The following is a 144179-nucleotide window of genomic DNA, read 5'->3' on the forward strand; positions in this document are numbered from 1 at the left end:
CAATAAGGAATACACATACATGGATAAGTTTGAGCATACTGTTGTCTGAGTTCTTATGGAAATTGGTCTTTCTATTTTCTTGGAGTTTGTGAGGGCTTTAATAATCGTTTAGCGACTGATTAAATACATTTTACATTAAAAAAAAAAAAAAAAAAAAAAAAAAAAAAAAAAAAAAAAAAAAACCTACTTAGTTGGGCTTGGACATTCCCATTCAAAGTTAAAACAAAAGTTGCAAATCCTTGTGACAGTTACACGAACCTGTTACAGTGGAAGCAGAATAACTTTCTGTTTCAATCTTGTTGAAGCGTAGTGGCTATTACCGGCTATTGTTTACATGGCAACTCTCTGATCACTGGCATCTGCATATTCAGCCATAGATTTTATTTCACAGACTCAAAATGCTTTTAGTAACTTTTTCAGGTATCAAGTGAGGAAGCCATTGAAACTGCTAAACTGCTTGCCTTGAAAGAAGGTTTGCTGGTAGGATACTTACTAAAGGTAATGGCTCTATAAGAACTTTTTACATTTCGTTTCTATGCTGAACGTGGAAGCATGTATTTTGCAGGTTGGGATTTCATCTGGTGCTGCAGCTGCTGCTGCAATAAAAGTGGCAAAGAGGCCAGAAAATGCTGGAAAACTTATTGCTGTAAGTCCAAGTGCCTTCTTTAAATTGATATAGAATCTTTGTTGCACTTCATTATATGTATTATGTTATTGTGCTTAGCTTGATTTAACTAATTTCAAAATTTGCTCCAGAATCCCTCTAATTATGTCTCATACAACTCCTTTTATGATTTATATTTCTTCAATTTTCTCATCCTAACCCAGGAAGTAAATATTGTTCAAGGCTTCAAGCTCTACAGTACTTCTGCAAAGCTGCTGCTTGTGGGCTATAATAACATATTGATCAGTCCCCTTTGTCTTCATTTGTTTATATAAAATGGATCTTTAAAAATGAAATTTAAAATTGAAAAAAAAAAATTTGTGACACCCTAATGTTTTTTGAGTCCAATAATTTCAAAAAAAATCATTTGAAAAAATTTCAGAATAATTTGGCCCAGGTTTTAATACTGGTGTTCCTAGGAGTTACATAAGTATTGCATACCTGCTTAACTAACCTAGAATCGGATTTGATTCGTATTAAATGACCTACCTACTAAAAAGTAAAAAGTATAAATTCCTAAGTTGGCTTAAAACAAAGACCAGGTTGAGTCTGTATGGAAGTAAGGTTCAACATGGGTTTGGGCACTCCAAAAAACGATATATGCAATCCAGTTGTCAAACCTAAACTTGACCTTCTGCCACCCTTAACTCATTTTTCCATTGCAATTATGTGTAGGATTGTATCAAATGCAAAGACGGCTTAGAGTTAGAGCTGTACTAGTCTGTGTATTCCAAACTCAAGTCCATTAACTATTCTGTTTGATTTTGTTTTGAATACAGGTTATCTTTCCCAGCTTTGGAGAGCGTTATCTGTCTACTGCACTCTTTGATTCCATTAGGCATGAGGCAGAAAATATGAAATATGACTGATTGTTTCTGAATCTCAGAAACTGCTTTATGTATGTTATGCAATCTACATATTTGAAATAATGAGAACTTCCTAGGTCTGTTTGCTGTATGATCAATAGCTTGACTAATAAAAGTTTGATAGATTGACTTGATAGCCTCAATCTTCAAATTTTCTAAGCCTAAAGAATTCATATTTCAGGGTTACATTGCATTTAAATAGTTTGAGCTTTCGTTTTCAATGAACATCATTTATTGCATTTTTATGATCCTTCTAGTCTATATATCTATGTCTATATATCTATATATCTATGATCCTTCCAGTCTATATATTTTTCTAAAAATAGCACTTTCGGCGTGATGTTCACTTCACAAAAATACAATTTTTTTTTTTTTTTTTTGTGAAATGAGGGAAGCAAGGACTGAGATTCAAGTATTAAGTATCCATAAGGGAATTTCACACTTAGATTAAGCTAGTAAAATTTCTTGAATAAAAAATAATAATAATAATAAGGCATAACAAAAATCTACAAAAATAGGGCATAACACTTCGATTAACCCTTAACCCTATTACTTTAGTAATTTACTAATAACAATTAAGGGCACAAAAGAGAAATATAGAAATTTAAATCTAATCAAATTCCATGACACATAAAAATGAGAGGCACTGTTCCACATCACCACAAATTAGATAATTAATTATTATAGATATGATAAAAAAGTAGTTTTCAATGCTCAAATTTTTCCATAAAAATTCCACATTTTAGTGTGAGTAGTTAAATCAACTCTTCTTCTTTTCTTGAGAAAGATCTACTCTTCTTATTGGTTGCATAAAAAGAAGAAACCAATTTAGCATAGTATTGACAGGGGCCGCGCGAACGCAGGCCCCCTCTACCACAAATTATGACATAGGCTCTACCACTTGGGTAGACCTTAGGCAAGTACCCCTCCTAAGTGCAATGGAGGTCACTAGCCTAGGCCATGGGCCTTTTTGATCACCCATTGACCCCGTCCAGGTAAGTATGTTTTTCTGTCATGCTCACATCTTATTTATACACCAAGTTAACCCCTACTCTGACATAAATTAGTGATGTGGGATGAAAGATGGATTGGTGTAATGTAACACATTGAGGCAGTGAGGCATAACATTGTTGTCAACCAATTTAGGATTTTGGTTTGATCAAAACAATATTTTGGATGATCAAATATCAATGACTTTCCACCTTGGTGATAACTAACAATTCTGGAGGAATATTTGTGTCTAACAGAACAAGTGCTTTGTATACTATGCATCTTATTATATATTTTTAAGCGTATCCATGCATATGCATGAAGCTACAAACTAGTTTTCATGAAAACAAGGCACCCAAGTGTCCACGACTCAAGTACTGCCCACAAGCACTCCAAGTGTTCATGTGATAATCATTTTTGTGATAGCAAGACTCCAAGAATCCAATTGTCCCCATAAGCACTCCCAAGTGTCCAAGTATTCTAGAAAGTTCAAAATAAGTGTCCAATTGCCTCCACAAGCAATCTTCCACAAAATTCAAAGTCCAAGTGTGCAATTGCCTTCAACAATTCACTATAGAAGAGCTTTAAAGAAGCAGTTTTGTGGCACAAGCCTAGAGAATCTAGAAAAGACTCCAAGCCTTCTACCATTGATACCACTTCTACTCTTGAGAAAACTTTTCTCTTATTTGTTGATAAGGAATATTTCTACAACGTACTCGTTACCTACATGCACACCCATCACCTACATGCTCATTCATTACATATATGCCCATCCGTCACCTACATGCTAATTAATTAATGGGGAATATTTTCATCAGTCAGCTTTACTAGTCAGCTTTACCAATCAACTTCTCTAGTCAGCTTCAGAGAACAGAAACCACAAGCTCGACTTGTCTAATGAGCTTAACTCGTCTGAATTGGTTAACTCGTTCGTTTGTTCCACTTCACCAATATTCTGTCATCTCCAATTTAAAGACGGAAGAGTAAGGACATCTACTCGAAGCTAATCATCCTACTATGCTCAAGCGTAAAAACCGTTGCGCAAGACCCTCCTAAAATTTCGCAACTGCCAAGTATGGGAATACTAAACCCAATAATTTCAGTGCCGTTAGCCGGCCCATGTCTTCACTACGCTAATGCCTACAATTAAGCAAAAGTGGTTACTTCAAACCCCTATATAAGCACCAAGATACCACAGTCTCAAGGTACATGAATACACAATTCTCAAAACTTTTTTGAGTTCATTGAGATCACTGTGAGTTTCTAACTTAACCTTAGGAATGTCTTCAGCTGACACCACACCAATGCATTCTGAAAGTATTTTCACTCTTAAGATTTTCTAACTTTTCAGGTTTTCTAACGACTACGAGTTTGGACGATTGACTTACTGATGATTTCGTGCATCATCATTTGTAAATTGTATTTCCGGCTAATATCACCAAGTGTAATACTTTTCAAAATATTCATGCAAGTACATACATTTCAAGTGGAAAAACTTTCAAGTAACATTATTTTTATGGGAAATGTTAACAATGTCCTAAGGGTATTGGTTTAGGAACTAGTTTTATAAATATTTTATGGGAAAATGATAAAACAATTAATTTTGCTGACAACTTTTTATATTTTCCGTAAAAGTGATATCAGAAATTTTCCTGATATGATTTATTAACAATTGCCCTAAAGACACTCGTTAACATGACACTATTTTTATAACAATAATTACTCTGATTTATTATCTAATCCTTTCCATTATTGATATTTTGAATGCATATTTATTCAAAGTCGATTATCTAGTTGTCCTTCACATTCTTCGCTCTTTTTGAGACTTATATATATATATATATATATGTGTGTGTGTGTGTGTGTGTGTGTTTATATATTTTTAATTATGGGATCATATGTACTTAATTCATGTGAATTGGGTTAGGTTGGGTTCTACAAGGCATGAAACATTTAAGTCCAATCCATTGACCCAATCCAACACATGGGGTGGATTAGGCTGGTTTTTACTTTTTACTTGAGAATTTATCAACCCGACAAGTGTTGGGAAAAATCCTAGTCCCCTCTATGTCTATGTGTGAATTAAAATATATAACTACCAAGCAATAGCAATATTATGAAAAAAAAAAAAAAAAATCCAGCAAGTACCACATAAACATAATCAAACAAGAACACCAAATCTTATGTGAAAAACCCTCTAGTGTAGAGGGAAAACCACAGGGCAGCTCCAAAAAATATCCACTATGAAATAGAGATTACAACTATCATGTTTATGCTAAACTTGAGTTCACAATAAATTGGATATACAACAAATAAATCTCAATGAGTAAATACAATCTCACCATAAAGCCAGTAGCAAAATCTTCCTCTGAATACTCCAACTCTCTATGGTGGTAGCATTCAAAAACTCCATGAGAACTCCACCAATTTATCTTCTTTGTGTGAAACTTGAGCAAAGAAAAATGTCTCATTTTTCTTTTTCACTCTCTCCCACCCTCACTCTCTATCTCTTCATTCAGACTACACCACCTGAAGCTCTCACTTGTGTTTTTCTCACAATGTCCGAATGGTTTCTCTTACTCTGTGTTCTTGCTCTCTCTTGAACTCACACACAATAGCCAAGAATCACACACTGCTTCAGCTCTCTAGGCCGAATAGCCTTTCTTTTCTTTTTCTTCTTTTCTCTTCAGCATATACAACAAGCTTAGCTTCACTTCTCAATAGTCAGACCTTGCTTTTTGCTTCACCCAAATTTCTTTCTTCCTTTAGCATGTTAAACATGCTTGAGTCAAGTCTCATGCAGAGGCAATGCTGACATTAAGACTTTTGGAACCAAGCTCATAAATGAGCTTTGACAAGGCAAGCAAGTGAGCTGGACCCACTAGGTGCCACGCACCCAACAGCAAGAACTAGTTAGATTGAAAATATCTTTCAACTCAACCCAACCCAACTCATGTGTGCCCCTATTTTGCTAGCTCTAGATCCATAAGCTAGAATGTAATCTCGGAAATGGAATTTAACTATTTTGTTCTTGGCCACTAATTTTCTATTTAAGGATCCTACCCTATCCTATTCAAATTTGAGTTGTTAAAATTGTCAATCCATACCCAACTCATACTATTAATAGATTAAAAATATACACATTTTTAATTTTATTCATAATTTAATTGTTACAAAGTATTAATATATTTTGTATTTTGAGAATTTATTAAGATTTTAATTCAATGTATTTTGGCAGTCTAAAAATTTATTGTGATAAAATTAAAATATTATTCTTGAACTGTGTTAGAAAAATTTAAATCGTTAGATAGAAAAATGGAGCATTTACATTGGTATCCCTAAAATAGGATAAAAGCCTAATATAGGTTCTAAACCAAATAAAAAATAATGACATTGGCATCCTTACCTTTATTTAAAATAACTTTTTGCTATTTCTCCTAACACTCAATTAAAATTATTATTTTTTACATTTTTTTAACAGAAATTTATTATTATTGCAATTTTTAGGAACATATTATTTTTTATTTAGTATGTAAGTATTTCTATAGAAAATGTTTCTTTTTAAAACTAGTTTAGAGAGAAACTTTTCAAACTTATCTTATATCTTTTTATTGTGTGTGAATTTTGAAAATCTAGCTAGTGGATTGCATATTTTTTATGTTCTAAACACACATGTAAAATTTAATTCAAATCGGATGTTATTTACTATTCAACAAATAAACTTATGTTTTATGCATAATTTTATACCACAAAAACTTAAAATTTAAACATTTGATTGATGACATATCTATTTATCTTTGGTCTTTCTTGAATTTTTGCAAGCATAGTTGATATGATAAAAACATGCAATCTAACAGTTAAATTTTCAAAATTCACATTCAATAAAAAGATATGTGAGGAGTTTGGAGGAATTCTCTAGAGAGAGAAACCTTTTCCATTTCTAACCATCTAAAATAGTTTTTTTTTAATTAATAGTTGGTGTTTGTGTTTTGAAAAGTAAAGAAAAAGTATGTGATTTGAAAATGAAAATAAATACAACTAGCCTCCTCTACAAATTCATCTATTGTACACGATTTTATCAACATATTATACATGGTATACCTATATATTAAGAGCATCCACAGCAGTGGAGCTAAATTTTTAGCTTTTTAGCTACACAAAAAGTCACTTTATCTATTTTTTTTCTTCACGCATCCTATAGCAGTGGAGCTATTTAAGCTTTTAACATAATAAAATAATATAAACACTACAATAAAATAATATTTTATTGAACCACCAACACACAACCACAACCACCATCAAACCCATAAAAATCAATGCACAACCGCAGCACCGTCATGCCCATCAAAACCAGTGAAGAAGAAAAAAAAAAAAAAAAAAAGCAGAAAAATCACAACTCGGAACACAAACCCAGCCCGAAAACAAACCCATAAAAATCAATGCACAACCGCAGCACCGTCATGCCCATCAAAACCAGTGAAGAAGAAAAAAAAAAAAAAAAAAAGCAGAAAAATCACAACTCGGAACACAAACCCAGCCCGAAACACAAATCTGAAACACAAGCATAGCCTGAAACACAAGCATAGCCCAAAACACAAAACCGAAACACCGAAAATAGAGAAGAGAGGCAGAAATGGGTCAAGTCGGAGGCCGAATATGGGTCAGCGGCGACGGGTCTGTGGCGGTTGGGCTCGTGTAGATCGGTGATGGGTCTCTGAGGAAGGAAGATGGTCTGTGGGTTTGTGGAGGAAAAAAGAAGAGATGGAGAGGTAGTAAGGAGAGAGAGTGTGAGATTGAGAGAGATATCGGAGTTGAGAGAGTGAGATTGAGAGAGATGAGGTTCAGAGATGAGATGAGAGAGAGAGAGAGAGAGAGAGAGAGGATGGTGAGAGTGAATGAAAGAGCAAGTGGCATTTTTTTAATCAAAAACGGGAATAAAATAATGTTTTTTTTTAGCTCTCATGAATAGTGCACATCTATCTATAGATGTGCACTGTAGCAGTGGACCTAAAAAAAATAGATTTAGCTCCACTGTTGGAGCATGAATTTAGTGTCTGTGGAGCTAAAATTTAGCAATATAGCACCACTGTTGTGAGTGCTCTAAATACAAAGAACTGAAGAAGAGAGAGCAGACAGTAGAGCTATCCATTCTCCAAAAAAAAAAAAAAGAGTTGTCAATTACAATGACGCTAAAATCAAATACAATGATGCCTAGAAAATTTTCTTTAGAAAAAAATATAGAGAAGGGAAAATAAAAAAGAAAAGTGAGGAAACTAAAGTAAGTAGTTGTTTATCAATTATTATCAATTGCAACAAAAAAAAAAAAAAAAAGGCCATGAAGCTTCTATCAAAAGTTACTACTCACGTATATTAACGTGAGCTTAGGGTTTTTTTCAATTGTGTGGAGTATTCATGAATTTTTTTATTTTATTTTTTATTTATACTAAATCTTTAAACCGTGTTTAACTAAACGCAGCTCCAAACATGTAGAAGCTGTGTTTGATTAAACGCAGCTCTATGCATACCTGAAGCTGCGTTTATTAAACGTAGCTCCAGACATATTCGGAAAAAAAAAAAAAATGCTGGCTCCGTAGCCGCCTTTTTAAAAATGCGGCTTCAGTCCTAGGGAGCTAAATGCAGCTTCAGTCCTAGGGAGCTAAATGCAGCTCCAGCTTCGAAAAACGCAGATTCAAAGCTGGTCTATAGACGCATTTAGTAAACGCGGCTATAGACTAGCTTTGAAGTCGCGTGGCTCAAAAACGCGGCTTGAAGTCTTACCTAAAAAATGCGGCTCAAAAGCGCGTTTTTTGTAGTGATTTTTTCATTTCATTTAATTATGGATTATTTAGAGAAATTAGGTCTGTGATGCCTCAATTTGATTGATTGTGTGCGGATGTATGATGAGTCCCATATTGGATATATACTAGGTTGAACTAAGTTTTATTAACTCCTATAAGAAGCTTCAATTGTAACTAGTTCTTTTGAAGTATAGTGCAGATGTGGCTAGCACTTTTCCTTAATATATGTTACATATATGGTATTAGAGTCAGTTCAGTAACCCTACGTGGTCTCAAAGACACTATGTCCCACAAAATAAGCCCTAACAAGGACGCCTCAATTGTGACTAATACTTTTGACGTATAGCGTGCTGAGATTTGGATCTTCAATCTTCACTCCCTATTGGTGGAATTTTTTAATTTCCAGTTGTTATCCTTGCTTAAATCAGAGTTGTACCCACTATAAATCCATGAGTTGTTAAAGATCATTAGGGATTTGGCTTCTTATTTCGACAAAATTTCTTTTCTTGCACTTCTTCAATAATGTAATAATGCTACAAGTATGTTAATTTAGTATTGAATTATATAGATATTCTCATTCTTAAACTGTGTTTTTTTTTTTTTCATACTTTGGCACCCCAAACATAAGATCCTGACTTCGTCCTTATTAACAAATAGGGTATTCTTTCTCCAAAAAAACAAAAAAAAAAAAAAACAAACAAACAAATAGGGTATTAATTAATTTCACTGCAACACCACTTATTCACTACTTATTCACTGCAACACTAGCAACCAAGAGAAATATTTACAAAGTTGAAGAAATCATTCATTAAATCAGAGTCGTACCCACTATAAATCCATGAGTTGTTAAAGATCATTCGGGATTTGGCTTCTTATTTTGACAAAATTTCTTTTCATGCACTTCTTCAATAATGTAATAATGCTACGAGTATATTAATTTAGTATTGAATTATATAGATATTCTCATTCTTAAACCGTGATTTTTTTTTTTTCATACTTTGGCACCCCAAACATAAGATCCTGACTTCGTCCTTATTAACAAATAGGGTATTATTTAATTTCACTGCAACGCCACTTATTCACTACTTATTCATTGCAAAATGAAGAGAAATATTTACAAAGTTGAAGAAATCATTCATTAAAGAGAGACTCTTTTCTTTTCATTTTTTGATAATCCATTAAAGAGAGACTTGAAATGCTTGAAACCTATACACAAAACTTGAAAATTAAAACTCAAACAATAATAAACCCAATGAGTAAAACATAAACAGAAAGCTAAAAACCAAATGTAGAAGTGGAAGTTATCGGGAACCCAATAGACCCAAGTAAAAATGCCGAGAATGGATTTAACTTACTGGCCTTGGGACTTCAAAAAAAAATTTAATTTCTATAAATTTCCAATATTTTGAGATAACTGGCATGTCTAAGAACAGAAATAGAGATTTGAAGAAAAAAAGTGTATATAACAATATTGAGGAATTTTCATAGTGAAAAATCACAAAAAATAATCAAATAAATATAAAAATTAATGATTAGCTTGGCAGGGGCAGCGCTTGCGCAGCCCCCAGTGCAACAAATAATGACATTGGCTCTTCCACTAGGGAAGACCTTAGGCTGGCACGCCTCCTTCATGTGCAATGGAGGCTACCATCCTAGGACATGGGCCTTATGGATCACCCATTGACCCCGTCCAGGTAAGTATGTCGATACGTTTTGCACGCTTTACTTAAATGCTATGCGCTTGCCTCTCCTCTTCCTTATTTATTTAGATGTGGGACTTGTGGTCATTGAAAAAACGCAAACCCAACACAGACACTAATATAATGCCATTGCCAACCATTCAAGACTATGAAAGTCCTTTTTGTCTCTTTTTTTAATTTTTCTCTTCTTTTCTTTCTTTGTGCTAAGAAAGTGAATTTATTAAGATGGTCCTCTCTCTACAATAACTTTTACGTGAAAATTTCCCAATTTCCACCATTATTACCTTTATAGAGTATATTGTTTTGCTAAAAGGTATGAGGCCCAATAATATATATCCGCAGTGAAAGTGAAACTTGTGCACTCGATGAACATAAAAAAAAAATATATATATATATATATATATTTTTAAATTGAACACTACCAATGCTATTATAAGTCTAACCTCAATTTAGTGGATAATGATTGCTTGATCTGATGTTATGTTATGTTGAATTTACCATGGAGTAATCTATCTATATATGATTTCAAATGCTCGTATTTGATAGTTTATGAAGACTGAAAGATCTCATTGAATCAGAAGTTTACACCTTAAAAATGAAGACTGATAAGAAGCTAACAATTAATCACATTGTTTTATAGGTGTCTTTTTCAAATCTTTCTTACGTCTCTGCTGGCTCGCGGCCCCCACCATCTGCTCCTGCCATTGCCTTCACCACCAATGTTTTAATCTTTACCAATGTCAGCGCCACAATCTGTTTATATCACCTCTATTGCCACAAGCCCACCACCTGGCCGCCACCAGCCCACCACCTGGCCACCATCATTATTATTGTTGCCTTCCCTTGGCTTGCAGCTATTGACACAACCACAATTGCCAATTGTCATCATCATTAAATTGATAGGATTGAAATTTTCATCCATTTAAAACCTCATCATTTAGCAAACACTAATTATTGTTGAACGTGCTGAGTTACACATTACTGAATATACTACACTTGAATTATTGTTTTCAAACAAGATTTCACAATCATAACTAAAATCATATTTTAAAAACACAATTATTGCTGCACATGCTAAGGGATTTTTTTTTTTTTTTTTTGAACGTTGCACACACTGAGTTACATGTTATCATTTACACTAAGGTTGAAATCTTGTTTTAAAACATGATTTCACAATTATAAGTGAAATCATGTTTTGAACACACGATTTTAGTTGTATCTCTACACATGTTGTATAATTAGTTAATGAGATTAAATTCTATAAGGATGGGGTGTAAAACATAGGTTTTACACCATCCAATAAGTGATTGCCACATTAGCATTTTATTTAAAATTCAATACATCATATCCCACCTAATAACATCTCAATAAATTCCTAATTTAGTTGGATTTATATATGGTTATATTAATTGATTGTGTGTGATTGTATTTATTCTTAAATATGTGATAAGATGATATGGCATATTGGGATTGGAGGGGTAAAACATGAGTTTTACACCACGTCCTTATAGAATTTAATCTCTTAGTTAATTACCACCACTCTACTTAGTTTTTTCCTAGTTTTGCATCTACTTTTACCATGTTGTATTATTGCCTTTGTTACCATAGTTGTCAAAACGTGAATCGTATCGTGAATTGATTTTTAATTTTTTCGTATCGTATATCGTATCGTATCGTGTATCGTAAGATACGCAAATACTTACTAAAATTTATAAAAATTATAAATATATATATATATATATATATAAAGGGTATATTCATTAGAAATTTTAAATATATTCAACTAATGACTAATTTATTCATCACTTATGTAATAATATTTAACAAGCTAACTAAATAAATCAAACTAGCATGTGTTTATAACATACACATTCACATTCAAAAGTGATAATATATTACAAATGACCCAAAAATAATAATTTATTTTCATTATATTCATCAAATTTCCTAATCAACCCCATCTAAGTCAATGCTATCATCATGTTTATAATTTTGCAAACTTATTTCTTCATTGTCATTAACATTTACTATCTCTTCTTGTTCTTTTTATTTTAATAATTTTTTTTATAAATTTTTTTTTTGGCATTCTAGATTCTTGGACTTATAACAATAATGACAAAAATAAAAAATGTATATTGTCAATTAATATTTTATTCATAGTATATAAAATAAATTTGTAAATATTAAAGTGAAGGGAAAGTATGTACTGTGTAGTCCAATTATAAGAGAGAGAGGGAAAAAAATTTATGAATATGTTATTTTAGTAGGCTAAATTAAGTAAACTAATAATTTTGTGTTAAAAACAAGTTTAACAACTTGTTAGATTCAAATAAAAATAAAAATTTTAACAAAAAAATCTCATTTTAAATCATTTGTCTATGTATCGTACAATTTTACGATACGATATGCATACTGTATCGTACGATTCATGAGTACTTACGATACGCCGATACGATACAGAACTTTTTACACACGATACGATACGTATCGCGTATCGTACGATACTGACAACTATGTCTGTTACCAAAGTTTTAAGAGAACCAAAGAGAACGATGATCATGTATTTGTCTTTTTTATTATTATTGGGGATCTATCTATTCTTGTCTCTGTCACCAAAGTTCTATTTTAAATCTCAACTATAACCTTAACAATGTTGAGGGAAGTTCAATGGCGAGAAATTGCAAACTCTCGCGCAAGTATAAGCTTAGGCCTGTTTAGTAGTTCATGTAAGTCTACATCTCCGCCACTCATATCTTGTCACGTGGCATGTTGTGACAAAAATTGCGTTATTTTTTGTTGTCCAAATATTTGGGTAAGTTTAATTAATTAATTTCACTGCAACACCACTTATTCACTACTTATTCACTGCAACACTAGCAACCAAGAGAAACATTTACAAAGTTGAAGAAATCATTCATTAAATTAGAGTTGTACCCGCTATAAATCCACAAGTTGTTAAAGATCATTCGGGATTTGACTTCTTATTTTGACAAATTTTCTTTTCATGCACTTCTTCAATAATGTAATAATGCTACAAGTATGTTAATTTAGTATTGAATTATATAGATATTCTCATTCTTAAACCGTGATTTTTTTTTTCATACTTTGGCACCCAAAACATAAGATCCTGACTTCGTCCTTATTAACAAATAGGGTATTATTTAATTTCACTGCAACACCACTTATTCATTACTTAATTTCACTACTTATTCATTGCAATACTAGCAACCAAGAGAAATATTTACAAAGTTGAAGAAATTATTCATTAAAGAGACTCTTTTCTTTTCTTTTTTTGATAATCCATTAAAGAGAGACTCGAAATGCTTGAAACCTACACACAAAACTTGAAAATTAAAACTCAAACAATAAAAAACCCAATGAGTAAAACATAAACAGAAAGCTAAAAACCAAATGTAGAAGTTGAAGATATCGGGAACCCAATAGACCCAACTTACTGACCCTGGGACTTCAAAAAAAAAATTAAATTTCTATAAATTTCCAATATTTTGAGATAACTGGCATGTCTAAGAACAGAAATAGAGATTTGAAGAAAAAAAGTGTATATAACAATATTGAGGAATTTTCATAGTGAAAAATCACAAAAAATAATCAAATAAATATAAAAATTAATGATTAGCATGACAGGGGCAGCGCTTGCGCAGCCCCCAGTGCAACAAATAATGACGTAGACTCTTCCACTAGGGAAGACCTTAGGCTGGCACCCCTCCTTCATGTGCAATGGAGGCTACCATCCTAGGACATGGGCCTTATGGATCACCCATTGACCCCGTCCAGGTAAGTATGTCGATACGTTTTGCACGCTTTACTTAAATGCTATGCGCTTGCCTCTCCTCTTCCTTATTTATTTAGATGTGGGACTTGTGGTCATTGAAAAAACGCAAACCCAACACAGACACTAATATAATGCCATTGCCAACCATTCAAGACTATGAAAGTCCTTTTTGTCTCTTTTTTTAATTTTTCTCTTCTTTTCTTTCTTTGTGCTAAGAAAGTGAATTTATTAAGATGGTCCCTCTCTACAGTAACTTTTACGTAAAAATTTCCCAACCTCCACCATTCTTACCTTTATAGAATATGTTGTTTTGTTAAAAGGTATGAGGCCCAATAATATATATCCGCAATGAAAGTGACACTCGTGCACTCGATGAACATCAAATTTTTTTTTTTTTTTTTAATTGAACGCTACCAATGCTATTATAAGTCTAACCTCAATTTAGTGGATATTGATTGCTTGATCTGATGTTATGTTGAATTTACCATATAGTAATCTATCTATATATGATTTCAAATGCTCGTATTTGATAGTTTATGAAGACTGAAATATCTCATTGAATCAGAAGTTTACACCTTAAAAATGAAGACTGATAAGAAGCTATCAATCACATTGTTTTATAGGTGTTTTTGTCACTGCCATTGCCTTCAACACCAATGTTGACACCACTATTGTCAGCACCAAAACCTGTTGATATCACCTCTATTGGCACCAGCCCACCACCACCATCATTGTTATTGTTGGCTTCCCTTGGCTTGCAGCTATTGACACAACCACTATTGCCAATTGTCATCATCATTCAATTGATAGGATTGAAATTTCCATCCATTTAAAATCTCATCATTTAGCAGACACTAATTATTGTTGCACATGCTGAGTTACACATTACTGTATATACTACACTTGAATTATTGTTTTCAAACAAGATTTCACAATCATAACTAAAATCATATTTTGAAAACACAATTATTTTTGTACATGCTAAGTTTTTTTTAATTTTTTGTGAACGTTGCACACACTGAGTTACATGTTATCATTTACATGCACTTCAGTTGAAATCTTGTTTTAAAACATGATTTCACAATTATAAGTGAAATCATGTTTTGAACACATGATTTTAGCTGTATCCCCATACACATTGTATAATTAGTTAATTACCACCACTCTTTAGCATATTCACTTAGCTTTTTCCTAGTTTTGCATCTACTTTTATCAACTCTAAATTGTTGTCTTTTAGCTTAGAGAATTTAGGGCAGTCCAGGACATGTTTGAGAGGTTGTTCAAGACTTGAACAAGTTTGAAAGGTTATTCGTGACCAAGTTCTAGTTTATTGCAAGCAGTTTAAGGATCTAACTAGTGCGGCACCACATTATGCTTAGAACACCTTGACCTGAAAAAATTAAAATTTATATATAATAATTAAATTTTTTTATTTGTTTACCCTTAAAAAAAATTAGGGACACCCTCAAATTAAAAAAAAAAAAATTATTATTTTTTCTACTTTCAAGTAAAAAATAAAAAAAAAAAACCCCAAAAAAAATTTAAACTAAAATCTTAAAAAAAAAATTGTAACAGAGCAAGCAGCAAGCCCATGGATTCTCAAAAAAAAAAAAAAAAAAAAAACAATGGATGGCAAGCCCAACAGATTACAAAGGTAGCAAACCCACGGATTCTAAAAAAGAAAAACCAAACCCCAATACAGAGCAAATCACTAAATTAAAAATCACTAAAGGCTAAAGCAAACCTAAAGACAGAGCAATGCCTTAGAGCAACAGAGCAACACCTCAGGCTCAAGCCAACAGACGAAGATCGGTCACATCGCTTACTTGTCGTTGGAGATCGGTCCAGTCCAGAGCACATCGCCGCATCAGAGATCGGTCATGTCGCTCACTCGTCGTTGTCGCTCGCTTGCCCCTCATCGGAGATCGCTCGTCAGCTGTCATTGCCTTAGCCTTAGCTTTCAGGCCTCCCTGCTCCAGTGGTCCCTGAAGGTATTTCATTTTACTAACTTCTCTCTCTTTTTCTCTCTGACTCTCTCTCAATCTCTGACTCTCTCTCTCTTTATCTGAAATCACTTAAATGAAATTAATGAGACTCTCTCTCTCTCTCTCTCTCTTCTTTAAGACTAACTTTATCTGATTCTTTTGAACTATGATTGGCTGAAGCTTTAACTTTATTAATATTTTGCCTATTTTTTGACTTTTTGAATTTGGCTTTATCTTATCCGTTGATGTTGGTGTGTGTTAGTGTTGGTGTTGGTGAGATATTAATTGTCTTTTAGTGTAATGTGTATTGTGATGGTGAAATTTTCTAATTGGCAGCTAGCTCTTGTGATTGGGGGCATTAGGCATGAGGCTTGTCAGTTGAGTGAGGTGGGGGGTGGATGGGCACATGGGGCGGGTGGGATATTTGAATTAGGGGAAGTAAATGCACATGGGATGTGTGCTAGTGCAACTAATAAACAATAATTTAATTTACCAATAATTAATTGGGGAAAGCAACGAATAAACAATAATTAATAATTTAATTAATCAATACATTATAAACGACAAGCAAATTAAATTATGTTAAGCTAAACAACAATTAATAATTTTATAATTAATGAAACAACAATATAACAAATTATAGTTTATAAAAGACAAACAAATTAATGAAACAACTAAATAACAATAATTAATAATTTTATTAATATTTCAAATGAACTTATAGTTTATTGTTTATTCTTTTGCTACCCTGGGAAAAATTCCTGGAACCACCATTGGATCTAACTATTCTTGCCTCCGTTACCAAAGTTTTAAGAGAACCAAATATAATAATGACCATGTATTTGTCCTTTTTGTTATTATTGGGGATATATCTATTCTTGTCTCTGTCACCAAAGTTCTATTTTAAATCTCAACTATAACCTTAACAATATTGAGGGAAGTTCAATGGTGAGAAATTGCAAACTCCCACGCAAGTATAAGCTTAGGCCTGTTTCGTAGTTCATGTAGGTCTATATCTCCACTACTCATAACTCGCCACGTGGTGAGTTGTGAAAAAAATTGCATTATTTTTTGTAGTCCAAATATTTGTTATAACTAGATGACATCCCATGTGATGCACGGACTATTTTACAATTTCATTTAAAATCATTTTTATGTTTATTAAAATCTACATATAATAGTTAATACTTATTTTGTTGTATAATATTTATGTTTGCCCACAATATTGTTAAATACTTCGGAACTTGATTTTTTTTAATTCATAATTTATTTTAAAAAATTGTATAACATTGTAAGATTATAATATTTACCGTTAAAAGTATATTTTTATTTTTCAAACTGATTAAATGATTTTGAAATCTACAAATAAGAATTCAAAATATAAAATACTTTTATATCCTAAAATTACATAAATTTACCAAACACTTTCTTAATCACTCTATTCTCATAACCAAATATGGAGATCTTGATCATAAACACCCAATTAATTATTTCAATAGAATTAAGGAAATCATTTGTTAGTATCAACATAAAGAGAATGTGATTAAACAAAGAGAAATTTGCAAAAAACGCATTCATTTATCAAAATTCAATCGACTTTAATTGGGCTTTTGTATCCTTTAAAAAAATGCGAAAAAAACTTTTAAGTCACCATCGATTTTTGTTTTTACCACTATGGCTACATACAAAGAAACCTACAAATTATGAATTCTAACACAAAATAAAATAAAATAAAAAGGTAACTTCATAAATAATCAATTAGAATGTTTCTTTTTCTTTTTCTTTAGTTCTAAAATAAAATACATTTATAACTTTTCCAAACCAAAATCTCAAACACCCAAAAACTCCAAGTGAATCATAATCTTCACAAAATCTATAATGTCTAACTTCAACATCAAAATCGTAAGCTACCATCATTGAATAAAAAACGCAAGCCCCCTTCCTTGGTTATAGCCTACTCATACAGGTTACAATCAAATGATACTGCAACGTTAGAGTTATGTAGGTGTCATTGAAATGTTGAAACTAAATAACATCATTTTTTTCTAAGTGTATTTGAGATAGGATGATATAAAAGGCAATGAACATGTGTATATAAAGGAGTAAAAGTGAAAATGATGAATGGAAATGCAAAGAGTTTTTTGTGTGTGTGAGAGATGGAAGGTCTTGAAACATTGGACCAAATGAAATAAATAGTAGTTTTAAAACATTGAATACAAAATGTAATAAAAATTAGTCTTGAAACATTTAACCAAAGGGAATAAAGAGTCTTCACTTTTAAATTTGTTCTTCTCTCTAATATGGCTTAAGGGTATCTCAATTCTCTTCATAGAGTACACCACATGGCAGAACCTCATACTCTCTCGCATGAGGTGTCTACCCCCTTTTGGTATCAGAGCCAAAAGGGTTACAAGAGATGGGCAAGTTACAAGAGATGGGTCTGATGAGCCATCTGTGTGCGGAAATGTAAAAGATACAGGTTACAAACTGTGTAAACTGGGATACAAGATAAAAAAGCCATCTGTTTACAACTGGTAAAGAGAGGGAAGGCTTTTTGCTGGAGGAGAACCCAAAATTCAAACCTACTTCAGACTGAAGAGGAGGCTGCCTTATATAGTGGAAGGGAGCGTCTTCAACTGCTGAAAATCCGGAGAGTAGAATGCTTTTACTCGGGTGAATAATCATTTCAGCCGAATGCAAATAGTAGAATCATAATTTCTGTCGGGGCACTGTAGAGTGAACAGTAACAGTCACTGTACATGAATAGTGTTTTGTCCCCTTGCTTTTCAGAATCACTGTTCAACTTTTACTGTTTGGTGAATAGTGATTTGTCCGGGTACTGTAGCTGTGCAGAATTTTGCATAGTAACCGGGTTTGAGAACTGTTCCAAATAATGACTGGTGCTATTTGGATCATCTAATCTTCATCCAGATTGTAGCCATCATAAGGATCCTAGGAATCCTGGAATGGGTCAAATGGATATTTGTTGATTGAGGCTGCTGAAGAGGCAGGAGAACTTTTTTCTTCTGACTTTAGCTTCTCTGCTTGACTCTGAATTTGCTGGGCAAGATCTCTTAGTTCTCTGCTAAATTTTCCGGAGATTTGGACGGAGTCTAGGCTAGACTGAGACCTTGTATTATAAGTGATGGATTTCTGAACTGGGAGAGGGAAGTCCTTATAAATTTTGCGGATGACTTCGTTGAATCTGAAGCTATCCCACCATTTTATTGAGAATTCCCTGTCAAGGAGGTTGGGCTTAAGAGCATAGTCCCACTTACTTATCCAGTGGATCCTGTACATGACTGTCATGTGCAAAATTGCCGGAAACTGGGAGCCATGTGTTGAAACTGGGAACTTAGAGCTGAAGTATCTGAGGGCATCCTGTAACGGTTCTAGGAGGATTTGGGGAATTAAACCAAACATTTCCCACCACTTTAGGAACCATGTAGGTATTGGGCCTTTGAAACTTCTGTCAAACATCATAAACCAGGAGTGGTCAAAGTCCTGATTCTGGTAGAAGAGGATTTTCTCAAAGGCATCCATGTAGTCATAGTAGCTATACTGGAGTTCTGTGAGTCCTCTGGTGTCTTTGAGAGTTTTGAGGAGTGAGGGGTGTTGTCCCCACTCAGCACAACTTACAAAGCCTTTGATGATGAATTTGTGATAAAGAACCTGTGAAGGGTCTTTCTTGTTCATGATGTTATCTACTTGAACAGACTTTTCTTGAATAAGGATGTTCTTGTAGAATCTGATGTTTTTTCCTGGGCTTTTTGGAAGAAAGTGCCAACCATTGGGTAGGATTTCTAAAGCCAAGGCTAAAGGATCTGTTATGTGGACCAGATGAGGTTCAATATAAGAGATGTGTTGGACGTTTCTTGATGTAAGAAGAGGTGGATTGTCGGGACTGGTAAGAAGGCTTTTGGGGTACAATTGGTCCAAAAGGGTCTTCAACAGTATATGGGGTGAGTTGTGTGGGAGGGGGAGAGGCTAAGGCCGAGCAATAACTAGGTTGGCCTCGGGATGGTCTCTGGTAGTTGGGTCGGGGAATAGTGGAGACAACATATCTGTTGGCTATAGTGGAGGCAGGGAGTGGAACTAACTGTTGACCAGGAGGGTGCTTGACCTGGCTGGTATTCGAGGTAGTTTGCTATTTAATAGGTTTTAGGGGCTGGGGTTGGACGGGCCTTTTTCCCGACATCTTGGATTGGGTTCTGCAAAAATTCACGGGTTAGGAAGTCAGGGATACTGTTTTGAGTTCCTTTTATGAATTCAATATCAAAATCAAAAATTGAAAGGATGGCTTGCCATCGAGCAAAAATTTGTTTTGATGCAATGTTTAGAACATCTTTTTCTAAAACATGTTTTGCAGATTTACAATCAATTCGCAATAAAAATCTTTGATTCAAAAGATCACTTTGAAATTTTGAAATGCATAGTACTATAGATAAAATCTCTTTCTTAATAGTACTATAATTAATTTGTGTGGGAGTCCAAATGCCTGAATGGAAACGGACAATCTGTTCAGGGGAAGTGGGACTAGCACGCTGAAGGAGAATGCCACCATAACCAATGTTAGAGGCATCAGTCTGGACAATCTTGAAGGAATTATCTGATGGAATTCCTAAACAAGGGAGAGACTTGACGTATTTCTTTGTGGCTTGGACAACAGCAGTATGGTGTGGGGTCTAAGGAGGAGGATTAGTGCGAAGTCTATCAAAAAGAGGTTTGCATTGTTGTCTGAGATTTTGATAGAAATCTGCTATGTAATTGAGGGATCCTAGGAACCTTTGAAGTTGGGTTTTTTCTAGGATTTCATCAGGAAACTTGTCGGCAAACTGAATGGCTCTATCAATGGGTTTGATGACACCATGGTGGATATCAAAGCCTAAGAACCTTACTTTAGTTTGGAACAATTTAATTTTTGGGGCCGAAACAACAAGACCATTGAGCTTGACTGTAAGAAGGAATGCTCTTAGGTGCTTTTTATGTTGGTCCAGGGATTCTGAGAAGATGAGTACATCATCAATGTAAACAATGGTGTGGCTGGAGACTGGATTGAATATCTCATTCATGATGTTCTGGAATTCAGAAGGTGCATTTTTGAGACCAAAGGGCATTACATTCCACTCATAATGGCCAAAGGGTGTGGTGAAGGCTGTCTTATACCTATCAGACTCTGTGATTTGTATCTGCCAAAACCCACTCTTCATATCAAATTTGCTGAATACCACTGCTTTACTAAGCCTGTTAACTAAGTCTCTTTTGTTCGAGATTGGGTACCTTATCCATTCTAAGACTTTGTTAAGAGGCATGTAATTGATGACTATCTAGGGACGCCTCTCTCAATCTCAGCATTTTTTTGGACATAAAAGGCTGAACAGGACCAAGGAGACCTAGATTTTCTGATGATTCCCTTTTTGAGGAGATCTTCAATTTCTGCTCTACAGGTATCCATGAGTTCTTGATTCATTTGGATAGGTCGAGCTTTGGTTGGGATATCTTTTTCATGGAAATCTTTGACATAGGGGAGAGCAACCTCGTGTCTCTTCCTGTGCCAAAAAGCTGTTGGTAGATCAGAACAGACTTCCTATCTAAGTTCTTCTTCAAACTTTCTGATCTCTTCTTGGATGGATTTACAAGTTAATTGTTCCTCAATTCTCTTGTATTTTAAATCATCCTGGAGGTAAGTGATATGGTGAGTTTTGGCTTGTATAAGGTTAAGGGTCTTAGAGACAGCTATATCCTGGAGAGTACGAATATTTCTGGGTTCAGGACTTCTAAGAAACTTAAACTTAACAGGTTGGCCAAAAGGACGAGTAGTGATTCCTTCACTATCCGTGGTGAAAGGGTATAATAGACACATAAAGGGATTTCCTAGTATCACTCTATCTGTCATGTTCTTTACTAGGATAAATGTGGTTTTGAAGCATGTGTTGTCCTGGCACACATGGGCTTTTGGTATTTTGAATTCAATCTGCATTTTACCTCCACTTGCAGAAGTTAACCTTTCTTTGGTTTTCTGGAAGTATTTAGAGGGAATGATTCCTTCTTGAATGCAATTGAGATCAGCACCTGAATCCATCAAGGCTATGGTCTCGAATTCAAAATCCTTGCTTATGACAATCCTGACTTTAGAGTGCCATTTCTGGAAGTTAATCCGACTGATGGTCACCAAGAACTTGTCATTAGGTGGGACAGGGTCTTGGTTTGGAACCATATCTGCAGTTGGGTTAACTGTTTCATCAACTTCTTCATCTGAAAGGTTTTGGTATGAGGTTCCTTCCTCATTACCATGATGAGAAGTGACTTCCAAATTTTTCAATCTTTGGTCAAGGAAATTGTGATCAACTCTAAGGATGGTTAGTTCTTGCTTAAGGGTTCTAACCTCAGACTTAGTTTCCTTGATTTCTTTTTGAAGGTCGTTGACTGTAACTTCCTTCTTGGATTTGGTAAATCTCTTGTAGATTTGTTCCAAATCAACTTTGGGTTCTTGAAGCTTAGTTTCAGGCTTACTGGTTTCCTTAACTAAGGTTCTCTTGAATTCTGTAAGCTTCTTGGCTTTAATGACAGGGTCTTCGATCTGTTCTATGAGATCTAAGAGGAGCTCTTCTTGCTTGGAAAGGACATTGAGGGTTTTGTTCCTACAACAACTATCCATGCAAGGTATGGGTTCATCTGGGACACTAGAGGTACTAGAAGAAACTCTAGAGGAATCAGAGGATGACTGGTAGATCTGACGAATCTCACTGCTAGAAATCTCACTATCTGAGTGGTTGAGTTCTAGGAGCTTAAAGATTTCATCTTTTCCTGCTTAGTCACTAACGAGGGTATTGATAAGGGATTTGGCCTTAGCTTTACACTCTTTTCTAAAATGACCTTTCTTTCCACAGTTGTAGCATTTTCCTGATGTTTTGGGTATGAATTTTCTTGTGGATTTGGATTTACCTTTCTTATAGAAGTCATCTTTGCTGTATTTTTGTCTTCTATAATACTTGGCTTTGGTTCTGTTCCTATGAGAATGTTCAGAGGTTTCCTTGCCTCTGTATTTGGATTTTCTCTTAGGAAGGATGGAAGGTAAGCCATACTGTGTACAGAAGTCTCCTACTTCGTACTTGGCTTTGCCTTTGCTGGCTTTGCTCTGGATTTTGAGATCTCTACACATCTTCATTCCTTCACTTCAAATGGTGCTAGAGATGTCTCCATAGGTTAGGTTATCATAATCTATGATACCTAAGGGGTTACACAGGGTTTCTTTAACCTTTTCTCCAAAAAGGGTAGGTAAACCATTGATGAACTTCTCCTTCCAAAATGGAGAGTTACAATCACTTCTGTGCATGACTCTGGTAGTAAACACATCTTCGTACCACCTAAAGTCTCCAAGAGTTTTACATCTAAGGTTACTTAGCTGGTCGTAAATCCTAGATGTGATGTTGCTGGGTTTTCCTACGAAGTGTTTCATGATCGTATAGATTGACTCCGTCAGGGATACCACAACCTCTGTCTGTGTCAAAGATGGGGAGACCTTCCTCATCTTTCTGGACAGCATGCTTAATGTCTTCCCTAGATTCTTCTGTAAGGCAATTGTTCCACCATTGGAGGAGTTTACCTGTGAATCCTAAGGAAATGAGTCCTATGACCTCAGTATGGGAATGTCCTTCACTGATGTAGTTGTTGGCTACCATGGTCATATGCTGGAGTCTATTCAGTATTTCCTGTTCAGATAGACCATCTATGTTCCATTCATAGAGTTTACCTGAAGAGACTGAAAACTGGGTATTCAAATTCCTTTCCTCGAACTGGAGGTCAGGGGGTGTAGGCCTGGGATACCAATTTTTGGTTAGGCTTACCTTTGGATGGGTAAGCCTTTTGACCTCTAAGGTTCTAAATTGGTTTTCTAGGTGTTCTATCTCCTTTTCATTATCTGAGGAGGTTGTGCTAGAACTACTAGAAGCTGTGTGGATGTTCAAAACAACTAATCTGTTGGTTTGAGGACGGGGATCAATACTGGTTGAAGTACTAACTGGTGGAGGGGTGACTGGTTCCTTCTTCACTAGTTCTTCAAGCTTTTGGTTGACTATTTCTAAGGCTGTTTTGTCCTTAGATCTAAGGCTAGGTTGCTTAGTTGTAGGGAGCTTGACTAGGGGTTTTTCTAAGGTTTTGACAGGTTTGCTAGGGCTTCCTGTTTGGGGAACGGCCTTGCTGTTTACCTTGTCTTCTATTCTATCAAGCTGTTTTCCTATAACACTTAAACATTGGTTGGTGTAGTTGTTTTGCTCTATGACCTTCTTCACTACCGTTTCTTCTGGAGTGGTAGGGGTTTTGAAGGGAGAGGCAACTAGATCTGTTCCACGGTGGTTGAAGACTATGGCTTCCTGTGGTGGATGGTGAGATCTAACAACTTCTGGAGGTTTGGGTTTACCACTAGCGTCCTTGCTAGGGGGTTTTGTCCAATTGGTTTTGGTGAGCACACAAGACTTCTTGTGCCACTCAAAATGGTTCTCAAAGTATTCAAAGAAAGGGACATTACTGGATATCTCTTTCATGAATGTTTGCCAATTTGCGAGAACTTCTTTCTTTTGTTCAAGGTTATGGTTGGCTCTATAGGCTTCTCTTTTGAGTCTGTTTTCTTCTGACTCAAAGTCCTTGCCTAGGGCATCCATATCAGGAGTGAACTCTTTCCTGATAACCATAAGCTCGTAATCAATTCCAGGTTCCTGCTGGAATGGATCTTGGGGTTCCTGTTGGTAGGGATTTACCATATCACTACCTGTTGGTGATGGAGGTTTCTGACTCTTCTTTTCTTCCTCATCAACAACGGATTCTTGTCTGGCTGTGTAGCAGGGTGTGCTAACCTGGGATTTGGTCTGGACACCTTGGAGCTCTAAATCTAAGTCTCTTCTAGACTTAGGAAAGGGTGCTAGAGGTCTGGATGTACTACTCTGGGATGCAGGTCTATTTCTAAAAGAAATAGGGAACTGCGGGAGGTTTTGGTGTAGATAAGCTGGTGATCTAAACCTAGGATCCTCATAACATGAAGGGGTACAGGAAGGTGAACCTACTGGGGGTCTTAATCTAGAATGGTCAAAACTTATTCTAACCGAGCCATCGGCTAGTTGCTGGACAAAGTCTAGATCAGGGTTCCGTGCAGGGTTCTGGATCTGATGAGTGAAATTCTCATTTTCAATCATCCAATTTGTAGGGAAAGTAACCTGAGACCATTTCAAGGTTTTAGGAACCTGAATGTTAGCTTTGGTGTCTGTGGTCTGGATCAGGGTAGTTTCTCCTTTCGGACTTTTGTCAAGTGCTTGAACATTGAAGTTCGTCCTCATGCACTTGTAATACACTCTGTATATCAAGGCTATTTGTCTGACTCCGAGTAACACAAGGGTACCAAAGGTCTTGATATTGAGGGTGAGGGTTTTCATAACATGTGGGTCTTCAAGAGCCACTGAGAAGTTGGGAAAGCAGTCAAAATGGACAGGACCATTACTAAGACTGGTTTCTATGGTTCCTAAGAGGCTGTCATTAAATCTTATATGACGAGTGTCTCTAAGGGCCATAAGGATGGAAGCATCTAATCCTTCTCGGATTAAGGGTTTAACTCCGACCTGGACTAAACCTATGTGGATAAAGTGATATCCATCTTTCATGTGTCCTACCAGGGTTGCTTCAGGTAACAAGTAGCACGTCTCGTACTCCTTGTTGATACTGTAAACCTGTTCTATGGTTCGGACATGGTAACTGGTTTTAAAGGCATTCTTAAGGGTCCAAGAAGATTTGTAGATCTTGTTGGTGGGAACCTTGGGAATGTTCCAATCTCCTAGCTTCAGATCTAGATCTGATACTTCATAATTCTCCGAATTGATTACACCATCTGACTGGGGAATCTCCGAGAGGGTTGTTCTGGATGACCTAATGCTGGTAGAAGAGTTACTTCTAAACAATCTTCTAATATTCATGATTAAAAGCCTAGTTAAACAATTACAACCTAATTACCTCTAACTTCAAACTTCTGGATCTATCCTTAGATCTGAAACAGGGTGTACACAAAGACAATTGCCTAATCTCGTGCAACTCAACTTCCTACTGCCACAAACCTTACTCTGAGATAACTCCCTTTCGCTCACGCCCTACCCGTCGGGACTTATTGTTTGATGCGGGACACACACTCAGCCTGGGTTTTACTGGACTTATTGGGTTGACAACGGCACAGATCACGGTCTTACAAGTCTCAACAGTACACATCTGCAACAAACTGGCTGGAAGGAAGCAGAAACAAGAAGAAGCAGATAACTGGGAAACAATTGATCAACATGAACAAATAATCAACGAATAAAAGCGGATAGATAGGAGGCTCAGCCTTCCAACAAAAAGGTAACAGTAACAACTGAACTGGAAGAGATGATGAATAGTAACTGGAGAGTTATCAGAATGTAGATGCAGTATGTAAAACAGTTAGGAGATAACATATAATATGATTCAAAATTTTATATATATATATATATATTGATATTGATTGATTGGTGGTCTAGCAAAATGAAACCAAACGTTTTTTTTTTTTAAAGACTTTTTTTTAATTGCATAAATCATTTATGATAAAACTTTTTTTCCTTTTCTTTTTGCAGAATTAAAAAAAAAAAATTACAACAAGATTGACCCAAGATTTCTTGCAATCGTGGAAGAGATTTTCTGACGAAACATAAATTTGATTCTTCATACTTACAAGTCGCAATCTTAGGAAAAGACATTGTAATGTAACATATGATCATATATTGACAGACAATTTAAATCATGCACTTTAGTCCAAGATTTCATGCAATCTTCTTTTTTATCTTTCTTTCTTTCTTTTTCTTTTTTTCTTTTTTTTTTCGAGAAGGAGATTTCATGCAATCTTGGAAGAAATCTTCTGATGAAAGATAAATTTGACTCTTCATACATGCAATCTTAGGAAAAGATAATATAACGAATGAACCATTTATTGAAGGATGATTTAAACTTCATGAACATGGCAATTGACATATTAACAGCGATGGGTATATTAAAACTTGGGGTTGTTATTAAGATTATGTGGCATACCATTCACAGGAGCAAGTGGCCAAGGCTGGCATTAGCCTTAGGTCACTTAGTTCATTGGCTAGGACTTCTATTAGAAAAATGTCTTAAAATTGTGGGTCAATAATTACTTTCACAAAAAAGAAAAAAAAAAACATATGTAGATTGTGCACTCTTTCCCTTACCTCCAAATAGACTCCCAAATTTTTAAATCAATAAAATTCAACCCGATTGAAATTTTAAAGATTTTTACAAAAAAATAATAATAATAATAATAATAATAATTGTCAATGTGCTGAATTATTATTGATTATCTTTCTCATAACAACTTGAGATTTCAGTTTTTGTAATATATTTTTTCACACAAAATATTGTCAATATTAGGTACCCAATCTCTCTCTCTCTCTCTCTCTCTCTACGCCAAAATCAAATCTAAAAATTAGATTTCAGCTATCCATAAATTAAAACTCATTCTAAAAAATAATAGTAAATCTCCGTCTCCTTTATTAAATTTTACTCTTGAACCATGATATTTGATTTTCTATATAAAATTAATCTTGGTTTGGTAAGTATTAATTTATTAAGTTGTGTTAAGGCTATCCCGTGATTCTATTGTTAAGTAAAGTTGCAAACTTGCAATAATGCCTTTGATATATAATTCATATTATAATTTTACATTTTAGATAGTGTATATCTTATTTTAAATATTTTTTAATTATAATTTTCTAATATAAAAATATCACTTCAAATGTGAAAAACTAGAGAGAGAGAGAGAGAGAGAGAGAGAGAGAGAGAGAAGTTGAATTTCAAGCAGGATATCATGATAAATTTGTTACTAGCAATTTAAAATATAATAAGTATATAGATGAAACCTTACAAATGATTTTTTAAAATATTCACTAAAAAGAGTTAAACAAAAAATAATGGCATAATACAATAGAAAGATAATAAAGAAAACAACCATAACGTCGTTCAAACATGTAATATTGCAATTCTTGATTATATTTAAAAACTATATTTTTTTTTTCCAATTTCACGTTTACAAAATTTTATTTACAGTACTTGAAATAACTATTTTTGCAGAAAAAGATTTTTCAAAATTGAAATTGATAATTCTACTTGATATTTGATTATAGTACAAGAAGATTAAGTGAATTGGTAATTTTATAAATTGAAAATAAGATGTTAGCAAATTCCTAATAACAAAATGTTAGATGTAACTTTGTATTTCAAAAAATAATAAAAATGATTTTTTTTAAAATGTTATATATATATATATATATATAATTTATTGATTTTTTAGAAAAAAAAAATATTATTTAATTGGTATACTTAAAACCCCCACTTTTTTGTTTATTAAAAAAAAAACACTTATAACTATCGTATTAGGTATCAATTATATTGAACCGGCCTACCGGCCTAACAAACAATTAAAATTTCACTATCACGAAGAAAATGATTTATAACTTATATTACAATAATCAGCTTAGGTATAATACATTGGACCCAATCCTTATCCCGTATTATTTATAGTGTTCCCAATTGAAGCTCAAATTTTTTATAAATTTATTCTAACTAATTATAGTAAACTATAGACTATAATATAACTATAGTATAGAAAAAAAAAAAAAATTGGAGAATAAAAAGACTTAAACAATATGTGCACAGCTGCACTTCATATCGTTGAAAAAATGGGTCAATTTTATATCTATATATATATATATATATATATATTTAATTTTATAGAATACTTTTGGTGACTATTTTTTTGCAGATTGTTTCGTTTTTTTTATTTATTATTTTTTTAGTTGAACTATGGTGACCTGATCCTGATCTGAATGGTCAAATCTTTGGTATCTCCACATAGCGCATCATAAGAAGCACATAAAGACAAGAGTCGAATCAAAATGAATTTTGTGATAAGACATGGTCTTGTTCTTGTACCATGTACAAACGTTTTAAGAATACACTACTGTAGTGATTTGAAAAGGGTAAAGCTTCTTTGAAAGTACAAGGAGACAAGACAAGGATCCAAAAGTCTAAGTCAATACTGTAGTGGGTGAGTTGTGTGAATAAGTCTGAGAGTTCCATTGCACTTCCCTATAAAACCTTCACTGCCCTGACAGGCTCAGCCAACATCAATAACAAAATAAAGAGAATCACACAAATATGAAATAGCTAAGCTAGCAAAACATGCATGCCCAATAGGCCAAACATATAGTCCAACAGTGTGTGTGTGTGTATCTACAACTATTTAGAGATAAGGTTCTCTTCTCCACGATAAAAGTTCAAGATCATTTGCTCTCTTCTTTTCTTGTTTTACTTGTAGCTCTTGTGGTTTTTGACTTTTTGTTTGATTGTCAATTATTTGGGTTGTTGGAGATTCCTTCTTAATAGAGAGTTTCCATCTTTGGGTACTAAGAAATTTCCTGGCTGTTGCTCTGTTTAATTTTGGGGAGTTCATAATGACTTGTATGTTTTATTCGGTGGAGGTTGTTGTTTTTTAATTTTTGGTCTTTTCCTCCAAGTAATGAATTAATGTCTTCTCCAAAAAAAAAAAAAAAAGTAATGAATTATTGGACTGTTTCCTCAATTGGGTAATGTGGAATCTTGCTGTTTTTTTTTTTTTTAATGGTTTGTTTTTATATTGATGCTTTTTAAATTTTGGGTTTTTGAAATCTCTTTTTCAAAATTCTGCATAATTAGACACATTCCAAAATTGGTACATGGACATTCTCAGCTATTACTGACAGAAAAAATAAAAAGGAAAAAGAAAATTGCTAAGCCATTACTGCATGTGCTCTATTTATGTTGAATGGCTGTAGATATTTAAGTTCACTGGCTTGTGATACAAAGGCACATTGATTTTGAGGTTCTGGTGATTCTTTTTCAAGAGTCTGCACTGGTACTTGAGTGTTCTAAGAAAAAATACTGAGTCCTTGAAATTTCTTAGTGATTCCTCTGTTTTGGGCCCATGTTTATTTAAATAGGCTCTTAAATTTAAAGAGAAGGTATTACTGTATTAGTATTTGGTGTTCATTTGGAAAGTATGCTTTATTGGGGTGTTTTATAATATGGACCACTGACATTTTTTTTTTGCCAGACACCTTTTTCATGCTTTCTTAGCATTTGTTGCTTTTTAATTTTGTACTCTCTGGATGTGGAGCTTTATTTAAGTTGTAAGTTTGGAGTTGATATCTTGGTGTGAGTATATTATTTTTGTTGGCATGTGCAATGAACCATTTCTTGTAATTATATAAGACAGCAACTTTACATCTTCAAAGCTTTCTCTCACTCTTTCACAATTTCCTTGCAGTTTTTTTTTTCTCTTTTTTTAGTGAAAATATAACATGGAGGACAAGTGTGCAATCAAGAAAGATGTTACTGAAGTATTCCTTTATACTTAGAATTAAATTCTTTTCATTTTACTTTTTTTCACAAATTGAATTTTGCTAATGGTGTTTTTTGGCTTGTGCAGTTGATAGGCAATACCCCAATGGTTTATCTCAACCACATTGTAGATGGCTGTGTAGCACGTATTGCTGCCAAGCTTGAGATGATGGAACCCTGCTCTAGTGTCAAAGACAGGCATATAATTTGTTATTTTTTGTATTGATTATATTTTTTCTTTTTATATTAGTGTTCTAGCAACAATAGGATTTGTTCAAGAATCTCTAGTTGAGCCATGCATTTTGGATGTACGATTTGATATGCAGGATTGCATATAGTATGATTAAAGATGCTGAAGAAAAGGGTTTGATTACTCCAGGGAAGGTTGGTATTAAAAAATCCTCATCTGGGATATCTTTGTAGATTGGTCATACATATTCAACTTTGCCTCTTCTGTTTTAGAAGAATTGAACCCCAACCCACCCTACCAGCCTCTCCCTAAATTTTGTCTGTGTAAGCAGCTACGTATTTATACAAGTTCCATTACACATCCTATATATGTTTTCACCAAAGTCTATGCAGATGTTAACCTCATTATGACTTAAAACAGCTAAATCGGGGTATTTCTTTGGATTTGTTTCCTAGTTCAGTGGTGCTCATACTGGAGTTAGTTTTTCCCTATTTATATTTTTCTTCAAGTAATGTTTGATTACACAAGGACTATGCCACATGTCTTTTCCATATAACGAAACTTTTGAGCCAATGAGCTCTATCACAGTAGACATCTCCTCCTCCCCTAACAAGTGCTATGTGGAGGGTGAGGTCAAGGGGTAAAGACTCTAAGTGCTTGTGTAACTTACCGATCAGAAAAGAAATATTATTGAAGTGTTGAACTAATATCTTTCCCTTGATTCTTGATATGTTTGAATGGCGGAAAGACTGTTCTCATTGAGCCTACTAGTGGTAACACTGGCATTGGATTGGCATTCATCGCTGCAGTTAAGGGTTACAAACTTATCCTTACCATGCCATCTTCCATGAGTCTTGAGAGAAGAATGGTTCCTCAAGCTTTTGGAGCTGAGTTGTACCTTACAGATCCTGCCAAGGGTGTTTATGGTGTTTTTGATAAGGCCAATGAACTACGAAGTAAAATACCTAATAGCTATATTCTTCAGCAATTTGAAAATCCTGCCAACCCAAAGGTATTCTTTGTGTCAGATATTTTGTGATAACAAATATATGGTTGACAGTTGACACCCTTAATTAATTATGCTGCCAATCTTTGTTTAGGTCCATTATGAAACCACTGGCCCAGAGATATGGAGAGATTCAGGAGGGAAAGTTGATGCCCTGGTTTCAGGCATAGGGACTGGGGGTACAGTCACTGGTGCAGGAAATTTCCTCAAGGAGAAAAACCCTGAGATAAAGGTTGACTTGTGATTGTGCTTCTGTTTCAGTTTTGAGGGAGAGAGAGAGAGAACTCACGTTGCTACTACATGTTCCTAATGGTGTGTTTTCTCTTGGTAATGTCTAGGTGTATGGGGTAGAACCAGTTGAAAGTGCAGTCTTGAATGGAGGACAGCCTGGTCAGTTAACTTTTTGTTTTTGCCCTGACTTCTTTAATCTTCGTTCATGCCATTTCCCTTGTGTATATGTGAAATTCTATAGTTAGACTTTGAATTATATTTGTACAAGGAAAAAGTCTCCAGCTTTCCAGGTTTCATTAGTATGAAAAAGTCACCCCCTTAGAAAATAACAATTTGTGATATTAAGTAAAACTAAACCAGACATATTGTAACTTTATAAGAGTGTCATTTTGATTAATTGGTTTGAAGAGTATCAGTAGGTAACACGTTTTGCAGATATCATTTTGGAGCGCTATCACTAAATTTCAAGGAGGGTGGGACAAAATTGTTATTTTTGTAAGGCTAGGTTTATTATGGCTGAAGTTTCACTGTAGAGGCGCATCAGTGACTCATTAGCATTAGTATTAAACATTAATGTAACAGTTCTGTTTGATAAGTGTACTTTCTGTTGTTATTGGATAATAGGGTTGATAAATGAAATAGCTATATATCTTCTGGAACTGTTCTATTTAGTAAATTTGCACAAGCTTGTCCACCTGCTAAGTAAGCAGGCTTTAGTGTGAATGGAAACTGCCCTACAGGTGGAGTTTGAGTGACACTAAGCTGGTTTGATCAGGCTTTTTGAGGACTGGAGGTGGATGTTTAACCAGGTTCCATTATACCCCTCTTAAGAAATTTCCGAAGGAAATTTTATTAAGTTTAAACTTTATGTAAAAACTTAATAAGAAGTGATGAATAATGTGTGATTTAGGGATGTATTTTATTTTTGGTTGCTTTTGGTGAGTTCAGCTATCATTTACTGCACCCAACTATCTGTTGGAAACTGATAATGGGAAAGCATCATATGTATTGTGGTGATTATTTTTATGGTAATTCTGAAATCACTAATCTAAAATTAAGGGAATTTAATTTCTTGAGCTAAAATATTGTCTTGGGTCCTAGCTGGTGCTAATCAAACTAGCTTGAGATAGAATGGAAAGAATCCTTTTCTTTAATTGAGATAGAAGTTGCATAAGTTTGAATTACCAAATCTGTAGTTGACTAACCAAGCATATGTGATATATAGTTAAATCTATATGATTTCTTTCATCTGCATTGATTTCAAATGGCAGTTCTCTGACTGTGTATGATGCATGCTTACACATCTCATAGGCAAGCATCTTATCCAAGGAATTGGTGCTGGTATAATACCTACTGTTCTGGATATGAAGCTGCTTGATGAAGTTATTCAAGTGAGTCCGGAAACCATTTTATTTTCCCTCACCTTGATTTCACATGTAAAATTATGTGCTTGTGCTATTGTTAGAAGTGTTGCATGCTGATGAAAAGCACGAGCATAGTCAGAATATATTGTAATTATGGGTATGCAAGTAGAATTGTCTTTGCAATGGAGGTATAACTCATTTATCTCCTTTGGAACATTATTTTATCATTATGGATGAGTGAATTTTGGAAGTTAAAGGCAGATAAGTAGGCTCCACAAAAGGACATTAAGGAGTAGGTTTGTGTAAGTTTTGCCTAGAAATTTCTTTTATGTAATTTTATCATAGTCTTAGAGGGTTGTTTATTTTAGGATTTTTTTTTTTCCAGTCCTTTATAAGTGTAAAGTTCATTTCAGTTATATTTGGTTTAAGGGCATTTCATCTTGATGTGAGTCTGCTTTATGGGGCTTGCAATGGATCTTGTTTCTTTATATCATCTAGAGAATCGACTCTTTTGCTCTATTTTCTGAAGTATATTTTTGGAAATGAATAAATTATCAGTCACACTTGCTTTAGCTTCAGTATGAAAATGAAAATGGTTCTGGAAGACCTTGTTTATCTTTTTATTTTGTTTCTGTGAGTGAAACAGGAAAAGAAAATTTATACAATCATGAAATGGATCATTCTCTTCAATGAATATGTCACACTACGCACTCTATATCTGCATTTTAGTATAAAAAACAGAAATGATTCTGGAGACCAATAAGGAATGCATATACATGGATAAGTTTGAGCATATTGTTGTATGAGTTCTTATGGAAATTGGTCGTTCTACTTTCTTGGAGTTTGTGAGGGCTTTAATAATCGTTTAGTGACAGATTAAATACATTGTACATTGAAAAGAAAAAGGGGGGAAAAAACTAAGCTGGCTTGGACAATCTCGTTTAAAGTTAAAACAAAAGTTGCAAATCCTTGTGATAGTTATACGAACCTGTTACAGTGGTAGCACAATAACATGTAATATTATCTGTTTGAATCTTGTTGAAGCGTAGTGGCAATTACCGGCTATTGTTTACATGGAAACTCTCTGATCTCTGGCAGCTGCATATTCAGGCATAGATTTCCTTTCACAGAATCAAGATGTTTTTGGTATCTTTTTCAGGTATCAAGTGAGGAAGCTATTGAAACTGCTAAGATGCTTGCCTTGAAAGAAGGTTTGCTGGTAGGATACTTATTTAATATGATGTGTAATGGTTCTATAAGAACTTTTTACAATCCATTTCTATGCTGAACGTGGAAGCATGTATTTTGCAGGTTGGGATTTCATCTGGTGCTGCAGCAGCTGCTGCAATAAAGTTGGCAAAGAGGCCAGAAAATGCTGGAAAACTTATTGCTGTAAGTCCAAGTGCCTTCTTTAAATTGATATAGAATCTTTGTTGCACTTCATTATATGTATTATGGTATTGTGCTTAGCTTGATTTAATTAATTTCAAAATTTGCTCCAGAATCCCTCTAATTATGTCTCATACAACTCCTTTTAGAATTTTTATTTCTTCAATCTTCTCATCCTAACCCAAGAGGTGAAGGATTTTGCAGAATACTTGTGATCTTAGCATTAAATATATGTTCAAGGCTTCAAGCTCTCCAGTACTGCTGCTTGTGGGCTATAATGTCATACTGATGAGTCCCATATCTTCATTTTTTTATATAAATAGATCTTTAAAAATGAAATATATATATATATATATTTGTCCAATAACTTTTATAAAAAAAAATTGATTTCAAAAAACTTTCAGAATAATTTGGCCTAATTTTTAATAATTTACTGGTGTTCCTAGGAATTGCATAAGTATTGCATACCTGGTTAACTAACCTAGAATCAGATTTGATTCATATAAAATGACCTACCTACTTCAAAGTATAAATTCCTAAGTTGGCTTAACCAGGTTGAGTCTGTATGGAAGTAAGGTTCAATATGGGTTGCCAAGCACAAAAAAAAAGGTTCAATATGGGTTTGGGCATTCCAAAAGATGATGTATGCAATCCAGTTGTCAGACCTAAACTTGAACTTTTTCCACCCTTAACTCATTTTTCCATTGCAATTATGTGTAGTTGTATCAAATGCACAGATGTAGTTAGAGATGTACTAGTCTGTGTATTCCAAACTCAAGTCCATTAACTATTCTGTTTGATTTTGTTATGAATACAGGTCATCTTTCCCAGCTTTGGAGAGCGTTATCTGTCTTCTGCACTCTTTGATTCCATAAGGCATGAGGCAGAAAACATGACTTTTGACTGAATGTTTCTGAATATCATAAACTGCTTTATGTATGTTCTGCAATCTACACATTTGAAATAATGAGAACTTCCCTATGGTCTGTTTGCTGTACGATCAACAGCTTGACTAGTAAAAGTTTGATAGATTGACTTGATAGCTTCAATCTTCAAATTTTCTAAGCTCATTGAATTCATATTTCAGGTTACATTGAATTTAAATAGTCTTAACTTCCGTTTTCAATGAAGAACATATTTTTTGTTGCATTTATATAAGAACAAAGTTTAGCTACAAAATCGGTTGTAGCTTAGACTACAACCTTCATAAAATAAACACTATTATATATTTTGAAAATCTAGCTGTTAAATTGCATATTCATTATGCTCTTAATACATCTGTTAAATTTTGTGTCAATAAAATATTGTTTACTATATGAGCTATAAACTTATCTTTTATGTATAATTTAAATGGCAAAAACTTATAATTTAAATAGTTTATTAATGACATAGCTATTAATCTTTAAATTTCTAGATATTCTGTATGAAAGACATTAGAGGATGCAATCCAATAGTGAATTTGTCAAAATTCACTTCCAATAAAAAAAAATATTACCCGTTTGACAAACAATTTTAAATACACATTTTCAGTTTTTAAACAACATTTCATATATTTTTACACACTTCTTTACTCATACGTATTTCAAAAAATTATAAATAACATTATTCAAACTTCTCTACCAAACAGGCCCTAAGTAGGCCCTAAGTAGAGATACATCCTACCAATTTTTGAACTTACAGAATATGAAAAACAGTCCATTTCATGTACTCTTAAAAATATAAACCACCTAAGCACCAAATTCTTTTTATATAAATTTAGGCTGGTGTAAGTAATGCATGTTTATTATAACGATTGAATAGGGAATAAATCAGTTTGAACTATAGCATTGACAGGGGCCGCGCGAACGCAGGCCCCCGCTACCACAAATTATGATGTAGGCTCTACCACTTGGGTAGACCTTAAACTAGCACCCCTCCTAGGTGCAATGGAGGTCACTAGCCTAGGCCATAGGCCTCTTTGATCGCCTATTGACCCCGTCCAGGTAAGTATGTTGATCTGTTATGCTCACATCTTATTTATACACCAAGCTGTCCCCTATCCTGACATACAATAGTGATGTGGGATGAAAGATTGATTGGTGTAATGTAACACATTGAGGCAGTGAGGCACAACATTGTTGTTAACCAATTTAGGATTTTGGAGAGGATTTTAGTTTTATCAAAACAATATTTTGGATGATCAAATATCAATCACTTTCCACCTTGGTGCTAACTAAGAAACCTGGTTGAATAGTAGTCTCTGCCTGAACAAGTCCTTCGTTTACTTACCTCATTGTTGAGGTGCTTTCTGTGACTGTCAAAATGTTCTTAGAATTTTAGTCTTCAACTTAATGATAAATAAATTTTGTTAAAAACCTTGTAGTTCAACTAGTATATCCTAGTATTTTCAACAGAGAGGTTCAATATTTAAATCTCTCCTCCTCCATTATTACTATCAAATTTATTATATATAAAAAAAATTAGAAAGATTAACCGATGTTAATGGAAACCATGTCAAGATTAAGTGATGAAAATGATTTTCATACAAAGGAAAAACCAAAACCAATCTTTCAAAATTCTCAGGAATCTATATGAGATATATCCATACATAATTTGGTCTTTGAGAGAATACCTTTCAAAAAAATATATATTCTTCTATAGTCCTATACTAATTCCAAAATTTGAAGAAGAATTGTTTCCCATGTGAATTAGTGTATTTCCTAAGCAAAAAATCCCAAGGGTGCATGTGATGTGAAGAACCCTTTCCCATATGTGTGTTTCCATGTGAACAGGAGAAGTCATTTTCGTGAAAGCACTTAAGGGCGGTTTAGTAAGTTACTGCAAACAACAGATTTTGAAATGATATGATAGTTGTGGTTTAAAAAGTATTGTGAAAATACTTAAATAAAATATTCATAATGCAAAAAATGTGTTTGATATCATGTCTCTAATAAAATGTTTTCAAAAAGTGAAAAAAATAAATAAATAAATGTGTGGTTTGTTTGTGTATGAATTTTTTTTTTTTTAAAGTAATGATATACAATAAAATTATTAATAGGCATGAGTTTATAAAAAGTGAGGCAAAGAAAAAGTAACAGGGGAAAGTGAAAAGTGAGAAAGAGGATCTATTAGTTGACATTGATGGAGTGTTTGATCAAATCATGTGGGTCCATGATTTTCAGTATATTTAAAACGTCACTTAGCATTGTTACTTAAAAATTAAAAACTAATCCAAATGTATTCTCAAAATACACTGTTTAAACATCTTAAGTTGAAAACTCTGGCTCAAACACTTTTACTCTTAACACATTTTTTTTCCCATAGTTTTCTTAATAACAAGACTCCAAGTGTCCACTTGTTCCCATAAAAACTCCATGACTCCAAGTGTCCAAGTACTTTACAAAGTCTAAAGTCCAAGCGTCCAACCAATTCATGTGCACCCCTGTTTGCTAGGTCTAGTTATAGGAGCTAGAATGGAATATCTTAAATGGAATCTAACTATTTTTTCTTGACCACCTTTTTTTGTTTTTTTTTTAGGGATTCCGCCGTATCCAATTCAAATTTGAGTAGTTAAAATTCTCAATTCATGTAATGGTTTTAAAATATAAATGTGTTTTAAAATTTTATGCATAATTTAATTGTTACAAAGTGTGAAAGAGATTTGAACCCTAGCTTTCCTAGATTTATTTTTATTTAGAGTAATTATTTTAAATTTTAATTCAATCTATTTTAGTAGTCTAAAACTTCATTGTGAACTGTCTATAGACAAAATTAACTTTGTCCAAATCCAACTTGTATATAGAAAAATGATAAAATTTAGCCCTAAGGTTAGCCAAATGAAAATAAATATAGCATATAAAAATATAATATTATTCTATTACATAGCATGATTTTTTATAGTACTCAATATATATGTTAAACTATGAGACTTTACTAATTTTTGTTTATTTTTTAATTCTTTGTGGTGGACAAAGTACTTTTAATAGTTGTATTAGAAGTTCTCTATAATGCCATTTATTTAGTAAAAAGCAAAGGTTTAAATGAAAATAATCAGATGAATGACAAACTTTAGCTTTTTCAATTTTTTTTATTATGATTATTTTATAACTGTAAGGTAAGAATACCCCATCTGATTGTACATGCGACGCGGTGCGTCTTTGCCCTCATCCCCGAGGACCAAGCAAGCAAGGGCTTAGCTTGGACTTGGACTTGTAATCCCACATCGGTTAGAAGAGCGCCCCACTCATGCTTTATATGCCTCTGGGACTTGCATTAGTGTACCACTATGCATATATAGAAATTTAATTCTTAGATTTTGCTAATAATTACTTATTTGATAATATGTTTTGGGTAAACGAAATTACAATTTCTGCAAAGAAAATAATCTTAATACATTATTAACAACAAATTGTTTTCTTAATTGGTCCAATTAATCATTGTTTAATTTTATTAATTTTCTTAGTTATGTTTTTTGGTATTTTTCTTTATAGGTAGAAAAAATAAGGTTTGAGAATGTTTGTTTAAAACTAAAAGAATAATTTTCAAATTTTATATTCTTTTTAATGATTCACAAAATGTTATAAATAAATTTTATTAAAAAATGAATATTTTCATTAACTTACCTTATAAATTTTTGAGAAAAATTATATATTTTTTTCATATAATAAATAAAAATATAATTACAAAATATATTACTCTTTATTGAATTAAATTAATTTAAATTGTAAATGAAAAAAATTAATAAAACCACCTTCCGGATCGTATTTAATTTGTAGGTATTTCCATCCCTTAGAATTTAGCTAAAATAAGTTTTATAATATATATTTTAATTTAACTTAATTGAAGAAAATATAAATAAAAAAATGCTAAATAGTGTTATAAACATATCATAAACATATCATTTCTCTATATAATAACAATTTTACAAGGCTACGCATGATTTCTATTTAGATCGAATATGTTTAATTTTAAACAAATTAATTTAGATAAGTTTCAGATAATAATTATATAATCAGCAGGAGCCGCGCTTGCGCAGCCCCCAGTGCAACAAATAATGACGTAGGCTCTTCCACTTGGGAAGACCTTAAGCAAGCGCCCCTCCTTTATGTGCAATGGAGGCCACAACCCTAGGCCATGGGCCTTATGGATCACCCATTAACCCCGTCCAGGTAAGTGGGTTGCTATTTGTCACACGCTTCGCTTTAATACTATGCGCTAACCTCTCCTCTTCCTTCGTTTTACGATGTGGGACGCGTGGCCATTGAAAAACGCAAACCAAACACTCTTTAATGCCAGCCATTCAAGACTGAAAGTTCTTTTTGTCTTTTTTAATTTCTCTTTTTTCTGAGCCAAGAAAGTGAATTTATTAAGATGATCCTCTCTGCAGTAACTTTTCCGTGCAAATTTTCCAATTGGCATCATTATTGTTTTAGGTAAAATTTAGTTACAAAATTAATTATTGCATAAAATTATAACCTTACCTAATAAAACTAGTCTCTGAATATGCGCTTACACACGTGTTTAGAGGCTCTTCTAATTTTTTAGTAAAAGTTAATAATTTGAATTCATTGTAATTTAGGATTACTACATTTTTTAATCACCAAAAAAAAAAAAAAAAAAAAAAAAACCTAAGGATGTGATGAATGTAAAGCATTTGTAGGTGAAATTTTTTTTCTATCGCCCTCTCACAAAAAAAAAAAATTATAATAATATGTGAATTTTTTTTAATGAGAAATTTACTCTATTGGATATGTACAAATTTGGAATGATATAAGTGTTGATTTCTGTTGTTGAGACTGAGAGTATCAAAACAATGAATTGCGGAAATAAACTGGAAAGAAGACTTGAGAAAGAAATAAAGAAGAAGAGATCAAAAAGGGGTAAGATTAATAATAATAAAAATTATGAAAACAAAAATACACAAACTAATAAATTAATAATTTCAACATTGTCAAAGGAAACAAACCTTTCTAAAATTGGAGATAATAATGAAGTGAGCAAAAAATTGATGAAATCCTAAAATCTATGGAAAGAACCTGAAAAGAGACATTAAATATATATAAGTAGAGATAGTGTGTGCTTTTATAATGAGAGTGAGATAAAGAAGAAGAGATTTTTTTTTTTTACTTAAAAAAAAAAAAAAGTAAGATTTGGAAGTGGCGAACGTGGGAACTATTTGAACTAAAACTGTTCACTTTGAATCGTAGAAGTGGGAGTGAAGTTTATCTAAAATCAAAGATTTTGAAGTTAAAAACTTGAGTCCTAATTTAAAGGTGAGAGAAAAAGGGATAAGGATAATTGTTAATATTTTTATTTATTATTATTTTTTAATAAAAAGAATTTTAATTGGAACCGTGTTTTAGACTTGAGTAAGAGGAGAAATTATAAAATCCACATAGTGGACAAGTGATGTGGTCTACCATTCTATTAAAAAACTGCCACTTGTTTAAAATTATTAGTTAGAAAAATTTTTAAACATAAATTAATTACTGACTCAGCAATTTTAAACAAGTGGAAGTTTTTTAGTGGAATGGTGAACAAATGACGTGATCCACCAGAGGATTCTACAATTTCTCAAGTAAGAGCTAATGAGAAGTTGAAATTCATTTGAAAAAAAATGCCATACTTGAATTTTTTTTTTTCATTAAAATTTTGATAGCAAAATATAGTGGTTAGTAACCACTGTTACTGGGCTGTTAGTAATATTTAGTAGGAAGTTATTGCAAGGAAATTGCAATTGATTGTGTAAGTTGGGAGGGTGGTTTTGGTCATAGTTCTCAGAACCGGACCGGACCGGGAGGTCGGACCGTGAAAACCGTGAACCGTGATGAAAACCGATTTTTTAAACATAAAGAACCGGGCATATGTGGCAATTCCGTGAACCCCTAAAACCGGAGTTGGACCGTACGAACCGGTCAAGAACCATGCGGTCCAACCCTTTAACAATTTTTTTTTTTTTTTATAAAAACAACTTAACACAATTTTATTCTACTTAATTAAATTATCCATCTCTTACAAGGAATAAAAAAAATTACAATTAAAATCCTTAAAAAATATTCAACTTTACTTCAAAAATTAATCATAAATTTTAATGTTTTCATGATTATTATTTTATTTTATTAACTTTCTTATTTAATTATTAAATATATACTTGAAAATCATTAAATTTTCCTCACATATATAGATATATTTGTCAATTTTGCTAGTTTTATAAATTTAATACCTATATTTAGGCTTTAATTAATTATTAAATTAATTATGACGTCATCACGGTTCGACCCCGGTTCGACCTCGGTTCAACCTCAAAAACCTTGAACCTCTCCCTTTTACGGTTCAATGAACGGTCCGGGTCTGAAAACCTTGGTTTTGGTTTTGAATGTGGAGTGAGAGTTTTCCTGATGGAGTTTTTTTTTTTTTTTTTTTTTTTTTTTTTTTTTTTTTTAAACCAACTTAACATGAAGGAGAGGGAAAAAAAAGATCTTACAATTTTTTTTTTTTAAATGATGGGATAAGAATAATAATTAAAAAAAAAAAAAAAAAAAAAAAGAGGGATAAGAATAAGGGTTTTTTTTTGTGTAAAAAAAGTAAGGGTTAAAAAAAAAAAAAAAAACTAACTTAACGTGAATGAGAGGGGGAAAAGAGGAGATCTTGCAAAAGATTTTTTTTTTTTTTTTTTTAAATAAGAAAAAAAGAAGAAGAAGAGAAGAGTTGGTTGTCGTAATGAGTTGTGTAGGATTAGAATTTGTGGCCTAAGCTCAAAACAATAAATTTGTAAAGTGTGGATGATAGAGCTAGGTTGACTGTGGAGCTCACAACGGTTGATTACAACATCCAAGTATAAACCAGCATAAAAATACATGTAAAGATCAAATAAGCTGAAGTTCGAAGAGACTTATAATAAATTGAATATTGGTTACAATTCTTAGGACTACAGTAATACCTTTCTTTTTTCTTTTCTCGTCCCCCCTCCTTCTTTTTCTTTTCCATTTTTAGAAGCCCATCTTCTTTATATAACATTCTCCCCCATCATCTCTATCGTCCACTTATTCCTCATCTAGGTCCCTACTTGAGTGCATGTCATGTCATGTATCTTCCTCAGCTTTTTGTAAGTGGCGGTAGCTGAGATTATACTGTTCAGAGGTCTTCTCCACATAAATGCGGCCAGAAAAGTTGCTGTAGTACATTTAATACGGTGGTGGCAACTTTTCCTTTTAGATATTTCTCCATTCTTCTTATCTCCAGGCGAGTCCAAAACTTATCTAGACTGCTGAAATCATTAGTAAACTCATTTGAACCCCCCAGATACTTATATGACCAAGAATCTTTACATCCGAGGAGAATGATCTCTTCGGAACACTGATGTTCTCTTCGGACGGATCTTCTTCGCTCCCAAATATCCTTCTTTCGTGCAAAGTACCCCTCAACAATTTTAGCCTCTTCAAACATACAATAACCTTCACATTGGGCTCTACGCCCACTCCGTATGGTTGGGCTTTTCCCCCTACAATAGCCCCTCAAAATTTTAATTTTTTCCTCGCATCCGAAGAGAAAAAAATAAGATTTTGATTTGCTACAAAATAAAAATAAAAAATACAAAAATATCTTAGTTCACACGTGTAGGAGCATGGATTTGCGCGCTTCATAATTGCTGCTATCGCTTCAAGGTTTCCAAAGCACTATTAATTACTCCAGGCAGCGTTTTGTCTTTGCTATCTAATGGTGGACTAATGATCCAACGGACGTGATTCTTCCTCGGAATTTGGGAAGTATAACTCTTTCCCCTTCGCTCGTCTCTATATAAAGCCCTAAAGGAGGTTTTTCCTCCTTTACTTTACATATTTTCAAACTTTCCAGCGAACAAAGGCATTCAAATCGTCCAAACTCCACAATCACCAAATCCAGAATCTACAAGCATCTCCACGAGTTCAAATATCATTTTTCGATCCAGTTCGTGTAAGTCTTCATATATTTGTCTTTAATCTTCTCCTCGGACACCCTTTTTGACCTTCGAGTAGTCGCCCCCTAGTCACTGCGTTTAAAGTTCCTCCTTTCTCGTTTGTTTAAGATGGATAGATACTAGTATCTGGTGGACAGTCCCACTCAGATGGAGAAGTTTAAGGCCATATACTGCATACCTGAAGATGTGGGCTTGAGATATAGCCCTCCAGAAAAAGTCCTAACAGATCAGAAAGTGGGTGAAGTGATAATCCCCATCATCGCCTGCCTAGAAGAAGGAATGACAATTCCTATGGGCCTCATCACCACTAACTATCTTCGAAATCATAGGCTTAGCCCCGAGCAATGTGCACCCAATGTTTTTAGGGTTTTAGGAGCCATCGATGATCTGAACCGCCATCTAGGCTTGGGACTCACCTGGCGGAAAGTGGTACATATGTACGAGTGCCACAGTCAAAAAGGAGCGGGATATTATTTGAAATTCTGATCTGACGCTGTTAGGCTCGTCTCCTACCTTCCCAAGTCTAACAAGGGGATGAAAGATGATTATCTCATTGTCTCGGGCGCCTGGCATGACAGTCTTCACTGCCCAACCACACTAGGAGAGCTAGTTGGGGGCATCTTAGATTTAGGCTTGCTAACATTAGATTTAGGATTGACCTTTCTTTGCACCTTAGTCTTCTCGGTCTTGCTGTTGTCAAGTTTCTGACTAAATTTTGTTGTGATGTTGATAGATAAAAGCCACGTTTCTCCTCAGCTGAGCCTTACCAACACCGCCGCGCTCAACTACTTGTTACGATCGGAGATTTTTGTGAGTGAAGACGGGCAACTCCGGTCGGTTCCCTCATTCTCGGTTACAAGCCCAAACCGTCCGATTTCCAGCCGGTCGAAAACGCGATAAGACAAGGAGACTATCGCCTTAACCGAATCGACGTTGGTCGGAAGGATTTTTTGGCTCCATTCGATCTTCCTCAGGTGCCACATCTAAACTCGCAGGGTGTACCACTACTCGTCCAGCCGGTTCAGCAAGTTCCCCTTGAACCGGTAGTTGTAGGCGAAAGGGTTGGCTCCTCGTCCTCTTCACTAGATGAGCAAATAGACAAATTCAAATTCGAAAGGGAAGCTTCAAGAAGGGTTCAAATGATACCATCCTCAGACTCCGAAGAGGAGATTGATAAGGCAATCCAGTGTCCATCCTCCCATTCTAATAACTGCTCTTTCGGAAAACTCTTCGGAAGAGGAAAACATGTCAGACTTAAGGCACTAATGAGGAACAGGGGCAAAAAGGCCGAGCCGAAAGGCACTGGTACTTCCCAACCTGTGGTGAGTCTGCCTCTACCACCACCTTAGGTTCCTAATCTTGACTTAAAGCCCTTGCCAAATCTAAAGAAGAAGAGGCAACTTCTTGAAACTAAGGAGAGGGAGGTGGTAGTGCCACCAAAAGCAACCAAGCAACAAAAGGTGGCGAAAGACCACCGGAGTAAAAGGGCCTCATTTATTGAGAGCCGAGATGAGCCTCCTGTTGCTGATGTGTGCTGAGGGCCACGCACATGGTCTCCAAAGTTGGAGTTGGACGGCGCTCCTATTTCTTGGGATACTTCTCTCAAAAACTATGATGGGGGAAGAGCAGAACTAGTAGCCAACACTTTGGAGTAACCATTGCTCTTTCCCCGAGACATGGATTCATATAGGCGCTTTAGCCAGTATGAACTCTTCATGTCCCTGAAGAGGGATTTGGCCATGGTAAGTGAATTAATCCAACTCTTCAGTTTGGCATGTTAATTTTTCGTTTGTTTAATGCTCACTCTTTCACTTTATTATGCAGATTACCTAGCAAGTCTTTGTGGCCGAAGAGTGGAATAAAAAGGCATACGTCGAAGCCCAAGCAGAGGCCCACTCTCGGTCCGAGGCAAAGAAATCTTTGGGCAGCTTGAAAAAGGAGTTTTTTCAACTCTCCGAGCAGCTCAAAGAGGTAACTAACGAAAAGAATAGTCTTAATGCTGGCCTGCAGAATGCTGAGAGCCAGACCGAAGCCCAACGCAAGCTGCTAAATGAGACTCAGACCAATTTAGCAGCTAATAAAGCGCTTGTGAAGGAACTTCGCGCCGAACTCTAAAAGGCCAGGGAGACTGCCAAGCTGGCTTAGAAGAATGCTCAGTTGGCCAAGAAGGCGACCAAGGCTGAGAAAAAAGCAGCATACCAACTGGGGGTGAAGGAGACTAAAAAAGGCTGAGCAGTTTGCCACGGTCAGCCGAAACTACTGCGATATAACATGGGGCAAGGCACTGGATGCTGCTGGGGTGCCTGCGGACTCAAAACTGAGGCTACCTGGGAGCATATATTACGACCCTGACATCTGAGAGCTCCCAGGGTTTAATCCCCATCCTCCAACACAAGTCCAGGAGGCCTCGGAGCAATCCTTGGGCAGTCAAGTTCCTCCAATCATCCTTGAGGCCTCCAAGGAGTCTGGTCAGCTTGCTGATCAGAGCAAGCCAGCTAAGGCATCCAAGGATAAGGATGAGGGCTTGGGAAAGAAGAAAACCCCTCCGACCCCTAAGGACCAAGCCCAGAAGCTGCTGTGACTCAGTCCAGCTAGGCTACCGACCCCTTGGTCCCTCAAGCAAAGACTTAGATACTTAGGTGTTTTTCTTTTTTGTTTTACTTGTATTTGTTTTTCTTTTACGCAAAGGATTGTAAACTATTTTCGTTTGATCAATGAAACAGTTTTCCTTTTACTTCTGGTGTCTTCATTGCATATCTTATGACTTACTTTTGCTACAAACAACTGTACTTTGTAATTATGGTAACGTAGGTAAACATAACCACCATATCATGCTGACAATGTACATAACAACAATTGGTACTGAAAAGAGCAGTTTGTACAAGAATTACTACTAAGTAATGAATGCAACAAGTGATATAAAAGATTCACAGGTCTTTTCAAACATGCAGGGAAAAGGTTATCATAAGTTAGGGTTAATTTAAATACATTCAAGCATTTCAGGCATGACTCATTCCAAAGTTAAACTTCAATAATAATAACTGTATAGAGATGTTGACTAACCCAAATCATCTGGTCCGAGAACTACAGGCATGACTGGATTTAAGTTTAAACACTTATAGAACCGTTAAGGAGTGTTAACTAACCCAAGTCATCTGGTCCGAGGACTACAGGCATGACCGGATTTAAGTTTAAACACTTAGAGAACCGTCAAGGAGTGTTAACTAACCCAAATCATTTGGTCCAAGGACTACAGGCATGACTGAATTTAAGTTTAAACACTTAGAGAACCATTAAGGAGTGTTAACTAACCCAAGTCATCTGGTCCGAGGACTACAGGCATGACCGGATTTAAGTTTAAACACTTAGAAAACCGTCAAGGAGTGTTAACTAACCCAAGTCATCTAGTCCGAGAACTACAGACATGACCGAATTTAAGTTTAAACACTTAGAGAACCGTCAAGGAGTGTTAACTAACCCAAATCATCTAGTCCGAGGACTACAGGCATGACTGGATTTAAATTTAAACACTTAGAGAACCGTTAAGGAGTGTTAACTAACCCAAGTCATCTGGTCCAAGGACTACAGGCATAACAGGATTTAAGTTTAAACACTTAGAGAACCGTCAAGGATTGTTAACTAACACAAGTCATTTGGTCTGAGAACTACAGACATGACCGGATTTAAGTTTAAACACTTAGAAAACCGTCAAGGAGTGTTAACTAACCCAAGTCATCTAGTCCGAGAACTACAGACATGACCGAATTTAAGTTTAAACACTTAGAGAACCGTCAAGGAGTGTTAACTAACCCAAATCATCTAGTCCGAGGACTACAGGCATGACTGGATTTAAATTTAAACACTTAGAGAACCGTTAAGGATGACGAATTGTCATAGTGATTGAAGAGAAGATTCAATTAATAATAGTACCTTTTGAGGTTATTTATATTCTAAGGGCGTGGCATTACATGACTATCTAGGTCTTCTAGAAAATATGCCCCAATGCCAGCCCCTGAAGTGATACGATATGGCCCTTCCCAATTGGGTCCTAACTTCCCCCAAGCTGGGTTTTTTTGCAGTGCCCACAACTTTCCTGAGTACCAAATCACCAGGTTCTAGAGGCCTTAGCTTCACGTTGGCATCATAGCCTTGCCTGAGCTTTCGTTAGTAATGTGCTAATCGAACCATTGCATTTTCTCTCATTTTTTCAATCAAATCCAAACTCCTTTCTTGCAACTCATTGTTGCTAGTCGGACTGAACAAGCTGGTTTTCAGAGTTGGGAAGCCAGTCTCTAGAGGGATGACAGCTTCAACCCCATAAGTCTCGAGAAGGGGGTCTCTCCAGTAGATCTACGAGGCGTAGTTCTGTAAGCCCAAAGTACGTGTGGCAATTCTTCCACCCACTTGCCCTTCGCATCGTCTAATCTCTTCTTTAATTTATTAACTATGACTTTGTTAACTGCTTCTGTTTGTCCGTTCCCCTGAGGATAGGCAGAGGTGGAGTATCTGTTTGCGATTCCCAGTTCGCTACAATAATTTTGGAATGCTTTGTTGTCAAACTGTAGGCCATTGTCAGAGATGAGAGTATGAGGAACTCCGAAACGAGTAATAATATTCTTCCATACAAATTTCTGCACATTTACGTCTCAGATGTTGGCTAGAGGTTCAGTTTCAACCCATTTGGTGAAATAGTCTGTGCCGACCAGAAGGTACTTCTTGTTTCCTGCGGCTTTTGGGAATGGACCCACTATATCTAAGCCCCATTGAGCAAACGACCATGGACTAGACAGTGGGTTGAGGACTCCACTTGGTTGGTGTATGTTCGACGCAAATCGTTGACATTGATCGCATTTCTTAACGTACTTATAAGCTTCTTTTTGCATATTCGGCCACCAATAACCTTGAGTAATGGCTCGGTGAGCTAAAGACCTACCTCCAGTGTGACTCCCACAGATTTCTTCATGCAATTCCTCTAGTAGTAACTCAGCCGCTTCAGGATGCATGCATAACAGATACGGTCCTGAATAGGAGCGTTTGTATAATTTCTAGTTCTCGAATAGCCAAAATCTGGTCGCCTTCCTTTGAATTTTGCCAGCTTCCCCCTTCTCTTCAGGTAGAATATCTTCTTTCAAGAATTTAACTATCGGATCCATTCAGCAGAATCTGGTTCTAATTTGGTGAACTTGGATTACATCTCTTCTTGCCTCGGTAGGGCCATGCAAGTCCTTGACGAGGATAACTCTCGACAAATTTTGCACCGAAGAGGTAGCGAGTGTGGCCAGAGAATCAGCATGTGCATTACCACTTCTGGGGATATGCAGCAAACTAAAAAATTCAAACTCTGATTGCAGACATTTAACTCGGCTCAAGTATCCCCGCATTCTCTCATCCTTCGCCTCAAACTCACTCTGTACTTGACCCACAACTAACCTTGAGTTCGAGAACAACTTCACTGTCTTTCCTCCCATTCTTTGGACCATAGACATTCCCATCAATAGGGCTTCGCACTTCGCCTCATTATTTGTTGCCAAGAAATCCAGCCTTAACGATTTTTCAATGATGATTCTCTCGGGAGATATCAGCACTAGCCCCACTCCAGAACCTTTCTGATTCGCTGCGCTGTCCACATACACTTCCCAATGGGAGGGGCCTTGTTGAGAAATCATGCCAACCGATTTTTCATCCATGTCCTTCTTTGCCGTTACTTCTTTTAAACTAGGTTCCGTGAACTCGGCCACCAGATCTGCAAGGATCTGCCCCTTGACTGAAGTGCGAGGCATGTATTTGATATCGAAAGCCCCCAGGATAGTGCCCCACTTGACTATTCTTCCTGTGTAGTCGGCACTTCGAAGTATAGATTTAAGCGGGAGTTGTGTAAGCACGACGACCGAATGTGCTTGGAAGTAATGAGGCAATTTTCGTGTTCCGAGTACTACTACCAAGATAGCTTTCTCCAGCGGCAAGTACCTGATCTCAGCCTCATGTAAAGATTTACTCACATAGTAAACTGGCCTTTGCACATCTTGATCCACTCGTATCAGTACTAGACTTACGGCATAGGGTACCACAGCAATGTAAGCAAACATGACTTCATCTGGTTCAGGACGGGACATGATTGGTGGCCGTGCCAAGTAGTCTTTGAGTTGTTGAAAGGCCGAAGCACATTCTTCAGTCCATTCAAACTCTTTCCACTTGTTAATCAGGGAGAAGAAAGGTTTACACCTATCTGCGGACCGAGAGATGAATCGGTTCAGGGCAACTGTCATCCCTGTTAACTTCTGAACTTCTTTCGGATTCTGAGGAGGCTGTAGATTTTGAATAGCCTTTATCTGATTGGGGTTAACCTCAATTCCCCTGTGCGTCACCATGTACCCCAAGAATTTACCCGACCCTACACCAAATGAACATTTGGAAGCGTTAAGATGTACTTGTGCCTTCTTAGGATTTCAAAAGTGTTACCAAGGTCCTTCACATGCTCGGAAATGATTTTGCTTTTCACCACCATGTCATCTATATAAACCTCAATGCTTTTGCCCAGCTGTGACTTAAATATCCTTATCATCATTCATTGGTAAGTAGAGCCTATATTTTTTAAACCGAACGACATCACTTTATAATGGTAATTACCAATAGGGGTAACAAAAGTGGTCTTTTCCTGGTCATTTGGGGCTAACGGTATTTGATGGTAACCTTGGAAAGCATCCAAGAAACTCATTCGAGGATGGCCAACAGTGGTGTCTACTAGCTGATCAATTTTTGGCATAGGGAGGGTCCTTAGGACAAGCCTTATTTAAGTCGGTGAAATCTACACAGACTCACCATTTCTTGCTCTTCTTCTTCAACACCATAGTATTTGCTAACCATTCGGGGTAAAAAACTTCTTTAATAGCTCCAGCCTGTTTGAGCTTCATTACCTCTTCTTTGACTACATCTGCATGTTCTTTAGATGGGCGCCGAGGAGGCTGCTTCTTGGGGACAATCAGTGGATTGACCCTCAGATGGTAGCAAATGAATTTCGGATCCACTCCTGGAGCTTCGTAAGCATTCCAAGCAAATACATCAAGATTTCTCTTAAGGAACTCAATTAGCTCTTCTTTTTCTGGTAGAGGCATCTGAGATCCGACTTGAAAGAACCTTTCAGGATTGTCCCCAATTAGAACTTTTATTAAATCCTCATATCTAACGCTTTCATCTAGATCTTCGATGGGCGATACCCGACTTTTTAACTGCTATAAGTCTCCCTCGGCCCTGGCTGAGGACTCAATTTCGGGCTCGTGCTGGATGGCAGCCACCAAGCATTGTCTGGCCGAGGATTGATCTCCACAGATTTCACAAACTCGCCATTCAGATGGATATTTAACTTTTTGATGTAAAGTAGAGGAAACAGCCCCTAGCGTATGTAGCCAAGGTCTGGCTACAATTGCCGTATAAGGGGAATACACATCTACAACAATGAAGTCCACTTCCACTACTTCCGAGTCAGTCTGTACAGGCAGCCGTATCTGGCCCTTCGGGGTGACGATTCTTCCCTCGAAGCTAACCAAGGGAGAATAGTATGGTGTTAAGTCATCAGGTTTTAGGTTTAGCCCCCTGTAGAGGTCAGGGTACATTATCTCTACCGCGCTACCCTGGTCCACCATTACCTTCTTCACATCATATCCTCCAATTCTGAGGGTGACTACCAAAGCGTCATCATGAGGTTGGATGGTTCCAATCTTATTTTTGTCCGAAAAGTCTAAAACTGGTTGGATAACCGGCCTAGCTCTCCTCGGATCTTGACCAAAGTCCCCTGCCGGTAACCGAGCTACTAACATAACCTTGGATGGCCAGGACCTTGTTCTTCCTGGTGCTGCGAAGATGACGTTGATAGTTCCTAATGAAGGTTTCGAAGAATCATTCCTCTGGGGCTCAGAATTCATTTGACTTCCTCGACCACTAGAGTGATGCAAGAGGTGCCACAATTTACCTTCGTGGACCAGTTGGTCCAAATGATCCCACAAACTTCTGCAATCTTCAGTGGTATGCTCATGATCTTTGTGGTATTGGCAATAGAGATTGTGATTGCGCCTCTCAAGATTCCCCACCATCTTACTCGGCCACTTAAAGAATGGTTCATTCTTGATCTTTTCCAAAACTTGGTGGACTGGCTTCTTGAACACAGTATTGACTGCTTAAGCATTTGCTGATCCTGACTGCCCAACAAAATCTCTTTGTGGCTTGTTGTTATTATAACGGTCCGACCTGAAATCCCTCCTCTCTTGGGGGATAACCTTGTCCTTACCCTTCCCTTGTTGCTGATCCTCTTCAACTCTTTTATATTTTTCAATACGGTCCATGAGTTGACGCATGTTAGTAACAGGTTTACCAGACAAGGACGTCCTTAAACCGTGGTCAGTAGGGAGGCCGAGCTTGAACGTGTTGAGGGCCATTGCATCAAAGTTACCCTCCATATCATTAAACATCTCCCAATACCTATCCGAGTACGCCTTTAGGGTCTCATCCTCCTGCATGCTCAAAGATAGTAGAGAAGACAAGGGTCTGGCCACTCTTCGGCATGTGACAAAACATGAACCAAAAGCTTGAGTGAGCTCTTTGTAGGAATTGATGGAATCTGCCTTCAGGCTGTCGAACCACCTCATTGCAATCGGTCCAAGACTGGAGGGGAAGACCTTACACATCAGAGTTTCATCTCTGGAGTAGACAGTCATCCTTTGATTAAACTGGCTCACATGCTCCACAAGGTCCATTTTACCATTATAAATGGTAAAGGTTGGCTGGTTAAAATGCCGAGGAAGTCTCACTCCTTTGATCCGTGCGTGAAGGGTGACCTAGAGATTTGATTCAAAGTTTTGTTCATAGCATCATTTCCTACCCCTTCACGTGATGGGCTCTGAGGTTGCCTCTTGCGACGGTGCTCCTCTTCGTATGAAAATGATTCACTGATTGGTGTCCGAGATCTTTGCTCGTAAGTGACATTTTGCTCGTCACCCCAATCCTCATCAAAATGCGAAGAAATACATTTTCTTTTTGCATGGCGCAACTCCCTCTTTACCCTCTCAATTTCCAGTTGCATGTTGTTCTTCTCTGCATGAGACACGTGACTTCCTCCATGTGGTTGACTTCGCTCAGGGTGCGTAGTATGCACGCTACCTTCACGATCTTATCTCTGCTCCAAATTGAGAAAAGGGTCTATGTGTTGGGACGCCCCAGATTCTGCTGGTTGTTGCCCTGATTCAGCCATTATCAACTGTTGCTTCCACTTCTACTCAAGCTCTTCCCCACAGACGGCGTCAATTGTAGGGTTAGGATTTGTGGCCCAAGCCCAAAATAATAAATTTGTAGAGTGTGGATGATAGAGCTAAGTTGACTGTGGAGCTTACAACAGTTGATCATAATATCCAAGTATAAACCAGCATAAAAATACACGTAAAGATCAAATAAGCTGAAGTCCGAAGAGACTTATAATAAACTGAATATTGGTTACAATTCTTAGGACTACAGTAAAACCTTTCTTTTTTCTCTTCTCCTCCCTCCTCCTTTTTCTTTTCCATTTTTAGGAGCTCTTCTTCTTTATATAACATCCTCCCCTGTCATCCCCATCGTCCACTTATTCCTCATCTAGGTCCCTACTTGAGTGCATGTCATGTCATGTATCTTCCTCAACTTTTTGTAAGTAGCGGTAGCTGAGGTTATACTGTTCAGGGGTCTTCTCTACATAAATGCGGCCAGAAAAGTTACTGCAGTGCATTTAATACGGTGGTGGCAGCTTTTCCTTTTAGATATTTCTCCATTCTTCTTATCTCCAAGCGTGTCCAAAGCTTATCTAGACTGCTGAAATCATTAGTAAACTCATTCGAACCCCCCAGATACTTATATGACCAATAATCTTTACATCTGAGGAGAATGATCTCTTCGGAACACTGATGCTCTCTTCGGACGGATCTTCTTCGCTCCCAAATATCATTCTTTCGTGCGAAGTACCCCTTAACAATTTTAGCATCTTCGGACTTACAATAACCTTCACATTGGGCTCTAGGTCCACTCTAGATGGTTGGGCTTTTCCCCCCACAAGTTGTTTAAGAGATAGAAATCTAATTTACTTGATTGTCCTCCAATTTTGTCCAGGTGTAGAGGTATTTTGGAACAAAAAAAAAAAAAAAAAAAATCTAGTCCAAATAAGGGAAGTCCCTTAAATACTAGTATAGATAAACATTACTGCATATTTTGAAAATCTAATCGTTATGTTGCATGTTTTTTACACTCTTAATACACACATCAACTTTTGTATCAATTAGATATTATTTATTATATAATCTATAACCATATATTTTATGCATAATTTTAAACTACAAAAATTTACAATTTAAACAATTTATTAATTACATAACTATTGATTTATAATTTTCTAGATATTTTGCAAACATGGAGGACATAATAAAAATAAGTAATCTAACGATAGATTTGTCAAATTTATATTTAATAAAAAAATACTAAGAAAGGCTACAACCAATTTTATAATTAAACTTTGTCCTATTACCTTTATATAGTATATATTTTTGCTAACTGGTATGAGAGGCCAGTAATATATATTCGCAGTGAAAGTGAAACTTGTGCACTCGATGAACATCAAAGATGAAAAAAAATTTAAAAAAAGGTTGAACTACCAATGCCATTATAAGTCTAACCTCAATTTAGTGGATATTGATTGCTTGATCTGGTGTTATATTTAATTTACCATGGAGTAATCTAATCTAATATGATTTCAAATCCTCGTATAAATTTTTAAGCCCCTTTAATATGGTTATTTGATGGCTTATGAAGACTGAAAGATCTAATTGAATCAGAATTTTACACCTTAAAATGTGCACATAATGACAAGAAGACAACAATCAAATTGCTTTTATAGGCGTCAATTTTATTGAGTCGGAGCATCTTTTGGTTGTTTAATTCCAATATCATTTATTTTTTAAGTTTAATTCCAATAAACTTTATCGTCCCATCGATGAGCGAAGAATTATTTTTCCTATTTATTAATTGACACCGTCGGACTTGTTATTTTCAAGGCTTCTCTCTATTTTGCAAATGTTTCGGATTGTGGGAGCTGATTATAAACACACTTCACCTAAGTAGGAATAATGGACGGAAAGCCCAATTTCTACATATATGTGGAACATTAAGTCATTCATACAAGCCTAAGATTTATCAGAGTCATCTTAATAAGTCTAAATAACCCAAAGTCCAAATAAAATTTCAAGGCTTCTCTATAAGAAAATTTTGAACCAAATATGGATAGGGGCCGCGCGAACGCAGGCCCCCATTGCAACAAATTATGACGTAGGTTCCGTCACTTGGACAGACCTTAAGCGAGCACCCCTCCGCAGTGCAATGGAAGTTACAAGCTTAGACCATGGGCCTTCTTGGTCACCCATTGACCCCGTCCAGGTAAGTGATTTTAAATTGCCTAATTGCTCTTCTTTTATACACCCACACGGTAGCCTCTCCACTCGTTTCTATTCCATGTGGGACAAGACAGCTTATGGTCGAAAGATAGAAACACCCTAGTTTCTTGTGTATTTTAGTTGATTCATCATGGGAACCAATGCCAGGATTGAATCTTCTCCTAGTAGATTTATACAAGCATCCCGGTGCTGGGGTTTCAGTTAAAAGAAGTACATGTCTTGTGACAGATTTAAAATGAAAGCACAGAGCAAATGCGAGTAGAAATTGTTATCTGCATGACTTCTTTTCATTTACACTCTTAAATTAAGAGTTTTCAAAAACTACGCATGACTAGAGTTTTTTACATTGGTCGTCCAAATTAGCCCCAAGAATGATAGACCAAGAGTTACAACGGTGAACATGGGGGAACAGTAGTTCCTGTTTTCCTCTTTCAAAATTGAGATAAGCACCATTGTTAATTGGCATCCACATTTCTTCAAACTGATGGCCATGAAAATAAGGACAAACTTTAGCTCTAACCCAATTTGGAGGGAATTTCTTTAAACTGCTAGGTGGCAAACATTATTGTCGATTATTGGCTTGAATTAAGGTTTTCCTTAAGTTTGGTACACATAACACATGCATCCCATGGGTATATAACCCATAAAGTTTGATGTTTGGATTTGGTTTAAATATATTGCAAGGGGTGACTTTGGCTTTTGGCCTAGACTTTTGCTTGCAGCTTTTTTTTTTTCTTGGGTAGAAAAGGCATATTATAGTATTTGATGGAAATTTAGACCCCTTAAAACACAACCAGATTGAGTAGCCTAGTTAATTAGCCAAGTTGTTACTTAGTCAAATTAAGCAATTCTAGGTTAAAACAATCAAACAATCATATCAAGAAAATATAGCAGCGGAATAACAAATAACACAAGATATGATCACCCAGGAAAACCAAACTGGTAAAAAACCTGGGGAGGATTTTACCTACCGATCCTCAAAGCAAACCTGAATCCACTATGAAAGAATCGAAATTCATACAAAAGGACTTACAAGCTCCCCGCTCGACTTCCTAATGCTACCTACCAGTAAAACTTACTGACACGACCCCGTGCAAGCTCCGAATCCACGGACTCCTTCTTTCTTGAATTCTTCAATCAGCTACAAGCACCCACGCTTGATATTCTTTAAGCTTCAATGGTAGCAACCAAGTTGATCATCAAGATGTTGAAGTAATCTTAATCTTGAAAACCCTAAGTTTTGTGTAAAGGAAAGCTCCTCTAGATCTCATAAGAGATTTACACAAAACCGCAATGTATGAGCAACAATACAACTGGAGCAACTCTAAAAACGTGGCTAGGGTTTTTCCTTATATACCTAGGGCAAAAACATAAAACCCTAAACGTTTAATGAGTTAGGGCTGAGTTGGAAAAACTGCAGAAATCGCAATCTGGTCGACTTTCGATCGATCGAATCTATTTTTCGATCGATTGAGCCAGACCGAAATGCCCCAATGCATCTACAGTCTCTCGATTCCAACTTTACAACAATTAATCAATTTTGAGCACACTTTACCAAGACTTAACATATTGTTTTGATCATGGTTTGCCAATATTACAAATTAAAGTTCTAAATACATAAATTCCTAAACCTTTACAACCTAACAAACTCCCCCTTTGACAATCCGTGACAAAACCCTAATTAAAAGCTCAAAGTTTACAAGTAAAAAGCCCTTTACAAAAATAATGTTCATAAACTCAAATTCAACCCTAACTACTATCCATTGGTTGCAAGTGTAGACAACAGCTTTGTTGAATCAACCTGTATCTTCCTGAAATACTCAACAAACACATAAACGCATGTGTGACAGAAAAGAGTAAAACAACAGGTATAACATTCTTGTAAGATTCACACAACACAAAATAAAGACATATATGAATGAACAACTCATAAATATAAATCAATAAGCAGTGAATCACAAAGCAACAAGAATCAATGAATATAACATGTATATCAATCAATGTTACTCCCCCTAACATGAATATCCCCAAAAATGATATACAAAGTGAAGCACCTAGATACAATCTAAAAACTCCACAGGCTCCTCAAGAAACAAAAAAACTCCCCCTAACTACAAAAACTCCTTTACAAGTCAAAAACTGCACTCCCCCTTTTTGTGACGGAATGTCAAAGGGCAATCACAAGTCGCCATCAAAAGGTGGAGATGAGGGTGAATGAAGACGTGCAAAGTCGGCTCGCAAAGCACGAATCTCATCTAGCAAGTCCACCAAAATGTGACCATGAGCCGCCTGAACAGTCATGACAATCTTCAGAGTACAACGAACATTAAAGTCGATCGAAGGAGGTGGAGGAACATCAGCAGCAGCAGCATCATCACCAACTGGATTAGGAACATCCTCACCAGCAAGACCTGTAGAAGAAGAAGGAGGAGGTGCGCTACTAGACGGCTCAGACCTAGGGTGATTAGAACCAGCTCGAAGATGAGCGGCCCTCTATTTAAGAAAAGACGCACCTGTGAGAGCTATCACATGAACAGGCTCAGAGGAAGGGAAGCTACTAAGATCAAGATAAAGCAAAATCCTATGAATAAAAATAGGATGCACAAGAGCATGAGTAGTAGATGAACTCCTATAAACATCGTTCAAAGAACGAAGAAAGAGATAAGGAAAACTAATAGAAGCATCTGTAATCAGGGCGTACAAAAATACACACCTTTCAAGAGGAATGGTGTGAACATGAGAAATGGGCCAGATAGAATGACAGGCTATCCTAAAGAACAAATAGTGCAACCCGGAGAGCTCAGCAGAAGTGATCCTAGGATCAGAACCCCACTGGACAGAAGTCCTAGTGATGTAAGACAAGACGTCACTCAACTCGGGAAACTCATCATAAGGATAGACAGGATTCTGGACCAAGGGTACCCCTAAAGCATCAGCCACTACCCGGGGAGTAATGGTGTACTCTATGCCTCGTATCCAACTCTTTACCAAAGTGTTGGAATCATAGATGCGGATAGAGATGTTCGAAAAGAACTCTCTAATCAAAGCAGAAGGTGGAGGAGGATCAGAAATATCCACCAATGGTAACCAGCCCCGACGCTCAAAGTTTGCCCTAATGGCAGGATCAAATTCATCTAAGAGAACAGAACGCTCAGCCCAAATCTTTCTCTTAAGGTTTAGCTTCTCAAACAGCTCTTGGTTTTTCTCACTCAGAAACCTCTCACGGTCAAAAGAAGGAGGGGATGGAGAAGATGAGGGAATAGTCCTACGGGCTCTAGTATTCCTAGGCATGATGCTAAGGAAAGAGCAGAGACACAAAGAGAAAACCAAAAGAACAGAATAAAACAAAACCAAGGGCAGATTGCAAGTTAGCACAATAAAAACAAATAAAAATCTATATGATGCATGAACAATAACAATATTGTGATGCATGAACTAATGCAGTAACCACAATTCGAATTAGGTTCAATTTCACAAAATTGGCTTGAACATAGAGTTTCTAACAAAAACCCTAAAAAATTTGAAAAACTACTTGATAATTTTGAAACAAATTGATGAATTGATCATCACACAGTGTTGAAAACAGATTAGAATAACCAATTTCATCAAAACAACAAGTCAATTTCATCAATTAAACTCAATTGAACAAAAATCCCCAATTCGGATCAAATACAAACCCTAGAATTTTCAATTTCTCACAAAACCCAAAATTGATCAAATTAAACCATTAAGATTATGTTTATAGCATGTCCCCACAAAAACCCATTGATCGATTACACATAATAAGGCTTAAATCATCAAAAATCCCAAAAAGTAAAGGGTCCGAAATTTTAAGCATAAATGCATGAAATATGTAAATAAACTCAAAAAGGAAGAACAAAACAGACCTACCGGCTTGAGGAAAGAGAAATTTTGCAAAAGGTTCGGAGGAAAACGACAAAAAATTGACTGTGGAGCCTTGCCTTGTCAGAGAGAGAAAGAAAGTTTGAAAAAAAAAACTTTTGAAAAGTGTTTGAAAAGGTCAAGAACAGTGTTTTTAAAAACCTGATTCGCGACTTTCGATTGATCGAAAAATACATTCGATTGATCGAATGAGACAGTCATTTTTTAAACAAATTAAAGCACTTTTTCGATCGATCGAAAATCAAAATGGATCGATCGAATTGGGCAGAGGCTTACACAAATTTTGAGAAAAAATATAGTTTTGAAAAACACAAACCTTATTTTGAAAAACAATTCCTCAAAGCATTAAATTATGAAAACAAAATGCATGAGTATGAGATGAAATGATTTTTCAAAAACCCAAATTTAATCCCAATTTCTCCAAAGAAAATAACAGTCATTCTCTTTTTAAATTCTCAAGCAAACAAAATGTTTTGCATAATTCTCAAAGTATTTTCAAACTTGGTTGGTCAAACCAAAAACACGCACAATAACATGTACAAAGTTTAACAAAGAGTAATTTGTGTAGTGTGTGCAACTAGCAAAAACTTTGAGAAACATGTGAGGTGATATATGAATAGCAATCAATCACAAAGTCTACACAATCCATCACATAGAATTTAAAAGAGACTATCACCTAAAGAGTTACATCCTATAACTCCCACATCTCCTAGAACAAAAGCTTGCAATCATGTAAGTTTATTGTATTTTTGCCTTTTTTTTTCTTTTTTTTTTTGTTTGTGAGATGACATCAAGCCTAATAGTACACACTAATTTTATCATTAAGCAATTAAGTCGAGGCAACACTTTATGTTCTTTTTGTGCATGTGCTACACTTTCTCGAGCACAGAATCTTATGATATGCACTAAGGTGTTCATGATTGGCTAGTGAGCAGTGGTGAGATGGTTATTTATGCCTTTCTCAAAAGGATCAAGTCCGACAGTCAAATAACATGTGACTTCAAGATCAAGACAAAATGATTAAAAACCATACTTATCTTTCCCACACAACATGCACTACAAAACTTCAACTAGTCAAGTGTAATAAATAAGCTCATCAAAGCTAAACAAGGTACATAGGACATGATATGTGTAAATAAATTGACCAACCTTGTTTTCAAAAACCAAGAAAACAACGTCAAACACATTTTTACTTTCTCCTTTTCCTTTTATTTTTTATTTTTTTATTATTTAAGAGAAAACAAAATGAATCCTAGAATGAAATGCATGAATGTAATGCAATGCAAATCCTAGAAACAAAACAAAAGAGACACAAAAAAAACAAAGAACAATGGTCACAGAGGAATGAGTAATGAAGCACAAAGACCATGTCAGAAAGACTCAATTAGGTCGAGTCTTTTGCATCCAAAACCTTTTAGATGCACCATGAACATTGGAGTTCTTATTCACATTCACATGATTTCTAACTCTAGAATTGGAATAAATGTTCAAAGCCTTTACCAATTCACCAATAAGTGCCATAGGATCTTGTGCTTGAGGCACAGGCACCTTTGGTTTGGTTGCTCTCTTAGCAGCTTGAAGCTTGTAATAGTTAGGACGAATGTGTCCAGACTTTCCACAATAATGACAAACCCAAACAGGTTTACCATGCATCTTGTCCTTAGAAATGGTAGGTTTAGTTTCTCTCAGATCAACCCTAATCTTCTTAGGAGGTGAAACTTCTACAGGTTTGACTACCTCACTCACAGGTGGTTTGACAGTTTCACTCACAACCTCACTCACAGAAGGTTCAGAAGAAGATGAAGGAACAAAGTTCGTGAAATGAGTAATAGACACAGAGATGCTTTCAACATATCCTATCCCAGATTTATCAGAAGGATACTTTTGAACATTCAACATGTGATCAAGTTTAGAACTAGCAATTCTAGCAACAGATAAATCATGTTCTAAAGTTTTAACTTTATCAAGTAAAAGCATGTTTTCAGATTTCACATGGTTCAGAAGATCATTAGCATCAAATAATTTAACAAGCAAATTTTTCTTTTCAAGCTCAAGAGAATCAATTTTCTTTAGGCCAAGTTCAACATTCATAGCATCTTTTGCAGCAACTTTGCAAAGTTTATTATAGGCCTCTTGAAGATCTGCATCCTCAGAGAGTTCCCCATCAGAAGGGTTCTCCTCAACAAATATGCTTTCATTGACTACTGCAGTAGCAGTGAAAGTAATGAAGTTTCCATCCTTATCACATTCAGACTCATCATCAGAAACCTCATTATCACTAAGGGTTACAGCCATAGTTTTACCCTTATTTCTCAAGAATGTGTTACAGCCATAGTTTTACTCTTATTTCTCAAGAATGTAGGACATTCAGATTTAACATGACCATACCCTTGATAACCAAAATACTGAGCACCCAAGGAATTGTTTGAAGATTGACCTACTTTTTCTCTAGGTTTTTCAAAGTTATTAACCTTAGTGGGATCATTCTTCCTAAAGTTTTTTAGGTTCAGCAGTGTTTTTACCTCTTGCCCTTCTATTTGTATTTCTCAGAAAGTTTCTAAAATTTTTGGCAAGGTAAGCTATCTCTGTAGCAGAGAGCTCATCATCAAATCCACCAGCCTCAACATCATCAACAGACTTAAGAGCCATTGATTTGGATTTGTTTGTTTTAGGTAAGTCAGACTCATAGGACTGAAGAGATCGCACAAGCTCATCAATAGGGATGAAGTCCACATCCTTGCTCTCAGTAATGACAGTCACTTTGAGTCTAAAGTCTTCAGTTAAAGATGTAAGTATCTTCCTAACAATTTTAGGTTGATCATAGATTTCACCTAAATTAAAAGCAGAATTAATAACATCATTTAGTTTGGCATAAAATTCATCAAAGGATTCATCATCAGACATCCTAATGCTCTCAAACCTAGAAGTTAATTGCTGCAGTTTGTTTATTTTAACTGCCTTTGTGCCTTCATGCATAGTTTGGAGGATTTTTCAAGCAATATGAGCAACCTCAACATTAGAGATCCTCTTAAATTCCTCCATAGAAACAGCATTGAAGATGACATTCATAGTTTTGCTATTGAAGCCTGCTGCTTCTTTTTCAGAAGTTTATCACTCACTCACAGGAGTAGTGGGCTTCTCCCATCCGAATTCAACGAAATTCCAAACTCTCTCATCAATGGATTTCAGGAATGCTTTCATCCTTATTTTCCAATAAGTATAGTTATTCCCATCAAAGTGAGGAGGAACAACAAGAGAGTGTCCATGCTCCATGACAACAGGGGTCAAGGATCAGCTCAGAGATCAAAAATCTCAGACAAAAGAGCTACCTGCTCTGATACCACTTGATGGAAATTTAGACTCCTTAAAACACAACCAGATTGAGTAGCCTAGTTAATTAGCCAAGTTGTTATTTAGTCAAATTAAGCAATTCTAGGTTAAAACAATCAAACAATCATATAAAGAAAATATAGCAGCGGAATAACAAATAACACAAGATATGATCATCTAGGAAAACCAAACCGGTAAAAAACCTGGGGAGGATTTTACCCACCGATCCTTAAGGGAAACCTAAATCCACTATGAAATAATCGAAGTTCATACAAAAGGACTTACAAGCTCCCCGCTCGACTTCCTAATGCTACCTACTAGTAAAACTTACTGACACAACCCCGTGCAAGTTCTGAATCCACGGACTCCTTCTTTATTGAATTCTTCAATCAGCTATAAGCACCCACGCTTGATATTCTTTAAGCTTCAATGGTAGCAACTAAGTTGATCATCAAGATGTTGAAGTAATCTCAATCTTGAAAACCCTAAGTTTTATGTAAAGGAAAGCTCCTCTAGATCTCACAAGAGATTTACACAAAATCGCAATGTATGAGCAACAATACAACTGGAGCAACTCTAAAAACGTGGCTAGGGTTTTTCCTTATATACCTAGGGCAAAAACATAAAACTCCAAACGTTTAATGAGTTAGTGCTGAGTTGGAAAAACTGCAGAAAACGCAATCTGGTCGACTTTCGATCGATCGAATCTATTTTTCGATCGATCGAGCTAGACCGAATTGCTCCAATGCATCTACAGTCTCTCGATTCCAACTTTACAACAATTAATCAACTTTGAGCACACTTTACCAAGACTTAACATATTGTTTTGATCATGGTTTGCCAATATTATAAATTAGAGTTCTAAATACATAAATTCCTAAACCTTTAGAACCTAACAGTATTAAATAATCTGATTTTTTTTTTTTTTTTTTGGTTAAAAGGCCATTCATTGAAAACTAAGAAACCAAGAAAGGCATAGTGTTGGCATAGCGCCTTACATAATACATATGATTAGCATCATATACAACAAGATGAAATATCAATTAAGGGAGGATCATTAAATAACAGTAGTAGGCATCCCCTCCTTGCTATAACATTTGCGCATCTATTCGCTTCCCGAAATATATGAGTCACCTTGACTTGCTAGAACCTGTTGAGCAGGAACCTACAATCATTCAAAAGGGATGAATAAGCTCCATTGGGCATTAAGTTAAATAGCACAAGATTTACAATAGTTTTTGCATCTAGTTCAACTTCTAGGTGTAAGATCCCCATCTAAGATGCTAATTGCAAACCATCTCTTAGCACCCAAAATTCTGCCATAACACTGATGATATTGCCTATGCAGCGACTGAAACCATTCATCCATGTTCCGCTATGGTCTCGAATTAGCCCTCCTCCATCTGTTTTCCCAGGATTTCTCAATGAAGCACCATTGGTATTCCATTTATGCCAACCCTCACGGGGTTTAAACCCCTGGCTTGCATTGTCCCCATCCTTTGGTTCAAAGAAATTTACCCGTACAGAAAAAATATTCCATAGCCTGTCTAATGTAAGTATTGTGCAGATCTCGGTTCAACAATGTGTTTTCAAACACGACCCTATTTCTATGTTTCCAGAGTGCCTAAATAGAGAAGGTGAATAAGGTTTTCCACGATATGCCATTAGAGATGATATCTGGACTACTTTGACAGTTAGCTCTCAGCCACTGAAACAAATCCAGACAGAAGGTGACTTCCATTGTAGCTAGTATTCCAATCTTCCTCCAAATTTGCATAGTATAAGGGCATTCTCTAAGAAGATGAAGGATAGTATCATTGCAGTTTTGCAGAGAGGGCAAACAGTTTTGCAATCAATACCTTTGCTAGCAATGATTTCTCTCGCTAGGACACTATTGTGATGGTAGAGCCATAGGAATGAGCATACTTTTGGCAATGTATACACTTTCCAAACCCATTCACCTAGAAAAGAGTTGCTATGATTATCATTCGAGATTGCTAAGAGGTAAGCTGAAGCCAAATTGAACTCTCCATCCTATGAGAATTTCTAGCTTATTGTGTCTTCCTTACTCCCAAACATCTAGATGGGAGTGGCTTTAATTCTATCCAAAAATTCTATAAGAGGCTTAAAGGATAACGCCTCCTATTTCCATTCATTTCCTGGGATCATATCTGCCACTATCATGGTGCTATTTGATCTGTTAAGAGGTCTCTCAATTATTTCCTTAGGCGAAACTCCTCTCATCCACTTGTCTATCCAAAATTTAATTGCCAATCCATTACCCATATTCCAATAGACACCTTTGGAGAAAAGAGGAAATCCCGCTTGGATAGCTTTCCAATTTGCTAAACAAGGGAGCTTATTTGGATCTTTAGAATTCCTTCTTGACTAAGAGCAGTATTTTTTCAAAATGAACTTTACCCTTAATGCATCCTTCTCCTAATACATCCTCCAGTTGAGCTTGGCAAGTAGTGCGAGGTTTTTCCTTTTGAAGCTTGAATACCCAAGCCACCTTGCTCCTTTGGTTTGATAATTTTGTTCCATCCAACTATATGCATTTTCTTTTTTCCTTACGAAGAGGCTCCCTAAAGAAAATCTCTATTAATCTTATCAAGTTTTTCTCAGAGGTGATTAGGAAATGCCATTCATTGCATCACGTAATTAGGCATAGCAAACATAACTGATTTCACTTAAACTGTTCTGCCCGCAAAGGATAGGAATTTTGATTTCCAACTCGAGAGTTTGCTTATTACCCTCTCAGCAAGAAAAAGTTATATTGATTTCTTGCTACTCCTTTATGTTGAGGGGAAAACCTAAATATTTCCCAATGTTGTTGGTGGCATGGATTCCAATATTCTCACATATTTTTTCTTTAAAATCTGAGGATACATTCTGAGAGAAGTAGATCCGAGACTTTTCTACACTTACCTTTTGCCTTGATTCAGCATAGAAGTAGTCTAAGACTTTCTTGATACTTACACTATTTTCTTCACTAACTTTGGCAAATAGCATTAGATCATTGCCAAAAAATAAATGGGATATTCCAATATTATCCCTGTATGCTTTGACAGGGATTAAATTTCCTTCCATACACTCCTTTTCAATAAGGCTTCCTAAATATTCCATACACAAAATGAAAAGGTACAGAGATAGCAGGTCACCTTGGCGAATGCCCCTTGTAGGGTAAAATTCTTCCAAAGCACCCCCATTAAAGAGGATAGATATACTTGTGGATGAGATGCAGCTCATTATAAGCATGATTAGCTGCTTAGGGAAATGAAAAGCTTACAAGACTTTGTGAATGAAGTTCCATTCAAGCCTGTCGTAGGCTTTCTCAATGTCTACTTTAATGGCCATATGACTTGTCTTCCCTTTCTTGGTGTCTATAGAATGTATAAGTTCTTAAGCAATAATGACATTATCAAGTCCTTTTCTGCCTAGGACAAAGGCAGCTTGCATTGAGGAGACTAGATTGCTTAGAAGAGGTCTAATCCGAGCAATGATGACTTTAGTAACTATTTTGTAGAGTGAGTTGTACAAACTGATAGGTCTGTAGTTACTAATCATCTTGGGGCTTTGGCATTTAGGAATAAGAGCAAACAGAGTCTTGTTCAAATACTCTAGAACGACCCCTATTTTGAATATATTCTATACCTCTTAGCATACCGATTCATTAACATCATGCCAAAAGAGCTAGAAGAATCCAGCATGTAATTCATCCGCTCTTGGAGCCTTAAAGGGCTTTAAGGACCATAAACCATCTTTAATCTCTTCATATGTGACCTCCTTATTAAGATATTCCTTGTCTTCTTCAGATAAGAAAGCACAAGAAAATTGTGCCACTCCCGAGGTCCTAAAGGATTGCGATAGCTTTGTTAAAAGTTTAAGAAAGCTATTGTGGATAAGGATTTTAATTTCTTCCTCATCAAATATTCATTCTCCCATAGCATCCTTGATGCATCTGATCCTATTTTTGTGTCTTCTAACCATCGTGGAGACATAGAAGAAGGAGGTGTTGCAATCTCTAAAGGCAGCCTAGTTTAGCCGTGATTTGAGTGCCCAGAATTCCTTTTCCTGTAACATGATTAAAGAGTACTCCTCGATGAGTTGCTTTTCAAGTTGAATAGGAAAATCATTCGGATTGTTTGCTAGTGCCTTTTGTGCCCCATTTAATCTTGCCAAGACTCTCATTTTCCTTGCAAAAAGGTTTCCAAACACCTCCACATTTCATCTATTGACTTCCTAAGTGAAACCTAAAATAGTTGTGTCAAGAGGCAAGAGCTAATCCTAAGCACTTTGGACCATTCCGGGGAATTCCGGATGTAAGAACCACATAGTTTCAAACCTAAATGGCTTGTTTTGAGTGGCATGGTGTGATTTAGCTAGTTCAATAAAGATAGGGCAATGGTTTGAGAATACCTTAGGTAGATGAGTAACTAAGGCTTCAGAGTATAGCATGTGCCAAGCTGGGTTGGTAAAGCATCTGTCTAACCTTTCTAGAATTAAGTCAAAAATTTATTTTCATTTGGACCAAGTGAACTTTGGTATCGAGAATCCCAAATCCAGCATATTATAGGAATCAATACACTCTTTAAATTCAATAGCTTTATCTAGATTGATATTTCTGCCCCCAAATTTGTCTTCCTCACTTAGAATTTCGTTAAAGTCTCCAAGCAGCAACCAAGGGATATCGTGCAAATTTGCTACTTTAGACAGGTTAAACCATGATATTCTCCTCTCAACAATTCGAGGATTAGCGAATACAATTGAAATTAACCAAGTAAAATTAAATGTACATGCCTTTACCATGACATGAATTTCTTACTTTGTAGCTGCTAGGATGAAGATGTCAGCCTCCTCCTTCTTCCAGAGTAGTCATAATCCTCCTGCATAGCCTATAGTGTTAGTGGCAAAGAAACCATCAAAGGGTAGTCCTTTAATAATTCTTTCTACTCTATCTCCCCCTACCCTTGTCTCCGTCATCACCATAATAGCTAGATGATGACTCACTACCATTTCATAAATTCTTCTTTTGAAATCAACATTTAGAGCTCCTCTACAATTCCAGAGAAGTATAATCATCTTGACAAATCCTCCTACTGGAACCTCGATTGGATTAGGTCTCATTGCAACCGCCTCCATCATGCTCTATCCCAATCTCCTTAAAAGATCTCTAAAAGCCACTTAATTCGGTTTCCATAGCACCATGTACTTCAAGATCCCCTAAATGTCCTCCCCACAACACACCAACAGGTCACAATTTTGAACAGGGCCTACAATTTAGAATAGCTTCATTGTTGGCATGTTCCCTATGTATGAAGCCATTGTTCCCTTAAAGTCGATGGCCTTCCTCTCTTGAACCAACCAACCCGATTTGTCCAAGTGTAGCACTACTAAGGGTCTTCTTTGCCTATTCAACTCTTTTGCTTCCTGCTCCGTTATTAGGTGTGCGTTTGTGAGAAACTTCCACCATGGGTTTGGAGTTAATCCCCATGCTAAATGATCTAAAGACAAATTTCCCATTTTGATGCTTGAAGAAGTGATTGGGAACAAGTGCTTCCATGCTGCCCTGAGGTTTTCCTCGAACCAACCCATCATGTTTGTTAGTACTACTCTTATTTGGGCTATCATCTCATCTGATAACACTATCGTCTTGTTCCTGTACCACATTGTCCACCCTGACCTAGTGATGTTGGGTGTTGTTTAAGTGGTTGGGTTCTTTTTCTTTCTTTGGAAAACTTTCAATTGCTCTAAGGAGTGTGGTTGTTTTGCTCCCTATAGCTAAACTAAACCTTTTGAAAGCTTTTGTATTCTTAGTTCTTATCAATTTCTTCTCTTTATGAAACTTTGGGAGTCGGGCTATTGAGGCTTCTATCCCTTCCTTCCCATTGCTCGAGGGAGAAGCAGATTTCCATCTTATTCTCAAGAGTTACTTTTGGCTTTAGTTGCGTGCGGGTATCACTATCTTCGCTGGATTCAGCTTATTCTACCAATTTCAAGGCTTTTGATTAGACATAATGGGGTTATGTGGTCCTTATCAACTGCTTTTCTAAGGTATTAGGCCCTACTTCTTCTCCTGTAATGACCATATTGCCCTTAGTTGCTTTACCCCTCTGATGAGGTGGCTGGCTATTCCTACGAGTTCGTTCGTTTCTAACTGATTTTTTCTTTCTTGTTACAATCATCCATGCACTGTAGTTAGGTTCTAACGAAACCTCCACTTCGTTTTCCTTAAGGGGGTTAATGAAGGCTAGGTCACTTTCAACATCCTTTACTTTGGGCTAAATTCGATAGCAACAACTTTCCTATTTGTGTCCCAGACGTCCACAATAAAAGCATAAGAAACTTATTCCTTCATACATCACCTTTTGTTTTAGCCTTCCAACTTTCACTGTATTAATCAGTGGTTTATCCAAATTCACTTGAATACACAACCTAGTGTAGCTTCCCTTAGAGCTAGATGTCATGAAAGAGTTGATCCTTAGTTGAGCCTTCCAACTTTCACTATCAATGCCTTGGACCAAGGCGCTCTGATGCGAGCTTTAGTCTCCTTAGAGAGTGATACTTCAAACCATTCCTTCTGACAGTTCCTCCACCTCTATGTTTGATACCTCATCTTCCTCGTTCTCTCTATCAAAACGAAAGGCTTGTGCATATGCTCCTAGGATGTCTCCTATTAGATTGTCTTTGTAACTAACCTATTTTCGTGGTTAGGTGAAAGCCTTCTCTCCACTGTCATCCTTAAACTTCTTAAAATTTCTTTCAAGCACTTCCTCTTCTTCACTTGAACTTTGTGTCTCTCGAGCGTACTCTACTTCCATGCTCACTTTACTCCTCATTAAATAGTTAGATCACTATTATAAAATACTCTCTCCCTATCAAGGGTTATAAGATTCCCCATCACAAGAGATGGGTTTTCAACCAAGTCTTGACATTGCATCTACACACCGGTTTGATTTCCGATAGATATGCTCAGTCTACATATTAGAGAAGGTCTTTAAAAGGGTCTTGCAATCAATGAGAAGAGATTCAAGTGAATGATTTACAATAGCATTATTAATGAGATAAACTATTGCTATTGCATCCAATTCCATTTGTTTTTACTTTTTCAATTTACCTTTACTAAATCGCAAACGTTTCTTTTGTGTGGATGACAACACTTCTCTCATAGGACATTGGTTCTCTTAGGCTATGTTTGTTTTGGCTTCAAACTACTTCTGGAAATGTTTTTTCATAAAACTTGAGTGTTTGGTTGAACCAGTAGATTCAGTCAACTGAAATGGTTTTCTCCTTTGACCATAAAATAACCCAAAACACCCGAAAATGATTTTCCGTTCATATTTTCACTTCAAACCATTTCCACTCTCCTTAGAAAATTTCTCTCCTCATTCACTCTCATCACTCACACCAAGCCCAAACCGAAGGACGGAGAGAGCTATCGCCGGTGAAGCCCAGATCCAGTCCTAGACATGCCAGCGAGAGTAAGCTAGATCAAACCAAACCCCAAACGTGCTAGTCGGCGAGATCGCGCCTTCGAGATCACGCCTGTGAGATCGTGCCTACAAGATCATGCCGTCCTTCTTTGGGTCAGATCATCGCCTTTGAGATCGTCCTATCAAGATCGCGCCTTTGATTTTTGAACTAGGTCTGATTGTCACCGCCGCCACCCTCTAGATCGCGTTGTCCTCCTCTGGGTCAAATCATCTCCTCTCGATCGCGTCGCCACCACCCTTTCGATCTCGTCGTCCGCCACTCACCAATTTGCTTTCTGTCTTTGATCTCTGATTTTTTTTTTTTTTTTTTTTTTTTTTTATGTTGTTGTTGTTGTTGTTGTTGTGGTGGTGATTTGGTGGTTTTTGTGTTGTGTGGTGGTGGATTTTCTGTGGGTGCTAATGTGTGGGTGGTGGTGGATTTTGTGATATAAAATTTGTTTGGAATCAGAAAAATGACTAAGAAAATGTGAAAAATTGGTAGGAAAATAGTATTTTCAGAATATTACCAAACACTAGAATTGATTTTCCGTAAAACGAATTCCGAGACAGCCAAATAACCTGAATACATTTTCCTTTCCCGAAATTAGCATTTCTAAAAAATATTTATTTTTCGAAAAATATTTTACATGAACCAAACACAGCCTTATTAAAACATATATATCATGCTTTGGCTACGAATACAAGTGCGGCAAAGCTTGAGATATAGAGACCTCTATGAAGGGGGTTGTGTGGATGGAGCTTTAAGGCAATTCTAGGAGAAAAGATAGTAAATTTTCTTTGTTTTATGTGCTGTTTTGAATTTTGTATTTGTGAGAGATTTCTACTTGTGATAAGAGTAAGTTTTGGGCATATCAAGGTTCTGGTATTGTGAGAACATTTTTACACCATTTTGTATGCTCTTTAATTGTTAGAGAAAATTTTCATTGTCTTGCCCATGAAAATAGGTCAAATGTTGAACCACATAAATCTTTGGTGCTATTTTTTGTGTGTTTGTATATGTTTTTTTTTCTCTTTTTTCTTGCTATTGTTTTGGAGATCAATTAAAAGTTTATATTTCATAATCAATCTTGTATGGAAATGCTATTTAAAGGCATTTTCCTACAACAAATTGGTAATGGAGCTTCCAATTTTACAAATCAGTTACAAAAACTCGCACTCTTGAATTCAAATCTGTTAGCTTTATCACAATTAATACTTGTTGTCCTAAATTATCAAATTTATTAGATCTAGAAGTCACCATTCCCTCATAGTTACAAATCAAGTTAAGCTAGATTAACTAGATTTTCTTATTTGGTGCAAAACCAAGCTAGTTCAAGCACCCATAAAATCCACTCTCGAGTTTGCCACACGTTGCCTAATGTGAAACCCAGTCTTATTAGCTAATCAACTATTACGAGTTATTATCTGATTACTTTTTGCTAAATCTCACAAATGAGACTCAATGTATATAAGACAAGTGGTATAAGAAGAAGAGAGGGGAGCAACATGCATGAACATTCTTGCATAAAACTCCCACATTCATTAATTTTAGTAATTCCAACACCTAATTTCACTAATTTAACAATTTTCGAAAAGTGTTTCTTTCATTTAGTAACACTCTAACAATAGGTAAAAATAGAACTCGCTCAATATTTTTTAAAGAGCTGACCCCTCAAATAACAGAGCTTTGGCCCCCTCCTCCAACATGTTAGCCAAATTTTGGCTACCAAAATCTTAATTTTGCACTTGTTTTGTCCTTTTCTATTCCTGAACATCTCATATCTTTGTTTATAAAAAACAAAAGAGACATTTTTGGAAAAAAAAAGAAAAAAAGAAAAAGAAGAAGGTGTAATGGCATTTGTAAACAAATCTACCTTCCAAGTGAATGTTTGCCCATTTGTAGCTCCACTTTATATATATATATATATATATATATTTCCCTTTCTTTTTCTCAATAATACTAATACCACACATTTTTATATATATTTTGTCACAATTGTCTTTCGTGGAAGACTGAAACTAGTGGAGAAAAGATGGTGATCCATGTGATAGTAACAGACAGTCAATCACAGTCTGTCATATAAGAGTATTATGGGAATAGACAACCAATCATAATTTGCCACATAGGAAAAAACATTTTTTTTGTTGAAAATATTTTTTTTCTTTCTCAATTCTCAGTACAGATTTCTTCTCTTCTAACATTACTTCTCTTTCTCTACTTTATCTTCTTTTTCTCTCTTTCAAAGTGCACTCTTTGTAACTTTCACATCTCATCTTCCTTTTTATTTTATTTTATTTATTTATTTATTTTACCACCTGTTAGGTTCTAAGGTCTTAGGATTTTATGTATTTAGAACTCTAATTTGTAATGTTGGCAAACCATGATCAAAACAATGTATTTAGTCTTGTTTAGGCTTGCTCAAAGTTGGTTTATTATTGTAAAGTTGGAATCGAGTGGGGTCGGGTCGATTTTGGTGGGTTGGTGGGTTTGCTGCACATCTCTAATTAAGTGAGACGTGTAGTCAAGACAAGTTGTTGAAATGAAACAAAGGACTTGAATATCTTAGACAGTGAATAAGGCTCGATTGAGAGAAATTAAAATAAAAAGATGTGAAGTTACTTCACGTGAGATATTAAGTAAGATAAGGAAAATGGCAAGAGGTTGTGGAGAGAGGGAGAGAAATGGCACTTAGTGTGGGCATTTTTGCCTATTATGCTATTTCTGTAAACATATTTGTAAGGTCAAGATTTGTAACTCGAGCCCAAAAGATATGGGATGTAAGCCCAATAAACCCAATACAATGAATTTGTAGAGAGTGGGTAAAAGAACTGAGCTGTTTGTAAAATAAACAACAGTTAATCAAGATTTTAAAAGACAAACAAGTACAAAAAACACACTTGAAACTTGAATAAACTGATGTCCGAGGAGATAAATTATTGTTTGTAAGGCTTATACAATTCTTAAAGCTACAATAGATTTTTCTTCTTCCTCTCTCCCTTCCTTTTTCCGATCTCCCTCTTATGAGAGGTCTTTTACATTTATATAGTTTGGTTTCAAATTATCTTGATCGTGCACTTGTTCTTCATCTAAGCTTCCACTTGAGTATCTGTCCCATCAGGTATCTTCTTTGGTTCTCCATGAGTGGTGGCAGCTAAGGTTACACTGTTCAGGAATCTTCTCTACATAAATGTGGTCAGAAAAGTTGTTGCAGTACATTTAATGTGGTGGTAGCAGCTTTTCCCTTAGATATTTCTCTATTCTTATCACTTTCATACGTGACTGAAGTTCATCCTTATCGTTGGAATTTCTTGGAAGGTCACCCACACTGCCCAGGTATTTGCTTGACCAATATTCCTCATATCCAAGAAGGATACGCTCGGACTATATTCCTTTATCATCTTCTTACGTGATTTTCCACTCCAGGGTCTTTCCCAATCATTTACACCTTCTTGAACGTACCTACATCCTCAAATAAGGCCCAAGACCCAATATATGAATTTAGACTTTTATCCCTACAATATTAGTTATGTGGCTAAAAATGAAATATATTAATTATGTGGTCTCTTTTAGAACGTAAGTCTATAAAACTCGAGTTCCAAAGAGGTAAGTAGAGCCTTAGAGCTAGGAATTTGCGTTTGGAGGAGGGGGGGAGGTAAAACTATTATATTGATTCTAAGCCAAATGAAAAGTGGGTTTTGTGGAAGGCAAGTACTAGAGAAAAGTAGTAGATTTAATAAGGAAATGGATTAAGAGTGTCAGAAAATGATGAGCGTAAATAAATAAATGAAAGAAAAAAAAGAAAAAAAAGCATGGCGAATGGGTGGTGAACGGTTTTAGACCCCTTAAAACACAATCAGATTGGTTAGCCTAAATTAATTAGTCAAGTTGTTACTTAGTCAAATTATGCAATTCTAGGTTAAAGCAATCAAATAATCATATCAAGATATAAAGCAGCGGAAAATAAATGAACACAAGATATGATGACCCAAGAAACCACACGTAAAAACCTGGGGAAGATTTGACCTAGCTATCCTCAAGGTAAACCTGAATCCACTATGCGAAAGAATCGAAGTTCATACAGAAGGACTACAAGATCCCCGCTTGACTTCCTAATGCTACCCACCAGTAGAACTTACTGACACGACCACGTGCAAGCTCCGAATCCACAGACTCCTTCTTTCTTGGATTCTTCAATCAGCTACAAACACCCCCGCTTGATATTCTTTAAGCTTCAATGGTAGCAACCAAGTTGATCATCAAGATGTAGATAAGATCTCCAACTTGAAAACCCTAAGCTTTGTGTAAAGGAAAGCTCCTCTAGATCTCACAAGAGATTTACACAAAACAGCAATGTATGAGCAACAATACAATTGGAGTAACACTAAAAAATATGGCTAGGGTTTAGTTTATATACCTAGGGTAAAAACATAAAACCCTAAACGTTTAATGAAGTAGGGCTGAGTTGGAAATTCTGCAGAAAAGTTAACCTATGCGATTTTCGATCGATCAAGTTTATTCTTCGATCGATCGAGCCAGGCCGAAAGTCCCAAGTACTTCTGCAAACCACGTAGAACTTCCTGACACGACCACGAGCAGGCTCCGAATCCATGGACTACTTCTTTCTTGAACTCCTCAATCAGCTACAAGCTCCCCGCTTGCTTTTCTTTTAAGTTCCAATGGTTGCAACAGTAATGATCTTCAAGATGTTGAAATCATTTTCACCATGAAAACCTTAAGTTTTGTGTAAAGGAAAGCTCCTCAAAGATCTCACACGAGATTCACACAAAACAGCAATGTATGAGCAACAATACAATATGGACAACCTTAAAAACGTGGCTAGGGTTTTATTTATATACCTAGGGTAAAAACATAAAACCCTAAACGTTTAATGAAGTAGGGCTGAGTTGGAAATTCTGCAGAAAATTCAACCTGTGCGATTTTCGATCGATCGAGTCTATTCTTCGATCGATCGAGCAGGCCGAGAGTCCAAGTACTTCTGCAGCCACTCGATTCCAACTTTACATATTAAACCAACTTTGAGCAAGTCTAAATAAGACTAAACACATGTTTTGATCATGGTTTGCCAACATTACAAATTAGAGTTCTAAATACATAAAATCCTAAGACTTTAGAACCTAACAAACTCCCTTTGGCAATCCGTGACAAACCCTAATGAACAGCTCAAAGTTTTACAAATAAAAAACCTTTACAAAGATAATGCTCATAAAATTCAATTCAGCCTAACTACTTCCATAGTGCAAGTGTAGACAGTAGCTTAGTTGAATCAACCTGTATAATCCTGAAATACTCAAACAACGCATAAACGCATGTGTACAGTAAAGAGTAAAACAACAGGTATACAATTCTTGTAAATCGCACACAAAAAAATAAAGACATATAAAAATGAACAAGTCATAAATATAAATCAATACGCAGTGAATCATAAAGCAACAAGAATCAATAAAAAATATCATGTATATCAATCAAAGTTACTCCCCCTAACATGAATATCCCAAAAATGATATACAAAGTGAAGCACATAGATACAACTAAAACTCCACAAGCTCCTCTAAAACAAAAAAATCTCCCCCTAACTACAAAAACGCTACTACAGGTCAAAACTCCACTCCCCTTTTTGTGACGGAATGCAAAGAGCATCACAAGGCGCCATCAAAAGGAGGTGGTGAGGGTGAATGAAGACGCGCAGATCAGCTCGGAGAGCACGAATCTCATCCAGCAAGTCACCAAAATCTGACATAAGCCTGCTGAAACAGTCATGACAGTCTCCAAAGTACGACGAACATCAAAGTCGGCCGAGGAGATGGAGGAACATCAGCAGCAGCAGCATCATCACCAACTGGAATAGGAATATCCTCACCAGCAAGACCTGCAGAAGGAAGAGTAGCATTAGGAAGTCGAGCGGGGAGCTTGTAGTCCTTTTGTACGAACTTCAATTCTTTCATAGTGAATTCAGGTTAGCCTTGAGGATCGGTGGGTCAAATCCTCCCCAGGTTTTTACCGTGTGGTTTCCTAGGTGATCATATCTTGTGTTATTTATTTTCCGCTGCATTATTATTCTTGATATGATTGTTAGATTGTTTTAACCTAGAATTGCTTAATTTGACTAAGTAACAACTTGGCTAATTAATCTAGGCTACGCAATCTGTGTGTTTAAGGGGTCTAAAACCGTTCATTAACTTTGAGCAAGTTTAAACAAGACTAAACATATTGTTTTGATCATGGTTTGCCAATATTACACATTAGAGTTCTAAATACATAAAATCCTAAATTTTTAGAACTTAACAACTTTTCTTTTGGTGTCTTAAGTTAATGGGTTATTATTACAATAGGAAAATTTGTTACGTACTTTTGAATGCATTTTTACTAAGTCTAGACTTGGTTCCACCATTTGAGTTCCCCGTGGGCCCAAAAAATCTCAATTATTAAAGTGCATTATGCCATCGGGCGAATTAAAGCCATTTTTTATTATTTGAACTGAAGTAGACACATGTTTTTGCATTGACAGACAAAAAAATTGAACAAATTCTAAACTGAGGGTTTTCCCCCCATGATTCTTATTCCCACCGTGGAGGTTCTGACATGCTTCATAATGGAATTTGATTCCTCATTAACTAAAGATTAATGCCCGTGTGTGATTTGAGGATAAGAAGATAGTATTCTTTGATGGTGATTAGGGGCAGGCACATTTTTATTTCAAGCAATGTCCGCGAAATATCTTTGTGGAAACTGGAAAGCCCACTGAACCGTTACCTTGCATTGAAATTTCTCCTGTCTATATCAATGTGAGGTTTGAGTGTCTTATTATTTTCTGGTAGAAGTAGAACAATAAAATCTAAAATTTAAAGTTGTTGAATTAGTCTCATTCATCGCCTTGGCTTGATTTTAAGTCAGCCACCCAAACTTAAGTCTGCTTGAATTCGACTGGGGGGAGATTTTATTAGTCATTTATAGTTTTGTTTTGTTTTGTTTTTTTTAGACGAATATGGTGGTTACAAAGGGGAGGGAGAATTGGTATCCTAAACATTTTTGTAAGGTTGAATTTAATCAACCATCTAATTGGTTTCATTCCATGACCAATTTGCTTGTAATTTAGCACTTAGTAACCCTTTATTTAGGTGGGAAAATTGTAAGGGTAGTGTGTGAGAAGATGTGAAGAAAAGCTCAAGAGTGTGCAAGAAAAACAGAGTCTCGCGACTAGGACTCGCGGGTGGTTCGCGACTGGCAAGCCGCGAAAGGCAGTCATGTGAGAGGCACACTGGGAAGCTGAAGGGTCGTGCCAGCTATCACGCTACAGGACAAAAGTTCCAGTCTGGCCAGGCCGTTACGTCGCGACTTGATTTCGTGACTTGTCCAAGCCGCGAGATCAAGTCGCCAACTTGCCCTGTTTGGCAAAAACTGACGTTTTGCATTCCCTTCTCACCCTACTATATATACACCCTTATACCCATCATATTGAGAGAGCTTCCAGAGAGAATTTTGTGAGAGAAAACCCTAGAGAAATACAAGATTGATTCATCCCCAATCTTCATCTAAAGAGACTCTACAAATTCCTCTACTCTCTTCCTCTCCATTGTCATACCCTTGAGAGGTCATTTACCAAACCCTTGTCTCACCACACCCACGTCTGTGAGAAGGTCNGCTGTAAAGGTGTACGGTGTACAAAATGTATCGCAACAAGCAAACACCACTACAATACGTAGGTCTTTGTGTGAATGTTTGGAAACTGCTGCAAGAGCATTTCAAATTATTCCCGAAAGACTAAAATAGCTTCCCCAACTTTGCAAAGTCGAAGTTCCTGTTCCTCTTGACCCCGCTGTGGATTGCAACGTAATCTCTCTCTCTCTCTCTCTCTCTCTCTCTCTCTCATTGTGTGAGTGTAAAAAGGGTCATAAACTCATAATACATATGAAAACATATATTTTTTTAATGAATCTTCTCATTTCCTTATTAATACGTTTATGTTTCATAATGTGCAGTGTCCCATGATGCTCTATGGAGTGGAGATGTTTATAAAGTTTTTGGATGAAAAAACTGTTTTCATTGAATTGATTCTGTAACTGTACAATCATATATATATACTAACTTAACCACTACAAGCACGTGTGAACACAATGTAACAAACATAACTAATTCTCTCACGTGTCTGACTTAGAGCTAACAAACTAACTAATCAAGAAGCAAGGAAAACTACATGCCGTTTATGTATACTCATCAAGTAGACTAAGTAAACCACACTGTCGTTTAGAGGAATAATTACAAGTCTTCACTTTCTTCAATTCTGAGAAATAGTCTGGACTTCCACTTGAATTTGGTCTTGAATTTCTTGTCTTAGTTGTGCACTGAGTACCAATCTGTGCTGCACTGATTGTGGCAGCTGGGTTTGCATCACCTGATGCACTGGCTGCTGCACTGGGTGGCATGCTGTGCTGCACTGGTGCAGCAGCTAAGTCTGCATTACCTAATGCACTGGCTGCTGCACTGAGTGGCATGCTGTGCTGCACTGGTGTGGCAACTAGTGCATCCTCTTGCTTTTCATAATGTTAGTGAAATAAACATGGAGAAGCAAGCATGCAATATATATAATCAATTTTTATGGTGTGAAACTTATCTGAGCCTCACACATTTTAACTATTTTTTTATATTTTTAACACCTATTGTAGGTGAAATGAATAAAAATATTCATACTTTATTTATCCAATAAAAATAAATGAATGACTGAATAATTTATCGCTTAATGAATATCGCAAAATATTATTTCTCTCTAATTGTTTACATTTGACTTAATATCCACACTAATATTGCTAGGGCCATGGTAGAAATTTGAACAGATCGATATTATCTGTTATAATCTATGTTTATTTCTAGATTGCATAATTTTATAATATAAATCCTACCAGTATGTAATTAATACTGCACAGAAACAAAGAACGGTGCATCAATAATTTGTGTAAAATTTACTATCGAAATTTGATCTTAATGCTTATTATGATAGAATTGATATCAACTTCAAATGACAAGCCACAATTAAAAATTAAAAATGAACTAGTTTAAAATTCATGCAAACATAGGTAAGTATTTAAAAATAAATATAATTAAATGCATATCATCTATCCTACTAGAATTGAATACTTCTAAGGGTCATTATATATATATATATATATATATATATATTTGTCAACTCTAAAAGACCTTGTAAAGATATTATTTAGTAGTCTCCGTAGATAACGTATTTTTTCTAGACTCGATAAATTTAAATTCAGCATTTAAAATTCCAAAATATTCATTTTTTATCTAGAAATTCTGGTAATCGTCAGAAATAAATAAATTTCTATGATGTTGAATGCAACAATTTGATGGTTTGAGAGCCAAAATTCAAAAATCATCCATGTTGAGATAACTTTGGTGAACTTGATCAACAATCAAACGAACTCTAAACATTCTCCAGCCACCAATTTCCATCTCATTACACCTAAATTCAACATCCAAGATCATTATATCTGTTTTTGATATTTCTTCTACTGTCTTTGTGTCAAAAATCCAAAAAAAAAAAAAAAAAAACACATAAAAAATTTGAAAATCTAAAAAGTTTGATTACTTTGTTGAGTTTTGTCTCAAAGCTTGTTTAGCCTTGTACCTTTGTACCAATGGCTCTGTGCATTTAACGAGCATAGCTTGTCTCTCATGCACTCATATCATTGTGAAAGAAATTCTGAAATCTATGTGATTGTTGTAAATAGATCTTCAACCTTGTCATGAATGATTAGTGAATGGTTTTGTTGATCTTGAGACATGCATAGACTCATGCCTATATATCTTTCCACTTTTTTTTTTTTTTTGCTTTATAAAGAGCTCTCTAAATGTAAATCTCCAAATGAAAAGAGATATAGAGCTACAAAAGCCTGTCACACACACTAGTATTTGACTAGGAAAAAGGGAAAGCGACCAAAATAAAATGTGTGATGCTCAAAAAGCCAAAGGCTAAATCATCAATTGAAATATCAAAAATTTCAGGCATCTATCTCTCAATGAGATTTTCTTTGCTCAAATGTTGCAAACAATATGTTGAATATGGATTCAAATGAAAAGCTTCAAAGTATTGGTATCAAGTACTTGTGGGAGGTCATATATGCATGTTTCTATAATTGAGATATGTCACATTATCTAGTGCTAGTTGTGTATGTCTTGATTGAATTGATCATTGAAACTTCACATTGGACTAAGAACTATCTCATTTTTGATATCCACATACATCACTCAAGTCTATGTTCAGCGAATGCCATATTCATTTGTGTGATTGTACTTGTTTAAATGTGTTTTCACATGCTCAATCTTAGTGGACAAACACAAAAAGATTTTTGAGTATTTTTGTTTTGTTTTTTTTGGAAAGTACTTTGTTTTTCCAAAATTGTGAAATTTTCTCAAAAACATTGGTACCCTGCTTTGGCGACTAAGTCGCGGGTCAGCACAGTCGCAAGCCCCAGTCGCGAGTTCAGTCAGAGATTCTCGCGATTTACTGGCGAGTTACTACTCTAGACGCGAAAAATACTCAGAAAATTTTTGGCGGGTGGAAGGTCTAATCGCGAGGGTTACTCAGTGATTTTCGCGACTCAGCTCGCGACTCCTTCGCGACTAAACCTTCCAGTCGCGAAAAACACTTAGAAGATTTTTTTAGAATCTTTCCTTCACAGTGTTTCGCGGCTTGATCTGGCGACTTACTGGCGACTTGGATAAGTCGCGAAAAACGCGTGTTTTGCGTTTTAAAGACAATTTTTAAAATCGTTTTTCAGTTTTTCTCTCGTAGTTTTTTGACTGTTCACTGTCTTCCCCATTTTTTTTTCAAACACTCCGTTTCTCGCTGAAAAAGTATCCATTTTTACATCATGTCTTCATCAAACAGCAAAAGAAAGGTATGGATTCTTTCTATCTTCCTTCATTGTACTTAGTTCAAGTATCTTTTTGGTGTAAATAGTATCCCTGTTGTGTTGAGTTGTAATGGGTTTGAACATGTGTCTATGGGTTTGTATGTTGTGTGTTTTGATGGTTTTATCTTGCCCATACTGTGGTTCTCTGTGATTTTTTTTCATGAGTGTGTCTATTGAAAGACGGTGTTATATGATGTGGTTCTAGAATGTGTTGCATTCCTCATATTATGTTCTTGGCATTTTGTCATGTGTAATATTGTGAGTATCTGTTCTGAAATGTTCTGCCACTCATTATATTTGGTGTTCCGAGTTGTGGTTAGTCTAGTTAATATGTTGTTATTGTGCTTTTGTGAAAAATCTGGTCTTTTCTTTCCTGACAATAAGCAATCAGATGTTTGCTTCCTGTGCTATTGCATTTTGGTTCTTTTCTGTATGTCAACATTGTTGCAGATATCTCGTTGTTCATCCAGAGGCAAAGGCGTTGTCACTGATGATCCGCCAACCCTGGTTGCTAAACAGACTCGTTTATCATATAAGTCATCCGAAGAATCTACATTTCAAAGGTTCAGGACTCCTACTGACTCAAAGACCTACACCGATATCTTCAAAGAGTCCACTCCCATTGTGGAAAGAGTGGTCAAGTTTGATACTCTAGAGGCAACATTTATCCCTAAGATATTTGAAGGAAGAGATTGGACTGACTTATTTGGCAAGTTTGAGGATCCAACTGAAGATTTGGTCAAGGAATTCTTTTCGAATGCCAGATACACAGGAGTCGAGTTAAAATGCTGGGTTCGAGGAACAGAATTTTCCATAAATGCAGACTCCATTGCTAAGATTCTTCACATCACCAGACCAAAAGATGTGGATCGAACTCCATACGATGATCGTGAACTTCATGCACAAGACATCCTTCATGTTCTAGGAACTGAACATGAAGTGGGAAGCACAGGATCATCTATAAGCACTGCCTTATTTTCACCAGAATTGACAACCTTGAAGTTGATCATGTTCTCCAATCTTTATCCACTGTCAAACACTACCTTCATCAACCTAGGAAGGGCTAAATTTCTCTGTGATCTTATTTCTGGTGCCCTAATAGACATCTGTGCTCATATATTCCATATCATCGGGAAAACATCGGCTCGTTCAGCAACACGAACAATTCTTCCCTTCTGCAGTCTAGTCATGAAGATTGTTCTCAGTAAAGGTATTAGCCCTTCATCAAATGAGAGAGTATTGACTCGTTCCCGACCAATATCCCACTACTCTCTCCAAGCAAGCCAGAGCCACTCTTCCAAGAAACCTAAGACTGAGCCATCCACACAAGCATCCCCATCTGCCCTTACTACAGTTCCTCCTGCACAATCAACCGGCACTCCGTCTATTCCACTTGGTTTCCAAATGCCAAGATAAAGTTATTTCACTGAAACCGTGCTACATCGGATTTCGGACTTAGAATGACTTCTCAACTCCTTTCATAATCAAACTCAAATGCGTCTTGGAACCATTGAGTTACAGTTAGATAACATACAACAGTAGCTGGAAGACAGCCTTTAGCTATTCGTGCCAAAAAGGGGGAGATAATTGAAGCATAGCAAGGGGAAATGAAGCTTAAGACTAAAAAGAAGGGTGCATACTGAAAGGGGGAGTTTGTACATTGTGCATTTTGGAATTGAAAGGGGGAGTTTAAATATTTTTGTTGAAAAAGTTTTTTTTGCTTTATACACTGGTTTAAGTCTGTTTTAAAACTCTCAATATGTGAATTATTGGTAGTAGTTGTTTATTTCAGCACTTATATAGTATGATGTTATTCATCTTTTAGCATTGTTTGTTTGTCTTCTGTACCCATTGTTGCTTTTGTAAGCTTTGAGGGTTGTTTCTAGCACTTTTGCATGATTGTAGGCTTGTATGGTTTGTGCCATGTATTTGCAACAACTTTGCCTATGCAGCCTTTGTGCTTTGTGTTTTGGTACTTGTTAATGCTTTGCATTACCCTAAGTACAACACTCTTGTGCCCCTGTAGGATTGTTCCTAGATGCATATATGTTTGTATGCATTGGTTGAGTGTTGGACTTGCAAATGATTCTCTTCAATTGAGTTTATCATTTTTGCATGTCCGGATGTTCATTCCTTATGTGAATGAACATAGTAATCACTTTTGCTTAAGTGACTACTGGTGTTGATCTTGCCATGAATTATTGCTTTTATGCCTATGTTCATTTTTGCTTGATCATACTTATTTTGCTCCATATGCATATTAAGTTTTCTGCGTACAATGATATTGCTATGTTATTGTGTTTCAGGAGTTACTTATTCATATGATCAAGAGCTTTTCAGAATCTAGAGTTAGGTGTGAGTGAGTTTTCCAACTGTTCCCAACTCACGTTTAAGTCTAGAGTCTGTTGTAGGGTTTTGTCACGGAATAGCCAAATGGGGAGATTGTAAGGTTGAATTTAATCAACCATCTAATTGGCTTTATTCCGTGACCAATTTGCTTGTAATTTAGCACTTAGTAACCCTGTATTTAGGTGGAAAAATTGTAAAGGTAGTGTGTGAGAAGATGTGAAGAAAAGCTCAAGAGTGTGCAAGAAAAACAGAGTCTCGCGACTAGGACTTCCGGGTGGTTTGCGACTGGCAAGCCGCAAAAGGCAGTCACGTGAGAGGCACACTGGGAAGCTGAAGGGTCGTGTCAGCTGTCACGCTACAAGACAAAAGTTCCAGTCTGGCCAGGCCGTTACGTCGCGACTTGATTTCGCGACTTGGCCAAGCCGCGAGATCAAGTCGCCAACTTGTCCTGTTTGGCAAAAAATGACGTTTTGCATTCCCTTCTCACCTTACTATATATACACCCTTATACCTATCATATTGAGAGAGCTTCCAGAGAGAATTTTGTGAGAGAAAACCCTAGAGAAATACAAGATTGATTCATCGCCAATCTTCATCTAAAGAGACTCTACAAATTCCTCTACTCTCTTCCTCTCCATTGTCATACCCTTGAGAGGTCATTTAACAAACCTTTGTCTCACCACACCCACGTCTGTGAGAAGGTCCATTTGGTGCTTTGGGAAGCAGTTTGGAAAGGAACCAATATACATTGGTTGATGCTATCGTCAAGTAGCGGAATCCGAGAAGCTAGAGAAGAAATAGGTTCGGCGTAACCTCGTTGGAGAAAGAAGCTTGAAGGGCTTAGGTACTTGGGTAGATTAGGCTTGGAGGATCTTCTGCTGTTCATGTATCCCAACTACATTCTTTAGTGGATTATTTGACCGCTTGGAGGGCGGCGGAGAGATTTTACGCCGAGGACTTTGGTTTCCTCTTCAATAACATATCGTGTGTTGTCCGTGTGTTTGTATCTTCTTTCCCTTTACCTTTGCCTTATATTTACTGCTGTGGATGTGTTTATATTTGGCTTAGATTGTTTATCAATTTTGTATTTAGCTTATATTCATGTTCCGCACGTTAATCGTTTAATATTAAGCTTGAATTGGTAATTTTGTAATTTGGGGTCTAAACGTTCAAGGGTGTTTCATACCCATATTGAACTTTCAATTTTTGTTGAAAATTTTATGAAGTGCTAGTTTAGCTTCAAAATCCTCGGCATAATTAGTAGTTATTGTTAAAAATACCAAGAAGTGCTGGTTTAGCTACAAAGTTTTGGGCATAATAAGTGGTTATTGTTAAGTAGACAGAAAAGGGGGTTTTGAAAAGTTTTTGAACTTAGTGAAGACTCGGGGTCAACTACAAATAGACCAATCCGCATGTTAGTTTTCTCCATGTATCCGAGATAGACTTTTCAAAGTGCAATAAGATACAAGTGACAAGCATAAACCATTTAATTATTAAGATTTTAGATAGTACCCAATGAATAAATAGACCATTAGCTGTTGCTTGCTAGCTTAATGAGGTTCGCAATTAGCAGAGTTATGAGGATGTGGGTGTTTATTTTGTTAAAAATATTATTGTGCACTAAAACTGAAATTATTTTTTTATTAAAAAAATCAACAAAATGAGGTCTTCATTAAAGCACTGTTGGAAATTAGGATGGGGTTTTACACCAAGACCGGTTTGAATGTATTCTCTTAGGGAAACTTTATTCTAATCAAATTTTTAGCTAACTTTATTTTTTAGAGTCTTCTTTCAATTATATCTTAATTGTCAAAAGTTTGCAGTTCAACTGTCACTTAATGATATTTCTAATGGAGATGTCTTGAGTTCATATCACCTTCCTTCATTTTGTCTTGTTCCAGTGAGTTTAAGGGGCCATTTTGCACACTTTACTTGGATGTATGGCCTATAAATAAGATAAGGGTAGAGAAGCTTAGAGCCACCAAGTCCCAAAATGAAGGCCATTCTCATTGTCTGCCTTCTCTTCTCTTCCATATTTTTCATTCCTTCTTCAAATGCAGCTGAAGGTTACCTCGCGAGAGCACTATTTTGAATTTTCGAGAAGCTAGATAGTTCATAGTTGTATTTTGTTTTATTTTATTGCGTACTTATTAAAATAAACTTTTGATTAGGTTTATTGAGTAAGCTTTTACGTAGTAGCATTTTCTCATTTATATATGTTGAAAAATATTTTGAATATAAACATGTTAATTTCAAATTGTTGTTAAAGACTGAGCAAAATTAAATGATTTTTAAGATACCGATATTGAAATCAAATGAGTTTTCTTGTTTTCTATGGCCTAAAAGATAAACATATATTCAATTCCAAAAGCTAGTATTTTTCTGATAAATTTTAAGTTTCTAAGCATGTACAAATTAGCAAATTACTTGTCAAGTAATTTCACTGTTTGAGATTTTCCATATATGGAACTTTTGCTCTAATTGCTCTCTTCCATGTATGTTTTCTCGTTAATTTCTTAACTTGGTTATATTCTGATAAATTTATCTCATATCTCAGAAAAGTGTGATCCATATTCTCGTAGATCATGTAGCTCGAAGCCGCCAGCTCATATTCTGATAACTTTATTTCATATCTCAGGTAAGTGTGGTAGGGGAAGTCCTTATAGAAGATGTATCCCATCGCCGCTGCTGCCGCCTCAATCACCACCCTTGAAGCCACCATCTCCACCTTTGAAGCCACCACCTCCGCCAACGCCAAGTCCACCCCATAGGAAGCCGCCATCTGGATGCAGTCGTGACCCATATAGACGTTGCGCACCTCCAACCCCTTAATAAATGAAGCACCACGGTTCAACAATAATCAAGCATTAGGTTGCTTATCATCGTGGAAGGCAGTATTAATTAAGAATAAAGTGGGTTTTAATTATGCGATAATATCATATATGGTTGGGGGGGTTTGTAATGTCTCTAAATTATACTCTTATGTATTATGCACTCCATACTAGTCTATTGTAAATGTATCCAAAATAAAAAGTTGACTAATGTTTGTCTGTTGGCTTATATGACGGTCTTTTGTGCGAATTCTAATTATGCATCATCAACAAGAGTTCTGAAAAAGTTCAAGTTATATGATTTATTTTTTAGTCCACAGTTGTTCGAAGAAATACACATGGAAATGCTTTTGACATTATTCATGAGGATGAGTAAAATTGACTTTAAAACTCACTCAAGTGAAGATTTAAAATTTGGAGAAATACATATATTAATTATATTACAAACACACCTAACCTAACAACTGTGTCTTTCTAATATGCCGCATCCAAATTCTTATTTGAGGCATCAATACAATCTTAGAATCACCCTTAACAATTATACTTTGGAGTTTTCATGTTTAGCCAGCTGTAAAGCTCAAACTATGGCAGAAGCTTTAGCAAAACTAGGACTACGTACACATCCTTATACTTCTATCCCACACCTTTAAAATATCTCCATTTCCATCCTGAACTACCACAGCTACGTGAGTCTTCTCATTTGAACACACTGCATACAAATTTAATTTTTTTTGCACTCTTTGGTGGAGCCTTTCAAAATAAACATGCTTCTACTTTTGATATCAGTGCTGTTAGTGAGTTCTATATTGTCTGTTCGAGCACACCATCTACTTCCAGACCATAAGGCTCTTGCCATGGAGCATTCAAAAAACAAATGGACTTCTATTTGTATGCAGCAATTATGTGGGAGTAAAAAGAAAGCAAAATGTGTCTAAGGGTCTGTTTGGATACCGCTTATTACTGAAAACTGAAAACACTGTAGCAAAATAATTTTTAAGTGTGTGAATAATGCCGTGAGACCCAGTTTTAATAAAAATTTTGCTGAAAAAAGTACTTGTGAGTCTCTTGAACAGTGCACGAAACCCACCATTCAAAAATGCACCGCTGAGAAATGCGCAAAACGCGCTTCACAAATGGGCACTAAGGGTCATATACAATGGACATGATCATGTGCATGTAGACCTTAGACATCTGCCACTTTCTTTTTACTGCCACATAACCCATTATATATTAATTGCTACATACAAAACATTTCCCTTACTGTAACATACCAAAAATTGGAGTCTACTTTAATTTACAACACATCAATTCTTTAATAAACAACAACACAACTTATTTAGCCAAACAAGTAATACAGTAAATTTTATGTTACAAATAATAATAACTTTTATTTTGACTGTCTTATTATTTTTTGACAGATCAAAATGCATTAAATTTCAAGTTAACCAAATATATAGCTTCATTTACTAACACCCAAACAAACACTATTTTATAACATGTTTAAGAGTCAACTTGTTATCGAATTTTATCACTTACATATGAGACTACAACAGGTACTTGTTGGAAATAAAATTAGGTCCATCAATTACAAGTTAAGACTTAAGTATATTGTGGATTTTGGTGTACATGTTTTTAAACTTACTCATTGCGTTTGGCTTGTACACACATTGCAAAATTTAAAGCCATAAAATTTAAGGCTGTTTGAATTTGACTAGTAGTACGAAAATTTTACTGGTTATAGTTACGCATAATATTTTGACGTAAATGCACTTTTGGTCCCTATATTTTGTACTTTTTTCATTTTGGTCCATACATTTTATTTTTATCACTTTTAATCCCTAAACCAATTATCGCGTGACATTTAAGTCCTTACCGTCAGCCAACTAACGAGAAAAGCCGAGGTGGCAGACAGAGCACCCTGTTAGCTGACGTGGCATTGATGTGACGATTAAAATATTATTAAAAAGATATTATTTGGCATTTTTATATGCCACATCAGCATTTTAATTTTTTTTTAAAACCCATGTCAGAAAATTTAAACCAAAAAAAAAAAAAAAATTTTTTTAAAAAAAAAAACTTAAATTAATTTTCTTATATAGTCTTCATCTTCCTATCTCCTTCTTCCATTTGTTGATCATCCATTCGCCTCTCTTCTGGCCGTCCGTCCCATCAAAGGCCTTATCAGTACTCAAGTGGTTCACTTTGATCAACGTTGCCCTGCTAAGGGGTTATATCCCCAGTAATGCGGCCAGAGGGGTTAGGTGAATGCATTAAGTGTGAGGGTGACAGCTTACTTTGGGCCTGGTCTTTCCCAAAAATCATCCTTGTCATGCCGAGGACGAGGAGGTCGGATCCGGAAAAGAGGCTTTCCCCAATTTAGTCTTGAATGGTCAGTATTCCTCGGCGTGGGCCTTGGGCCTGCTACACGATGGGCCGAGGCTATCAGGCCCATGGGCCCCACAAACTTCAATTAATTTTTTTCTTTTTTTTGGAAGAACATGAAGAACTCAAAAATATGTGTTCTTCATTTTCTTTTTGTTCTTCCCCAAAAGATTGACTCATATTTTTAGCAAATTAATCCTTATTTTCTTCCCTTTTCTTTTTCTTCCTTTTTTTTTTTTTTTACATTTTTTTTTCATTTTTTTCTTGTATTTTCTTGGCATCCAAACCCAAAAAATTTTTACACACTCTAAAGGAAACCTTCAAACTGGTTCCCCTCCCTTCTAAATCTCAAACCTTCCGCTCTCTTCCAAAACTCTCACAACTCTTTCAAACTCCATGGTTGGCCTCCTCTACTCATTGCCACTACTGCCACCACCACAATCGGCAGTGGTTCTCTTCTTTTCTTTCTCTGAACGACCTACTCTCTCTCTCACGATTCGCTCAAGCTGAGACCCAAATGGCTTAAACTCTTTCTAACTCACAAATCATTGTCTCTCTATCCCAAATTGGTAAGTCTCTCTCTTTCATCTCTCTATCTCTCAGCTCAGTGGTGTAGATCATGGTTAAGATATGTATTTCGACAGTGGGCTTGTAGATTGTGAGTTTTGTTGATCTGGGTTTGTGGGTTTGTGGTGTATGTTGATTTTTGGGTTTATGGGTTTGTGGGTTTGTGGTGTATGTTGTCTGAATCCAAATCGACTATTTGTGGGTTTGTTGGAATTTGTAAGCTTTCTCTAAAGATCTTATTCAGGCTTTGCTACTTGTCATTATTGTAATGGATAAGGATGATGATTGCATGGATCGGGTTGAGTTTGAAGTGAAAACCTAGTTCTCTATCTTTAAACCCATGGACGAAAACCCAAACTTTCTCTCTCTAAATTGATGGCCGAAACCAGCGGTGGCTTTCTCTCAAAACCCATAGGCTAACTAAATCGGTGGCTTCAGATCTGGGGTTAAAAGTGTGTGGGTTATCGAATTTAAGGTTGTGTGGTTGTTTGTGGTTTGGTTGTGCATGGAGGCCGAAAATTTGGGTTGAGTTTTGTGTTTTTTGTGTTTGGTTTCAAAGCATAAGAAAATCTTGTTGAATGTTTGTATTTTGTAAATTTTTATGGGCATGTTTTTTCATTTTGTAAATCTGAGTGATTTTATGGGTTTGGTTGCTAAGAAAATGCAAGAAAAGTAAATTTTTTAGTTTTTATTTTCTGGGCAAGCTTAGTTGGGGAAGAAAATGAAGAACACATAGTTCTGAGTTTTCATGTTCTTCAAAAAAAAAAAAAAAAAAAGAAGAAGAAAAAAACAAAGAAAAAAATTAATTTAACTAATTTCTTTTCTTTTTTTAAAAAAATAATTAGGTTAGAAATTTTTATATTATTTTTATCTGATGTGGCTTTTTAAAAAAAAGAAAATTAAAATGCTAACATGGCATATAAAAATGCCAAATAATATTTTTTTTAATAATATTTTAATCGCCACATCAGCACCATGTCAACTAACAGGGTGTTCCGTCTGCCACCTTAGCTTTTCCTGTTAGTTGGCTGACGGTAAGGACTTAAATGTCACACGTTAATTGGTTTAGGGACTAAAAGTGGTAAAAATAAAATGTAGGAATCAAAATGAAAAAAGTGCAAAATGTAGGGACTAAAGTGCATTTACGCATAATATTTTTTGTTTATTTTTTGAAGACATTTTTGAATAATTTGGATGATTAAAAGCCGACAATGTAACATGCATACTTTATGTAAGTGATGAGCATAGGTCATTGTCAAGTAGAAAAAAAAATGGTGGCCAAATGTTTTTGGACTTAGTGTAGACTTAGAGTCAATTACTAGTGGATGATGGACAATGGTGTTAGTTTTTTCTATCTATTATTAGTCTATTTAGATTGACTTTTCAAAGTGCAATAAATTCCAAAAAAAAAATCTTATACCATTGCATTCTATAGTAATCGTGGAACTCGATTTTTCTCTTTCCTACATTGATCTTAGTTGTTGGTGGCCAAATGTTTTTGGACATAGTGTAGACTTAATGTCTAAAAGTTAAAATAGTGTATAAATCACTACGAACTTTTGGACCCCCAAATTATAAATTACCAATTCAAGCTTTATATTAAATAATGTATGTGCGGAAAATGATTATAAGTTTATACTAGAATTGATAAACAATCTAAACCAAATAAAATCGCATCCACAGCACAAATTAAATGGCAAAGATTAAGGGAAGAGAGATGCAAACAGAAGGACAACACAGCGATGTGTTATCAAAGAGGAAACTGAAGCCCTTGGAGTAAAACCTCTCAGCCGCCCTCCAAGCGGTCAATAATCCACTAGAAAATGAAGTTGGGATACATGAACAGCAATAGACCCTCTAAGCCTAATCTACCCAGGTATCTAAGCCCTCCAAGCTTCTTGTTTCAACGAGGTTACGCCGAACCTTTGTCTTTTCTAGCTTACCGGATTCTGCTATAACCCAGAGCATCAACCAATAACCATTGGTCCCTTCTTAACTGCTTCCCAAAGCACCAAATAGCCTTCTCACAGATATGGGTATGGTGAGAAAAGGATTTGGGTAAGAAACTCTCAAGGATGTAACAATGGAGAGGATGAGAGTAGAGGAATTTGAAGAGTCTCTATGTGAAGATTGTGGATGAATCAATCTTATTTTTCTCTAGGGTTTCTCTCTCAAAATTCTCTTTGGAAGCTCTCTACATTTCGTGGGTATAAGGGGTATTTATACTTGGGTGAGAAAGGAATGCGAAGAGTCAGTTTTTTGAGCATTTCTTCTCAAAACTTCTTCTTCGAGTTTGATGGCCACGTTACATGGTCTATACTCTCCCTAAAAAGGATAATAATCTTTATTCACCTCCAAAAACTAGTGTGTAGTTGATAAATTCTAACCAAATTCTAGTTACTCATCAGCTACTTTCACTTTCTGAAATTTTCAATATATGGAATTCTAGTTCCCTTTGTTCTGGTCCATGTTTCCCTTGTTAATTTCTTGAATTTAATGATATTCTAATAACTTTATTTCATATCTTAGGTAAGTGTAATCCATATGTTCGAGAATGTCATAAAGATTCGCCATATCGGAAGCCACCAGCTGTGCCATTAAATTCGCCTCCTTTGCCACTGACGAAAGGTATTCCCTTTTATATATATATATATTTTTTGAGAAGCCAAATCAGAGACCTGGGAACCCTTTTATATATAGGAGGCAAGGCCAGCCCTAGACATTTTAGGGCTTTAGGCGAAAACTAAAAATGAGGCATTTTTTATAATTATATTAATTAAATTAATGTTTATTTAATATTTTTATATTATAATATATTTCGTTTAAAATCTATTTTTCTTGCCTTTTGAGATACAAATTGACTAATTAAATTTTTGTATTCAAGTTCTTCTAACATCTCTTTTTTAATCAATAATATAGCTAATCCACTTAATCTTTCTCGGGACATTGTTGATCTTAAATATGATTTTATTACATAGTTGGCCAGTACGTTTAGACTCAAACAACTTGCAACAAAAACAAAATACTTGGTCCATTTCTTTTGAATACACTAGTCATTTTCTATCTTCTCTCCATTTGATAATATTCGAGTGTAATCAATAGTAGAAAAATGTCTAGTATCATCACCTCTAGGAAAAATTATATCATTGTCTCTAATTGGACCTCTTTCTACTAATAAATCTCTTAATTTTGTGTCAATATTTTTCCAATTACCTGGATCATAAATATTTGAAGGAATATAATTCAACATGTCATTATTATTTTCATTTTCTTCTAGTTGAACTTGTTCATTTGTGACATTTTCATCATTATTTTCATTTTCTTCTAAATTATTTTGTAGTTCATTATCAAAATTTGTTGTATTGCAAATTGAACATCATTGTTATCTTGTAATTGTATTATTTTATTATCTTCTAACTCTTTTTGGTGAATTTCTTGCTCATTTTTTGATATTTTCATCTAAATTTTGTGTAATATTTTGTTTATTACTAATAACAAATTTATCCATTGATCCTTTTTGAGACTCAATTAATTTTTCTTCTTTTTTTTTCTTTTTTTTTAAGTTTTTCATATTCAGATGCATACTTTCTTTCTTCTTCGGTTCATATCACCATTCTATAAGCCACCTCGATCTGCATGTAGCCCATATAAGCGTAATTGTCCACCTTAAAGCCCATGAGATATGAAGCACAATGGTTCAGCGATATATGGATTGGGGAGAACAGAAATTAAGAATAAAGTGGATTTTGTGTAATACATGGATTGGGGTTTGTGATGCCTCTTGTAATTTCCAGTAGTGTCTGATGCATTCCATAATAGTTTGATCTAATGTATGCAAAAGAGAAGTGCTGAATAAAATACAGTAATTGGCTTATTTGAGGCATTGTTTCCATGCAAATTCCCAATATGATCTTATCTACCTTTCTGAAAAGGTCGAGTTATAAGAATTCTTTTGAGGTGACATTTACTAGGAAAAAAAAATCCATATAAAACTATTCACTGATTTGAAAGGAAAAAATATATAATGACTTTTATATATATATATATATATATTTTTTAAATGTATAATGAATTCCGAGAACCATAGGAATGTTTTTAGAGGTCCATGGGCCAAGTAACTCAAGTGAATTTGATAATTTACTAGTTAGGTAAAAGGGAAATTTGAATCCTAAATGTTCCTAATAAAAATATCAAAAAATGAGAATTGAACTACAATGCTCCTGATATATATTTTGTAACACTTTTTATTCATTAATTAGTATTTTCTTTAAAAAACTGTTGAGGTTCAAAATTAATTGGTCACAGACTAAGGCCCAAAGAAGTAAAACGTTGGGCTCATTTCACACAGAAAATAAATAAATAATAAAACTAAGAGAGAAAAAGGAAGGATGGGCTCACACAATAAAGAAAAGAGAAAAGAAAGAAGAAAAAAAGGGGAAAGGGCCCAGAGGATTGGAATCCAGAGACCCACGAAAGAACAAAAAAGCCCAAACCAGGTAGAACCAGCAAACCAAAGAAAGCCCAGTAAGAAGAACTGGGTCGGGATCCCAGAAGTCACCAGGGTCAGGGGATCCCTAGACGCGCGAAGAAAGATTGAAGCAAATTCAAAGAGGAATAAAAAAGACAAAGGGCATGCGGATCTCATGCTCCAGACATGCAGTGGGGCCAGGAGGTATGAAGCAAAACGCAGGAGCCTGGTTCCGACCGTTTGGAGAAAGTGACAAGGAAGGGTACACTGAAAAAGCTGGAGCGCTGAGAAGAAAAAGCCAAAAAAACTTCAGACCAGTCAACGGAGAAGTCTGGGAATAGAAAACTAGCTAAGGGACTTTCATTTGGTCACACCAAAAGCAAGAAACTATGAGAGAAAAAGGAAACGACATGACCCTGAGCAACCTAGCACGACACAAACTCTAAGAGGCAAAAGGGAGAAATCCTTAGTACCCCGGAGCCCGAAGTTGTGCTATAAAAGGAGGAAGGGGTCTATGCTACAGGGGCATTTGGATTCAGATTAAGAGATAGAGATTTATTTTCGATTAGATTATTTGAGGCATTCATAGTTGTTTCCTGAAGTCTCATAAAATATAGAAAAGGCTCTGTAAACTTAAGAGAAAATAGAGGAACCTGTTAGGTTCTAAAGATTTAAGATTTTATGTATTTAGAACTCTAATGTGTAATATTGGCAAACCATGATCAAAACAATATTTTTAGTCTTGTTTAGGCTTGCTCAAAGTTGATTAATTATTGTAAAGTTGGAATCGAGTGGCTGCAGATGTATTGGAGCATTTCAGCCTGGCTTGATCGATTGAAGGATAGACTCGATCGATCGAATCTCGGGTCAGATGCGTTTTCTGCAGAATTTCTAACTCAGCCCTGACTCATTAAACATTTAGGGTTTTATGTTTTCGCCCTAGGTATATAAGGCAAAACCCTAGCCACGTTTTTAGCGTTGCTCCTGTTGTATTGTTTGCTCATACATTGCTGTTTTGTGTAAATCTCTTGTGAGCTCTAGAGGAGCTTTCCTTTACACAAAGCTTAGGGTTTTCAAGGTAGAGATTACTTCAACATTTTGATGATCAACTCGGTTGCTGCCATTGGAGCTTAAAGAATAACAAGCGTGGGTGCTTGTAGCTGATTAGAGAATCCAAGAAAGAAGGAGTCCGTAGATTCGGAGCTTGCACGTGGTTGTGTCAGTAAGTTCTACTGATGGGTAGCATTAGGAAGTCAAGCAGGGAGCTTGTAAGTGCTTTTGTATGAACTTCAATTCTTTCATAGTGGATTTAGGTTTGCCTTGAGGATAGGTGGGTAAAATCCTCCCCAGGTTTTTACCGTGTGGTTTCCTAGGTGATCATATCATTGTGTTATTTATTATTCCACTGCTTTATATTTTTTATATGATTGTTTGATTGTTTTAACCTAGAATTGTATAAATTTGACTAAGTAAAAACTTGGCTAATTAACTAAGTTAATCCAATTGGTGTTTTAAGGGGTCTAAAACCGTTCAAATGGTATCAGAGCAGGTAGCTCTTATTGTTTGAGATCTTTTGATCTCTAAGCTGATCCTTGACCCCTGTTGTCATGGATTCTTGGAAAATATTTTTGCTTATCTGTCAACTTGTCTACTTGTTGTCTTTGCCTTTTGTTGTTTTTGTTAAATCTTTCCTTAAGTATCTTGGCATAATCACATGTGATAAGAGTTATGTATGTTATACTGCTTTAACCGCCTTAAAGGCACATGATTCTTGTCTTTGGTATTTGGATAGTGGTTGTTCCAGGCATATGACAGGAAATAAAGGTTTATTCAAAACACTCTTTGAAGGAAAGATTGGGACAATCACTTTTGGAGATAGAAGCAAATCTGTGATCAGAGGCATTGGTACTGTGGACATTCTAGGATTGCCAGTGTTTGAAGATGTTTGGTATGTTGATGGATTGAAGGCCAATTTACTCAGCATAAGTCAGATTTGCGACAATGGATTAAATGTTCTTTTCACCAAGTATGAATGTGAGATACTTGATGGAGGAGGTGACTGTATGTGTGTCGGTGTAAGGACAGCTGACAACTGTTATGGCATAACACCAAGTGTAAACAACAAGTGCTTTAGTGCAAAGATTGATCAAGTTGATTTATGGCATCAACGGTTGGGGCATGCCAGTCATAAGTAGTTAGAGAAGATTTCCAAGTGTGAGGCAGTTATCGGTTTACCTAAGTTTGAGAAGATAGATAAGTGCATTTGTGGACCATGTCAGATAGGTAAACAAGTAAAATCCAAGCATCCGTTTGTGACTAGTGTTCAAACTTCAAAACCTTTAGAGTTATTACACATTGATCTCATGGGTCCTGCCAGAGTTCAAAGTTTGGGTGGAAAGAAGTATATTTTAGTTGTTGTGGATGACTTTACTAGATATACTTGGGTTGTGCTTTTGAGGGATAAAGCTGAGACTCCTAAGAAGATGATACATCTGTGTAAGAAATTATAGGTTGAGAAAGATACTGTGATAGCCAGAATCAGAAGTGATCATGGAAGAGAATTTGAGAATACCAAGTTGGCTACTTTCTGCAATGATCAAGGCACTCATCAAGAGTTCTCATCACCCAAGACACCTCAACAAAATGGGATTGTGGAAAGGAAAAACAGGGCTATTCAGGAGATGGCACGGGTCATGCTACACAATAAAAAGTTGCTAAAATCCTTCTGGGGAGAAGTAGTCAACACTGCTTGTCATACACTCAACTGGGTGTATTTTAGACCTGACTCTAAGAAAACTCCCTATGAACTTTGGAGAGGGAAGAAACCTGTTGTCAAATATTTCAAGATATTTGGCAATGACTGTTACATTCTACGTGATAGAGAGAACCTAGAAAATTTTGATGCAAAAAGTGACAAAGGATACTTTCTAAAATACTCTTTCACTAGTAGAGCTTATAGAGTGTACAATCTGAGAACCAACACAGTCATGGAATCTTCAAATGTTGTAATAAATGATGAAGTGTGTTCAGAAGCACTTTCAAAAAAGCACTGCTCTTGCTCAAGATAAGTCTTTAGAAGTTAATGATCCACTTCCTGCTGAGTATGTGGGGAAACATAGTGAGGAAGAGCTGTTGGTGTTGAATGATACAGTCTCCGTACCATCAAATTCAGAACCATCTACTTCGGTTCATGACACTCGACGAGTACAAAGTGAGCTCAGTCCTCCATCTAAACAGAAAGGTACCACCACATCTCTAGTTAAAGGTCCATCCTCTAGAGTCAGATTAAATCATCTTCCCACAAATATATTGGGTAGTCTGAATGATAACATGAGATTGAGATCAAAGGCTTTGAATGTGATTACTCACTCATGTTATCTATCCCAATTTGAACCAAAGAAGGTGGATGAAGCACTTTAAGATGCTGATTGGGTAAATTCCATGCATGAAGAACTTCATCAATTTGTTCGAAATGATGTGTGGGAATTAATTCCTAGGCCGAAGAGTGTAAATGTGATTGGAACTAAATGGATCTTTAAGAACAAGTCAGATGAACATGGCACTGTGATCAGAAACAAATCAAGACTTGTTGCACAAGGGTACACACAAGTGGAAGGAATTGACTTTAATGAGAACTTTTGCACCAGTAGCAAGGTTAGAATCCATTCGGATACTGTTGGCCATAGCAAGTCATCTAAACTTCAAACTGTATCAAATAGATGTCAAGAGTGCTTTCTTAAATGGGATGTCACAAGAAGAGGTATATGTTGAGCAACCTAAGGGATTTGTTGATCCTCACAGACCGGATGATGTCTACAAGTTAAAGAGAGCCCTCTATGGTTTGAAGCAAGCTCCTAGGGCTTGGTATGATAGATTGATTGCATATCTCACCGATTATGGATTTAAAAGGGGATCTGCAGATAGAACTCTCTTCATAAGAAAGGATAAGACTGGTTTTGTTGTAGCTCAAATCTATGTTGATGACATTGTTTTTGGTGCTACAAATGATTCTCTTGCTCATTCTTTTGCAGATGAAATGAAGGCGATGTTTGAAATGAGCATGGTTGGTGAACTGACTTACTTTTTGGGATTATAGGTAAAGCAAACAGAGTCAGGAATCTATATCAATCAAGCTAAATATGCAAGAAATCTAGTCAAAAGATTTGGACTAGACAAGGCTGCTCATGCTAGAACACTAATGGCTGCTAATGCAAAATTAACAATTGATCCATCAGGTGAGTCTGTTGATGTTACTTTGTATAGAAGCATGATTGGATGTCTTTTGTACTTAACTGCTAGTCAGCCTGATATCTCTTTTAGTGTTGGTGTTTGCTATAGATTTCAGTCTAATCCTAAGGTTTCTCATTTAAATTCTGTTAAGAGAATTATAAAATATGTGAGTGGAACCTGTGATTATGGATTATTTTATAGCAAAGAGTCTAATTTGTCTCTTGCTGGTTTCTCTGATTCTGATTGGCTGGGAATGATAGAAAAAGTACCACTGAGGGGTGTTTTTATGTTGGAGCCAATCTTGTGGCTTGGATGAGTAAGAAGCAAAATTCTATCTCTTTATCCACTGCTGAGGCAGAATATATTGCTGTTGGGAGCTGTTGTTCTTAGCTCCTTTGGATGAAAAAGCTTTTGAGTGATTATGGGATTCCTCAAGACACCATGGTTGTCTATTGTGATAATTTTAGTGCCATAGATATATCTAAGAATCCTATTCAACATTTTAAAACCAAACACATTGAACTTAGATATCACTTCATTAGGGATTTGGTTGAAAAGAAAATTGTTATTCTTGAGTATATCCCTACTGAACGTCAAAACGCTGACATCTTCACCAAACCTCTTGATGGAAGTAAGTTGAGACACTTCGTCAAGTAATTGGTGTGCTTAGGTGTCCCTAGTCTTCTTTGGCTTTCTTGGTCCTTGTGCTTCATTGCTCATTCCTTCATGACCATTGTTCTTTGGTTTTTGTTTTTTTGTGCTTTTATTTCTAGGATTTACATTGCATAACATTCATGCATTTCATTCTAGGATTTATTTGTTTTCTCTTTTAAATAAATAAATTAAAAAAAAAAGGAGAAAAGCAAATTGTGTTTGGCACTATCTTTCTTGGTCTTTGAAAACAAGGTTGGTCAATTTATTTACACATAACATGTATTATGTACCTTGTTTAGCTTATGATGAGCTTATTTATTGCACTTTACTAGTTGAAACTTTGTAGTGCATGTTGTGTGGGAAAGATGTTTATGGTGTTTATCACTTTGTCTTAATCTTGAAGTCACATATTATTTGACTGTCGGACTTGACCCTTTTGAGAAAGGCATAAATAACCATCTCACCACTGTTCACTAGCCAATCATGAACACTTTAGTGCATATCATAAGATTTTGTGGTCGAGAAAGTGTAGCACATGCACAAAAAGAACATAAGGTGTAGCCTTTGTTAATTACTTAATGCTTAAAATTGGTGTGTACTATTAGGCTTAATGTCAATTCACTAATTAAAACTGGTGTGTACTATTAGGCTCAATGCCAAATTTCATCTAATTATGGGGCTAAATTCAAGAAATCTACATGATTGCAAGCTTATGTTCTAGGAGATGTGGGAGTTATAGGATGTAACTCTTTAGGTGATAGTCTCTTTTGAATTCTATGTGATGAATTTTGTAGACTTTGTGATATTCACATATCACCTCACATGTATCTCAAGTTTTTGCTAGTTGCACACACTACACAAGTTACTCTTTGCTAAACATTGTACATGTTATTGTGTGTGTTTTTGTTCTGACCAACCAAGTTTGAAAATGCCTTGAGTAATATGCAAAACATCTTTTTTGCTTGAGAATTTTAAGAGAGATTGACTTAATTTTTCTTTGGAGAAACTGGGATTAAAACTTGGGTTTTTGAAAAAGCATTCTATCTCATACTCATGAATTTTGTTTCAATATTTTTATTGCTTTGAGGAGTTGTTTTCAAAATTTGGTTTGTGATTTTCAAAACTGTGTTTTTCTCAAAAATTTTGTGAGCCTCTGCCTGGTTTGATCGATCTATTCTGTTTTTCGATCGATCGAAAATGTGCTTCAATTTGTTCAAAAATCTCTGACTGATTCGATCGATTGAATGTGATTTTCGATCAATCGAATGTTGCGAATCAGGTTTTAAAACACTGTTCTTTGACTGATTCAAACACTTTTTCAAAAAAAAAAGTTTTTCAAACTTTTCTTCTCTCTCCGACTAGGCAAGGTTCTACAGTCCATTTTTGTCGTTTTCCTCCTGAATTTTTTGCAAAGTTTCTCTTTCCTCAAGCCGGTAAGACTCTTATGCCCTTCCTTTTGAGTTTATTTTCAATTTTCATGCATTTTTCATGCATTTTATTTTGGGATTTTCGAACCTAAGGAATTTGGGATTTTTGTTGATTCAAGTCTTATTTTGTGAAATTGATCAATGGGTTTTTGTTGGGACATGATATAAACTTGTTCTTGGTGGTTTAATTTGATCAATTTTGGGTTTTGGGAAAAATTAAAATTTCTAGGGCTTGTAATTGATCCAAATTGGAGATTTTGTTCAATTGGGTTTAATTGATGAAATTGGCTTGTTGTTTTGATGAAATTGGTCATTCTAATATGTTTTCAATCATGTGTGACGATCAATTTATCAATTTGTTTCAAAACAATCAAGTGGTTTTTCAATTTTTTAGGGTCTTTGTTAGAAACTCTATGTTCAAGCCAATTTTGTGTAATTGAACTTGATTTGAACTTTGTTTACTGCATTAGTTCATGCATCACAACATTGTTATTGTTCATGCATCATATAGATTTTTGTTCTATATTGTTTTTGTGCTAACTTGCAGTCTGCCCTTAGTTTTGTTTTATATTTATTCTTTTGGTTTTCTCTATGTGTCTTTGTCCTTTCCTTAGCATTATGCCTAGGAAGACTAGGGCTCGTAGGACTATTTCCTCACCTTCTCCACCCCCTCCTTCCTTTGACCGAGAGAAGTTTTCGAGTGAGAAAAACCAAAAGATTTTTGAGACGCTAAACCTTAGGAGAAAGATTTGGGCTGAGCATTCTGTTCTATTAGATGAACTTGATCCTGCCATTAGGGCAAACTTTGAGCGTTGGGGCTGGTTACCCTTGGTGGATATTTCTGATCCTCCTCCACCTTCTGCCTTGATTAGAGAGTTCTTTTCGAACATCTCAATTCGCATCTATGATTCCAACACTTTGGTAAAGAGTTGGATACGAGGCGAAGAGTACACCATTACTCCTAAAGTAGTGGCTGATGCTCTAGGGGTTCCTTTGGTCCAGAATCCTATCTATCCTTATGATGAGTCTCCAGAGTTGAGTGATGTCATGTCTTACATCACTGGGTCATCTATCCAGTGGGGTTCTGATCTTAGGATCACCTCTGCTGAGCTTTTTGGGTTGCACCATCTTTTCTTTAGGATAGCTTGTCATTCTCTCTGGCCTATATCTCATGTCCACACCATTCCTCTTAAGCGATGTGTATTTTTGTGCACTCTTGTTACTGATGCTCCTATCAGTTTTCCTCATCTATTTCTTCGTTCTTTGAACGAAGTTTATAGGAGTTCATCTTTTTCTCATGCCTTTCTTCGTCCTATTTTCATTCATAGGATTTTGCTTTATCTTGATCTTAGTGGTTTCCCTTCCTCTGAGCCTGTTCATGTTATTGCTCCCATAGGTGTGTCTTTTCTTAGACAAAGGGCTGCTCATCTTAAAGCTAGCTCTAAACACCCTAGGTATGAGTCTTCTAGTCGCGCACCTCCTCCCTCTTCTTCTATAGGTCCTGCTGGTGAGGATGTTCCTGATCCTATTGGTGATGCTGCTGCTGTTCCTCCACCTCCTTCGGACGACTTTGATGTACGTCGTACCTTGAAGACTGTCATGACCGTTCAGGCAGCTCATGGTCAGATTTTGGTGGACTTGCTTGACGAGATTCGTGCTTTGCGAGCCGACTTGGCGCATCTTCATTCTCCCTCACCACCTCCTTTTGATGATGGCTTGTGATTGCACTTTGGCATTCCGTCACAAAAAGAGGGAGTAGAGTTTTAACTTGTAGAGGGGTTTTTGTTGTTAGGGGGAGTAGATTTTAGACTTTTTGTTTTGAGGAGCTTGTGGAGTTGTTAGATTGTATCTAGGTGCTTCACTTTGTATATCATTTTTGGGGATATTCATGTTAGGGGGAGTAACATTGTTTTGATATACATGATATCTACTTGATTCTTGTTAATTTGTGATTCACTGCTTATTAATTTATATTTATGAGTAGTTCATTGATATATGTCTTTATTATGTGTTGTGTGAATCTTACAAGAATGGTTATACCTGTTGTTTTACACTTTTTTGTCACACATGCGTTTATGCGTTTGTTGAGTGTTTTAGGAATATACAGGTCGATTCAATTAAGCTGCTGTCTACACTTGCAACTGATGGATAGTAGTTAGGATTGAATTTGAGTTTATGAGCATTTTTTTTTAAAGGGCTTTTTACTTGTAAACTTTGAGCTTTTAATTTGTGTTTTATCACAGATTGCCAAAGAGGGAGTTTATTAGGTTCTAAAGATTTAGGATTTTATGTATTTAGAACTCTAATGTGTAATATTGGAAAACCATGATCAAAACAATATGTTTAGTCTTGTTTAGGCTTACTCAAAGTTGATTAATTATTGTAAAGTTAGAATCAAGTGGCTGCAGATGTATTGGAGCATTTCGGCCTGGCTCGATCGATCGAAGGATAGACTCGATCGATCGAATCTCGGGTTAGATGCGTTTTCTGCAGAATTTCCAACTCAGCCCTGACTCATTAAACGTTTAGGGTTTTATGTTTTTGCCCTAGGTATATAAGGCAAAACCCTAGCCACGTTTTTAAAGTTGCTCCTATTGTACTGTTGCTCATACATTGCTGTTTTGTGTAAATCTCTTGTGAGATCTAGAGGAGCTTTCCTTTACACAAAGCATAGGGTTTTCAAGGTAGAGATTACTTCAACATCTTGATGATCAACTCGGTTGCTGCCATTGGAGCTTAAAGAATAACAAACGTGGGTGCTTGTAGCTGATTAGAGAATCCAAGAAAGAAAGAGTCCGTGAATTCGGAGCTTGCACATGGTCATGTCAGTAAGTTCTACTAGTGGGTAGCATTAGGAAGTCAAGCGGGGAGCTTGTAAGGTCTTTTGTATGAACTTCGATTCTTTCATAGTGGATTCAGGTTTACCTTGAGGATAGGTGGGTAAAATCCTCCCCAGGTTTTTACCGTGTGATTTCCTGGGTGATCATATCATTGTGTTATTTATTATTCCGCTGCTTTATATTTTTGATATGATTGTTTGATTGTTTTAACCTAGAATTGCATAATTTGACTAAGTAACAACTTGGCTAATTAACTAGGTTAATCCAATTGGTGTTTTAAGGGGTCTAAAATCGTTCAGAACTGTTCCCGGTATCCTAGAGATAGCCACTATAGTACATGCTTGGATTCAACAAATTCAAACTTTGCAAGTCTTTAAAGCTTGAATAGCTATCAAAGTCTGTAACTTTTGAACTCAGTTGAACCTTGCACCATGTCTTAGTGAGCACTGTAATCACAACTAAGGGAAATTAATAAAATGCACATCACTAATTTGAGGATCCCTAACCTTTTCTTACATTATATTTTACTTGTTGTGCATTCCTTTGCTGTAAAAATGTCATTCAATACAGATATCCTTGCTTGTTAGTTATTTGTGTTGTAGGAAGCTTGTTTTGTGCACCACTCGGTTCTTAAACAGCCCCTTTAGCTGCGGTGAATCGAGCCCAGTCCACCAAGAAAATTTTACTCGGCCTAGGATCCTTGGGCCATAGTGCTGAAGAAAAAAGGCACTCTCACAAAAACTCATCATTTGTATTTGTGAGAGTGCTTTTTTCTTAGCACCCAGGCCCAGGTAGAGACAAGGATCCCGGGCCCAAATACTTGTTGTTTTGGTGGACTGGGCTTGGTTCACCGCAGCTAAATGGGGCTGATTACAAATCAAGTTGTGCGCAAGTCACATAAAGCTCCTCAAGATGAAAAATGCGATTCCTCCTAAGCAATAAAATACCATTATAAGTGTTTTAGTCTCGTAAAATGACCATTTACTCTTACGAAATAAGTAAAATAAGTGTTCATAATATTCACAATGAGAAGGAGATTGAAATAGAGTATTTAAGGCTTATCTTTTATTGTATAAACATTTAAAAGAGTTCCTTCACTTCGGACCCCGGGCGTACTGTCGTGGGATCCCGGGGCATACTAGGTCTGTAAGAACCCAGAATGCTGGTTCTCTGAACTATATGATCTTTCTCCTTGCTTATTATGCAATAGAGTTTTGTCATTTCCCTTTACCTCTATAGACCCTGCATAAAAACACTCTATATAAGACATATATCTTCAAATAATTGTTAGTTTCTTAGATTAGGATATACATTTTAATACATATACATATATGTAAATGAATTTCATTAGAATGATTCAGCCACGAGGATCCTGGCCCCAATTCTCACAGACTTAGTGCTTTTGCACAAGACTTGTGGAATTTGGAAGTCAAGTCCAAGTGGCTTTGCTTGGGCATTGCCTTCCAAGATAGTTAGGTGTGAAGGATTTTTGTGGGAGACAGTGATATCTGATGTGTACATGTTTTGGCATATGTCTCTTTGGAGGCTAAGTGTGTCCAAGGCCCAAGTTGAAGTGAGGACCCTAGTAAAAAGACTCAACTTTTGGCTGAGTAAAAGGAAAACTAGCTGGCAAGAATATATGTATTGAACAGCAAGAAAGCAGCAAAGGAAAACAATGTAATAATGAAATACACGAAATAACTGTTAAGGATCCTCCAATCAGTATGAGATATTTCATTATTTTTCTTAATTGTGGATTACAATATGCTCACTAAGACATGATACAAGGTCTAAATAAGCTCAAAAATTAGAGACTTAGATGGCTATCTAAGCCTCTAAGACTTGCAAAGTTTGAATCCTTTTGAATCCAAGTATGTACTAGTGGCTGTTTCTGGGATACCGAGAGATATTTCCCTACTTTCTTTGAGTTTTTGACAGAGTTTTCTCCATGATTCTGCTGTGATTTTCTATTGCTAAATCCCCCCTTTATGTTGGCTGCTTCCCCCCTTTTATAATGTCATTTTAGGGTTCAATGTACCATTGAGTCTCCCCCCTTGGCTCCCTAGGTATCAGAGCCCCTGTTATGCCAGCCATTCTGATGGCTGGGTCTTTCCCTGTTTCTCATTGTTTTCCTCTTTTCATGCTGTTTCCCTAAAAGTCACTTGTTGACTTTCCATTTTGGGGCGTCTTCGGGCAACTGGCCTTCAATCTCTCTTCTTTCAAGGCTTTTTACCTTTTAGACTCAGTTTTTTTGCTGTACTTCTTGCTATGATTTTTCCCAAGTGAGCGGAATCCATTCATGCTGGGTTGAAGGTTTTCCCAGTCACTTCCCCTTATAGTTCTTCATTTTGGGTTCCCCGAGGTGCTAGCCTTTTGTTCATGAATTGTCACTCTCCAAGCTTTTTGGTTCTTTGCTGCACCATTCGATGCTTGAGAAGGACATATCTATTCTTCGTTTCTTGTATTTCATGGTACCCTTTTTGAACTGTCTCAATCCCACTTTGGCCGTACTGCATGTCCCGAGGATCTCGAGCCTCTGGCAGCCTCTGGGTATCCCGGTCCAGTTCTTTCACTGGATTTTGCTAGATTTTTAATGGCTCTTTTTTTGGAAATATGAACATACATAGGGCCTTGACTTTGATTCTTCTTGCTGCATATCCTCTGGCCTGACTGAGATCCTTGCTGCACATCCTCTGACTGGGATCCTTGCTGCACGTCCTCTGACCTGATCGAGATCCACTTTTTTTTTTCTTTATTATTATTATTATTTCTTTCTTTTTTTCTTCTTTTTGGAACTTTGGGCCTTCATGGTCATTCTTAACTTCATGAATTGGGCCTTCTTTTGTTAAGGCCCATGGTCTTTCCTTATTTTTCATGGAATGGGCTTTCTTGTGAAATTTTGGCCCTCAACATTAGCCCCCCGAGCTCGTGGGTTACCTGTAGCCCTCGCGCAAGAAAAAAAAAATTTTTGGACACTTTCTTAGTTTGTAGAACCAATGTGTTGACCATATAATTCTTGAGGAAAACTCCAAAGGATTTGCTACACTTCCTTCATAGAATGAACTAACATGTTGACAAATCTATTTTGTCAAGCCGACAATGAAGTATTCATATATAGTCAAAATTATATTGGTTTTGCATTTGTTGCCAAGAGTATATTTCCAGCATTAGTGTTTTTGCTAGCAATTGTAGGATATGCTTTTTTGAAAGTAGCATACAAAAATTAAATCTCAATATAAGATAGCATTGCTTTGTCAACAAGATTTTGTTTGTTTTACAAAATAGGTTAAGTGAAGGAAGCCCCCATGAACTTTGCCAAAGATATTCTATGCATTGTAGTACATGCTTGCTATGGCTAAGGTGAATAACACCCAGATGTTTGCCACATGAGATTTTTAGTCCATGAATAGTGACTTACCAATGAGACCATGATATCATAAGTCATTGAATCATATAAACATGCTGATTTAAAGTCTAATCAAGGCTAGCTATTCTTCTCAAAATGTATTAAGAGACAGAAAATTCCCTGAGTTCATGGCTTAGAAGGCTTAAGAACATCTCCATGCCTTGCTTTAGCTAAAGACCTTGCTTTTCTTGTGGATGCTCTTGATCTTTGCCTTATTCTCTTTCCAAATTGTGAGAGGTTGTATAATATTTCAGATTGCAGCAAATTATTCACATATCATGCCACCGATTATATTGTTGTTGAATTGCTACATTCCATATAATTCATGAGCCAAAGAAAAATAATAGTGGCTGAACTTATGTACAGTAAAGTTTGCACTAGACTTCTCAATTTTTATCAAGTGAAATAGCTATCTAAGGAAAATCGTATCTTAGCCCCCAGTGTATGCACTCGAAAAGCCAATTGCCAAATAAGATATAGCAATAAAAAATTACTTCATGTATATGAAACCATGTGAGGATTTCAACCACACAAGAATTCAAAATTTTGATTTTTGATAATTGGTCAAGTAAGAAGACCAAAATATTAGAATTTTCATTTTAATCTACATAAAAAAAGTATTAGTGCATGGGTGATACCTCTTGCACAACATTTTGCAGTGTTTTGATATATTCAAACATAGTATTGATAAGTGGGCTTACCAAAAGGGTACCTTTCTTTTGTTGAGTCAAAGTACCTCCAAGCCTTTGGTGAGTTTGCACCTTGTAGGAGGAGCGAAATGTCGCTAGCTAGTTTGCAATGTCATTGACAAATCTCTTTGTATAGAGACTTGCAAAAGTATCCTTGCTTTTGCAACTTTGAGTGACGTACTCTTAGAATTTTTTTTAAGTTACGCCTTCCTTGGTTCTTTAGGCTCCCTTGAACCAATTCCTTTCAAGGAGGTTAATCTTGTGCACTTTATACACCCATTTTTGGGTTTTCATACCCACTCGAGGCTCTTTCTCTTTGTACCCCTTGTTGGGCCTTGCTTACAATTTGCACCCTTTGTTGGGATGTGCTACGGCTTGTACCTATTGCTGGTACGTGCTACAGCTTGTACCCCTTGCTGGTGCATGCTACAAGTTGTAGCCATGACTAGGATATGCTTACAATATGCACTTGTACTTATTGCTGGTACGTGCTATAGCTTGTACCCATTGCTGGTACGTGCTACAAGTTGTAGCCATGACTGGGATATGCTTACAATCTGCACTTTTACCTATTGCTAGTACATGCTACAACTTGTACCCATAAACTTTTGCTTTTGACCATTTTCTTGGTCGTACTTGGAAACTTTTGCTTTTGGCCAATTTTTGAGCCATGTATTTAGAAAATTTGTTCTAGGCCAAGTCTTGGGCAAGGTACATGGAAAGTTTGCTCTTCCTAAGTCCTAGGCTATGTCACTTGGAAAAATCTTTTTTGGTCAAGTCCTGGGCCAGGTACATGGAAAGCTTGCCGTTTCCCAAGTCTTAGGCCATGCCACTTGGAAAAATCTATTTTGATCAAGTCCTAGGCCAGGTACATGAAAAGTTTGCCCTTTCCCAAGTCCTAGGCCATGCCATTTGGAAAAATTTCTGTTTTGATCAAGTCCTAGGCTAGGTACATGGAAAATTTGCCCTTTCCCATGTCCTAGGCCATGCGACTTGGAAAATTTGTTCTAGCCAAGTCCTAAGCCAAGTACATGGAAAGTTTGCTCTTTCCAAGTCCTAGGCCATGTCACTTGGAAAAAATCTGTTTTGATCAAGTCCTGGGTTAGGTACATGGAAAGTTTGCCCTTTCCCAAGTTATAGGCCATGCCACTTGGAAAAATTTCTGTTTTGGCCAAGTCCTGGGCCATGTCACTTGGAAAATTTGTTCATGGTTATTGAATTTTTCAATCTTCAGAAAATGTTCCTTCCCAGGCCCCCATTCTCAAGTAAGGTCACTGAACTGATTTCTTTTCTTTTCTTCAAAGGGTTAAGGATTTGTTTCCTTCTCCAAGGATCTTTTAAAATATCCTCTCTTGGTTGTGAACAAATCCTTCATGAAAATACTCTTCTGTTATGAGTCATCTGAAGTTGCTCTCACTAGTGAATTGGTGGCTAGAAGGAGCTCCACCAAGATGATTTTGTTATGGTGTTTTCTTCAAGTGGGGGATCCTCTTACAGGGATCCTGGAAGAGGAAGGCTTACTCTAGGCATGCTCTTTAGAGGCTGACTTCACAAACCTCATAGTTTGTTTCTTTACAAGGATCTCTATCGCTACTAATTTTTTAGAGATCTTCTCACCCAATAGGTACTCCTCTTCTTCGAGGAACTGGGCCAATAAGTTTGTTACAGCCTAGCTCTTGACAGCTCTGGGGATCCTTCAGACCCATATTGTATTGGGGAATTAATATTAGCCACTAGACCACTCTTCAAGATCGCAAGGGCTGATGGATGAGGGCTTTTATTGGATAAGAGCTCATCACCAATAGGATTTGGTGGTATGAAAAGTAATGATTCAGTTGTTGAGATGCATAACTGCCAAACATGCCCATTCTATGTTAGGATACCTCATTTCCATGTCCTCCAATGCTCTGTATGCTTTGGGATCGGGATCCCAGGTACAACAATAGTGATTTTGCCATGGACTAGTACCCATAAGGTAGCAAATGACTTAGCTCCCCATCTGAAAACATTCCCCTTTTTCAATAGTTTGGATAGTCTACCAGTGACCAAGGCTGGTCTTGGTGTGAGCTTCCTAATAAGGAACTCTTTCCAAGAAGCTCTTGAGTTCCTTGACCGTGGTATGCCTCTTCATGGTTGATATTGTTGTTGCTTTGACTGGATCTATGAGGAGGTCAATGTTTAGGAAAAGGAAATTTATCCTTTGGACGTGCTTTATTTAATTTGAAGAAGTCCACCCAATAAATCTTCATATTTTTTCAATAGCTCCACCAGTTGCTCCTTTTTTTTTTTTTTTTTTTTTTTTTTTTTTTTTTTTTTTTTTTTTTTTTTTTTTTTTTTTTTGGTACTGATAACTGACTGCTAATTAGGATAGACCCCGGGTTCCTTGGGTTAGCCCCCAACTTCACATCTTCTAGTTTTTCTTTTGGTAGGATTTATACCTTCCTTTCCATATCCATAAGTTTCTCCGGGATCTTCATAAGCAGTATATTAGGCTTCCTCCTTTTGTCTTTTTTTGTCCAAGGGATCCCTCAAACCATAGGTATTTCTTCCTTTTAATGGGATGGGAGCCCTTCGGGATCCCCGAGATGGGATATACTGACTCATCGTATCCCCAGGTTCCTCTAGGATCTCTTCCTAAGCTATCATGTAAGATGGTGGTCCGAGATCCTCTTGTAGGCTATATTTAGGTCCCACGTGCCTTTATAAGCAATATTCTGCCTTTCCTCCAGGTTTCTTCTTCTTCTGGAATAGGAGTCCCCCAGGATCCTAGGGATGGGAGCCCCCCGGGATCCTAACAATGGGATATTCTTCAGCTGGAGCCGACTCATCATAGAATATGTTTTCCACAAAGTTTACTTTATGCTGGATGAAGGGACTAGGATTGGCAGCGACTTTTGTGGACTCCCCATTCAATCCCTCTTTCACGTACTAGTGGTACACTGAGAGGATCAGGTGATACTTGTGATGCCATGGTTGGACTTTAGAGCTAGTTTTATGTGTCCTTCAGTGGACTCTATAGCTTCTCCAAATCTTGTTATTTCCATGGGTGGGCCCAATTGTTGAGCTGTAAGAAATGATAGATGCATTGTATAGTTGTTGAGCTTTCAATAATGTTGATTTTGCTGCTGACTTGCAATATAATGTTTCTATTGATTTTCTTCAAAATATATTTGTTGGGAAATTTAGACCTCGGTTGATAGAATTAACAAGTTTTAAACCCAAGTTGTTAATTAGATTTATTATGAATAAAACTTGTTAAAACAAACAAACATCAATATCATGTCAAAATCATGCAGCTGAAAAAATAAATAAGACAAGATATGATGACCTAGGAAAACCAATGAAACCAACCAGTTTCACAGTAAAAAACCCGGGGGGAAACCTTCCCGAAAAGAAATCCACTATAGTAAAGAGAAGTTTCAGATCTAGTATAAAACCTTTGTCCCTAGACTCTACAATCCCCGTAGATGAACTCACAGTAGAAACCTTCTATCGCTTCAGAACCTCTGAACTCTTCAATATATGAACGTCACCCTTTGATGTTACACGGATCTCAATACGTAACTAACTCCTTTGTACAAATCTCAGTACGTGACTCACTCACCAACTTGAGGAAGAAGATGTTGGCTGCAAAGTTCTTCACTTCATCAACAATGAAGATCAAGAAGCACTTGGTTACAAAACCCTAAGGCGCAAAAGACGCAATAGCTTCTTTTAGAGAGAATAAGGCATCTGTCACCTTTTGCATATGTTCTCCTTGTATTCTCTTGTGTGACGGCCTCGAAAATAAGCCTTATATAGGTCTAGAGTTGTGAGAAAAGAAACCCTACACAAATACAAAAGCATGTCCCAAAAACAGAAATCTGAATTCCCGTAACCTCGACAGATAGCAGCTACCGAGGAGGTGTCAAGCAGGTGTCGAGGGGACAGAAACTTTCTCGATCGATCGACCAGCTATCGAGAAGCTATCGAGATTGCGATAAGAATCAGCTTGAAAAGCTCGACAGATAGCCAGGTGTCGGGGAGGTGTCGAGCAGCTATCGAGCTTTAAAATTCAGCACTTTCTCACTTGATTCTTGGACAAACTTATATGACTTTAACACTTGAACTTGAAACAAGGTTTCTTGAAGTATTAAACACATTCTAGATCTACCTAAATACAAGTAAAGTACATTTTGTCAAAGGATTAGCCAACTACATAAAATATTGATATATGTTCCTAGCAAGTGAACCACATATGTCCTAACAATATTCAAGGTCCACTGCACAATAGGCTTTAGCCCCCAAGACATGAGGCAGTTGATGAATCATGCTTGATCCACCTTCTCTTGATGCTATTGTGGAACTTCTATCCATTTTCCTGATGCCTCCAATTTTTTTGAACCATTTTACTTTGCTGGATCTATGGAAATACTTCACCTTCACTGGAAGCAATGATCTCCTAGGCTTTGTAGGAATTGAGGGTGTACTTAGCCTTGTTAGAATTAAGGATCTTCTCAGTTTTGTTAGGATCAAGGATCTCCCAGGCTTTACTTTCCTAGAGTCAAGGATCTCCTAGACTTTGCTGGAATTGAGGGTGTACTCAACCTTGCTGGAATAAAGGATCTCCTCAGCTTTGTTGGGATCAAGGATCTCCCAGGCTTTGCTTCCTAGAGTCAAGGATCTCCTAGGCTTTGTAGGAATTGAGGGTGTACTCAGCCTTATTGGAATTAAGGATCTCCTCAGCTTTGTTGGGATCAAGGATCTCCCAGGCTTTACTTTCCTAGAGTCAAGGATCTCCTAGACTTTTGATGTGCATGAAATATATACAATAAAATACTCACATATCTACATATTTAGCCTTACTTCTATATTATTTTGTGACTGATTATATAATATCTTTGTGTTGTAGATAACAAGGGTTTTACATGCAAAGTGGGGCTAGGCCAATTGAATCAAGCCAATTTACATCCAGCCAGGCATGAATATTAAATTTAAGTCCAATTGGAGTAAGGAATCAAAGGAAATTTGCACCAAATCCAAGTCCAATTCGGATTAGGATTCCAGCCTGCACATCAGTTAGTATTTTCAGTATAACTTTCGGCTCAGATGTCCAATCGAGATGATTCAAGTTGGGCTGGAAAGTTAACTTAAAGGGCTACAACTTTGTAGTTTACCAGAAGCCCTAATTCTGAAAAAAAAAAAAAAAAAAAAAAAAAAAAAAAAAAAAAAAAAAAAAAAAGAGGGCATGCCTTTCATTGTCAAACTAGATAATTTTGTCCCTTGAAACATTTTTTATTTTTATTTTTTATACTTCTTCTCAATAGTATAAAGGAATTATCCAAGCCAAAATAATTTTTAAAAATAAACATGAGTTTTTTTATAAAAAAAATTTAATTAATTAATTTATTTATTATTTTTTGAAACTAATTAATTCAGCTGGGCAGTTATCTTTTATGAATATCTTTAAATGAGGTCCATTTAATTGGAAACTGAGTATGACAACCAAACTTATCGATGATTCTACATTGTGTAGAACAAGTGTCTACTTATATTACTAAACAATACAATGCTTTTGCTTTCATGCAACATAGTAATAGCTATCCATTTGAAAACCATAGATTTCAGTCCATTATGTTCAAAATATAAGATGGAGAAAATAATAATGCATAAAACTTATCTTGTGTTGGGAAGTTCCTAAAAATTCCATATAGAGTCCCTTGGTAGAACATTCGTTAGAGGAACCCGCACTTTTGGGATCTTGATGTTGAATGCACTAAGCGGAACTTTCCTTCCTCTAGGTGTTTCCTAGCTTTGGAGCAATGCTTGCGAAGGGACTACTTTTTCCCTCTCATTTTTCCTAGTCCCCAGTGGAGTCGCCAAAATGTGAGAGTGCTTTTTTCTTAGCACACAAGCCCAAGTAGAGACAAGGATCCCGGGCCCAAATACTTGTTGTTTTGGTGGACTGGACTTGGTTCACCACAGCTAAATGGGGCTGATTACAAACCAAGTTGTGCACAAGTCACATAAAGCTCCTCAAGACGAAAAATGTGATTCCTCCTAAGCAATAAAATACCATTATAAGTGTTTTAGTCTCGTAAAATGACCATTTACTCTTACGAAATAATTAAAATAAGTGTTCATAATATTCACAATGAGAAGGAGATTGAAATAGAGTATTTAAGGCTTATCTTTTATTGTATAAACATTTAAAAGAGTTCCTTCACTTCGGACCCCGAGCGTACTGTCGTGGGATCTCGGGGCGTACTAGGCCTGTAAGAACCCAGAATGCTGGTTCTTTGAACTATATGATCTTTCTCCATGCTTATTATGCAATAGAGTTTTGTCCTTTCCCTTTACCTCTATAGGCCCTGTATAAAAAGCACACTATACAATACCCATATCTTCAAATAATTGTTAGTTTCTTAGATTATGCTATACATTTTAATACATATACATATATGTAAATGAATTTCATGAGAATGATTCAGCCACGAGGATCTTGGCCCTAATTCTCACAGACTTAGTGCTTTTGCACAAGACTTGTGGGATTTGGAACTCAAGTCCAAGTGGCTTCGCTTGGGCATTGCCTTCCAAGATAGTTAGGTGAGAAGGATTTTTGTGGGAGAGAGTGATATCTGATGTGTGCATATTTTGGCATATGTCTCTTTGGAGGCTAAGTGTGTCCAAGGCCCAAGTTGAAGTGAGGACCCCGATAAAAAGACTCAACTTTTGGCTGAGTAAAAGGAAAACTAGCAAGCAAGAATATATGTATTACACAGCAAGAAAGTAGCAAAGGAAATAATGTAATAAAGAAACACACAAAATAACTGTTAAGGATCCTCCAATTAGTATGAGATATTTCATTATTTTTCTTAATTGTGGATTACAATATGCTCACTAAGACGTGATACAAGGTCCAAATAAGCTCAAAAATTACAGAATTAGATAGCTATCTAAGCCTCTAAGACTTGCAAAGTTTGAATCCTTTTGAATCCAAGTATGTACTAGTGGCCGTTTCTGGGATACTGGGAGATATTTCCCTACTTTCTTTGAGTTCTTGACAGAGTTTTCTCCATGATTCTGCTATGATTTTCTATTGCTGAATCCCCCCTTGATGTTAGCTGCTTCCCCCCTTATATAATGTCATTTTAGGGTTCAATGTACCATTGATTCTCCCCTCTTGGCTCCTTGGGTATCGGAGCCCCTGTTATGCCAGCCATTCTGATGGCTGGTTCTTTCCCTATTTCTCATTGTTTTCCTCTTTTTGTGCCGTTTCCCTAAAAGTACTTGCTGACTTTCCATTACGGGGCGTCCTCGGGCAGCTGACCTTCAATCTCTCTTCTTTCAAGGCTTTATACCTTTTAAACTCAGCTTTTTGGCTGTCCTTCTTGCTGTCATTTTTCCCAAGTGAGCGGAATCCATTCCTGTTGGGTTGAAGGTTTTCCCATCCACTTCACCTTATAGTTCTTCATTTTGGGTTCCTCGAGGTGCCAGCCTTTTGTTCAGGAATTGTCACTCCCCAAACTTTTTGGTTCTTTATTGCACCACTGGGTGCTTGAGAAGGACATATCTGTTCTTTGTTTCTTGTATTTCGTGGTACCCATTTTGAGCTGTCTCAATCCCACTTTAGCTGTGTGTGAGAGTGCTTTTTTTTTTAGCACACAGGCCTAAGTAGAGACAAGGATCTCGGGCCCAAATACTTGTTGTTTTAGTGGACTGGGCTTGGTTCACCGTAGCTAAATGGGGCTGATTACGAACCAAGTTGTGCGCAAGTCACATAAAGCTCCTCAAGATGAAAAATGCAATTCCTCTTGGTAACCTGGGGCGTACTGTCGTGGGATCTCAGGCATACTGTCGTGGGATCCCGGGGCGTACTAGGCCTGTAAGAACCCAGAATGCTCTGGTTCTCTGAACTATATGATATTTTCCCTGTTTATTATGCAATAGAGTTTTGTCCTTTCCCTTTACTTCTATTGGTGCTACATAAAAACACACTACATATATTTTCAAATAATTGTTAGTTTCTTAGATTATGTGCTATAGTGGCTGTCTCTAGGATACCTGGAGCGGTTCTTCTGTTTTCTTTAGATTTTACAGAGCTCTTCCTATAGTTCTATATTCATGTGATACAAGGTTCAACTAAGTTCAAAAATTACAGACTTTGATAGCTATTCAAGCTTCCAAGACTTGCAAAGTTTGAATTTGTTGAATCCGAGCATGTGCTATAGTGGCTGTCTCTGGGATATCGAGAGCAGTTCCTCTGTTTTTCTTGAGTTTTACAAAGTTATCTTAACGATTCCCTTCTGGTTTTTCTATTCTGCCTCCCCTTTTTAACGTTGGCTACTTCCCTCTTTTTATAGTGCAACTCTTGGGCTCTGGGGTACTAGTGATTTCTCTCTTTTGCTCCTCAGAGCTCATGTTGTGTCAGTTTACCCAGGGGCTAGTCATTTCCTTTTTTCTTATAATTTCTTCCTTTTGGTGAGACCAAGCAGAAAGCCCCTAGCTGGTTTTCCATTTCAAGGTTCCATCCGTTCGCTGATCTTCAACTATTTGGCCTTTTCTTCCACTTTTTCAGCTTTTGGTTGCACTCCGTCCTTGTCATTTTCCTCAAATAGTTGGAATCTTTTACTGCTAGGTTGAAAGCTCCTTCCAGTTACCTCTTTTTTTATGGTTTTCTCATTGTTGGTTCCTTGAGGCACAGCTCTTGCATTTTGCTTCGCACTTTCTAATCCCACTGTATGTCTAGGCGCATGAGACCTGCATGCTCTTTGTTTTATCCCTCTTTTGAACTTGCTTCAATCCCACTTTAGTTGTGCTGCACATCCTGAGGATCTCGAGCCTCTGGGGATCCCGGCCCAATTCTTTCACTGGAATTTGCTGGACTTTTTAATGGCCTTTTTTACTGGAAATCTGAACATACATAGGGCCTTGATGTCTATATTTCTTGCTGCACAAATTGGGCCTTCTTTATTTTTTTATGGAATGGGCTTTGTTGTGAAATTTTAGACCTCAACATTGTGCTGCACGTCCCGAGCATCCCGAGCCTTTGGGTATCTTAGCCCAATTCTTTCATTGGATTTTTAATGACTTTTTTTTTTGGAAATCTGAACATACATAGGGCCTTGACTTTGATTCTTCTTGCTGCATATCCTCTGGCCTGACTGAGATCCTTGCTGCATGTCCTCTGACCGGGATCCTTGCTGCAAGTCCTATGACCTGACCGAGATCCTCTTCTTTTTTCTTTATTATTATTATTAATTCTTTCTTTTTTTCTTCTTTTTGGAACTTTGGGCCTTCATGGTCATTCTAAACTTCATGAATTAGGCCTTCTTTTGTTACGACCCATGGTCTTTCCTTATTTTTCATGGAATAGGCTTTCTTGTGAAATTTTGGCCCTCAACAGTATTATAGATCATATCAATTAAATTTTTTTCATACTTTTGTCCGTATGACACTTTTATCAAAAAACATTATTACCTTATTTATTTCAATTCCGTGCGTTATACTGAGGTTGAGTGAAATTGACTTTAGAACTCACTCAAGAGTCAAGATTTTCACTTGTTTTATTTTATTGTTTTGGAAGGGAATTGTTTCTTCTTCAGTTCTTTGCCTAAAGACTAATGCCCCTTTTTGTGATTTGTGAGGATGAGAAGATAGTATTATGTGATGGTGATTTGACGCAGGCACATTGATATCATGCAATATACATGAAATATCTTTAGACCAGGAATGCCCACTAATGAATCAGTCACTTTGTACTGAATTCTTGCGATTTCGATATCAGTGTGCGGTTTAAATGTCCACATTTAGTACCAAAGTTTGGGGTGTAAAGTGTGCATAAGGCATGTGCTGTTTTCACTCCCTATCCCTACAATATCTCATTTACAGTAATGAGTTCCACACAGCTTCAATATTAGTGTGGTGGTGTAATATAAGCGTCCTGAATTTTTTTTCTAAATAACAATAAATATTAAAAAATTTAGTTAGTTGTCACGGTGGAAAAGAATGTTGAAAACTAGCATCTCAAGTGTCTAAAACTCGAGTTGCAAGATAAAATTCAAGTTTTTAAGTCTCGATTTGTAAGCGGATGAGTATGATGTGGAAAAAATATTTACACGGAAATCGAGTTTTAAAGACTCGAGTTCGAAAAACGCTGCTATAGGGCGTAAAAAGGTCACTATAGGGCTTAAAAATGGAGTTATAAAAAAAATTAGCAGAAAAACGCCGCTATAGGGCTGAAAAGCACCGCTATTGGGCTTTAAAACGTCACTATAGGGCTTAAAAACGCCACTATAGGGCTCCCTGAACCTGGTATTGATCACTTATGAAAAAATTTTGCAGAAAAACGCCGCTATAGGGCTTTAAAACGTCACTATAGGACTTAAAAACGCCACTATAGGGGCGATAAAACTAAAAAATTTTTTGCATGGAACTCGAGTTTCTAAAACTCGAGATCGATATGGCATTTTTAGATCTAAAACACTTCCAAAGCGAGTCTTTGGGACTCGAATTTTAATATGAATTTCGAGTTTCTAAAACTCGAGATGCTATTTTCATAATCTTTCCAAACGTTGCTTAACTTACAACATCGTTAATTATTACTAAGTTGATCTGCAGATTTCCCCTAAGCGTCCTATTTTCAATACAAAAGTTTGTGATGATGTTTTCGCCCTATACAATATTAGGACCTACGAATGTGATATTTTACGAAGTGGAAACATAATATACATTTTTATAAGAGTGTGGCTTATTATTTTTTGGCAGAGCCCATCTATGTATATGGCTTTGGACTAATCTTCCACACTATGATCATTTTTTTTTTTTTATTGTGTTGTACAAAAGTAAAATCTAATCTATGAAATACTGTTTATGCAAAATTGGTTTGCACAAAAGTAAATTTTTATTTAAATTCCGCATTAAATGACATGATTGCTGGCTGATTCTATTTCAAGCTTGATATCTCTACCCAATATTCTACTAGTGGATATAAATAGTAATTTAGGCATTGGATACTCATTACTCATCAGAAAGAGTAATGTAGTAGGAGTATGATTTCTTAGTTTCCAGCAATTGAGAGAGAGTAATTATTGAATACTCTCAGAGTACTATAAATGCGTACTCTCCCCTCTTACATTATTGTGAGTTCCACTAATTAAATTTATGGTGGGACCCACAATTCATGTGAGAAGGAGGAGTGCGAATTTATGGTACTCCTCGAGTATTCAATAATTTTCCTAATTGAGATATACTCATCAGCCAAATTTGGAGACATTTTATGAAGGTTTACTTTGTTGAGATTTTTTCGATGCCAAAGTTTTTCCAATTTAATAAATTTAACCCCCAAAATAAAAGTGTCACATACTTTGAAATAAATCTAGTCACACTCAAGTACAATATTCAAAGGGTTATCAGTTAAAAGAAAAGAAGCTTTATTAATACTTATGCTAAACTGTAAAATGCATTCTCTAAATTTGATAGAAATTCATTTAAGTCATCTAACTTTACTTTGGTTTAATTGAGTCTTCTATGTTTCAAATTTATTCAATTTATGCCTTTTGACCAATTGTGTTAAAAAATTGCCATTAAGGCAATTAACTAAAGAAAAAAGATTTTTTGGAAAACAAATTCTCACATAAAAAGTCTATCACACACACACACACACACACATATATATATATATATATATAATTTTATAGATTTTTTTTTCATGCTGGAAAAATATTGTTTTAATGGAAAATTTTTAAGGAAATTGGATGAAATGTCTAAATTGAATAAATTTGAAATTTAGAGAACTAAATGAAACAAAACTAAAATTAGAAGTCTAAATTGAATTTTAGTCAAACTTAGAGGGTGCATTTTGTATTTTAGCCTAATACTTATAACACACTTTCACTATTTCACCTTTTGTTTTCTTATTTCCTCACACTTGATTCTTGCTATCTCACACTCATTCTTATTGGATGCTACCCTTCTTCGATACAGTGATGCATTTCATATGAGCCCCTTGTATAGAATAGAAGCGTTATGTTTACAATATTTTACAACATTTCACAATAAATCATAGTAAATTGTTATTGATTTTAATTTGAATCCATCATTAAAATGATTTTTTTTTGCAAAAAATTTTTAATTTCAACAAAATAAGCGAATCTCAAACAGACCTTTAGTCTGACAAGACATAACATGTAGCCTCCTCATAGAAGGTTTTCTATGGCTGGAAAATAACCTTCAACCAAAGAAAATGCTCTTTATCTATCTAGTCTTGTAATATATCAATTCCAGCACATTATGTAAGTTTGTGACTAGTAATACAGTAATAATATCATGTATAGTGTCACATGTTTTTGGTTCAATTCTCACCTCTCCTCTCCACTATTTACCTGTTAAAATAAATTATAATAAAAGCGAAATAAAGTTATAGTTTTTATATTTTTACGAGTGGAGCAAGTGCAAGGAAATCAAAGAAAATAAAAAGCACGTTAATCATCAAAAAACGTCTTGGTATTTTTCTAAGGGCAAGACTTAGGTACAGTACTTAGGTGTTGTTCCTTAAGTTTCCCTTCTAAGATTTTGTCATGTGAATTTTTCCTCATGGGATGAAAGTGTATTTTTTAATTAAGTAGCCATATAGCTAAATTTTAAGAGTGAAACTTAAGGAACAATGCCTAAACTACTGTACCTAAATTTTGTCATTTTCCTAAAGACTCAAACATTAACAGAACCCAGGACTTCATTTAAAGCTAGTCAACTCTCATCTGGTCTGTTTCCACTAACTAAAGTACTTATCCCAAAAAAATAAATAATTTTCCACTTTATAATATAGGCAAATGTAATCAAGTAAAGACAATCCCCCTCACGAAACTTCCTACAATTTTCCTCAACTCATTTAAAAATACTAGGTTTGGTAGCATGTGGAAGGCACGTGCTGCCTTGCCCCTTGACTTGAGTAAGAAAATCAATATAGAGTTCTTATTTAAAGAAATATGAAACTACGTAAGAAAAAAAATGTATGTCATACAATGCTAATCTCATTCTTATAAGAATTTTAATTACACAAATTTAGATTAAATATTCAAATATGAATATCTATTATACTACGATAGTTTTTTAGAACATATTTGTTAAAAGCAATATCCATTCAATAAAAACTTCTAAAAATGCTTACAAATATCATCCTTCAACAATAACCAACCAAGTTTTGCTACAACATTGTAACAATATTTAATTTCTTGCAATTAATGTTGTCATATGTTGTAATAGAAGCTCTTCATCAAATACCTGCAACCATCCATAACGAAATTTTTATTATTCATACTACCTTCTATATCATCTTACATTTTAGCTTACTTAGTTTTAGTGAACACCCTTTTAAGCACCCTTTTCAGCAAGAAAATAAATAAAAGAGAACAAGATACAAAAGGTATATTTGTCATTAGAAAGACTATAGGTCTAGAACATTAAAACCTAGTAAATCAATGTTAGGTAACAAATAAAACACCCTATATCACCATTCCAACTTTCCAAGCATGACTACTAAATAAAATTCTAAATAAAAATAAAAATTGAAACAAAAAGCAAACACCCAGTTTAGATATGTTGAAATATCACAATGAAGCTAAATTAACTAACACAATCACATAATGAACCTGAAATAACACTTACAAAAATATAATATACTTAAATTGAAAAAGCATATAAAATTAAATCCAATCAAGCAAAAGAAGTAGGATCCATAACTTGGAGTGCAGGGTGCATGAAGATTTAGAAGAAAAAGTTTGAAGTTGTGCATATTTGCATTTTTGAAAATCAAAACTAAGAGATTTTATATATACCATCTTGAAGCAACCAAAGTCCAAAATAGCTTCCATATATACAAAAGACCAAATTAGAATAATTTCTTTATATTTGAGAAAGAATAGATATCCAAGAACTTCAAAATTCATATTCCTAATCCTTTTTTTCTTACATTTTTCTCAATTCCTTTGAGAAGAGAGGATAAGGAGTATGGACATTTTAATAGGCTAGCAAATACAAAGAATTTTTTTTTGAAATCGCTACGGTTGCTTTTATGATGTCTACCAATGGCTTAGAGTATCTGTTGTACACATCAGTCCATATTCTCAGAACTAATACCAGCTTTTACGCATCAGTCCATATTCTTAAAACTAATACCAGCTTTGAATTTTCCTTAAAATTACATCAAAATATCAATAAGGTGATAAAGAAAATATAAAAAGGGAACATTCTGTCATAGTAGTGACCATGAATACTGATTACATGAGATAGTGAGAAAACACTCACCTTTGTCATTTAACACTCCACCAAATGCCAATTCATATACAAGTTTTTCTAGAAGATACGCAAGAAAACAAACTTGAACTAATGATTATTCATAACCACTGGGAGGCACGACAACTCTACAAGTTGTATTATTATGTATTATATTATATGCCTAAGTGTAAATTAGTTGTATCTTGTTCTAACCATTGTGCATGAGTAACTCTCAGTTTCACTCATGGACAACTCTAGGTGTTTTGACCACGTGAAATCTTGCAAGCTTAAGGAAAATAAGGGTTTGTTGCTCTTTTCCACTACATTTCATTGCATTTCTTTTTTTACTATTAATGCTTGGGCCCTTTTGTTCTGTCAGGTTTGTCATAGAAACTCTGAAAGTTTCTTTTGGTTGATACTTGATAACCATTATGTTTCTGGTCTAGTAAAGCGGCATAGAGCTAGTTTGTTCTTTATTGTAAATGCAGTGCGTTCAAAGTGTAATAATTCTATTTTCAAATTGATAAATTTACGTATTTATTATTTATGAAAAAAAAAAATTTGATAAGACTTGGCAATTCAATATTTTCGAAAATTTTAAGACTTTTTGTGGCCAAGATGTTGTTCATCATGGATGAAGACATGATCTAACAACGGGGAGCTTAAGCAAGAAGGCTAAAGTATTTAAAGAATTGTTGGACAAACAACCCATCAACTCATTGTGGACAAGTTGTCATGAACTCAATGACACGGCCTAAGCTTCACAAACTTGACAAACATGCATATAGACCAATATCAACAATTTATCTTCTTTTTTTTCTTTTCTTCAAGAATTAAGACATTATCCTCAAAATGCAAAGCTCGGCCAAGCATGGCAAAGCATAGCTATTGCCATGACAAAAAGCTAACCAAATCCAAACACATCAAAAACATTACCATGGCCTATTAAATAACTAAGGTAAGGAAAGGAATAATTATGCATAGAGAACAAAAAATATTAAATAGCCCTTTTTGGCATTTTCACAAACATGTATATGCATAAGCACTCTTATAAAAAATTGAAACTTTGAATGCACTAACTCAATCACATGCAATTCAATATTATCTTGTCACATCATAAAATCAAAAGAAGAAAGAGAGGAAAAGAACCTTATGGACATTTGCTTTCATGTCCTCAAACCTTGAAAATCTGACCTCATCAGGATGTTGTTATATTAAGAAAAAATAGAACAGGAAATTGGAAAAATTTTATCAAGAAAACACAATCAAATAGAAGGAATGAATGAATCAAAGTAGGAAAAAAAAGTTACAAAGAGATTTACCTGCTGTATGCGTGATCGGTAGTCTTTGGAAAGAGAGAGCTTCGGTTCCATAATTGCTAGCTGAATAGTTAAAAGGTAATAACTTGTACATGTCAAATATCAATTACATGGCATAATTTTTCTATTACTAATTGAAATGAAAAAACCCAAGATTTTTTTTTTCCCAAACAGATACTTGACCTAGAAAGTATTAAAGAACCCATATTTTGCCCCCAAAAAATCAGACCCATAGAAAGGAAAAGAGGTTTTGAGGAGAGATGTGGATCTACTAAGAAATATCAATCTGAGCATTATTTTGCCATGAAAATCAGTGCTTGGTCTCAAGTTGTGTGATTTCTCCTCTCTAAGTCTCCCAAGGTTTTCTTTTTGGATAGAAATTTGATTTGAGGGAGCAGGTTCTGGAACACTCTCTCTCACTCCTTTCGCTCTCAGTTATCATTCTCAACCAAACGCACTGTTTTAGCTTAACAAAAGGACAAAACTTAACCTAAACAAAATCACTGTAAAAAGAGCCTTCGCTCTTTTTATATAGTTAGAGCATCCACTCAAAATCATGTAAAATAGAAAAAGATCCCATTTTTACATATTTTGCCTCAAAATTGCACTATTTCAGTGCGGTTTGTGGTTCGAGTGATGAGACGGTTCTCCACATCCTTTGGCAGTGCCCTTTGGCACGAAATGTCTGGGAACTTGTCAAAGGTAAACTACAGAAGTGCGACTCTTCGGCTAGGACGTTCTTTAGCTTAGCCCAAACCATGACGGGTAAGTTGTCTCGAAAAGAGCTTGAGGTGTGGTCCATGGTGGCATGGTCCATATGGAACGCGCGGAACAGACTATACTTTGAAGCATCTCAAACCCCACCGCATGCAATACTCAAGAGTGCAGAAACGTTACTAGAAGATTACCAACATTTAACTCGTAGTATGCCTACCTACTGAGTACCTGAATGTGCTACCCGCACTTTTTGTGACTCTATACTTTATAGTTTTATTTTCCTTTTGGCAGTCTTGTCTGTTGGGGCCTGGTCTGTGGGAGCCACCCCCAGTGCAATCGTTGTACTCCTTTAGTTTATTAATATACTCCTATCTTTTTCTATCAAAAAAAAAAAATGTGTAAAAATGTGTATATCTTTACACGAGCTACAGTAACCGTGTAATTTTACATGGTTACTGTAGCTCGTGTAAAGATTATTTTATTAATTTCCGTTCGTTCCTTTTTTTCTCTCTCTTCTCCGTGCTCAACAAACTCAGTAGCTTCTCCTCTCCTTATCTTCTTCTTTTTCCTCAGATGCACACAAACACACCCACACACAAACACATCCACACAGACAAATCAACACAGAGATTCACTTGCTCAAAAAAAAAAAAAAATACAAGAGATACACAAACACACCCACACCCAAACAAACCCACACGGACAAACAATAAAGAGACAGGTCAGAGCCTGTTCGGAGCTTGACTGGAACGATCAGAGCTCGTGGGTCTTGCTTGTGGAGATCTGGTTAATGCTTGTGGATTGGAGCTTGTGGGTCTCGCTTGATTAGAGCTCGTGGGTATGGGTCTTGCCTGATCGGAGCTAGGGAGATCTCGGATTTGATCAGTGCTTGTGTATCGAAGCTAGGGAGATCTGGTCGATGCTTGTGGATCGGAGCTTGTGGGCCTCGCTTGAGCTCGTGGGTATAGGTCTTGCCTGATCAGAGCCTGATCGGTGTTTGTGGATCGGAGCTAGGTGAGATCGGAGTTGCGAAGGAGAGTTGATGTGTGGATCAGATCGAGAGGGAGAGTTGATGTGTTCAGAAATGGGCATGGAGGTGGGTAGAGAGATAGGTACAGAGAGAGAGTAAGAAATCAGAAAAAATGAGTAGAGAGAGAAAGAGCACGCGTATGTAAAGTGGTAGTTGGGAGAAATAATAAAAAATTTGATAAAATTGATAATTTAAATAAAAGATGTGATAAAATAGATAAACTGATGTGGGTGTTTTGTAAAAGTGGATGTGTAAAATAGAAAAAAGTAGGTTTTTAGGTATAGAGGTGGTTGGAGAGATGGGTACAGAGAGAGAGCAAGATATCAGAAAAAATGAGCATAGAGAGGGAGAGCGCGCGTATGTAAAGTGGTAGTTGGGAGAAATAATAAAAAATTTGATAAAATTGATAATTTAAATAAAAGATGTGATAGAATAGATAAACTGATGTGGGTGTTTTATAAAAGTGGATATGTAAAATAGAAAAAAAGTAGGTTTTTAGTGTAAAAATTGGTGTGTATAATGCACGAACTGATGTAGTTGCTCTTAGTTGAAGTAGAAGTAGAAGTAGAAATAATTTTCCAATTTATAATAATTTTCCACTTTATAATAATATTGTCACAATATTTTAATATTTTAATTTTTTCAATTTACGTTTTACCAAACACAGTCCAATAGGTCTGACAATTTGTGTATGGGCTGGATTTCATATTGGTAGAATATGGCCAAAAAATGTCTTATCAAGGATGTGAATAATGATGTACTTTTTTTTTGGGGAAATTGCACTTTACCCACCTGTTGTTTGGTCCGTTTTAACAATGCCCACCGGTGTTTTGAAATTTGTCACTTAACCCACCTGAGGTGGCCTCCGTTAGACCCCCATTACCCACCTCTGCCATTTCTGTTAGAAAATCTCATTTACTATATAAGCCAAAATTAGAATCCAATTAGAACACAGTTAGAACCCTAAAGGACCGAGCTCTCTTCCTCTCTCTATCTTTGAATACTAAAAAATCCCCAAACCTATTTCCCTCTATACTCTGATTGCCAAAGTGAAATCTGAACATGTCTTTTTCAAGCTATTACTCGGGTTCCAGTCACCATTCATGCTCTACTGACCATTGTCAGATAGGGACTGCTTTGACCATGAACAATTTTGGGAGAAGGTTTTATGGGTGCAGCTACTATGATGTGGTGAGTAATAGTTGGGTTTCATATTTTTTTCCTTTTTTATTTCTGTTTTTGTTGGTTTTCTGGTTTTGTTAGCTTTATGAATAACCCTAATTTGATTTTGTTTGTAGGATGATGAACCTACTTGTAAATACTTTAGGTGCTTGGATGGCAAAACATGTAAGCGTGGATCTGAAGTTGCACCCATTGTCCTAGCAAGATTTAGTATGTACAAGAATCAAGCAAGAGTTGCAGAGGAAAAAGAAAAGGAAAAGGAGGCTAGTGATAGGGAAACAACAGCTATTGAGAGGGAAAACAAAGCCAAGTGAAGGGAAGAAAAAGCTAGGGTGAGAGAGAGGATAGCTAAAGAGAAGTTACAGAAGTACAAATTTGCACTTGTTGTGTCTTAGGGAGATTTTTTATGTGTTTTCTGGTAGGATGGAAGAATTTGGAACAAAGCCATTGTGTCTGCCTTGAAGGCAAGTTGTTGTAATTATTGTATAATTTTGGGTACTACCACTTTTGACAAGTATATTCCATGTATTTGGCACTATGTAATGTTGTTGTTTATTTAAATAGAGTATGCAATTTGTTCTTTATGTGATGTGTTCTTCTTTATATGATGTGTTCTTTATGTAATTTGTTCTTGTTTATGTAATGCTACCTTGTTTATGTAATGTGTTCTTTATGTAATGTGATCTTGTAATTTAAATAGAGCATGTTGCCTTGTTTATGTAATATGTAATGTTGCCTTGTAATGTGTTCTTTATGTAATGTGATTCTTGTAATTTGAATAAGGTATGCAATATGTTCTTCTTTATAAAGATTGTGTATGTTGTACATCAGTTGGGTAGGCAAGGACATGCACCCCACAAGATTCTGTTTACATCAATTGAAGAAGCATAAAGAAGTATGTTTTTAAGTAAGACCATTCCATACATATAAAATAAGCGTTGTTCAAAACAAGTGGACTCCACCTAACATTAATGGCTAAACACTACCAAATTTCATCTAAGCAAGAGTACCATTCCATACATATATAATAAGTATTGTTCAAAACAAGTGGACTCCACTAAACATTAATGGCTAAACACTGCCAAAGTTCATCTACATAATAGGTGGTTCTGTCCCCACTAAGATAACAACAAAATAACTTTACAATATAAAGTTCTGCACAATAACCAAAAAACAAAAAAGTGGTGACATGCCACTGTTAGACATGCACAATAACAAAAAAAAAAAGTAAAGTAAAGTTTCTGCTTACACATTCTCCAATCTTCATTTCCCAAAGACCTTGCCCTTGTCCTTGCCTTTGCCCCTGCCTGTTAAGAACATTGCACCAAATGTCTCAGCTCTTAATCCACATCCTCTCCCATATGAGAACAGATGACTACTCCCAACGACCCTTGGTGGTACCAATCCCTTTCGAGGCTGCAAAATATATAGAAACTCCATATCAAGATCTAATTATGTAAGTATAAAGGGTGGTCTTTGTGTTTGTGTTTGTGTATATACTTGAGATAGAGGTTTTCTTGTGTCCCATGTTTCCTTAGTAGTATGAGAGATGACCTGGCTGCATGAGAACCATTGAGTAGTAGGTGCTTTACTTGGTGGTGGTCTGCTTGAATCCGCTGCAGATGGTGGTGGTCTGCTTGAAGCTTAAGCAGATGTTTAGGCTGGCTGTGTGTAGGGTTTGCCTGTTGGCTGCTTCAGTGGTTGCTTTTGTGGCTGGTTGACTGGTTGACTTGTTTGATGGGTGGTTGGCTTTCTTATTGGTTGACTGGTTGTCTGCTATTTTGGTTGACTGGTTGGCCTTGGCCTTCTTGTTTGCTAATCTTGTTGACTGCCTTACTTGCTCATTGGTTGCCTGGTTAGCTAGCTGGCTGGCTGGCTGCCTTGCAAACCTTCTTGATGGTTGCCTATGTGGCTGGCTGGCTGGCTGGCTGGTTGGTTGGCTGCTTGCCTGCCTGCCTAGTTGGCTACCTGGTTGGCAAACCAGGGTAGCTGCCTTGCAAACCTCCTTCATGGTTGCCTAAGTGGCTGGTTGGCTGGCTGGTTGGCTGGCTGCTTGTTCCTTGTCCCTACAAAAAGAATTGTCTTGTATCAGAAATAGATTTGTAATATAATTTTCACAGTGAACACATTCTTGCTTTACTTACAAATTTTTTTTTCCTCTCAAGTCTCTGCCTCCTTTGCCATGGTGTCTCACCAGTTATTCCAGCTTTACACCTCCTTGAATTATGCCCCTCCTGATGGCAAAACCCACATTTTATAGGTCTATATGGCCTAGAGACTTTGTATGGGTTGTTTGGCACATCTGCATCTTTCTTCCTTTTGATTAGTGGCCTGCCTGGAGGCTTTTACACAATTGGAGCGAGAGGGGCAGGTTGGTTGGTTTCAACCCATTCATCTTGGTCAGGCAGTGGGGTAATCATCTCCTTATATGCAGCCATATAGGCATCCTTTCTAAAGCATGCATGCACATAATCCTCAGGCATCTCTAGGTTCTTATAGATTGCTACAATACCATGTTTACATGGGATTTCTGTCAAATCCCAAACTCTGCAAGTACAACACTTTCTTGTAAGGTTAACCACATGTCTCTCATACTCATTATCAACCTCATATATATAGCAACCTGATGGAATAGCAGAAAATGACTTAGAATCAACTTTCAACTACTCAAGCTTTTGCACTATGTTTGGACATATGTCACTAGTGAATTTTTCAATCCTAGTCCTCTTACTGTACATTCTAGTCATCAACCTAACCCTAATCCACTCTAGCATGGCAATGATAGGCTTATACCTAGCTTCTAATATCATAGAATTAAATGACTCACTAAGATTGTTCACATAACAATCAGAGATGGCCTTTGGAGTGAAATGTGACTTGGTCCATTGGGTTGGTTGGATGTTTGCTAGATACTCCCATGCTTCTTTGTCCAATTCCTTTATATCTCACATTCTCTTCTCAAACTCCCTAACTGTTGTTGCAACAACACACCTCCATAATGCAACCTTCAATTCTAAACCCTTGAAGTTTAACTTAAAGTTGTTGTAAATATGCTTCACACAAAATCTATGTCCCATTGTTGGGAACAACATCTCCATGGCAGGTATCAATCTCTGGTTATCATAAATATAATAAAAAATGAACACCATCTGCCTAAGAATAAAAACAAAACAAGTATAAAGCAGAAATGTAATGATTAAGAACAAACAGCAATCTCAAAAAGCAATTGAATTGTATTACCTTCTGCCTATCTTAAATGAACACCAGATTCAACTCATCTGGCCTCCCAATATCATCTACAAATGTTTGTAAAAATGACACCCAAGAATCCTTGTTTTCTTGCTTAACTACACCTAATGCAACAAGGAAAATATCGTCATTCCCATCCCTTGCAGTTGCTGACAATATATGTCCACTAAACTTGCCCTTCAAGTGGCAACCATCTAATCCTACAAGTGGCTTGCACACCCCCCCCCCAAAGAATCCAACTTTCTGTGTATTGTATCTCACGTACATCCTCTTGAACTTGGGTTGTGTGTTAGGCTCAGTAATCTCAGTTTGTAGAATCACCTTACTCCCTACATCAGTTACTCTTATCATCTTTGCATAGTCCCTTTCTCAAAAAAAAAATCTTTGCATAGTCCCTAAGCTTCCCATACTGCAACCTCTCATCACCTAGTATGAACTCTCTAGCCTTCCTCTTAGCTCTGTACACTTAATTTATGCTTAAGTCCACATACACATCCTGCATAACTCGATGATTCACACCAGAAACTGCCCAATCAGGGTTTTTGTTGAAATCATCCAAGTATTTCCTAGCCACATATGTAGAAGTGACTTGGCTATGCTTGAATGTCTTCCCACATGTACAAGTTGGAAGCATGGACTTTATCTGGAAGGTTAACTCCCTTGCAATCTGTGATGCATATACCCTCCAACCATATTCATACTTGTAGTGGACAGAAACTTTGGTCTTCTCATTAAGCTTGAACTTAATATCCACAGGTTTTCTCACTAAATATTCCCTCAAGGCAGCCCTAAACACCTTCCCATTTGGGAACTTCATACCCTTGCATAACTGAGGGTTACTCATGCCAGTGTTCTCATTAAACTCTGGACATCTCACCCTTTCTTCCTCATCCTCTGAACTATTTATGCTCCTAGTGTCATCATCATCAAGAGCTTTTTCAGCCCAATCATTATTATCACTAGCTTGATCACTGGCAGCAGCTTAATCACTGGCTGCACCTTGATCACTGATAGCAGCTTCTGGTCTCTTCCCATTATCTATAACTTGCTCTCTCACACCATCACCCTCACTTACATTTTCAGTATCTCTTTGATGCTCTCTCATATTGGGCACCCCATTGTTCTGAGCACCAAATATGTCATCAGCATAATCTGGTCCTTCATACCCTTCCTCTAGCCAATCAAGTTCATCCACATCAACATCTTCACTACCAACAGTTTGTCCATGTGTAGCATGGTCATCCACATGCACAGCTCCACCAACACTGCCATCCCTCAAACCCTCAACAAGTTCTTCACTAACATCATTTTGGTCAACAGTAGATGATCTAACAGTATTGGTCACCTCCTCACAATCAGGATCATCATCTTCATCATTCATTTCCCATGACTGGTCTACTACAATTGGTTGATCTGGTTCTTCAATAGCAATTGGTTCAACTTCAGGTTCTACATAAAGTGTGATTTCATTTGTTGGCCATTCAACATGTAGTTCACACATGTAGGTCACATCATCATCTAAACTAATTAACCTTAACCCTTACTCTAAGTCACCACCAGGTATTAAATAATAAATCCTACTATTAATGGGTCCCCTAGCCTCAGCACAAATGTCTTGTATCTCAAAATGACTTAGTAGATCTGGATCAACACTAGCCATTGTAGATACCTCACCACCTATATACTCTAAACCAGGGTTCCACTCAAAATTCCCATTATGGTGAATAGTAAAATAGAAACGAATTTTAGCAGCCATCTGCAGGAGTTAAAACACGTGCACAAACAACAGTAATTAAATACATAACCAACACATGCATAAAAAGCACCAATGACAAAAGCAAAATAATTTCAGTTGCACACCAAACACCAAGTAACGTGGGGTTAGAGATAAGAAACACAACTAACTAAACAATTTGTCTCCATGGAACCACAGACAACCTAAAGATGCATCAAACCAAAATATTCCTAGGGACCATAGTCATCAATGTCAACTATAAAAGAACAAACACACCAATGGTAAACCCAACAATGGTAAACCATTAATTTTATAACAAAAAACTTTATTCCGAATCACCTTCATCAATTGTTACACATTGAAAAGAATAAACACAACAATGGTAAACCCTAGAAAGTCATTTCATACCTGATACAGAGGAAAACTTGCTTTAGCACTCACACCTCCTCCTTGCTTGCAAGTGTTCGGGGAGGGATTTCACTTTGGCAATCAACGTAAAGAGAGAAAGGGATTATGGGTTTGGGGATTTTTGAGGGTTTGAAGGTAGAGAGAGGGAGAGAGCTCGGTCCTTTAGGGTTCTAATTGTGTTCTAATTGGGTTCTAATTTTGGCTTATATAGTAAATGAGATTTTCTAACGGAAAGGGTAGAGGTGGGTAACGGGGGTCTAACGGAGGCCACCTCAGGTAGGTTAAGTGACAAATTTCAAACCAAGGGTAGACATTGTTAAAACGAGCCAAACCACAGGTGGGTAAAGTGCAATTTCCCCTTTTTTTTTTTTGGTGAAGACAAATGTGTTCGTCATTCATTAATATGTAATCAATCATGATGCAAAGCATCTACAGCAGGTGGGGGCTCATCTTCCATCCAATACAGATCATCCACTATATTCCTAGCAAATCTAGCTAAAGAATGAGCCACCATGTTTCCTTCCCTTTTTACACAACTAAAAGCAACAAATTGCCCACCCGAAATATAATGTCTAATGTCATTCACTATATGACCATACAAGGAATTATTTGCTGAAGAACACGAAATAGCTCTCATGACATTTGAATTATCTCCCTCAATCACAAGATTTGAGAACCCGGCTTCCATAGAAAATTCCAAGGCTTTATGACATGCCAATGCTTCTGCTTCGTCGTTGTTGTGCACATATTCTCCCTTAGCCGACACACTAGCCATCACCTCACCTGCAGAATTTCTAATTATCACACCAACACCAGAACATTTTAAGTCTGAGAAGATTGCTGCATCAAAGTTCAATTTATAGACATCCTGCGAAGGGGGCTGCCAGTAGCTGCTGCTTCTTGGTGCTGCATTTTAAATCACCATATTTGCTTGAGCTTTCTTGTATTCTTCTAACAGTTCAGCTGCTCTATTAGTCAACCACCGCGGGTCCTTCATTTGTCCTCCATGCACAGCCACGTTCCTCTGATTCCATATGAGCCAAGCTTGAACAAGGAAGAGCTCCATCTCTGTTGTAGATAACCTGTCTTCCAAAGTTTCAAAGAGCTGCATAAAATCAAATTGGTTAGTCTGAAGCTTCTGCAACACGTTGATACTTCGTGCCCAAACATATTGGGCTGCTCCACACCCCTATATGGCATGAACAGCATCCTCAGGTTCACTCATACAGTAGTGACACAAATTTTCTAGAACAATTTTGCACTTTGCTAGATTCACCCGTGTGGGAAGGATATCATGGCAAGCCCTCCAGCCAAAAATTTTTATTTTCCCAGGTATCTTTAGCTTCCATAAAGTTCTCCACATCTGCTGCCTTCCATTCCTATTTGATGATTCGGCCCAATGATCTTTCCTCAAAGCCTGTCGTGCTAAATGGTACCCAGACCGAATAGTATACTCCCCTCTCTAATTATGTAGCCATACCATTAAATCCACTTTAAAAATTATTTTATTTTAATGAATAATGATGATGTACTTTAAATATTATCTAGCATTTGTACTGCCAGATAATGAACGTAACACATTGCGTGAAACACGGATACAATGGATAAGAAAATCCTTATAGCATTCACATTTATCTGTATATAACAGAAAAATGCAGAAAAATTTATAGCATTCACATCAAATCAGTATGTAATAGAAAAATGCCTAATATTTTTTTAAAATGATCTATAGCAGTCTGAGTACAATTATGTAAGTTTACAAGTTTATTAGTAATCGTGTAAATTTATATTAACACTATTCATATTGCATTTAGTTATTATTCATACTAACTATTTATTTTGCATTTAGTTGTTATTTTTTTTTTTTTACGTATCTCAAGAATGAAGAAAAATAATGGATGGTAGTTGTTGTGTGTGAAGAAAGAGAAATAATTAAAAAAAAAATTAAAAAATTGATATTTTTAATCAAATCTAATTTAAAATAAATAATCTAATGTGAGGAGTTTTGAAAAGTGAGTATGTACAATAGGAAAAGTATGTTCTTTTGCTAAAATAGGTAGAAATTTTTGCACGAGTTTATGCGAATACTCTAGCCGTTCTATTCCAAATGCCATTTTAACATAATCTACTTTATCTATTTTTACACACCACTTTACAACACACCCTTCATTAAATCTTATATTCAACACATTAAAATAATATATTCAACAAATTATAAAATTCATTTTACTCTACAACCCATAAACCCAATAAAAAATTATTTCGCAACCCAAATCCATTGCCCACCATGACTACAACCCAAATCCAACTAAATTTACAATAAAAATCATCTCAAAAACCAACCCAAAGACAACCACAGGTAAAAATTAAATAAACCCACCACCATTAGAGGGAAAAAAAAAACACAAAACTTGAATACCATCACTGCAACAATCAACTGACCCATAACCACTAACCAGTAGCCAAAAGGGAGAGAGAGAGAGAGAGTCACAAGAGAAGTAGAGAGCCCAAACTGGGAGAGTGGAAGGGGCTTAGAGTGAGAGAGAGATCTAGATGGTGACTTGAGGTCAGCAACGTGGTGGCGAGATCGATGGCAGTAAGAGAGAGAGAGAGGAAAGTTGAATAAAAAAAGAGAACAAAATTTTAGCATTTGTTCCATATTGTTTTAGTAGAACGGTACTGTTCATTCATGCGAAAATTTTTAGCATTTGGAACATGTGAGGTGGTTAATTCGTTTTTTGGTACTTAGTGTGCTAAATGCTAAAATTTTATCATTTAACACACTTGATGCTAGTGCTTTTAATAACTTGATATATTTAATCAAAATAAACACCACAAATTAATCTAGTCTTCAAATTTTTTTTCCCTCATCTCAATATTATAAGGGGTATAAGAAACTGAAGATGGCGAGGTGAAAAATTGGATATAAAATAATTTGATGACAGTTTCCCTTAAATATGTTTCCTAATCCTTAACTAAAGGATTTCTAGGCAATTTTGCAGGCCAGGAATGGCAAATGAAACCCAAAGAAAGAGTCTTCTTCTTCTTGGAGTATAGTAACCCAAAGAAATGCTTAATCACTCATCATGACTAAAAGCTAGATATGAAAAAGAAATAGCATAAGAGAGACCAAAGAAGATGATTGCTTTAGATAAATGTGTCCCTTGCAGTTTTTACTGTCCCAAAAGGGAATATCCATTGGGACCCTGAAACTCATCATGGTTCATTTAGACCTACAAAAGTATGCATAGTTACAAATAAACTTGTCATGGTTCATTTAGACTTTACTACAAGTCCTGTCGTTTTTTCAAAGATGGCTTGATGCCATTTTATCTGAAAGTTAAAATGCAGCCCTAAACTTGGAATAGAATTAAAATTTGGAAATTTAAATAAACAGACTTTAACAATAAAATAAATATACATTTTTTACTAAATTTTCTATTACAGACAACTAGAGGGGAGAGAGAGAGACAAGAATGGATAGACAGCTGCACATTTTGAAGAATAGTCAGCTTGAAGAATGGATAATAGTGTTTTCTTTTTAACCGTTAGATCTTATGAAAATCAATTGCTATTAATAGGTGTAACTTTTATGGAGTTACATCAAGTGTAATTTGAACCTATCTCTCTCTCTCTCTATATATATATAGGACATTGTGAAAATAAAGGTTTTGGAAGGAGCTGCCATATATAAATATTTGAATATACATTTATATTTGAATAATTTACGATGTGGAGTGTTCATGAAAGGAGCTTAGCATGAATAAATGGACTAGATATATGTGCACGATATTTTCTTACGAAAAATATGATGTGTGCCCTACGTTTCAACTATCAAGGTCTAGAGCAACTTCAACTCAGATCAGATTACAGACCCATACGAAGACTATACACATTGACCAAGTTTATGAGTAGATACAATAGGTGTAATGTGAAAAGCATTTTGACAACTAACCACTTTAAGTTCAAATTTAATAAAAGATGAGTATTGACTTTATAAATAACTTTAACTTCAAATTTTCATTTTTCTCCACAAAAAAAAAAAAAAAAAGGTTCAAATTTGATAAAAGATGTGCATTTACTATATAGATAAAGTAAATGGTAAGTTAAAAAATTTATTAATTGTCTTGTTAAAAATGACTTTATTTTGGAATATCCCAAAATAGATTATAAAATTACTAACAATTTATTAATTGACTTGTTAAAAATGACTTCATTTTTTTTTTTTTGAGAAATTGTTCTAATAAAAACATATTTTATAACAATTTGTGGGGCACACCCCACACATTTTTTTTCTAATAAAAATAATTATTACCTTAAAATTTTGGGGAATTTTTATAATGGGGCCTTACCGCCTTAGGGAATGGCTTAACTAATCAGTCTAAAAGCCAGCCCTTTTTATATACCATAAATCACAATATATTAAATCAATATAATATGTTGCTTTACTAGAATTATTCTTAGGACAAAACCTAAGTAAAACACCTTAAACATAGTACATTAAAATTCAAACACATTATTGTATTGACCAATAAAACACAAATAATATTTTATTTTATAGGAAAAAAAATTATTATAAAACAAGGACAATTAGTTCCCGGATTGGTTTGAGAATCAATACACCCATATGTTTGAATTTGATTGGGTATATAATGCACTGCACTTAAGGTATTGTTACATAAATTTTGCCCTTATTCTTGTATAAGTGATCAATTCTAATTAATTTATTAAGAATCCAAAATCGATCTAAAAAATTTTGGGGCTAATACTTAGATGTTGCTGTACCAGTATCATTCTTTTTTCATTTTTTTTTTTTCCTTTTTCTTTTCCTTTTCCTTTTTTTTTTTTTTCTTTTTGTAAAAATTGAAAACTACCAGTTTCGTTCTTAAATTGCAGTAATATTGCCCCTAATCTAAAGGCGATAGGACAAAGGCAACAAGTGAATTGCCCTCCTGTTCAAAGCCATGGGTGTTGTGCACATGGGTGGGTACCATTTTGCATTTAGTTTTGACGTGTGAATTCAATTTTTTCACAGTTAGGTCTATAGATTGGTGGTTGAATTCATAAAATATTATTGGTGGTTGGGTCCAAAATCAAATATATCATATTCTTGGTGAGCTCAAATATATCATTTTGGGAGGTACTTTAGTCAGTTTTTAGGATTTTGGGGTTATTTTGGTCATTTTTTAGGTTTCGAGGGTGTATAGGTCTTTTTTCAGTATCGGGAGTGTTTTGGACATTTTTTTTTGTGTTTAGGGGGGCATTTTATTCATTTTTCAATTTATGGGGGTATTTTGGTCGTATTTAAGTAATCGAGGGTATTTTGGTCTTTTTTAGGCATGGGGGTACTTTGGTCATTTTTGATGTTTTGGGGCGTACTTTGGTCAATTTTTAGGTTTTTGGGGTTATTTTAGTCATTTTTTTAGGTTTTAGGGGTGCATTTGTCTTTTTCTAGGTATCAGGGGTGTTTTGGACAATTTTTTGTGTTTACAGGGGCATTTTGGTCACTTTTTTAATTTATGGGGATATTTTGGTCTTATTCAAGTAATCGAGAGTATTTGGGTCTGTTTCAGGCACAAGGGGTACTTTGGTCATTTTCGATATTCTGGGGGGTATTTTGGTCATTTTTTAGGTTTCGAGGGTGTATTAGTCTTTTTTTGGGTATTAGGGGTGTTTTGGACATTTTTTTGCGTTTACGGGGCATTTTGGTCACTTTTTCAATTTATTGGGGGTAATTTGGTCTTATTTAAGTAATTGAGGGTATTTTGGTCTTTTTTGATGTTTTGGGGAGGTACTTTGGTCATTGCTCAAGTTTTAGAGGGGTACTGGTCATTTATTAGGAGAAATCCCTATTCTTAAAAGTGCCAGGATAGGTCTTCCCCAGAAGGGAATGGAGTAACCCTATTCCAGCACTTCTAGTGCGCTGGTATAGGTGTACCCTATTCCAGCGCTTTAATAAGCGCTGGGATAGGTCTCCCTCAGAAGGGAATGGATTAACCCTATTCCAACGCTTTTAGATCACTAGTATAGGTTACCCCTATTCCAGCACTTTATAAAGTGTCGGGATAGGTCTCCCTAGAAGGGAATGGAGTAATCCCATTCCCATGCTTTTAGAGCACTAGGATAGGTTATCCCTATTCTAGCACTTTCAAAAGCGCAGGGATAGGTTTCCCTATAAGGGAATGGAATAACCCTATTCCAATGCTTTTAAAGCGTCGGGACAGACTCTTTTCAAAAAAGAAAATAATTTTTTTAAAAATCGATAAATCTAACCTATTGCGGCGGTTATAAAACGCTGCAATAGGGCCTCTTATACCAGCTGTTTTGGAAACCACCGCTATAGGCCTCCTATTGCAGCGATTTATGAAGTGCTGATTTTAAGCTGCAGTAATAGGGTGTCCTACACAAGCGGTTTCTAAAAGCGTTGCTATAGGTTAACCTATTACGGCGTTTGGAAAGCGCCGGGAAAAAAACGTTGGTGTAGGACGATTTTTTCGTAGTGAGTAATGTGTTTTAAAACCAAAGACTAAAAAAAGAACAAAAGAGTTTATGTAATCACAATTCACGTTGATAGAAGATGTCTTCTATAACAGATTTGACTTATTCTATTTATGAAGATTATTTTTTAATGGCATAGCATGTGAAAAAGGTTCACAATTTTTCTATATGAACACGATAAGCTTAGGAAAAAAAAACAAAATTATTGTGGTTAGAGCCATCGGCCATGTGACAAATATAATAATGAAAGCATGGTTTTAGCCATAGTATGGTTTGAATACAAGGAAGAATGAGATGGAAGAAAAAGGTTTTGGTTGAATGTGTTATTTTAGAATTATCCTATACTAATTGCCCTTGTTCTTTCTTGGATTCCATGTGCTGGTTGATCACATCCTAAGAATTGCTTTAAGTCTTGCACCTGTGACTCATTCCAAGTATGGAAATCAGTATTTGATATTTAGATTATTAAAGTGCCCCCTCTTTTTCATTTGGAAACTAAGATAATTTACTAAATTTTGTTTGCAAATGAGAATGTACTTGTAGTAGTAACATTTCAACAAAGATCACAACTCACAAGTGATGCTTAATATGAATACTCGAGGGTAGAAATTAATGGCTATATATTTTGTACACTACCAAGAGAATTAGTCTAATTATCGCAATAATTTTTTATTTTTTTTTTGGATGAACATTTTCACAATAATTTGGGTGGTCCAATCAGCTCAATAATATGTATAAAGTTTGACTTTTTTGAGTAATCTAATTTATGCATGTTTTTCATGTTTCAAAAGATTTTGATGGGCTCCCAATGTAATAAGCATATAATATTATGAACCTGATAATAAATATCATAGGTAATTATTAATGTTGGGTTGGTGACTAATCGCTGACTCCCATCTACTTGGGATTTGCATGAAGTAGAATCATTGTTATTGTAGTCACTATTACAATAAATTGAGGTGGGAATAGGGTTGGGAATTCGATTATGAACTGGGAAGCATTAATAGGGAATGCAATTCAATTAGTGAATGCAATTGATCTATGGTTTCGAAGGACTAGTGCGACTGTAATCAACCAAGCCGATTATGAACAATTTGAGTTCAGTTCGATAAAAATTTTGTTTATGTTTATTTGTTTATAAATAAGTTAAGTTTGAGCTTTAGTTTTAGGCTTGTTTAATAAACAAGCTAAGCCCATGAAAAAAAAATTTGTTCACGAACAAGCTCGTGAGCTATTAGACTTGATACAAAACAATTCAAGTATAACTGGCTATCTAAAATTCAGACACATATAATTTTAAAAAGTGATACATTACATTGTTTAGTAACGCTATAATACTGTTTAAAAGCGATAAATTATAAAGGTTGACTATGTTAAAACACTGTTTGGAGCCTCTTGGTATAAAAGGAAACTAACCGCTTAAAAAAGAGAAAAAAGAAAAAAGAAAAAAACATTACTACACGGAGAAATGAGAGAGAGATCGAGAGAAAAGAGAGACAAGAGTAATAGAGAGGCAGAGATAGAGAGGCTATGAAGACACGGAGAAAGAAACAGAAAAAGAGAGAGGCGATCCTAGGACACAGAGAAAGAATAGACCGCCTCTTTGTTTCTGACAAAATGCCTCTCTGTTTCTCTCACTAAGATCAGAGTTCATTCGCCATTTTGATTTTACCAGAGAAAGAAGCAGAAGAAGGAAGACGATATCGGCTTCAACGTCAAGAACGAAAAAAGTCCCCTTTGCCCACAAACAACGCCTCTGATGGGTTTTATTCTTTTTTTTTTTAGGTAAATTAGATCTATTATATGCATTCAATTTTTCCAATTTGGTTCTAGATTTGGATTCAAAAATTAGGGCTAAGGAAATCAGGTTTTAAGGTGACTGTCTTTTCGCTTCCTTTTCAATTTTTTAACACCGATGCTTGTGATCTAGAGATAAAGAAGGAGGAAAAAATAAAGCTTGCGATACATAGATGAGAAGGAGATGGGCATTGAGAGAACTACCACCGGTAAGTTTTTCTTTTTTTCATTCTTTCTTAGATCTGGGTATGGGAATGAAATATGAATTAGTTTTGAGAAATTTGGTTGTATTGATTTTTGTTTAGGTATTTGGGTAACATTAAGTTTTGATTTGATTTTTTGAAATTTGGGGTTATATATGATTTAGGTTTGAAGAGGGCAAAAATAGAGACATAAGAGAGAAGGAGAGAGTTCTCCATTCCCATTTATTTTTTCAATTTCTTGGGTTTTTTTTTGTCGATTATTGTTTTTTTGGTTAGAATTTTGTTCCTGTTTGGCCGTTTTTTTTTTCTTCGTTTGCCACTGAAATTAATTTCTGAATTGTTTTTTTCTTTTTCTTCTGTTTCTCCCTCCAATTGCAGAATACCGTTTCCTTGTGCCAGATAAAGACATTGGGACTTCTACAATAAGAGAATTAAAAGGTACTGTTGGATTTTAATTTCTTTGGTTCTACTAGAATTAAGATTCTTAATGAATGCAAATATTGAAGTTTTCTCTTTACATTTGAACTCACATGACTCAATTTGGATTGTGGTTTATCATGTTTAAATAAGAAAAAATAAATTTTGAATTGTAATGTAATTAATATTTGCATTCATTGTTACTATTTGTCTTTTACTATATGTTTGTTTGATGTTTTTGAGTTACTTTCAAATTCTTGAGTGAATATTTGTGGTCCATTGGTATGTTGGTGAGACCCAACAGTTGTGTTTTTTAAAGCATTAGGAATTGAATAACACAATCCAAAAGAATTTAGAAGAGTCATGAAAGTTGGTACTAAAGACAAAGAAAAAAAGGAAAATCAAAATGTTAAATTCTGAAGCTTCTATAATTACTCATTTGAAGTTCAAACCAGATTCAAAAAATTGGTTTGTGGTTTATAACATTTCTATTTTTACTGACTGTGTGTTTCCCTGTACCTGTTTTTTAAATTTTGGTTTATGTTGTCTTTCATTCTAGTTTTCGGTATTTATGGATTTCTTTGTTTTTTGCTAGCTTTGAAACAATATTTTGCTAGATTTGGATCCATACTACTAGACTTATTGTTAGTTACTTAAAGTTCAGTGGTGTATAAAAGTACACGCATTTGAAACTTTTGATTAAATAAGTAAAAGAACATAAATGTTGCCTAAGAAGGGTTAGCAAGAAAAATGATAATTATGTCAGTTGAATAATCCCAATTATTTTCTGTCTCTATCATTGTTGGGCATGGAAAACACAGATTGACTATGCTTCCAACAATCTCCGCTTTCAGTGGTACCTTCAACCTCTCTCTCTTAAGGATTTTCTATTTTTGTTTTTTACAAATCAATTTTTCCTTGGTTTCTCAATTCCCATCAAACTATTCGAAGAAAGGCTTGAACTAAATTTTTGGTCAATTGTTTCTTAATTCTGATTTTAGTTTAAGGTGAGTGGAAGCATGAAGGCAAGCAAATGTAGAAGTTGTCCGGGAAGCCAGACGTAAGATAAAGCTTAAGAGATAAAGCAACACGACAAGCATTAGGCCATTGTGATTGAACAAACATGAGGCAATGTTTAGTACTATGTAGTGCCATGTTATTGAGATATCTACGACTGCATGAGAATTGTGTTTTCTCATGTAATCTTGATGTTATGAGTCTAATGTTGCACTTTAGATCCTCTCTATATCATCAATGCCTGATTAATATGGGTCCAGCTATCAATGGTGGTTAAAATTGTTTGCCAATTGTAATGTTCATTTTTACTAAGGTTGCATGCTTTTTCTAAGGATAGGGTTACCATTGTTGTTAGTGCTCAAATGTAAGACTCAAGTAATATTCCTTTTTCCTTTTCCTACAAACAGAGCGGGAATTGATATGGTTGCTTGGATTTAAAGTGTTTCTTTTGATTTTGATTTTGATTTTTTGAGGATAGCTGAATTTAAGTTTGATTTTTCCTTTTATTTTATATTTGGGGTGGAAAATGTAATTGGGCTATTTGCGTGCCTTTTTCCTTCTATATCACATAAGAATTACACATTGTTTTGAAATTCATAAGTGTATATTTGTCACATAAAATAGAGTCTCATTTTCCCTTTTCCTTTTTCCCTTTTTCTTTTTAATTTCGGTGAGATGAAATTTTAAGATTAAGCAGCTCACAATTGGTGGAATTATTTTGAATTGTAGTTTCATTTTAATCTTTGATTAAAGATGCTTTGGAAGTGATAGTTTATGGTAACATGTAATCTCTCTCTTCCTTCAGGTTAGTCACTGTTCTGACTTCTGATGCTTAAAGAGATTATTTGTACATATCCCAATCTCCACATTAGACACTCCTCTTTTTTAGAGAGTATGGGTCTGTTTGGATTGAACTTATTGTTGCTGAAATTGAAAACTGAAAACTGAAAACTGAAAACACTGTAGCAAAATAATTTTTAAATGTGTAAATAGTACCGTGGGACCCATTTTTAATATTTTTTAGTGAGTGAACAGTGCTGTAAACAGTACTAAACAGTGCATGAATAGTGTTTTTTTCCTGCACAGTAAAATAATGTGATTTTACTGTTCACTGGCAGGGAAAAAAAAAAAAAAACGAAAACTCAAACGTGGATGCACACTGAAAACGCAGAGGCCAAACGCCCTCTATATCTCACTAATTTCTTTCATTATTATATTCTGTTATGGAGTATAAATTCAAGTGAAAAACCACATTGCATTGCTAACCCGTGCAATGCACGGAATAGTTAGCAAATGCTAAATAAATAAATAAAAAGTAAAGAAACATCTACGAAAATTAACAATATCAAAATTTTATTTTATATATATATATATATATATCAAACAGAATGACAGCCAGTGCAGAGTTCCAAACCCAATGATTTATCAAAGTTTGTGCACAAACTCAATTATACAGATACATAACTTAGGTTGGAAGAATTAAGCAAAAGTGAGGATATAAGGATCAATGGCCATGGAATATAAAAATATATACAGTTGAGATGGGAAACAACAAAGGCGAATTCATTCCTCTTTTTTCTTTTGGGTTTGATTCTTTATTTATTTAATTTCATTAATTAGTAGTGCAGATTTTACAACTAGAAGTGAAATTTAGAAGTGAAATTTAAGAATACTATGCCACACGTTTAGTGGGGTGATTGATTTTCTCTATTTGGTAAACCAAATTTGGTTCAACAGTTGGAGTTCAATTCTGTTTTGATTGTTTGTTATTATTTTAGATTGAAAAGGCAGAAATTGTATTATCATCAAAAAGAGAAGTATGAAAAGTATAACGTGGATTCCTGTAGGACATGATCCAAGCCAACACAGTGGCTTAGGCTCTAGGAAAAAAAAAATAGGGAAAGAGACAGTATAACTATCATAGATTTGACCACTAAGTCCCAAAAGCCCATAGTGTTAAATACCCACAAAAAGCCTCTGGTAGTCATCAAACAGTGTTGTTTCAATTGTTCATTAATGGATTGCCTTCAATGTGTTTGATTATAGTTGTGAATAACTCTCACACTACTCTGTTTCAAATTATATCGTCTTGAAGCAACCAAGGTTTAGAAGATGGAACACTTCAAGTCTTGAAGGATGGGGTTTCAACTTAGTCAAAGGTGATGCAAGTGCAAGGAATTGGTGAAGGAAGGTACTGCCATTGCTAATGTTTCTTCATACATTTAGATTGTTGTTCCATTCCTCAATATATTTGTCTCTTTCAGTATATGTTGTCAATGTTGATCTTAAGGTTAGCAACTGTGGTTTTTGAAATAAAGTGACTCCATGAGACCTTTAGTTGGTATTTTAGGCCATCTTGAATACTTATATATTAAAGGCTTTTTTACCTCAAGGTTAGCCGTTGTGGTTTTAGAATAAAATAGCTCTATAAGTCCTTCAGTTGGTATTTGTTGGCCGTCTTGACATCAATGCAATACTTAGCTTAAAGGAATTTTTAATGTCTATATTACTATATATGCATTGCTGTTGGTGTGCTGCCCTATCATGGTTGATGATAAAAATAATGATTGGCTCTAGCACCCAGTAAAGGCAGATGGGTATAATCTGTTTTGACCTTGGTAAAATTATTGATTAATCTAATTAGATACTTCCCAAAAATTCTTAGCATCAAAAGCCGAGGAATCAATGCCTTTTCACAAAAACCAGTTGAACCAGCTCTCTCTCTGCTTGATGATTTTTTAAGGTAGAACAAACATGCTGGTCCAATATATGTGAATACCAAACAACAAATGACAAAACATTGGATGTCCATGAATTGATTCTCACCAAAATCTTATCTATTATAGGGCTGCAACTTATTGCCCATAGCTTCAAAAAATTTGATAAACTGGAATTGGTTTGTTATCCATTTATGCTTTTGACAATATTTGATTCATGATAATTATAGCTACTAAAGTTTTCTAAATTTCTATTTTAGGATTTTATAAAGTTACAAGAAAGGTTAATTTTAGAGATACCTCAAGCCAAATAGCAACAAAATTTGCTTTCAGAAGGTTTAATTGTTTTCTCTCTCTCTCCATGAGATATAAACATTTTTATGTATTTTCCTTCTTTTGTACATGTTTATGACACAAGTTGTTATCCTCTAGGTAGGGGAAAGTGATGTACTTTATGGAATGTTAATTTATGGTTCAAAACTTTGGTAGTTAGGAGGACTAGAAAAACTTTATTTTATTTTTTTGTCTGCAATATTATAGATTCATATTTCAAAATTTCTTTTCCTTAAATCAATGGTTGTGTTGTAATTTTTAACTAAATTATTTGACCCATAAATTTATGACTATTTATGTTTTCTATGTTGGTGTTTTAGCTTTGCTTGAACTTGCAAGAAGCATAATTTCAGATATATCTGAAGGCTTAAGCCAAGGGTTTGCATCTAAAAGATATAATTTTTTTTTCCTCCGTGTGGGATGTAAATGATCACATAATAACTTTTAAAGTGGAATATAGACTTCACAAGTCTATTTGCTCAGAGCTATACACCTTAAGTGAACAAATATTGGTCGCCTTAGTATAAATTTTAAGTCGAAAAGAAAAAAGGTGTTTTGCATATGCATAATAAATTAGATAGTTAATTTTCTATTATATATATGAGGAAATAATCTCATTTTAATATATATATATATATATATTTTTTTTTTGGAACTATAATGTTTAATGTTACAGACTTCTTCATCTCTACCAAAGCCCCCAACTCCTTAAAGTCTGCAACAGTTTCTATTCATATGAATTAAATATTCTATACACTATCTAAAAAAGAAATTTTGAGCCCATTAATGATGATTATCATTTCTTAAGCATTCATTTATATATGTCAAATTTTGAGAATAGTATAAAGTATTAAGTAATCAAATTTAGACTAGCAAAATAAACCAATTCCATTTCTTATGAAGTTAGTTCATTTTTTTTTAATGGCAAATTATTACTTTCTTTAGTATCTCGATACTATGAACTTTGTTTTTCCTCCCTTTTTTTTTTTTTTTTATAATG

The 144179-nt window shown here is 35.8% G+C and overlaps 4 protein-coding genes, 2 long non-coding RNA genes and 6 other non-coding genes across 15 annotated transcripts in view; 4 read left to right on the forward strand and 8 right to left on the reverse strand.

Moving 5' to 3' along the window:
* The window catches only part of LOC111999707 (cysteine synthase), a gene marked incomplete in the record, with an annotated part of 25992 nt that extends 24303 nt beyond the window's left edge, over window positions 1–1689 (forward strand). The window contains 3 exon segments of the mRNA XM_065764409.1: window positions 439–480; window positions 566–646; window positions 1444–1689. Coding sequence (XP_065620481.1) covers window positions 439–480; window positions 566–646; window positions 1444–1533 — 213 coding nt within the window.
* A 684-nt stretch (window positions 1690–2373) lies between these two features.
* On the reverse strand, window positions 2374–2533 carry LOC111999732 (U1 spliceosomal RNA). Its single transcript, XR_002881637.2, has one exon. It is a non-coding gene; the product is annotated as a U1 spliceosomal RNA (small nuclear RNA).
* Window positions 2534–9859: 7326 nt separating this feature from the next.
* LOC111999729 (U1 spliceosomal RNA) lies at window positions 9860–10020 on the reverse strand. The gene has a single exon (XR_002881636.1). It is a non-coding gene; the product is annotated as a U1 spliceosomal RNA (small nuclear RNA).
* A 3640-nt stretch (window positions 10021–13660) lies between these two features.
* Window positions 13661–13821, reverse strand: LOC111999726 (U1 spliceosomal RNA). Its single transcript, XR_002881633.1, has one exon. It is a non-coding gene; the product is annotated as a U1 spliceosomal RNA (small nuclear RNA).
* A 15067-nt stretch (window positions 13822–28888) lies between these two features.
* Window positions 28889–35482, forward strand: LOC111999712 (cysteine synthase). 2 transcript variants are annotated; one of them, XM_065764408.1, is made up of 11 exons: window positions 28889–29113; window positions 30165–30237; window positions 30327–30436; window positions 30565–30622; window positions 31177–31440; window positions 31529–31666; window positions 31773–31824; window positions 32977–33056; window positions 34189–34248; window positions 34341–34421; window positions 35236–35482. In XM_065764408.1, the coding sequence occupies exons 2-11, from the start codon at window positions 30199–30201 to the stop codon at window positions 35323–35325; spliced, it is 972 nt and encodes a 323-aa protein (XP_065620480.1). In that variant the 5' UTR covers window positions 28889–29113; window positions 30165–30198; the 3' UTR covers window positions 35326–35482. The 2 variants fall into 2 exon arrangements, with proteins under 2 accessions (XP_065620480.1, XP_065620479.1); XM_065764407.1 differs by lacking the exon at window positions 28889–29113 and having other exon boundaries at window positions 29120–30237.
* Window positions 35483–36247: 765 nt separating this feature from the next.
* On the reverse strand, window positions 36248–36408 carry LOC111999735 (U1 spliceosomal RNA). The gene has a single exon (XR_002881640.1). It is a non-coding gene; the product is annotated as a U1 spliceosomal RNA (small nuclear RNA).
* Window positions 36409–39412: 3004 nt separating this feature from the next.
* On the reverse strand, window positions 39413–39573 carry LOC111999728 (U1 spliceosomal RNA). The gene has a single exon (XR_002881635.1). It is a non-coding gene; the product is annotated as a U1 spliceosomal RNA (small nuclear RNA).
* An 8933-nt stretch (window positions 39574–48506) lies between these two features.
* LOC136063692 (uncharacterized) lies at window positions 48507–50465 on the reverse strand. The gene is made up of 3 exons (XM_065764413.1): window positions 50173–50465; window positions 49813–49907; window positions 48507–49744 (listed from the first exon to the last, which is right to left on the reverse strand). The coding sequence occupies exons 1-3, from the start codon at window positions 50463–50465 to the stop codon at window positions 48507–48509; spliced, it is 1626 nt and encodes a 541-aa protein (XP_065620485.1).
* A 117-nt stretch (window positions 50466–50582) lies between these two features.
* LOC136063693 (uncharacterized) lies at window positions 50583–51440 on the reverse strand. Its single transcript, XM_065764414.1, has one exon. The coding sequence runs from the start codon at window positions 51438–51440 to the stop codon at window positions 50583–50585; it is 858 nt and encodes a 285-aa protein (XP_065620486.1).
* A 3202-nt stretch (window positions 51441–54642) lies between these two features.
* On the reverse strand, window positions 54643–54803 carry LOC111999725 (U1 spliceosomal RNA). Its single transcript, XR_002881632.1, has one exon. It is a non-coding gene; the product is annotated as a U1 spliceosomal RNA (small nuclear RNA).
* A 29856-nt stretch (window positions 54804–84659) lies between these two features.
* Window positions 84660–85870, forward strand: LOC112037466 (uncharacterized). Its single transcript, XR_002885752.2, has 2 exons — window positions 84660–84876; window positions 85449–85870. It is a non-coding gene; the product is annotated as an uncharacterized LOC112037466 (long non-coding RNA).
* A 52243-nt stretch (window positions 85871–138113) lies between these two features.
* LOC112031182 (uncharacterized) overlaps window positions 138114–144179 on the forward strand; it is a 6557-nt gene continuing 491 nt past the window's right edge. The window contains exons 1-5 of one of the 3 annotated variants that reach the window (XR_010625314.1): window positions 138114–138480; window positions 138626–138701; window positions 139074–139133; window positions 142225–142320; window positions 143107–144179. The exon at window positions 143107–144179 is cut by the window's right edge and continues 491 nt beyond it. This is a non-coding gene — a long non-coding RNA (uncharacterized LOC112031182). Of the gene's footprint in view, window positions 138481–138625; window positions 138702–139073; window positions 139134–140113; window positions 140723–142224; window positions 142321–143106 lie in introns of those variants that run through there. The other 2 variants (XR_002884956.2, XR_002884957.2) reach the window with 2 other exon arrangements.

Source organism: Quercus suber, unplaced genomic scaffold (assembly GCF_002906115.3).
Source record: "Quercus suber isolate HL8 unplaced genomic scaffold, Cork oak 2.0 scaffold_558, whole genome shotgun sequence".
NCBI classification, from domain to species: Eukaryota; Viridiplantae; Streptophyta; class Magnoliopsida; order Fagales; family Fagaceae; genus Quercus; species Quercus suber.

Excerpts from the sequence above, each read along its gene's own strand:
- LOC111999712 (XM_065764408.1), top strand. The coding sequence starts at position 30,199 with ATGGAGGACAAGTGTGCAATCAAGAAAGATGTTACTGAA. Across the intron at positions 31,667-31,772 it reads AGAAAAACCCTGAGATAAAG|GTGTATGGGGTAGAACCAGT; the intron begins GTTGACTTGTGA and ends GGTAATGTCTAG. Across the intron at positions 31,825-32,976 it reads CTTGAATGGAGGACAGCCTG|GCAAGCATCTTATCCAAGGA; the intron begins GTCAGTTAACTT and ends CACATCTCATAG.
- LOC136063692 (XM_065764413.1), bottom strand. The coding sequence starts at position 50,465 with ATGCCTCTACCAGAAAAAGAAGAGCTAATTGAGTTCCTTAAGAGAAAT. Across the intron at positions 49,908-50,172 it reads AAGAAGAAGAGCAAGAAATG|GATATTTAAGTCACAGCTGG; the intron begins GTGAGTCTGTGT and ends AATGATGATAAG. Across the intron at positions 49,745-49,812 it reads CGAGCATGTGAAGGACCTTG|GGTCGGGTAAATTCTTGGGG; the intron begins GTAACACTTTTG and ends CATTTGGTGTAG.
- LOC136063693 (XM_065764414.1), bottom strand. The coding sequence starts at position 51,440 with ATGGTGGGGAATCTTGAGAGGCGCAATCACAATCTCTATTGCCAATAC.